This window comes from Lygodium microphyllum, chromosome 9 (genome assembly GCF_053477565.2).
Source record: "Lygodium microphyllum isolate KBCC chromosome 9, Lygodium_microphyllum_v1.1.10, whole genome shotgun sequence".
NCBI lineage: Eukaryota > Viridiplantae > Streptophyta > Polypodiopsida > Schizaeales > Lygodiaceae > Lygodium > Lygodium microphyllum.
In genome coordinates, this window is record NC_141143.1 from 59,956,034 (window position 1) to 60,100,212 (window position 144,179).

General features: G+C 41.5%; 1 protein-coding gene across 3 annotated transcripts; it reads left to right on the forward strand.

Annotated features, from left to right (window-relative positions):
- Positions 1-22,774: 22,774 nt before the first annotated feature.
- LOC148031084 (zinc finger protein BRUTUS-like) lies at positions 22,775-99,272 on the forward strand. Of its 3 annotated transcripts, none has more exons than XM_087684613.1 (14): positions 22,775-23,424; positions 23,672-23,893; positions 64,533-64,727; positions 64,834-65,174; positions 91,351-91,591; positions 91,672-91,840; positions 94,607-96,098; positions 96,192-96,407; positions 96,488-96,628; positions 97,328-97,562; positions 97,645-97,704; positions 97,804-97,875; positions 97,956-98,199; positions 98,281-99,272. In XM_087684613.1, exons 1-13 carry the CDS (start codon positions 23,146-23,148, stop codon positions 98,055-98,057), a joined length of 3,765 nt encoding a protein of 1,254 aa, XP_087540739.1. In that variant the 5' UTR covers positions 22,775-23,145; the 3' UTR covers positions 98,058-98,199; positions 98,281-99,272. The 3 variants fall into 3 exon arrangements, with proteins under 3 accessions (XP_087540739.1, XP_087540740.1, XP_087540741.1); XM_087684614.1 differs by having other exon boundaries at positions 98,317-99,272; XM_087684615.1 differs by lacking the exon at positions 22,775-23,424 and having other exon boundaries at positions 23,690-23,893; positions 64,660-64,727.
- Positions 99,273-144,179: the final 44,907 nt, after the last annotated feature.

Below are 144,179 nucleotides of genomic sequence, written 5' to 3' on the forward strand. Positions count from 1 at the left end.
TAAAGTTAGTAGGGAATGTATTTTGTGTACGAGAGAAAGATAGAGATGAAGACAAGGGTGGAGGGGGTTTACACATATTTGCCTAACCTATTGGTTGTTTTTCATTACCTTCTTATAGCATTAAAAGATGAAGCATCCAATTGCCCCAATCAAGAACATGGAGATGCCTTACAAGGAGGCTCTACATAACATACTATATGGACTATATATAACAAAACTACCTATGAAGTTTAGAGCTATGTCTTGAGAAATACATGGTGGAGGAGTAGTTTTCATACACACTTTAAGCTCCAACGGTGATTGTGTGCATCATTGCATCATGATGAGAGGGAGAGAGAGAGAGAGCTTAGTTGCATACAAGTTTTTTATGTTTTCACAAGGATTTAATGTACTTGGTAGAGCTTTAAAGACACATTGGGCTATGTGTAGTGTTGTGAGATCTGTGTCAAATTATATATTTTTGTTAGCATATTAAGATTTAGAAATGATTATGTATTAACATAAGAGACAGAGCAACTCAATGTCTTATAACATTTACAATGTTTAGTAGCTATTAGAGGTTGTGGTATTTGTTAGGGTTGTGGTGATGCTCTTCAATACTTTGTGAATGATGAGTTGAAAGTTGCCCATTGCACACAATTGCTTTGTTATGTAGGTATACTTGAGAGAAAGGGTCTTTGTCTTTGCATTGTTAATGCCTTAGATAAGTTTATCATAGCAATCAAGAGAAGCCATATATTATTTACATAGTGCATATGTGAATGTGTGTATGTGTGTGTGCGTGCACGCGTGTAGATTTATATGCACACACACACATAGAGGAAGAGGGGTTACACACCCACTCTATACAAGTATCATAACACTTGTGCTTGTGTATCTACTATCATTTCAAACTCAGAGCTCAAAGCCGTTTGAGTTTGATGAATCACATCTTCATAGTCACATGTAATAAGAAGGTTGTCCACATATAGAATAATCACTATAGACTTTTCACCATCCATCTAAATATATAAGCTAGCATCAGAGACACATCTTTTGAAATTTAATCCTAAAAAGAATTCATATATCTACTCATACCATGCTTTATGGGCTTGTTTTAGCCCATATAATACCTTCTTCACCTGACAAACTTTGTTCTCAGAATGGGGGGCCTCAAACCCTGGTGGCTAAGCCATGTACACCTCCTCCTTGAGGTCACCATTCATGAACGTTGATTTAACATCCATTGCATGTGCAAATAGTGGTCATTCTAGTAGTTGGAGTAAATGATTCTTGAATATCAAATCCTTCAACCTATGAAAATCCTTGTACAAATAATCTGGCTTTGTCCTTTTCTAAGGTTTCCCATTAGCTTTGTACTTTACCTTCCAGACCTACTTGGTACTAATAATCTTCCTCTTATCTAGCTAATTCACTAGCTCCCAAGTATGATTCTTCATTATGCTATCATATTCATCTTGCATAGTTGCTCTCCATGTTGGATCGATAAGTGCTTCTTCCAAGTCTGTTGGCTCCCTTACTTCTCTCATAATCTCAACCACCATCAATGACATATTGACTATGTGAGCAGAAGCCTTTCTTTGCTCCTCTATTCTTAAATACCTCCTTGGTCTATCTGCCTTTTCCATAAATGTAGTAGGCATAGGATTACTGCGATCATAGAGCTGCTTCACCTATCACGGCAATGGCTTTTCCGATGGCATGATTGCAAGTTGGTGAACTTTTTCCTCATGATCTGAAGATAATGCATCCTCTTCCTTGTTTGTGAGAGTAGGGATAGATCTTAGGATAGGTTCATAGTGGACTAATTCATTGGATGATAAAATGGAAGAACATATATTCTCCTCCTCCACTATATGTGGCTACTTCTTGAACACCACATCACAGCTCGTTATTATCTTGTTTGCCTCTTGGTTATAGAATTTGTAAGCCTTTTGCTCATCACTATAGCCCAAGAAGATACATTTTGTGCTTTTGGATTTAACTTGTTTCTCTTATTCTTTGGAACATGTGCATAACATTCACATCCAAAAGTTCTAAAATGTGAGATAGATGGTGTCTAACCAAAATAAACCGCACGAGGAGTTTTGCCCTTAAGAGCCTTTGTATAACTTCGATTGAGAATGTAGATTGCACTATTCATAGCTTCTGCCCAAAATCGGTCAGGCCCTTTAGGATGCACCTTGCCATTTCCACAATGGTTTTTCTCATTCAACAATGCCATTCAGTTGAGGTGTATGAGGCGTCGTCAATTGATGCTTAATCCATTTGTCATTGCCTTGCTTATATGTCTCCTTCAACACTGCAAAACCAATGTAACCAAATCTTTCATACCAAAGTTTACTTATGCCCAAACCAACGGTGGCTGTAAGAGCCTTAAGCTCATGCAAGTTATTTATCATTTTTCCATTGCCAACACTGTTGATAATTTCTACACCTGTCTTAGTGAAGCTCACCTCATGGCCAAGATCAGTATAGAAGCAAATGATAACAGATTTCTCTTAATCTTTGGAATATACAACACATTTGAAAGATTATTGAGTTCACCATTTGCAGTAACAAAGGAAATTGTACACATGGCCTCAGGAGGGCATTTTGCATCATTCCCAATTGTCACAATGATGGATTCTTGTAGAGGCTTCATAGAACTATATATACATGTTTTGTTAGTCATTGGATGGGAGGCACCACTATTCAATACCTATGAGTCAATGTTAGATATTTCTTGCGTCGAGAAATACATTTCCTCAATGGATTCACGATGGCATTCCTTTCATCTACCTTCTTGACACGAGAATCTGCAATTGCATGTTCTTTCTTCTTGCAGTAGAGAAGCACTCTTCTTGAAACTTTTTCTTACCATCATACTTCTTTTTGTCACTGTTGGTAAAGAAACCACCTTTGCCTTTCACATTGGTGAAAAATGTAGCATCTTCGCTGATGCTACCTTCTGAAGGGTGTTTGAGCCTCAACTCCTCCATTAGTAGTGTACAAAGCTCCTCAAACGTCAAACTTTGGTAGACAAATTCAAAGACACCTCCAAGCTAGCTCCTCGATAGTCTTTTGTATCTCAATGCTAACCATCTGGTCATAGAGATTCTTGGTTTGAGTGATGAATGCTTCAGCCACCTCTCCTTCAACAAAATTCTCTGATGCTAGTTGATTCTCCAAGTTCTGAACCCTTGTTTGATTTTGTGTTTCGTACTAACTTTTCAGTACATTCCAAGTCTCTAATGCCTTGGCTATATGCTAAATCAAGGTTAAAACATTGTCAAAACAACTTGTAACTAAGGCATACAATGCATTTACATTCCCTCATTTCCAAGCTCGTAGAAGATATACATTTGGAGGAAATATGACACTCAAATTTGATGGATCGAGGGTGGGTTATGATTCTGGGCCAGTCCCTAGTACTATATTTAGAAGCTCATAGAAATCAAGGATAGTTGTATTTTAAACTTTCACAAAGTATAGTTTGTACCATTTAGAAGGTTGGTGGATGAATCCTCAGTGTTTGAATTGTCGGTACAACACCACCACCGCTTAATGCGTCAACACTACTACTTGATGCAACAGATGATATTTATCTTGTTTGTTGTTGAAGTCTTTGTCTCTCGCATACTCTTCACTCCTCTAAGCCCCCTAGTTTGATACCATGTAGAAATTACATGGCACATTGGTGGATAGAATTTGAGCAAGGAGTAGAGAACACACAACAAATATGAGAAGAAGAGAGTCTACTTTAATTTTAAATGAACTAATACAAAGATGGCTCTGTCCACCCATGTGCTTCAATTGTGAAGCTTAGATGGTGATCTAGACAGATGATAGGTGAAGAGCTTGAGGGTAGCTCAAAGAACTCTAATTGGGTGAAAGATAGATTGATGATGGCTTTAGAGGGGTCTTCCTTTTATAGCCCGGGAAGGTAGTTTGGTTGGCGTGTCCAACCATATTATGAATCTTTTCTAGTTGGCCAAGGAATATTTCCTTTACTATCGGGTTGGGGGTGCTACTATTGGACCCCGAAATTAGGGGCCCCTAATAACTCTCACATCCTATAACTTGATGCATTGTGCCTCGAGTTGCTACCAGCATAACTACTTGATTTAATCCAAAGGCTAGATCCACACAAGCTACCTTTTTGCCATCCGATCACATAGACCTTGTCTGACATACAAGTTAGGACCCACCCAATGATGATGGGCGTAGGATGAGGTGGCATCTTTTTTCATCCTGTTATACTTTGTGTGCATTTGTACTTTGTTGCTTTTTTCTTGTTCTCTCCTCACTAGAGGCACATTTGCCTTTAAGTGGGAGCTTATTGGGGATAAAGGTGCATGTGTCTAAGTCGCCCTGTATTTACTTCACATACCATGACCATACACTTATACATTGTAAGGGAAAGCTAGCCATACATTGTGACTACTATTGGAGTTTCCACATATTCTCTCTCTCTCTCTCAGCTTGCATCTCTCTTGCTTCTGCTTTCTCATCCTTCCACTCGAGCTTCTCCCTTTAATCGAGTCCATAGTCGTCGGGTGGCCTCAATGTGTGGCCAATCCTTGCTATCATCAAGTTTGTAATCATTGTGGTGAAGCTAGTGGCAGTGGTGTGGTGATGATGGTGGCAGTGATAATGAAGGGAGGAAGCCCAAAGTGATAGCTTGTGAGTGGAAGTAAGAGCTATGGTGGAAGAAGCAAGAGAGCAAGAGAACAAGAGCAAGAGATCTTCAATTTCTCCTTTGAAGTTTCCTCCTTTGGCATAGGTTCATCTTCATCACTATTACTAGTTTCCTCACTATATAAGATGTGGAAACTCTAGCAATCACAATGTGTGATTGGCCTTCCCTTATTCAAATGTCACTTAAAGAATAAAGAACAAAGTGGCAACCACTACAATATATAGGAGTGCATATATTGTTAGTACCCCCAACAACCTCCCACTTAAAGGAAAATGTGTCCCTAATGAGAAGAAGAAGAAAAGTGACAAAGTACAAATGTACATAAAATACAATAGATGATGAGACACATCATCTCATCCAATACCCATCAACGTCCTAAGGAAGGCAAAATGCTCTAATGAGAGACTTTTAGCGAGCATAGCTAAAGATTTCTGGTCAGTTGAAATCTTGACAAGCTCGATGGGCTTGTCCTCAACGATCTCTTTGATAAAGTGGTAACATATCTCAACGTGCTTAGTTTTTTCACGAAAAATTGAATTAAATAGCACTCATAGAATCCAAATGGAATGTAGAAACCACATCAGTAATATTAAGGTTTGCAACTAGATGGCCTAAATAGAGAGCCTCTTTATAAGCCTCAATAATTGCAACATACTATGGCTATGTAGTGGAAATGGCTATGCATTTGTGCACCCTAGACATCCATGAAATAATACCTCCAGCAAAGGTGAAGACATAGCCAAAGATAGACTTTCTACTATCTACATGTTCTACATAAGTAGAGTTAAGAGTATCCCATGACTCTTGTACCACCATAATATATGCACATATTTGTAGTGCCCTTAAGGTACCTCATAATACCCTTCATGGCATCCCAATACCATCTACCATGTGTAGCCATATAGCGTGCCACAAATCCCACTGCAAATGCTATGTTAGGACAAGTGGTTATCATAGCATACATAAAACTATCCAGTGTCGATGCATAAGGGATCTTGGCCATCTCAACCTTTTGCTCATCAGACTATGAACAATCAGCCCGACTAACCTTCACATGAGAAGATAAAGGATAGGCAATAGACTTAACATTAAGTGTATGAAACTGCTCAAGGATCTTTCAAATATGTACTTCTTTTGTGACAAGTAAAGGAGTCCCTTAGAGTGATTGCACGTGATGCGCATCCCAAGAATATGCGAGACTTATCACGTATTCTTTACCTCAAAGCTCTTATTGAGCCAACCTTTCAAGGCATCCAACTCATCATGAGCACTTCTAGCAATCATCATAGTATCCATATAGAGTACCAAAATCATAAGGATGTCATCACGAGTCGACTTCTGTATAAACACTAATCCATATCACTACAAGGTATATCCCTGTGAGTGCACGAAAGCATCAAACTTGTGGTACCATTCCCTAGATGTCTGCTTAAGGCCATAAAGCCTTTTTCTCAATTTACACACTAGGTGTTTCCTATCTTTTTCCTCGAAGCTCTTAGAATATTGTATATAAATCTCATCATGCAAGTCCCCATGTAAGAAAGTCATCTTCATATCCATTTGATAGTGGTCCACATCTAGATGTATAGCCAAAGGTAATACCAAGCATAGGGTTGTCATCTTAACGACAGGAGAGGACTTTATCAAAGTCAACACCATGTTCCTACTTAAAATCCTTAGAAACCAATCTAGCCTTATAGGCTGTCTTGGGGCGTCCAAGGGTACTTTTCAACTCGTAAACCTGCTTCCATGGCAAAGCATGCTTTCTACTAGGCAAAAAAACTAGATCACACATATGATTTTTTAGCAAGGAGTCATGCTTTGACTGCATGGCTCTCTTCCAAGAGTGACTATCAACTATGCGCATGGCCTCATTATAGGTAAGAGACTCACCACTATTTATTATCATAACATAATCCATAGAGGATGCAAATCGATCAAGTTGACATTTATCTTGAGTAGATCATCACAAAATAGGCCATGGGGCCTGTACATCTTATCTAACATTAGGGTCCTGGCCTACTAGAGCATTAGCTACTACACGCTATCTAGTTGGCTATACAGTAATAGAAGGCTCCTCTTGAAATATCACCTTGTGTATCTCAATGACCTACTAAGGTTGCTTATGCATTTTCTTCTCATGGAAAACAACATCATGGCTATGGATGGCCTTCTAAGCATGTAGATTCCATAGGTGATAGCCCACCTCACTTGCATCCTCATAACCAAGAAAGATTCATTTCATGGACTCCAACTTATTGTAATTATCCTTGGGAATATGGTAGAAAGCCTCATAGCCAAAGATACACAAATGAGCATATGATGGAGGTTTTCTAGACCATATCTTTTCTACAACATGATAATTAAGAGGCATAGGGATTGATTAATCAAATGTATGGTAATAGTAACTATCTAAGCTCAAAAGTGTTGTGGTAAGCCTGCTTGGCTAAGCATACTATGAACTCGCACCTAAATTGTCTTATTAATGCACTCGGGCCATACCATTCTGGTGTGGGGTATATAGGCCAATCAACCAAGCTTAATATCCCTCTCATCACAAAACTGCTCACTGACTTCTAATTTTTGCTTTATGGGTTATGCCCAGACCTTATGCGAGTAATCATCAATGAAAGTAATTAAATACTTCATGCCATCTAAAGACTTGCAGGGCATAGGTCCACAAACATCAAAATGAATAAGATCCAGAGGCTCATCCATATGCATAATGCTAGACTTCTTATGCAAATGATGAGTCTGCTTGCCATAAAGACAATGATCACAAGAGTAAAAATGCTTGTAGTCAAGGGGTGGAAGATACTGCAAACGAGTAAGCATTTTCATTCCCTTTAATAACATGTGCCCAAGGAGAGATTCCTGTGGGTAAGCTTTCATGAGGAAATACCAAAAGAGACAACATGACCTACATCATCCACCCGTCCAACTAAAAGTAGACTTTTGGTCAAGGTTGGAACATGGGGTACATCATGCAAAGTAAACGTATTTCCTAAAGGAAACTACAACTGGACATCTCTGATATCAACAATATCCAATGCCAAGTCATTACCCAATTTGAAAGATCATGTCATGCTACGATAGGAGTGGAACCACTCTCGATGAGGGGTGACATGAAATGAAGCCCTTGAATCAAGCATCCAACAATAAGCATAGGTAGACAAGGCATCAATCACAACAACAAGACATTAAGAGAATAAGATGCAAGTATGTAGTTATCATTAGAATCAATCTACATGACATTAATCTCTTAAATCTTGACATTGGACATGTTAGAAACAATGTTGTGATCGTCATTCTTTTCATGCACTTTTATCCTTCCCTTTTTCTTATGCTTGTTATTACACATTTTATAGCACTATGGTCGAATATGACCCTGTTTCTCACAAAAGATAATGCAAACTTACAACCATGGGACTTACTGTGAGATTGTCCACGTGGCTAAGAATCAAACTTTTGAGAGTCTCTCCCATGGCGATTATTACTACTCCTACAATTATTGCCTCTAACTACCAAAGAATGAGAGGTGTGGAAAGCATCTACATTCTTTCTGTTAATCTCTTCATTCAAGAGAGTACCCTCTAATACTGCAATTTCAGTCCCTCAATAGATAAATTTGCACACATAGCAATATGAAAGGTGTCCCATGACTCGAGCAATGTAATTAGCACACACAAGGGAGGAAGATTGTCCTTAAAATTTAGTTCTCTATAAAGACAAGTGGTTAGAGATAGAATGAAACTCATTTAAGTAGGTAGACATGGAAGTCCCCTCTTTCATACAAAGGTCCATTTGTTGCTTCACTAAATACGTTTGAGAGGAAAGGCTCTGCTTATCATAGACATTGTGAATCTTATCCCATAACTCCTATGTGGTCTACCCATTAGAGACAACATTATAATAGACTTGCTTAGAGAGTGACAAAATGATTATAGATATATATAGCTCATCCAATTCAGCCTAATCCTTTGCATCAAGCATTCGGGCTTTACACCCTCATGTCTTAATGGCTTAATCTACAATTTCTTCCCAAGAATATGCCAGATTTGTTCCTTCCAATAGCTATAATTTATACCATCCAACCTCTCAATATTAAAGATAGCACTGTCTCAACCCACCAACCTTAATGCAAGAAATAAAGCACAATCCAAGACAAATAGGCTACTATAAATGACAACAAAACAACCCAAAATCTTAGCCAAATCAAGGATGAGCAAGAGAAACTACTAGAAGGATGAGTTGTCCACTAACTGTAATCAAGTAATTATCAAATCCAAGTGATTGTCCTTAGATAGAATGCATAAAACTAAAATGATAGGCTATTGTAATAAATTACATCAATATGCCAATAATTAAGTGTGAGCAACCAAAAAGGAAAACCTAGGAACAACTGGCACTAAAGGCTATAACAACTATAGTGTGTTAGTAACCATACATGCAATAGGCATGGGCATCCTACATATATGAGATCTCAAGGTTAAGGGAAGAGAACTGCCAAATACATAACCCCCACTAAGCAAAGCTTGATACATAACCTATAAGCATATAAATATCACTAACAACATGCTGTTAGGCATAAGTGCCAAGTCCAAAGTAAGTGATCAAATTAGCCCACTATAGGGTAACTGCATCCAATACATATCAAGAGAGCATATATAGGAAGTCAGTGTCCCACGGTGTTAATGGAATGAGCTCGAGCTCAATTGCATAAATACAAAGCTCTATATAACATCCAAAGTAGCATAGATAACTCCCACTGGGATAAAAATTGAATGCCAAATGAGCAAGGCAAGCTCAAAACATCAAGTACATGACATTCGAGTATCCAAGGTACACGAAGTAGAAGTTGGGAACATAAAATCCAATAGATTCTTTAGGCTGGTAAAACTGCGTAAGCTAATAAGTAACAAAGGCATGTAGCCATAGCGAAGATAAATGTCACCAAGCTCAAAGTTGAAGTGAAAATATATCAATAGCATATTCAAGTTTGTAAACCAATGCTAAGCATCAACACATTAATACGAAGCATGCAAATGACATCCAAGATCAATAGACATTTATGTGTCCGTGATAAGAGCTTACTATCCACTATATTACAACAATAAAATCTTTGCTAAAACTGAGCCAGTACAAGCTCAAATCATCTAAGAAGCATCACAATACAATGTCATAACATCCCTCAAGCATCGGGGGCAACATATGAGTATCCATAGACATGAACGAGAGCTTTAAAATCTGAGAGTATGCTCTCCCAAATGTTATTACAACAAGTTGTCCTATAGGACAATCAAGGACTAAAGTATGGAAGCTTAAATCCAATGCCACATACTCAATACCAATGTCCGGAGCTTATGTTAGGTATTTTCCTAATGTCTAAGAGCACCAAGGGCTACAAAAGATGACTGGAAGTAGCTGAAGTGGGAAGAGCTAATCAGATAAATTTATGCTAAAATTTTTGCCCATATTTTGGTGATGCCTTTGATGAGCACAATGCTAGTGCTACTAAGAGTGAAAAGTTTATTGATGATACTTGAAGTATCCCCAAAAAGGTCCTTGACAAGTGTAAAGTGACCCGAAGGGAGTTGAGTATCAATGGTTACCTTGAGGGGTTGAAACCATGGATGCCATTGATGATGAAGAGTTGAAGCTTCTAAGTCTAGGGTGAAGTAAACTGAAGAAGAAGCTCCCTGAACCAGTGCTATGATACAAATTGAAGGGAGGAATCCCACAAGCAGAAGTAAGAGCTATTGTGGAAGAAGCAAGAGAGCAAGAGAGCAAGAGACATAGGATGTGGAAACTCCAATAATTACAATGTGTGACCAACCTTTCCTTATTCAAATATCACTTATTAAATAATAAAGAATAAAGTGACAATGATAAGCTCCCGCCACTTGCATTATACAAGTGTGCAGTTACTCTCAGTGTAATGAATACATAGGCAATTAGGCACAATTGCTTTTACCCCCAATAGCTAGTGGTGGTGTTGGTGGTAGAAGTGGAAGTGGAGGTGGATATATCTAACGGTCAAATGAGTGAACTATTTGAAACAAGAATAGAGGGATTGCCCAAAAAACTCACTTCTTGCTCTTCTCTACTATTAATGTGATTAACCCCTTAGACATTGTGCAATAAAACCCAAAGATATGCTTTTATCAATAAAATGCTAACTTAGATAAATTATCACCTATCATCTATGCTAAACTCAGTATATAAGCATACCTTGAGTAACACCTATAATGTCTGATAGTCAAAACATGAATCCAATTGTGGAAATGTAAAACAATAAGTCTGTAACACACCGTTGAGCATTCGAAGCTTGCAAAAATAGCTCATCAATGATGGGAGATCACATGAGAGAGATCTACACATATATTCTCCATAACAAGGCTTCCTTCTAGACTATTGTGCTTGTGACTCAACTTCTCACTTAAACATGGCTTTGATACCATGAAAAAATGGGGGGGGAGAGAGGGAGCTTCAGCTCTAATAAGATACATTGTGCTTGCGAGTCAACTTCTCACTTGAACACATCTTTGATACCATGAAAAAATGGGGGGAGAGAGAGGGAGCTTCAGCTCTAACAAGACACATAACGCATAGAGAATGCACATCACATAGGAAGCTAAAAAACCGTGGTCTTTCTTCTCCTTCCTCTTCTTCACTATAACATTCTATAAGAATATAGAGAGAGTAAAACATACATACTGCCCGTAGTGTGAACATGCTAACTAAAAAGATGACTAGATAGATATCACATGACTCATGTAGGTGGACTTTAATTGATGTCCAACTACTATCATTGCAATGATATGCCAATGTAGGTATCAACCACGTTAGTGATATAAATGGGAAAATACTTATCCAAGTATGTGAGTGTCAACTTGCGTTGAGCTTGAAATCTCAACAATTATTATAGAAGAGAAGCTACATGTGGCTACTCACTTTGTCGGTCCCTATCTACTCACAAATATTACTATATATTTGTGCGGCTTAGCTATGCACCCATTTGGCCTCACACATTTGTCAAATTGGAGTATAACCCCCACTTTCACACTCAGTGGCAATCCACCCTCCCCACTTCTTCACCCTTGGTCTAGTTGTGTTAAAATTTCTTTTCTTTTTCTCTCTTTTTCTTCTTTTCATGTGTTGCATTGCCCCCTTTCTTCATTCTTTGCTTGTTACACTTGCAAGCTAGATAGCTTGCTAACTCTCATTGCTTGCAAGGGGCAAATAGGTCCATCAATTTAGTAGTAACATGTGAAGGTATAATTAATTATATTTTATTTCAATTGTCTTTGTGGATTAATTTAAAATTTCTCAAGGTGTGATCTTAGTGTTTACATGTACAAATGGCATCTACATAGATCGTGCTAGTTAATGAACCCACGGACATGCCTACATTGGTGTCCATTAAGGATTCTCGTGGCGAGGACAAGATCATGTTCACTATGGAGCAATGTAAAGAGTTTGGTCGTGAGGCCAGCATTTGGGGATTTGGAGCTTTAAAAATTTGACTACTCGCCAACTTAGAAATCATTATTAATAGGTAGCCTAAACTTAGGGAGTTGGTGGCGAAACCAATGGACCAATTCACTTTGCCAATTATTACAATTTCATCTAAGACTATGATCCTTAGACTAGGACAAGCTTCATGAGATACCGTGTAGAAAATGAGGAGAAAATTGGAAAGGTAGTTCTCACCCCAAAATTGATAGAGCAAGCCTTCAAGTCCTCGCCAAGGGAAATGGGGGGGGGGGGGGATGTGCACATCTTTCACATACCCTTGCTAGAACAAAGATGCCATGATAAACCTACCACAACTTAAGTCGGATTGCAAAGACTCCTTCTTGGAACAAACATGGCTTGATAAACCTACCAAAACTCAAAATGGATTACTTTTTCGAGCAATACAAGATAAAGAGTTGATGGTCACATCACAAGTGTTTCATTGCTTGTTTACCTATACAACAAAAACTAGTACATTGGCCATAAGATTACCAAAAGTCTTATGGAGGAGATCCTTTCAGAGGAGATTTGTTAGAATATTGAGAATGCATGCTAAGGAGGATCACTGATGAGCAAGTAGACAATCATAATGAGGCATAAGTAACGACAAAGAAGAACACATGATATTATCCAATAATGAATGCAAGTACAATTGAATGATACTAATTGATCAAATGAGTGCGGGGATAAGTGCCTTTTATAGGCTTACAATAGGTGGTATTGGTAGGTGGAAAAAGGTGGAAAGTGACCATGGTATTCACTAGCCGTGGTTTTAATAAAGCATGCATACATGATCTAGTCTAAGGCTTTATTTGCAATGCATTTTTTTGCCTTGTTGTTCCTTAAAAGTATCAAGAGATACTAGGTGACTAGTATGCCCTTTGAACTTGAAATCTTCAAAGATATTTGAGGCCTTCAAGATCTTGTGGGTCCAAGTCTTCCCCTCCTTGATTTGATGTTGGAGGAGCACAAGAACCTTAGATTTGATTAGGGGGAAAGGCTGATTGTGTCAAATGACACAACGACAAGAGTCACTAGATCAATGTCAAGAGACACTATGCTTGACTGTGCTTTAATCTTGCCAAAAAAGTTAGTAAGATCTCCCTTCCTCAATGATTTGTTGTGAGAATGTATGCCAAAACCAATGATATTTGAATGGTAACACTGTGGCTTGAGTGGCAGAAGAGCAAAATGAAGTGAAATATAAGCTTGAAGTTGAAAGAGTTATGGCTTCTTTGTTAGGGTTGCATGAGACCGTGTTTTCAGTTCATGCAACATGTAGACTTGATCATTTCCCCAAAAAATTTCATGGATAGGAAGCATGTCTCATGGGCTTTCAAGGCCCCATGGTAGTCAGCAAGATCGTGGACTGCATGCGTGGCATCAATAGTACGACAAGTTGTAGGCTCACTTTGGGCAACAGGTTGATGTAGGCGCAATGCTGGAGCAGAGAGGAGATAATGTTGGGCTTTGAGGTGATAGGGAGGAGCGCCCAAAGCAAAGGAAGAGTTCCCAGAAGAATGTACGAATTGAAAGGGCATGGTTTGAGAGATTCAAGCCTCCACTGAAGGTGGGTGGCTATGGAGGTAGGTGAGAGATTCATGGGAAAGTGGAGAGAGCCAAAAATTCAAACAGGAATGACCCAATCAGTGGCCTAATGACTCATTAGCTTGAAACTAGCTCTGACACCATGTTAGAATATTGAGAATGCATGCTAAGGAGGATCACTTATGAGCAAATAGACAATCATAATGAGGCATAAATAACGACAAAGAAGAGCACATGATATTATCCAAGCATAAATGCAAGTATAATTGAATGATACCAACTGATCAAATGAGTGTTGGGATGCGTGCCTTTGATAGGCTTACAATAGGTGGTATTGGTAGGTGGAAAAAGGTGGAAAGTGACCATGGTATTCACCAGCCATGGTTTTAATAAACCATGCATATGTGACCTAGTCTAAGGCTTTATTTGCAATGTGATTCTTTGCCTTGTCGTTCCTTACAAAGAGGCTATAGTGGATGTAATTGCACATTTCTCAACAAGATTGTCAATCAAAACATGAATGATTTCTGAATGGAAACTGTGTGTGAGTGTCTTAGCAATGCTTATAAGGCACTTCATAGATCCCTTGAGGAGAAATCTTCGTTGTGGTGACCAAGCGAAAGGAGAGCATAGTCAATTATGGTAGTGCACTATCTAGACTAATCATTGTGGCTCTAGGACTCATGAAACATGCCACTGCTGTAGCGGAGAGCACATTACCTCTTGCTAGTCTTGTTTAGTCATGTAAGTAAGTTATAGCTAGAGTTGAGATTCAAGATGTGTGATAATTAGCCTAGGATAGGAATCGATTTAGTCAATAGATAGCAAAGAAACCAAGAAAGGAGCAAGAGCTAGGCATAGAGCAACCATATTGGGGAAAAAAGTCAAAAAGGTAGCAAGAAAGAGAAGTACCAAAAAGAGCTCTGAATATCCATCAAGGAGCGTTTGAATGAGGTGTAATGCATGAAGGAGGCCTTCCAAAGGGAATATGACATTGTGATAGCCATAGGGGATTCATATGAAGAAGACATGAGGAGGACAGAGGCCTCCATTTCATAGAGTTACAGAAGAACTTGGTAGGAGAGCAAGAAACTTTGCAATGGAAGGGGAAGGCCATAGAAGAGTAATCCATGATTGGTCTTCTATGGAAGGCCATAGAAGAGCAATAAACTTTGGCAATGGAAGGGGAAGGCCATAGAAGAGCAAGAAACTTTGGCAATGGAAGGGGAAGGCCATAGAAGAGCAATCCATGATTGGTCTAGGAGATTTTAAGATGCTCATGACCACTCTTCAAACCATGCATGCCAATATCAATGAATTAGAAAGGGGTAAGAAGCATGGATATGTCATAGACACTTTCCCTACAGAAACGCAACAACTTGTTGAAACTACAACTAGTTCAAATAAATGCACACAAAGGACATTAGTAAATCTAAGTGGTCTTGGGACATTGGAGCACTTATGTAAGGAATTGAAACATGATAAAGAACAATCAATTTAGGAGAGGATGGACATACAGAGGAAGCACGATGAGGAGAGAATAGCTCATTATGAATTTTTGAGACACTCAGTATCTAGATGGCTCGGGTTGAGAAGAAGAACAAGGAGATGGAGGAGTTGAGAGAAAAGTTGCAAGAAATTGAATTTTTGAGAAAAAGGGATAAAACTAATTGTACCTAAATTGTTGAGCTCATGGGCTAGATATAATTGGGACGAGTTTTACTATTGTGATCATTCAGGTTGAGGAGAGAGCTAATAGAGCTTACGACAACATGTTGCAACAACTTGGCACATGCGCTTCACAAAGGAATGCTAGTTCAAGCTTCATGAGGCAACCTACAAACATACACTATCATTATAGCATTAGGGGCTCTATCAAGAGGCCATTTGCACTATATCTTCTAGAAGCATTAGGGATGTAGAGGAACTAAAAACTTGATTGGGACTTGCAATAAGCACCTCGGCCACATTTGACCAAGCAAGAAAGCTCACATTATTGACCTCACATCCAACTAAAGCCAAAATGATTTATCACTTGCATGATATGGGCTATGTTGGTCGAGAATTGCGAGTTATAGGAATGGTGTACCCAGAATCCTCTAAGCCAAGTGACATGTAGCACGAGTCATTTGCTGAAGTATCTATTGCAGTGGAGCCTCTAGAAGTCATGGCACCTCCATTTGATTATATGGATCGTCAAGATTTTGATGAGCTAGTAGAGAGGGCTAAGGCAAAATCTCAAGAGCTACCACCAATGAATTGATATGGCACTTGAAGCCCAAGAGCGCTTTGATAGAATGCTCCAGGTCCTTCATGTTTGCACACAAAAGGTACCAGAGTATCCAATCGACTTGCAAGGAGTAGAAGCACAAAGAGAAGATCTAGATAAACCCATCAAGAACTACCGTGAGAAGTTAAGGAAGGTTGAGACTATGCTTTTTTTATTTCAATGTTTACCAAAAAGCCAATTTTAGAAAGCCCTTACCAATCAACATAGTCTAGAAGCTCATCAAAGTGGGGGAGAACATTGTCAAGAAATGGTTGGAGAAACAAGATAGATTAGCCCTAAAGGTGGCTTGCAAGATTCTCAAAGAGAAGAAGGAAAGAGAGTACCTCACTAAGAAACCAAGAGAGGTGTGTAAGCTTTAGCCAAATGGAGATATTTTATCCTCAAAGTAGATGAATTGGCCTGTTCTAGCTTTTGCTACTCCAATTAGAGGGAATATTTGCTTTATAGAAGAGTAAACTCTATCTCTTTTAGATATAGGATCTATGACCTACCTTTAACAGTTTTCTTAAACAATTCACAGATCATTTGGATCCAATATTTATAGTTACTTGTATTTATCTTTGCCTTATAGTCAAACCCCTATAATAACCACCAACTCCCTATGAGGATGGCCTACAACCTTTTTTTTTCACATCAACATAGGGATTGATTGTATTGCCATGGTAAGACTTCATCTTAAAGTTATACTATTTTCGTACTACTATGTACCCTTTATTGGAGCATATGGTGGACAATAGATTCACATAGTGTACTCGTCCCTTCTATCTAGAGTCTTCCCTTCAACTATGTGAATCTCTAAAACCTTACCTTCTCAGTAAAGGGTGGGTGTCTTTCCTGCACTTTATAGCCACTCCCTAAGGGGTGAATTACTTATGTCATTCTTGCATATACTCAAAGAAAAAGAAAATAAAAATGAGATAAAAGTGGGGAAAAAAAGAGAGGCAAACGATAGCAAAGCTTCATGATTAGTTAAGTGCACTCACATCTCATTGCACGTATGGGTCCCCAACTTAGATGCATTTAGTGGCTTTGGTTGGTTGGATTTGTTAACCCCCTAGCCCTTCCCTCACTACACAGTCTCAGGGTGCATCAACAGTAGGGTATCTCAGCTTTCATGGATGGCCATTCACCCTAAGCTTTGCACCACACAATCTCTTCACCAACTAGGTTCTTAAGTGTGGGAAGAAAGTACCAAATATTCTAGCAAGGCTCTCTCAAGGATGAGGGAGCACCTTCCAAGGCTCTCATAAGGAAAGCACAAGGCACAATGTAATTCATTTTATAAGACGTGCAATGTTTCCTCTTGTCCAAGTGGTACAGTCTAAACGAACATAGGTGAAGGGATAAGGCAACTTGAAGAGTTAGGGCAAAGTTAGCCCACATCGTCGCAACCTTGGAGGGTGAGAGGGGGATGTGTTCAACATCATCGTGAATTTCAAAGAGCAATCTAAAACAGAGGTTGTATTGAGCATGCTTAAAGGCACATTGGCCTTTAAGAGAGAGGTTGTTGGGGTGAATGCCAATGTGATAGGTTGCCAATCTTACTTATTAACCTTAATTATTCATGTACACACTCATTCTTTCTTATTTAAGTGAAAAGACAATAAGGTGTTACTCATAAGAGAGCTATTGGAGACACACAAACATATCATCATTGTTGTCTCTCTTTCTCTTTCTTTCTTTCTTTCTCTTTCACTCTCTCTCAGTATGCTACTTTCCACCACGAGGGTCCAGATATGCTACTACGCAGGGTGATATTCAGGCCAGAGATTCCCCCTCCCCTTATTCACAGCTCTCAGAGGACATTATTATGTATTCTAGTTTGGGCGAGGTCTTCCTTATGGGGGACTTCAATGGGCGCACACAGAGTCGACAATGTGAGAGTTTTGATATGGAGCAGCCAGAGATCATGAGAGCATTAGACCCTGAGGAGTTGGGGATCAGTAGGGAGTCAGCAGATATTGGGCCAGACGCCACAGGGTATGGAGGGCATTTACTTGAGCTTGGTAGTAGACATCATCGCGTTATTTATAACGGGATGGCACGATGGCCATATTCAGGAGGTCTTACATGCTTCCCACATGGGGGGGGGGCGAGAGTACTGTAGACTATCTGCTCGGACCGATTGATGGGATGCATACTATCGAGTCCTTCGGCCTTGGGAGACTTCCACTCGGTGCCGATCACACCTTTCTCAATTTCTCACTCCTCACCTCATTACCATCACCACCTGCAGATATCATACCCCACATGCATACTACCATACACTTCACTCATGAGCTCTCACATGTTTACTCACAGCATTTGGAGGAGCACATCACGTCACTTGATCCATACGCACCCCTTGATACACTGACCACCGATATCACACGCATTCTGCATGATTCTGCTACACTCAGTTTTCCACATCACACATACACGCACCCCCCTCGGACCGGTACCATGCCACAGAACAGGTGGTATGATGATGAGTGCAGAGATCTACGTTGACAGCTACACGATTTGGAGGCCAGAGGAGAGATCACACACAGACATGCGCAGAGACGCATGCACCGCTTGACCTGCCGTAAAAAGCGGGAATGGGAGGAGGAGAGATATTGGGATATATACCACCTTCTTATGAGCAGAGATTGTGTAGAGGCATGGAGGCAAATCAGAGAACCACGCTCACCCACACCGATACATGACCTTGCAGTATGGCATGGATATGCACAGAGTTTATATCATGTACCCGCACAGCCGCTGATACCCACACCATGTACACCGAGACCAGGTATTTCATCATTTTTCACCACTAGTATGGTGAAACATGCTATCTCACGGTTACAACATGGCCGCGCTTGAGACCAGTTTGATTTTCAGGCAGAGCATATTATATATGGCAGAGACACATTGGCTCCACTCATTGCTCACCTCTTCAACCGTGCATTGTCTGAGGGGTTCCCTGACTCGTGGACAGAGCACACCATTGTACCTATCCACAAGTCAGGGGATCCTATGGATCCTAACACATATAGGACCATCATGATTGGGCTAGTTTTGTCCAAACTTTATGGCACGGTGATGGAGGAGGAGCTTAGCACGCTGATAGAGAGAGAGTGCATGCGCACACTCGGACAGGCAGGGTTCAAACGGGCATTTTCTACCATAGACCACATCTTCACTCTCTGTTGTCTGATCGACCAGACACGAGTGAAGAAACAGAGATTGTACTGTTGCTTTGTGGATTTTCACAAAGCCTTTGATACAGTTCCGAGAGAGAGGCTTTTCAGACGCCTACTTGATCTGGGGGTGGATGATGACATGATGTGGGCTATTTATGTACTATATGAGCGGGTTACTGGCAGGGTCAGATGTCCGGGAGGTATATCAGATCCCCTTGTGAGCACCATTGGTGTGAAGCAAGGATGCCCACTCTCATTGACTCTATTTGGGCTATACATTGATGAGATAGCAGAGTTTATTCAACAGCGAGCTGGTGGAGGTATAGATCTCAGTGGAGCCACAGTTCATATCTTACTATATGCAGATGACATTGTGTTGGTCTCAGACTCAGCTCAGGGATTACAGCAACATTTATTAGCATTGGATGATTTTTGCATACAGAGAGGCATGACAGTGAACCTTGGTAAAACCAAGGTTCTTATATTCCATACATAAGCTCAGATACGCAGACAGAGTATTTTCATGGCAGCAGGAGGGAGTATTGAGGTCACTGGATCATATGTATATTTGGGAGTCACCTTTACAGCAGCTTCAAGGACTTTCTCGATGACACAGGCAGCTCGTGACCGCCTCACTAGAGGATACTCAGCATTGGCTCTTATGGAGCGACAGTGTCATCAGGCACATTTCCAGGAGCCCCGCACCAAGGGGTGGCTCTTTGATACTCTAGTCACTCCAGCATTGATGTATGGAGCAGCTATATGGGGGCCAGGCCTTGACGATTATGTATGGACATTGATGGAGAGACCTCAGGTGATCATGATATCTAGATTGATTCGCAACAAGGCCTCAGTCCCACATAACATTGTGCGAGCAGAGCTTGCCACACCGCCCATGCTAGTCGAGGCATTATTTCAGACAGTCTGCTTCCTACACAGATTTCAGGATATGGACAGAGATCGCATTGCATATAGAGCATATATGGCATCTCAGGAGATGGCTCGAGCAGGGGATACCACATCATGGTATGCACAGACTAGAGCTTGGTTTGACAGACATGGGTTGGACATTGATAGACTCCCACCTCTTCTATATGATACTCAGGCTCCCACTTACACCCTCTCTCTCTCTGAGAGGAACAGAGTCATCAGACAGGAGATATGGCATATTTATATACAGAGGACATGGGGCCCTGTACAGCCACTGCAATCGAAGATGGCTCATTATTATACACAGTTCTTGAGGATATCAGAGCAAGGATTCATAGAGATTCCGAGATATATGCAGATCTATATGCCACATCGATTGAGAGTTCTTATTGGACAGCTCAGGGTATCATCACATCAGCTTATGATTGAGAGTGGCAGAGCCAGTGGCATCCCGCGGGAGGAGAGGATATGCCCCCTTTGCAAATCAGAGGTGGAGAGTGAGGAGCATTTTGTTCTCAGATGCCCGGCATACTTAGAGTTGAGATCTAGATACACATTGAGCAGCTCACTTCAGGGATGTATGACTGATATGGAATCAGAGATCATTTGGCCGTTTTCTGGGAGAGGCATGGCACATTAGAGAGCAGAGCACACAGCGGGTCCTAGTCAGAGAGGGGCCCACCCAGACGACTATTACACAGTTCTTTCAGACAGATAGAGTGAGAGCTACTGTACCAGCCTCGAGCCAGACCTCCGGGCTCACACTACAGCAGACTGAGGACCAGCGTACCCAATGCCGCACGAGGATCTGTGGGTTTCAAACCCCACAGCCACACCGACAGGAGATCCGGAGGATTCTTGATCTACATTGACAACAGACTGAGACCCGACGACACTCGACACATTGGATCTCAGATCTCCAGTTTGCTCTTTCTCCATCGTCGATGTACCACATCCTGCATCGAGGGGGGATCACCTGCTATTAGCGACTTCGACGACTGCTACTACATCCCGGGATAGTATATCTCCCTGCATCTGCTACATATACATATCACACCACTTTATCACAGCCGACAGTTGTTCCCCTATCACAGCCGACATTTGTTTCCCTTTTGTAGCCATTATCTGGAGTACCAGAGCTACATGCGCACATACACATATACGACACTTATCACACTCACAGCACCGTATTTTCAAGTTCCAGTTTTTAGCTTTTCATTCAACACTTTTATTTTGGATAGCTGGACCTCATCAGTTGTATCACAGTTTGTCTGATAGGCCAGTTTTGGTCTTTAGAAGACGTTAATATAACTTACTTTCTTTCTTTCTTTCTCTGTGTAATCCCTATTCTCCTTGTAGCTCCATCATAGAGAGAGTGATGTCTACATCACTATTGAGTTCAAATGTGTTCAATATTGGGCTTTCAGACAAGCTTTGTGTGGGTACCATGAATAGCACCACAAACATTCGGAAACAAATTGATGGTTTGAAAGTCCACAATGATGTTTTGTACATGCTCTCGAAAAGGAGATGTGGGTGGATCTAGGTTAAATGGATAGTATGCCAACAACAATATGTCAATGCATGCATACAATGGGCTCACCAATGTCGAAAGTGTTAGACATCTGTGAGCTACTTGAAGCAATGTAAGGAAGTGCAAGGCTCACTATGGTGGCCTAGCTGATACTGATGAAATGGAGTGACATTGGAAAACTTTGGCAAAAGCTTGATCTCAAAATTTGATAAGGAGAATTGTGTAGGAAAGAAGTGAGCAAGGCGTTGACTATGGTGGGGTAAAGATGTGGGTAGGGTGCTAGCTATGGCGGAGCATAGAGCAAGGCACGAGATGATAATTGCAGAAAGTGACGAGGGAAACTACTTAAAAAAAGAAACGTCGAAAAGCCGTTCCACACAAAAGCACTAACCACGGTTCATGTGTGCCAAATTTGTGGCTAAGTCAATCGTGGTTGAAGCAGATGTTAAGGGTCTTATTTGAGGCTGGGTTCAGACGAGCGATTGCAGAAATATATCAAAGGGGCGTGCCTTTGATGTGGCATCTCCTAAATGGTTAAGACTTCGCTTCTCTTTCTGCTGGACCTACCCTCTTTCTACGGTACCTTTCCCCTCAGAAGAGCCTTGGCATTAAGAAAAAACCTCTCTTTACCTTCTTGTAGCACATTGTGCGTGTGGCTTTATCACACAAGGGAGGCGGAAGGTTGGTCATAGTTTGTACTGCTGTCACCTCTGTGTGAACGTAGCCCGAGAGTGTTGAGTGATGTGCGTGATACATGAGTGGATGGAGTTTGTGGAAATGTGTTGCCATTGGGCCCTTGAGCTTCTCGTAGTAAGAAGTCAATCGGACTCGTGCAGGTCAATAGGCCTATGTGTGTCGGCTGCTTGGGCTCAAAGTTTACCGGGCGCTCGTTACCTTTTACAAACAAAAAATTAGGAGAGGGTTGACCATGATTCACCATGAAACTTTTTGCAATTAGAAAGACGTCCAAAGTAATAATCGACAGATAGACTCTAGAGAGTCGCAGAGGCAGAGCGTAAAAAGAACACACACATAATTCTCCGCGTCATCTTCGAGATCGTTCCATCTCTCTCTGTTTGTGTGTGTGTCTCTCTCTCTCTCTCTCTCTGTACGGCTCTGTGCTTGCGTTTCTGTTTTTGTCGAGACATAATTGTTCTGCTTCATTTGCTTGTATCTTGTCGTCGCTAATTGTGCACGTGCGCGCGCGTGTTGAGGCGACCCTGTGCTCAAGTGCTGGTGTGCTGGGCGTCACGCAGCACGTGGCGGCCACGCTTCGACAGTTTATCTGCAACGCCTCGTCAAAGCTCTGCGAAAGGATTTTGTGGGCCGGTAAATAATGGTTTCCGTTTCATAAAACGCTGGCAGGAGGAAATACCAAAGCAGAGGCGACCACTCTCTCTCTCTCTCTCTCTCTCTCTCTCTCCCCGGTGTAGCCAATTCAACCCATTGTACAGGGCAAGACACAGCTATGTAGCTAAGCATGGAGAGCCCCATTGCTATAGCAGAGCAACATTGCGATGGCTTCCGAGACAGAGCAGCCTCATCATCGTCATCCTCCTCGTCTTCGGCGGCTTCCTGCTCTTCGTCGCCCATCCTGCAATTTGTCTTCTTTCACAAGGCAATCAGAGCAGAGCTGAAACTGCTCCATGCCGAGGCGGTAGCACTGCAGAAAGGTGGCAAACAGGAATTGGAAGCCCTTCGAAATCGCTATGAGTTTTTGCGCCTTATATACGCGCAACACAGCAATGCAGAAGATGAGGTTAACTCTCATGTCTTTGAACCCAGACTTAATTTTCGTTTTTCAGTTCTAGATTTGCTCTGCACTCAGCTGTAGAGCTTTTTTGTGAGCGCTTAAGCTTACAAGTGAGACTTGCAACTAGAATAGGAATGCTCTGAAACCATATGATGCAAACACACGAATGTTGGGATCCAATTGTGCTGTTTGAACTCGACTAAGTTAAGCAACGGGGTGTTAAGTTACTCGCTAACTTGCTTCTGGAAAACAGGTTATCTTTCCTGCATTCAGTAGGCGAGTCAAGAATATAGCTCAAGCATACTCACTAGAGCACAAAGATGAAAACAACATATTCGGTTATCTGTTGGAGTTGCTCAACTTTGTCTCAGGGAGCAGCGGGGAATTTTCAGCTAAGTTGAAACGTGAAATCCTATGCTGTACAGAAGCGATTCAAACAATCCTTTGTCAGCATATGTTCAAAGAAGAAGAACAGGTAACATTCGGCTCGAACTCCAGTACATGACAGTTGTGTAATGCCGTTCTTTCAGGGAATAATGTGTGATGTTAAATCTCTATTCAATTTAGGTTTTTCATGTCGTATACGGTCTGGTTGCTGTCAATACTAATAAACATGATTGAACAAACACGAGGTATTGAACTTGGCATTGCTGGACAAACACTTGATTTAGAAAATTAGATGGGCTGTTCTTGAGATACAAATGTCCATCTATGTATGGAGCACAGGTGACTCCACCACATTTTGTGATGGATGGTCCCGAGCGTTAGGCATGGGATGCTTTATCAGCTGCCTCTCTGAAACAAGATATGTGGTCTTGACTGCAGCCTTTTGAGCCTGGATTTACATACTGTTCTCAAATACTTGCAACCATTCAGCGCTGGTGACTCCGCTGGATTTTGTGATGGATGATCTGGAGTACTAGGCACTGGATGCTTTATCAGCTTCCTCTCTAAAACAAGATATGTGGTCTTGGCTCCAGCCTTTCGAGCCTGGATTTATGCACCATTCTCTTCAGTATCCCAATACCTGGACTAGATTGGACAGGATGTATGTGTGCCAAAGTGACTCTTTCCTTTTGATAGTGCTCAATCTGTGGTGTTTGGACCATTACCCTTGCTAGAAATGATCCATCAGCCGGTGGATGCTTTTATAGCCTTGTTGATCTGCTTGCCTTTGCTATTCAATCGGTCTTTTTCACTACATGCTCAGTTTTTGGACTTTGAAGTATATACTACAGTTGATTGCTTTGTTTGGCGGATGGGTCGTTCTAAGGGTATGTGAGCATTGTTGATTTTTTGGGAGAATGCATGTATGTTGTCCTGAGAGTAAACAATTCAGCTTGCATCTGCTGGTAGAGCTGAATTGCTATACTTGCAATCTGTGTTGGAGCATTCTTTGGCCTTGTTGCAGGCTAGAGATAATTCTAATGACTTGGTCACTTATATAGAAATGTAGGGTTTAGGCTCTTTGAGATGAGCATTATATAGAATATAAATTGCTGGTGTGTTTAGATGCATTGCATGTCGACAATTACCAAAGTCATCGTTTTTGTGCTTGTATCCATCAAAATATGTGTGTGAGAATATTGTTCACTTGCTGGACACTTGGGGGGCTATGGTTATCGAGCCTCAAACTATTGTTCAGCTGTGCCTGGATTACTACAAAACTTTGGTGGTTTCACAGCAAACTCTTACTAATGCTGTTCATGCTGGTCGTCACTATATTATGGACATGGTGCGGGATCAAGTCACGTTGGAATGGGCAGATTTTATGGATGTTGATATTATTGAGGCAGAGATGGAATTCTTCTTGTCCCAATCTTCCGTGCGAAAAAATCCCCTGATGGGATAGGTGGTCAAATAAACTATTCTTAGCCTACGTTGATAAGCTCAAGGATCCACTCGCTTTATTTCTTAGCAAGTTAAGAGAATTGGTGAGATGCCATCCGATTGGAATGTTGCAATGCTTGGATTGTTATTAAAGCTTTCTTCCCCTCCTGTTGGGCTCTATAGGAGTGGAGACCCAAATTTGTTATGGGACCATTGTATAAAATCTTCCCCAAGATCATTGCCAAGAGGCTTCTCAAAAGTTTTCTAGAGTTGATCTACCCAAGGTAATATGGTTTTTGTGAGAGTGCACAAGAGAAAAGGACAAGAACTCAAAGTGAAAGAGAAGATGGATACAAGAGAAACACAGTGGAATCAAAGGAATTGACTGACTGGAATTGAATGTACAAGTGTGCAACCTGTTAGCTCATGCAGCACAGAGCATTAGTAAGGGTGCTAGGCAAAGATAGGGAAATGATGTTAAAATGGTGAGGAGGGTTGGCAAATGGTGAACTGAAGTCATGGTGGACTGGGGTAGCTAAAAATAGGTTGAGCCCAGAAAATTGCAGACCAACATTATATGCAGGTCAAACTAGTAAATACAAGTTATGGTATAGACTTAAAGTTGTAGTTGAAATGGATGCTTATGAGAGGAGTGATGATGATGGTTATGGAAAGAAAATTGCAGCAAACAATGCTCAAAAGAAATCAACATATTGAAGATATGTTTGGATCTCAAGTCAATGAAGAATGATGGAGTTATAGCCCATGGAGTGGCAGGTTGAGAAGTATACAAAAGAAGACATGAATAGCATAAGAAAAGAAACATATGGGTGAGAGTTTAAAAGATCAATCTATGGATGATGAGTTTGGGATACCTCATGTTAGAACTCCAAGCATAAAGAGTGCAAAAGTATGTACCACCACATGCAATAATGGTTGAGACATTGTCTAGTGTACCTTAATTGAGAAGATTGTAAGGACTAAGACATCCAGTTGATAGGTTGATATACAATGGCTTTATGAAGATGTATTATGCCCGGGGGGGGGGGGGGGCGGGACACACATATAAGAAGTCATCTATATAATGTGCATTCAAAGGGTATTAACATATACCCTTTCTTTACATGTTATAAGGCCATAAAATAACCCCTTTTACTTGACTAAACTTACAAATTTTCTTCAAATTGTAAGCATGTCCATAAATGGTAGAAATAAAGTTGCTTATTACCGATGGAAATATGTTTGCCTCACCTTGTGGCAATGTTGTTTGCTCGGAAGGAGGGAGATTAGGGTGCCCAATGATGTATGGAGAAAGGACGTCCACCCAATATATCTTGAGAAGAGAGGAACTGAATGATGAAGATTGTGTCAAAATTCCTAATGTCCTTGTTTGACTCAAGTTGAGGCTCATAGGTAAGAGATGACTATGCAAGACACATATGTTTGGTAATATCTTGTCTTAGATGCTAGATATAGCGGAAGGCCAAAGAAGATGGAATGGATCCTAGGTGGTAGAAAGAGTGCCATTTCTAATGAAGTTTTTTGATAATGAATGGTAGCCAAGGAGTATGATTGATACAATGGGAGGCCACCATAGGCCAATGGGAGTGGAGAGGCCTCTAATGGATCACTTCAATTATGTCAAGTCGAGAATGGGCAAGACAAGCCGTTGACCCAATTGAGAGATGATAGCATGGAGCTATCGAAGGTGCCATAACCAATGAGAAGAAAACAAGAAGGACCAAGGGCCATGGGATGGGTATGCTAGTGGTAGGGGGCTGCTGGCTTGACGATGAAAGAAACAGGTTGCTACATGAAAGAAGGCTTGACGAAGATTGTAATCCTTGAAGAAACTCCTCACAATCTTGGGAATCCGCTTTTGAAGCAAGGAGAGCCAAGGAACTCAACATCGCATCTTTGAAATTGTTCCTCGCTAAAAGGAATGGTGGAAAGGGAACCACCAAAGGAGATGGTGGGGGTTGGAGTAGAACTTATAGGATATACTTGACTAGGATAGAACTCTAGAACTCGTAGAATGGGAGGTGCATAGACGGAAATGAGTGTCGCAATGAAAATCTGTCTCAGAGGGTACTTCACACTAAAAGGGGAATGGAACTGATATAGCTCAAACGTCCCCCTAGAATCAAATTTGCTTATGAGACACAACACAAGCTATATCTAAGAATATAAGGAACTAGACATCAGACTCAACTCCCAGCCATAGAGCTAAACCGGCTCACCCTTTAGCTTGGGAGCTAGTAGCACTCTGTGTCACGACCACATTCCAAGGGTTGGTTTCCAATGCCACCATTCCATTTCATCCGAATGTATGGATGCGTTAGCCATTGGGCCAAGAGTCCAAGAGTGGTGATCACACAATAACATGCTCAATAGGGCCTTGAATCCTATAAATTGGACTCAGCTTCCCTAGCCCCAAAGTGTCCTTGGTACATTTGCACTAAGTCAGTTCATAACCATTGTGACCAATGCTACTAGCGCCGATTTGGATGTCCAATACTCTGGTTTACTGACCACATCCCGATTCCACCAGCTCACACCATCTTGGTGTATAGATGTGTTGTGGCCATTAGGCGAAGAGTCTAAGAGTGCTGATTTTACAATAATATGAAAAATAGGGTCTTGAGTTCTATAAATAGGACTCAACTGCCCTAGCCCTGAAGTATGCTTAGTGTATTCGCATTAAGTCACTTCATAACCATTATGACCAATGCTACTAGTGCCCATTTGGATGTCCAGACTCCAAGGATGTAATAATAGCCCTCTCCCTTACCAATTTGTCGGAATGATAGCTGTTGATGTCTAATCCTCAACAAATATGGCTTGCTTGATGAAGACAATCTAGGTACTGAGTCTACTGAGGCTATGAACAGAGAGAGGAGAAAGCCCTAGTTTGGAACATGGAGGACTTCTGGTGATTGGAGAACAAAGGCAAAGTGGCAATATACCACAAATAGGCACCAATGGACTTGACCTACAGTGACTGTACCTTCTTGAGAATGGAGATCTTGGAGTCAATTTCATTGATGAGTCATACAGCTTGTAGCACCGTTGATGAGCTAGGGCCTCTCCAAAGATGGGATAGCCAAAGGAGACCCCAACTATTGAATGTGAAGGAAGATTGACTCTATCATAATGATGACGGAAGTAGAGGTAGATATAGATGGATGTTCCATCACTCCTTTCTTCACTCCTAGATGAATGTGGTGGCATTTCTTTCAACACTTCTTCTTGAGATATAAGATCTTTCCATAGTTCAGACACTTGGGGATATCCTTTGTGCTTCCCCACTATGTTTGAATTAGAGTTAGAAGAATGACATGGATTTCTTTGAATTCTTCTTCTCTTTCTTTTGTTTGTACGAAAGGGGTGACTGAGATAGCAAATGAAGTTTGGCTTGCTTGGGATAGTAAAGCTAGGTGGTGTGATTGCTTGCTTCAATTGTTGAGGTCAAAATGTCTCCCTACAAGGGGAAGTTTTTATATTGAGGCTTCTTATAGGGGGGCTCACCACATGGGGTTGTTAGAGATTAGTTATCCTGTGGGCTAGCATTTCTTAGGCTACTATTGGTGTAGTCAGTTCTCTTGAAGGTTCTCTTGCAGGACGTACACATTTTTCCTGTCAATTTGTGGGGAATTCTAGCAATCACAGTGTAGGAGTACCTTTTTGGGCAGGCAACTATGTCTATGGCAAGTAGGCTAGTTAGCGCTGATTATTTTATTCATTTATGATGTTGTTGACTAGTTGTTGATCAGGTTGGACAATTTTTTACTAGCTGACTGCATTATTTTATGGCTTTTATTCGGGCTATTTATGCCCTATTGGCAGCTTGCCCTCCTCAGGTACTTTTTAGGTGTAAATGGGAGAGATTTGGCTCGAGGTGATACATCAACAGTCCTTGTACATCTGCCCTCTTCATTTCAGCATTCATTGACACCAAATATCTGTGTTCTTTTCTCTTTTCTCTCTCTCTTTCTCTCGTGTTCATTGTCTTTTAGTCTCATTTGTACGCTTCCACATTTGTTGCACTTTGACATGGTATCAGAGCAGTGTTGAAGGGCTGATTGATCATGGGAAGACCTAATTAAGAGGATTCTTTGCGACAAAATTTTGAGTTTTCAGCCTTTGGAGGCTGTGGTGAATAGGTTGTGTGTGGAGAAGGAGCAAAGTTGCTGTTTTTTGCAGGTCCTTGCTGTTTGTAAAGGAGAAAAGGCTGCATTTTCAGCCTTTTACTGCAGATTTTGGGTTTTCATCGCGTCCAGCGGGTGAAACTCTTTGAGGGTGAGCGGAGGAAGCCCTAGCAAGCATTGGCACCCTGTGCAGAGTCAGAGGGGGACTGCCCTTGTTTTGCTGCAAGTCATGTTAGAGATTATTCATCCCATGGACTAGCATTTCTTAGGTTACCATTGTTGTAGTTAGTTCTCTTAGAGGTACCGTATGAGGGCATTATTTATTATTCCTGTTAGTCAATGGGCATTTTCAGCAGACAGTGTGTACGAGTAGTTTGTCAGACAGGGGCGATGGTGCCACATGGCAGGTGGAGGATTGATCCCTAATTATTTTATTCATTTATGTTGTAGTCGGCAGTTTTCTAACTAGGTTGGCCAATTTTTGATGGCTGACTGCGTTATTTTATTGCATTTTTTTCTCTTATTTAGTCCACTTGGCAGCGTGTCACACACACTTGTTTTCAAGTGTTGGTGGAAGAGATTCGGCTAGAGGAGATACGTTTATAGCCCTCTTTATTTCAGCATTCGTTGACTGCAGATTTTTGCGTTTTTTTGTATTTTTGCTCTCCCTTTCTCTCGTGTTCATTTTCTTTCAATCTTGTCCATATGCTTCCGCATTTACTGCACTCTGACATGGTATCAGAGCAGCGTAGGAGGGCTGATTGATTGGGGAGACTCGATTGGGAGGATTCTTCACAACAAAATTTTGAGTTTTGAGCCTTTGGAGGTTGTGGTGAATAGGTTGTTTGTGGAGAAGGGGCAAAGTTGCTGTTTTTTGCAGGTCTTTGCTGTTTGTGAAGGAGACAAGGTTGCATATACACCCTTTTGCTGCAGATTTTGAGTTTTCATTGTCTTTGGCGGGTGAAACTCTTTGAGGACGAGTGGAGGAAGCCCTAGTAGGCACCACACCATGCACGGAGTCAGGGGGACTGCCCTTGTTTTTGGTATAGGTCATTCTATTTACAATGTCGACATAAATTTACATGGAGTTTTAGGCTATTATGGACTGTAAGATCCCCATGTTGCCCTCTCTTCCTATAGATTAAAAGCTTGATGGGGAGAATTACCACATTTGGCATGTTATGACTGTCCTATAGCTCGTGATTCCTCCAAGCTTTCTCTAGACGAGAAAGTCGAGTTGATGAAGGTATAGGCACATTAGGACAAATTGAATGTTCGCTTCTGTTCTTTCCTCTTTCCCTCCTATACTCTAGCTATCATTGCTCACATCAAGCACTTGACTGTGGCTCAGGACATATGGTTGGAGCTTGATCAGATGTACAATTAGATGACCATGATGAAGTTGGTGTCTCTGGAGGTTCAGATGAGGACTTTAAGTCCTAACAAGTCTTCCTCGATATAGGAGCATGCTAATAAGCTTTGGCAATTGTAGATGCAGGTCCAAAACGTGGGGAAGGCGATTACCTCGGAGGTCATGGCAATAACTCTTCTTTCTTAGGTATTGTCTTGATTTAGTGCGTTTTACTTCTCCTTGATTGCTTTAGGGTGGATCAGAGACCCTTTGTTGGGAAGACTTGGTTCCTAAGGTTTTAGACCAGGAGGAGCAATTGAATGGACAAAATGCTTCCCAATTGGAGGCATTGACAACTTAGCCTCTTAGAAGAAAGCGAAGGACCAAAAGAAGGACAAAGAGAAGGATTCCACTTATTATGTTTGTGGCAAGACAGGTCTCTAGAAGAAGGATTGCTTCGACAAGGAGAAGAAGGAGAAGTCGTCAAAGGATTTAGGAGTGGTGGTTGCTTCCTTATTAGCTACTTTCTTCACTTGGAGGTGATTGAGGTATCAATCCCTAGGGCTTCTCCACTCGATGACAACGGTGCCCCTCGGCACATGACTCCTTGTGTGGCAGGTGTTGCACATTTGTAGCCTTCTCATGGACAGCGGTAATAGCTCTTTAGTCCCTATTCAAGGGAGGGGTAATATGTAGCTTATTCGAGATGGGGCAAGGCAGTGCTTATATTTCAGAGATACTTTGTATGCCAAGCTTGGGTCACCACTTGCTTTTGGTACATAAGATTTGTGCCCTCGGCCTCTTGGTTGAGTTTGACAAGGATTCCTTTGGGATTCTTGATCGTGGATCGAGATAAGTGCTTACTTCTAGTTGTGAGGAGAATGGAGTCTACAAGTTAAGGTTTCCTTCTGCCTTGACCTCTCTTCTTCTTACCTCTTAGACATAGTCCAAGCTTTGGCATGCTCGGTTTGGCCGCCTAAATTATGACTGCCTTTGGAAGGCTTCTAGGGAATAGCTTTTTCGAGATTTGCCAGAAATTGTGGTGAGCTAGCAGCTATGTGTACCCTGCATTTGTGGGAAACAACATCATGATGCCATTCCTAGCAAGGCTTCGAGGCGGTCTTCAATACCCTTGGAGCTTGTATCTACAGATCTATGTGGACCTATGAGGATGGAATCCCTTAAGGGGAGTTGTATTTCATGTTGATTGTGGACAATTTTGGCATGATGACATGGGCTTATTTTTTGGAGTTGAATTTAGAGGCATTCTCCCACTTCAAGGATTGGTTGCTCTTTGAGGAGAACCAATCAGGCTGGAAATTGAAGACATTACGATTAGATAAGGGTGGTGAATTGTTTTCTCATGAGCTTGCTAGGTTTTGTGCAGATCGTGGTATCCACCAAGAGTTTGCAAACACAAACACGCCTCAAGAGAATGGTATATTAGAGCAGAAGAACCGAAGTGTGATTGAGATGGCTCACGTCATGATGAAGCATTGACAGACACTTTAGTGTCTTTGGGCCGAGGGTGTGGCTACCGCATTTCACATCCTAAATCGATCCCCCACTTTGCCCGTTGTTGGTATGACATCCTATGAGGCGTATTTTGGGTCTAAGCCAAATGTTTCTTATTTCAGGGTTTTTGGGTGTGGTGTCTATGTCCACATTCCAAAGACACAACGTGATAAATTTGAAGCAGTTTCTTGATGACAAGCATTTGTGGGCAAAGCTTGGAGTCCTAGGGTTACTGTTTGTATGATCCCATTAAGCAGGATATCTACACGAGTTGAGATGTTCCGTTTGTGGAGGATTCACCCTTAGAGGGGGGCGAGGAGCACCTTGTGCTTGGAGATCTAGGAGATATTTGGGCACCAATGACAATATCTTTGGAGCCTGCGTCTTGTGGAGATGCTTCATCTTTGGATGAGGATCCTACTTTCCCACTAGCTTCCCCACCTATGCCACCGTTGGTGGATGTTGTTGAGACTTTACTAGATGGTGCATGAAGAGGAGAGATCAGGCCTCCTTGTTGCGCATGAGACACTTCGTGATTCAGGGATTGAGAGAGTCCCTGAGGAATGGCAACAGTAGGATAGTCACGGCTGTCTTGAAGGAACCAGGCACATGCTATTGAGCTTGTTTGTACTAACTATTGTTTGATGACTCGTGCCATATACAGGATAGGGAGCCCACCTTTTTGAAGGAGGCTTTGTAATCATCGCATTGGAAGGAGGCTATGGAGCAGGAGTAGGATACTATTGAGCGGAATGACACTTGGTATCTTGTGTCTCAGCTCGTTAATAAGAAGGTGATTGGTGTAAAATGAGTCTTCAAGACCAAATATTATAGTAATGGTACTTTGGATATGCACAAGGCGCGGCTCGTTGCAAAGGGCTTAGCACAGTGGCCAGGGGTGGATTTCCATGATACCTTTGCACTTATAGCTCGAATGGCTAGCCGTTCTTGCCTTAGCAAGCCATAGGAGATGGCCGGTTTATCAGCTTGATGTGAAGTCTACCTTCCTCAATGGTGATTTGAAGGAGAAGATCTATGTTCAATAGCTTCTTGGCTTTTTCTCATTAGATGGACATGTGTACAGGTTAAAGAAGGCCCTTTATGGCTTGAAACAGACTCCATGTGCTTGGAACGAGATAGACTCGTAGCTCCAAGGGAAGTTGGGGTATCAACGTTTTTCTTCCGATCCCTAGTTGTTTGTCCACACCTTAGCTGGAGGGCACACGTTGTTTGTGCTTTATGTGGATGATCTTGTTTTGACCGGTGATCATGCCCAGAAGGTCAAGGAGACTAAGGTGGCACTACACGAGGTGTTCGAGATGACGAATATGTGCTTTATGTGGATGATCTTATTTTGACTGGTGATCATGCCCAGAAGGTCAAGGAGACTGAGGTGGCACTACATGAGGTGTTCGAGATGACGAATATAGGTCTTTTTCATTTCTTTTTAGGCCATGGGGGGGATTTTCATCTTCTAGTAGCGGTATGGAGCTTTTAACCACGTTTGAGATGGAGGGATGTAAGGCCATTTCTACCCTATGGATTTAAGCTAGAAGGCTATAGCCCATGCAGATTCTCTGGTAGGGGACGCTACCCACTACAGGTGATTGATTGGGTCCATAATTTGGCTTCTTTAACACTCGGGTTGATTTGTCTTTCCTATCGTGGTCCGTTGACCGGGTTCATGAGTGAACCCAAGATGGTACATTGAAAGGCTGCTATGAGGACTTTGTAGTTCTTGAGGGGGACTCCCGATCTTGGTATTCATTATCCAACAGGTACTTAAGATTCCTTTTTGGTTCTTATAGGTTGGACGGATTTCAAATTGGGCCAAAGATGCTGACCATTAGAGGTCAATGATAGGATATTGTTTTACTTTGGGTGCGAGTGTTATCTTATGGAGTAGCAAGAAGTAGTCCACTATTGCCCTTTTTTCCATTGAGGTGGAGTATAGAGCAGCGTCTTCTACTAGATGTGAGATGATATGGCTTTAGAGGTTACTAGGAGAGCTTGGCTGTATTCAGCCCGATCTTACGACGCTTTATTGTGACGATGAGAGTTGCATTGCTTTGGCACAGAACCCAGTGTTTCATGTTAGGTCGAAGCACATTGAGATTCAGTACCATTTCATTTGGGAGAAGATCTTGGATAAGACCATTGATGTGGTTTATTGCAAGATGGAGGATAATCTTGCAGATTTGTTTACGAAGGCACATCCTCAGCTTCTTCTACGATAGCACTCAAGATGCCTGAGCCTTATGCTACGCCTAGGATCTGAGAGGAGGTGTTAGAGATTATTCATCCCTTGGACTAGCATTTCTTACGTCACCATTGGTACAATCAGTTCTTTCAGAGGTACCCTCGGAGGGCATTATTCATTATTCTTGTTAGCTAGTGGGCATTTTCAGCAGACACAATGTACAGGTAGTTTGTAAGGCAAGGGATGGTGCTATGTGGCAGCTAGAGGATGGATTACTGATTATTTTATTCATTAATGTCATAGTCGGCAGTTTTCTGATCAGGTTTGCTAGTTTTTGCCGGTCGATTGTATTATTTTATTGCATTCTTTTCTCCTATTTAGCCCACTTTTCAGCCTGCCCCACACACTTGTTTCCAGGTGTTGGTGGAAGAGATTTGATTGGAGGAGTTCTCAGTGCTCAATGTGAGCAATTATGGTTGGAGTACAAGAGAGAGGAAAGAATGGATGCAGGCATTCAATGTGTCTCGATGTGTCTGTACCTTCATCAACTTGTCTCCCTCATCTAAAGAAAGCTTTAGAGGTATCACGAGCTATAGGAAAATCTATAGCCTCAGTCACATGAGCTCCAACAAATCATGAGACTCCAAGATGGCAAGTATCATTGCGTGCCATATGTGGTAATTCTCCCCATCAAGCTTTTGATCTAAAGGAAGAGCCGACAACAAGGGGACCTTACAATCCATTATAGCCTGAAACTCGGCGTCAATTTCGATCGACATTGTAAATGGAGTGACCTTCCAAGGTGTAGTGAATGCAGAAGCGTATGGACAAAATAAAAGAAAATGAGCATGAGAGAAAGGAGAGAGAAATGAGACAGAAGAACGTAGAAATCTGAACTCAATGAATGCCGAAATGAAGAGGGCAAATATACAAGGGCTATATGGTTGGAGCTTGATCAAATCTGATGATCGTGATGAAGTAGGTTGGAGGTTTAGATGAGGACTTTGAGTCCTAACAAATCTTTTTCTATGTGGAAGCATGTCAATAAGCTTCAATAATCGCAAATGTAGGTCCAGAATGTAGACAAGGCGATTAGCTTGGAGGACATGGCAATAATTCTTCTTTCTCAGTTATCATGCCAATTTAGTGTATTCTACTCTGCCTTGATTGTTCAAGGCGGACAGAGACCCTTAAGTGGGAGTTGGTTCCTATGGTCTTGGACCAAGAGGAACAAAAAGGTCAGAACGCTCCTATGTCAGAGGCTTTGACCAAAAGTCTTCCCAATAGAAGGGGAAGAACAACAAGAAGAAGAAGGATGAGAAGTCCAAACAGGACAAAGCCAAGGAGTCTACTTGTCACATAAGTGGCAAGGCAGGTCATTAACAGAAAGATTGCCCTGACAAGAATAAGGATACCAAGAAGGAGAAGATTACAAAGGAGGAGTAGTGGCTGCTCCTTCATCGGCCGCCTTTCTCCATATGAAAGTGATAGAGGATGTTTATTTGATGGCCGTTGATGTAGCGATGATGGCCCCATAGTCTCGTGAGTGGATTGTGGATAGTGACGCTTCCTAGCCACATTACTCTTTTAGAAGGGATTGCCCGTATGCGTTCGATGCATGGGCAAATCCTTATAGGTGACGATTCTTTGGTTCCCATCAAAGGCAAGGGTGATATGTAGGTAATTCCAAATGGGCAAGGTGGTGCCCACTCATTAGAGGTGCTCTATGTGGTGTGTCTAGGGTATCATCTTGTTTTAGTGCACAAGATGTGTGCTCTTGGTTTGACAGTCGAGTTTGATAAGGACTTCTTTCGAGTTCTTGATAGTGTTTCTCAATGGGTTCTTTGTGTAGGACATGAGGAGAATGGAGTCTACAAGATGCGGTCTTCTCTTGCCTTTTCTTCTCTTCTTCTTTTTTCACAAACTTAGACTGAGCTTTGGCATGCTCGGTTTGGCCACCTCAACTACGAGTACCTTTGGAAGGTAGCTTGTGGTGAGCCAATACATGGATTGCTAGAGATTGGGGTGAGCCACCTGCTATGTGTATCTTGTATTCGTGGCAAGCAACATATGGATGTTATTTCCAGCAAGGCTTCATGATGGGCTAAGGAGCCCTTGGAGCTTGTTTCGATGGACTTATGTTGACCAATGAGGATAGAGTCCAATTTGTATTTCATACTTATTGTTGATGATTTTAGTAGGATGACGTGGGTGTATTTCTTGGCTTTGAAGTCTAAAGTATTCTCACATTTTATGGATTGGTTGGATCTTTGAAGAAAATAGGTCTAGCTTGAAACTCAAGACCATGTGTTTTGACAAGGGAGGGGAGTTTGTCTCTCGTGAGCTAGCTTGTTTTTGTGTAGATTGTGGCATTCACCAAGAGTTTGCCAACATGAATACCCCTAAAGAGAATGGCATATTGGAGCACATGAATTGTAGTGCGATCAAGATGGGATGGACTATGATGGAGCATTGGTAGATACCTTAGTGTCTTTGGGCCAAAGCAGTGGCTACCATTGTTCACATTCTTAATCGACCCACTACTTTGGCCATGGTTGGTTTGATCCCTTCTAAGGCTTATTTTGGACGAAAGTCAGATTTCTCTTATTTCAAGGTGTTGGGCTATGATGGCTATATTCACATCCCGAAGAAGAAGAGAGACAAGTTTGAGGTGGCTTTCAAGTTATAGGTGTTCTTGGGATATAGCTTGCAAGCCTAAAGATACAGACTTTATGATCTCGTTTCCCGGGAGGTGTACACGAGTTGAGATGTTCAGTTTGTGGAGTTTCTAGTTGCAGAGGGGAATGTTGAGCATCTAGTTTTGGAGATCTAGGTGACAGTTGGGCGCCTGCTCCAATGCTTTTGGAGCCCTTGCCTATAATGGCTCCACCCTTAGTAGAGGAGGAGATTGCTTCACTATTGGATACACCCATTGAGTCCACCCTAGTGCATATTCCAGCGACTTTGACAAATTGAGAGTGGCAAGGGGAGTATCAACCTTCTTCTCATTGGGCTTGAGGCACACTCTGTGATTTAGGGATGTAGGGAGTCCCTGAGGAGTGGCAACAACAGGATGGTTTGTGGCGGTCTTGGAGGAACCAAGCACATACTAGTGAGCTTGTTTGTACTAACTATTGTTTGATGACGGAGTCCACCTCTGTGAAGGAGGCTTTGTAGTTACAACATTGGAAGAAGGCTATGGAGCAGGAGTTGGATGCTATTGAGTGGAGTGGCACTTGGGACCTTGTACCTAGGCCCTTTCATAGGAAGGTGATTGGTGTCAAATGGGTCTTTAAGGCTAAATATCACAGTGATGGTACTTTGGATAAGCACAAGGCGCAGCTTGTTGCAAAGGACTTTGCACACTGGCTAGGGGTGGATTTCCATGATACCTTTGCACCTACAGCTCAAATGGCTACCATTACAGCCATTCTTTCTTTAGGCAGCCATAGGAGATTGCCAATTTATCAGCTTGATGTGAAGTTTGCCTCCTTAAACGGTGATTTGAAGGAGGAGATCTATGTTGAGCAGCCTCTTGGCTTTTTCTCATTAGATGGATAGGTGTATAGGTTGAGGAGTGCCCTTTATGGCCTCAAGTAGGCTCTACGTTCTTCGAATGAGAAGATAGACTTGTGTCTCCAAGGGAAGTTGTGGTAGTGATGTTCCTCTTCCGCTCCCCAGTTGTATCTCCACACCTCAGTTGGAGGGCACATGTTGTTTGTGCTTTATGTGGATGATCTTATTTTTGACAGGTGACCATGTCTAAAAGGTCAAGGAGACTAAGACGGCACTACACGAGGTGTTCGAGATGACGGATATGGGCCTTCTCCATTTCTTTAAAGGCCATGAGATTTACCAAACTCTGAGGGGGATTTTCGTCTCCCAGCAGCGGTATGCGTAGGAGTTTTTGGCCACATTTGAGATGGAGGGATATAAGGCCATTTCTACTCCTATGGATCCGAATCAGAAGGCTAGGACCCATGCAGATTCTCCGGTAGTGGATGCTAGGCACTATAGGCAGTTGATTGGGTTCTTGATTTGGCTTCTTAGTACTTTGGTTGATTTGTGCTTTCTTGTAGATCTATTGGCTGGGTTTATGAGTGAACCCAAGATTGTACATTGGCAGGTTGCTATGATGGTTTTGCAGTTCCTAAGGGGGGCCCCCAGTCTTGGTATTCATTATCCAGTAGGTATAGGAGATTCGCTTTTGGTTCTTATGGGCTAGACGGATTCAGATTGGACCGGAGTGTTGATCATCGAAGGTCAACGATAGGATATTGCTTTACTTTGGGTGCAAGTGTTATCTTGTGGAGTAGCAAGAAATAGCTCACCATTTCCCTTTTTTCCATAGAGCGTGTCAAAAGATGACATATTAGCAAGACAGTAAGGTTTGTGGGTAGGAACACAGAGTGAACTCGGCAAACATGGAGAAGAGAAGAGAAGAGAAGAGAAGAGAGAAGAAACTTTGATGAATGGAATGATGAAGTTCTGAATCATGGAGTGAATGTGATACAAGGGAACAAGGATGCCATAGCACAAGGAAGATGATGAAGACAACCATGAACCACGAACCACAATGTCCTCCTGAAGGGGTGTGAGGGTAGCGGAGAGGCAGGAGAGAAGAGGCGACGGATTGAATGAATCAACCGTCAGGAATGAATGAGAGTGGCCTATAAATAGGCACAATCAGTCTAGGATGGCGCTCTTTTTGGGGCTGCAAACCCAAAACGCAAAACGCAAAAAACGCAAACTGCGAGTGAAGGGTTTCTCAACAAGGCGAAGTGTAGAGCGGTGTCTTTTACCACGTGAGTTTGTGTGGCTTCGAAGGTTGCTAGGAAAGCTTGGCTGTCTTTAGATTGGTCCTACGACACTTCATTGTGACAATGAGAGTTGCATTGCTTTGGCACGGAACCCAATGTTTCATGCTAGGTCGAAAATTGAGATTCAGTACAATTTCATTTGAGAGAAGATCTTGGATGAGACCATTGTGTAGTTCATTGCAAGACAAAGGATAATCTTGCAAATTTGTTCACAAAGGTGCTTTCTCAGGTTGTTCTTTGACAGTACTCCAGATCCGTGAGCCTTATGCCACGTCTAGGATCTGAGAGGGGGTGCGAGAGATTAGTCATCCCTTGGACTAGCATTTCTTAGGCTATTGTTGGTGTAGTTAGTTCACTTGGAGGGCATTACACATTTTTCCTGTCAGTTTGTGGACATTTCGAGCAGTAACAGTGTATGGGCATCTTTTTGGGCAGGTGACTATGTCACGTGGCAGGCAGGCTTGTTAGTGCTGATCATCTTATTCATTTACGATGCTATCGATTGGTTGTTGATCAGATCGGCTAGTTTTTTTTTGGTTGACTGTCCCATTGGCAGCCTGCTCTCCTCACTTGCTTTTTAGGTATTGGTGGGAGAGATTTGGCTCGAGGAGATATGTGACATTAATGTGACATTAAAAGTGATATTTAATGTCACATTAAGGTCATAAATGTGGAATGTGACATTAAAAGTGATATTTAATGTCACATTAAGGTAAATCTAGGGGAACATGCACGAGAATGACCGTCCGGGCTCTTGGGCGCCCGAACGGGGTTAAGGGGAGCCTAGAGAGTAAGGGAGTCCAGGAATAGTAGGACTTCAGGAAGTTGACGGCTGGCAAAGAAATCCGGACTGAAGGCCAGCACTTATCTAGGCGTGGTTGGGAGGAGAAGGGACTCGTGCTTTCATCGTCATCTATCATTGGTATTAGAGCCGTGAGGATTTTTGAAGGTCTTCAACGGAAGGGCAGTGACGAATTTGTCCGCAATCTGTTCAGGCGAAAGTTCGATGGACCAGACGTGACGTGACTCGTCACAAAAAGTAATCATTGGAGTCGTAATCGCTGGAGTCGTTGGTCATAAGAGACGTCGATAATAATCGACGGGTCGTGAAGAAAAAACAAAAGCCAGAAGCGCCCCGTCCCGTCGCGTGAGAATCGACGGGCCGTGAAGGAAAATAGAAGCGTAGCGCCACGTCACATTAATGTGACATTCTACGTTACGGGCAGAAAAAGAAAAAGGAAAACGTGGGTCGTGAGGACCAGGGTCGCGAGGACCAGATCAGCCGTGGAGTTTAAACGACCAGACCAGGCAAGGACCAGATCAGCCGTGGAGCCGCCAGCATCAGACATGGATCATGAAAAAAACGTGACTCTGTCACGATTGCTGTTGATGGGTAAATGCGACTGCTCCTGAGACGGATATGATTGCGACTGCTGTGAGACAGACGGAAAAAATCATACACGACTGAAGCCACTGTCTGCCATTAAAAATCAGGGAAGTACTTTACTTGTATGCAAATTTCTTATTTTTGCTTTCCAATTCCAGTGTATTAATGGCAGAAAAAGGGAAAGAAAGGGTAATGGAAAGTTCTAGTTCCGGGGATCAACCTATGGTAGATCCCCATGAACCAGATATACAAGAAGAACAATGGGAAGCGAGAGCAATTCGATGATCTTACTGCTCGTGTGCAAACTCAGGGGGTTCAAATGGAATTTTTAACCCAAACACTTACTGAAATAAAATCTCAACTAACTTTATTGTTGGAAAGAGATAAAAATAAGATAGAAACCTCGGATGTCCCATCTTCATTGAAAGATTTAGATGTGACTATGCGAGATCCTAAGGAACCCCAAACTTATCATAAATTGAGGGATAATCCAGTTTTAAAGGATATGAAACCACCTCAATTTTACGGGGAGGAAAAAGATAGAAATAAAGATACAATTTTTAATTTCCTCCAAAAATGGGAAGATTTACATAAATTGAAAAATACCCCACCACATCTCCAAGCACTGGAGGCTAGTTTAACTTTGGGGCCCAAAGCATATAAGTCGTGGCGAACCTTAAAGGAGGTGAATAAAATACCTGAAACTTGGGCTCAATTTGAATCCGTCTTTTTAAAAGAATTTCTTCCTGAAAATGAAATGGAAAGAAATTGGGAAGATTGGGATTATGTCAGACAAAAGGGACGACCCCTACTGACATACTTGGAGGAATATCGTGAGATAATCCTCAAACTGGAAGGAATTGATGAATTCCAGAAAACAAGAGGATTCATTAGGGGACTGGATAAAGCCTGTAAAAAGGAAGTAAAACGGAGTTTACCTAAGACGCTTGAAGAGGCAATTAAATTTGCATTAATTTATGAAGATAGTACGCGTCCAGGTACACTCACTAGTCTCACTGATATGGAGCCCAAGTCTAAGGAATTGGAAACCTCAAAATTTGTGGGCAAATTTAAAAGGAAAATGCCATTTTTCAAGGGTAAAAAACAACCTTTTGAAAAGAAACTATATATGAGGCCAAAGTTAAGTCCTGATGACTTTGATAAGGTCAAAAAAGAAAGATTGTGTTTTAATTGCCTATCCCCTAACCATGCTGCTTGGAATTGCCCTCAAAAGAAAAAGAGGGAAGACAAAGAAAAGGAGAAGGGCAAGGGAAAAGAAAAACAAAGCCATGTAGTGCAGACCTTAGAATTAAAGGGCCATGAAAAGTATAAATCTTTAGAGGTCTTGCACATGGATGTACAACATAAGTGTTGTATGTCAACTTCTATGTGGCAGCCTACTTTTGGGCCACATGATTTACTTAGAGTACATGGATTGATAGCTGGAAAACGGGTTAGAGTCATGATTGATGACTTTGCCACACATAATTTTATAAATTATGCACTTGTCAAAAAATTGAAACTTCCCCAACAAAACAGTGAGCATCAATATGTTGTTCGTATGATGCAAGGCCAAGACAATAAAATATGGGATACAATGGTATCCAATTTGGAAATCGAGATTCAAGGATATAAAGATAAGCTTGATTTCCGAATAATGAACATGGAAAGAGCTGATATTGCTCTAGGGAGGGAGTGGCTATGGGGATTGGAACCATCCTTAAAACGTAGCTATCACCATAATACACTGGAATTTGAAAGGGATGGTAAGACTTTTGTCATTCAAGGTGAACATGAAGTATCTGATAATCCTTTGCTGTGTTCTGTTGAAGTTCAGAAGCTGATAAAGAAGGAAGTTTGTGAGGTATATATGCTATGGTTTCTTCCTGTACAAAATACTTTTACTTTCTGTAATATTAAGCAACAATTTTCTTATGTTTGTGAGTTAAATGTTAATAACGAATTGAACAGTTTGTTAGATGATTTTAAAGATGTGTTTCCTTCTGATTTACCAAGTGGCCTTCCACCTGATAGGGGTGAAATAAATCACCCAATTGATATAAATAAGGATACACACCCAATTTCAAAACCACCGTATAAGTTAAGTGAAACACAGCATCAAGAAGTTGAAAGACAAATTAAGGATTACCTGGATAAAGGGTTTATTCAACCTAGTAATTCACCTTGGGCTTCACCAATTTTATTGGTAAAGAAAAAAGATGGTTCTATGCGACTTTGTGTTGACTATAGAGCACTAAATAAAATAACGGTGAAGAATAAATTTCCTATGCCCAGAATGGAAGATCTTTTTGATCAATTGCAAGGGGCAAAATTCTTCACAAAGATAGATTTAAGATCAGGCTATCACCAAATAAAAATTAAGGCACAAGATGTTTTCAAGACGGCATTTCGTACTAGATACGGGCATTATGATTTTTTGGTGATGCCTTTTTGGCCTCACTAATGCACCAGCTACCTTTATGAAGCTGATGAATAGTGTTTTACGGCCCTATCTAGGACATTTTGTAGTAGTCTTTTTGGATGATATCTTGATCTTTAGTAAATCAAGAGAAGAACATTTGGAACACTTACAATTAGTATTCCAGCTGTTAAGAACACATTCCCTTTATGCGAAGAAAACTAAATGTGAATTCTTTGCACAAGAGGTCAAATATCTAGGGCATATAATCTCGAAAGAGGGAATCAACATGGATCCAGAAAAGTAAGGGCAATTATTGAATGGCCACCTCCAAGGAACCTGGAAGAGCTGCAGATCTTCCTAGGTTTATCTGGATTTTATCGTAGATTCATTCGAGATTATGCCAAAATAGCTGTTCCAATGATAGACCAACTTAAAGGGAAAGGGAAAAGTTTTAATTGGGGAACAGACCAAAATGAAAGTTTTCAAAAACTTAAGGTAGCTATTGCTACAGCTCCAGTATTATTAATAGTGGATCCCAATAAACCATTTGTGGTTGAAGCTGATGCCAGTGATAAGGCAATAGGCGCGGTCTTATTACAAGAGGGTCGACCAGTTGCTTTTGAAAGCAAGAAATTAGATCGTGCAAAACAGAATTATTCTGTTTATGAGAGGGAGCTGTATGCAATAGTACATGAAATGAAGAAATGGAGGCACTATTTGTATGGTGTCAAACTTCTGATTTTATCGGATCATGAAAGCATTAAGTGGTTTAATGATCAACCAGATTTACACGGGCGTAAAGCCAGATGGGCCGAACTCTTCCAAGAGTTCGACTATGAGATAAGATATAGAAAAGGAAAGTATAATATAGTAGCTGATGCACTCAGCAGAATGCCCGTCATTAATGAATTGAGTTTTACTCAGTTCACTTCCAACTTGCTTGAATCTTTAAAAGGGAAATGCCAGGTTGATCCGGCATATTCCAACATATGGGAAGCAATAAAAAATGGGGATCCAACTGAAAGTGCTTCTACTGAGGGAGGAATATCTGAGGATGTTCAACAAGGAAATGGAGCATCAGGGGTTGCTCAAACTGGATTCAAGTGGAAGAATTTTACCATTGATAATGGTTATTTACTCTACAAGGGTAGGGTATGTGTCCCGAAAGATATAGAAATAAGGCGCCATATACTCTTTGAGTGTCATGATACCCCTAGTGCGGGACATCCAGGAGTTAATAAGACTTATAGTCTTATTAAAAGGCAGTTCTATTGGCCTGGAATGAATAAGGACGTCCTTGACTATGTGGTCAAATGTAATAAATGCCAGGTTAATAAAGCTGAAAAATTAAAAATGGGAGGACTTCTCCATCCATTAGAAATTCCTTCGGGAAAATGGGAGAGTATCTCCATGGACTTTATTGTTGCTCTACCTAGAACACAGAGGGGGCACGACTCTGTGTGGGTGATTGTGGATAGGTTAACCAAAATGGCTAGGTTTATTCCAACTTCAACTGATGTTAAAACACCAGAATTGGCTAGATTGTTCGTAGAGAACATATACCGATTGTATGGCCTTCCGGCAAATATAGTTTCTGATCGGGATAGAAAATTTAATAGCCATTTTTGGCGTGCGGTATTTAGGAAATTGGATACTAAACTTAGCATGAGTACAGCGGATCACCCGCAAACAGATGGGCAAACTGAAAGGGTTAACCAAATTCTTGAAGATATGCTTAGGGCATATGTAAGTAAAAGGCAAACTAATTGGGAAGAGTATTTACCGATAGCAGAGTTTGCATATAACAGTGCCAAGCACTCTTCCACTGGATATAGTCCATTTATGTTAATGTATGGATTTCAGCCCAGAGCTCCTTATGCAGTAGGAAAGGTTCAGGCAGCTAAAGATTTTTTGGAGGATATGAATAGTATGTTAAAATTTGCTCAAGAAAATATTAAAAAAGCTCAAAATCGAGCTAGAGCATATGCAGATCCTCACCGAAGAGACATCTCCTTTGAAGAAGGAGAATTGGTCTATCTTAAGGTGCTTGAACAAACCAAAACTATGAAAAAGGGACATTGTCCAAAGCTTTCACCAAGGTATTGTGGTCCTTTCATAATACTTAAAAGGGTGGGTAGATTTTGGCTTACAAGCTCCAACTACCTGCTGGTAGTAAAATACATCCAGTTTTTCATGTAAGTAAATTAAGGAAGAAGCTGGGTGATTTGGATAATCTAATCTTAAATGATGATATTGAGGAGTTATTCTATGACCAATCTAATCCACATGAACCAGAAAAAATATTAAATGTTCGTAATAGACGAACGAGGAATACTATTTATCAAGAATGTTTGGTTAAGTGGAAAGATTGTTCGGAAGAAAGCTCAACATGGGAGCGAGTAAGTACTTTAAAGAAAAGGTTTCCCGATTTACAGTTAGACCTTCCAAGTATCGTTTTCGAGGACGAAACCGATTCTTAAGGGGAAGGAAATGTGACATTAATGTGACATTAAAAGTGATATTTAATGTCACATTAAGGTCATAAATGTGGAATGTGACATTAAAAGTGATATTTAATGTCACATTAAGGTAAATCTAGGGGAACATGCACAAGAATGACCGTCCGGGCTCTTGGCCGCCCTAACGGGGTTAAGGGGAGCCTAGAGAGTAAGGGAGTCCAGGAATAGTAGGACTTCAGGAAGTTGACGGCTGGCAAAGAAATCCGGACTGAGGGCCAGCACTTATCTAGGCGTGGTTGGGAGGAGAAGGGACTCGTGCTTTCATCGTCATCTATCAAGATACATCAACAGCCCTTGTACATCTGCCCTCTTCATTTCAGCATTCATTGACTACATATTTGCATTCTTTTCTCTTTTCTCTCTTCCTTTCTCTCATGTTCATTGTCTTTTAGTCTTGTCCATATGCTTCTGCATTCGCTGCAATTTGACAGGAATATGCTGCACTATCGCAAGACCTCTAGTGGTGGTGGATGTGTCTTCTCTACTACAATTGATGAGATTTCAAAACCAGCCTTCCTTCTTGGAGAGGGCGGTAATTCCTTGATCAAGCACTTAATTACAACAATTAACAAATAAACATAAATTGGAATGCATAATTTACCTTAATAATCTTGGACATTGGACACCTTGTTGGCCTCAAAAGTGGCACCCCTTTCGGTATTTCTTTAACTTCAATTGCCAATGGACTGATTACAAGCCGAGATTCCATGATCTCCTTGACTAATCCAAAAGCCCCTTGTTGGTCCAACAATCAACAAACAAATTGGGCAATTCGCCCCTTGATTTTTCACCCAGGACTTGCTCTAATTGGATCCCAACTGGTCAAATGCTGCCCCAAATTTACAATGGATGTCTGGGCATCTAAATCCTTGATAATACAACAAATTGTAGGTGGGGATCTGAGTGTATGATGCCTTCTCTTGTTGGCACGGGTCCCGAGGTGGTGGTTAAACCCTAATTTTTCAGAAATTTAGGGTTTATAGCAAAAATCCCTTTGTTTTCACCAAATATGGCTGAGATCTACTCCAAATGGCTAAGAAATGCTGAGATCTCCTGAGAATGGACTAGAATATGTGAGAGAATGCCAAAGAGAGAGAAAATTCAGAGTTTTCACGCAGGAAAAACCCTAAATTTGACTACAGCCTGCACCAATCAGCGTTTGGTGTTACTGCCTGCTTCTTGGAGCCTTTAGAATGCTGTCACCTACTGCTGAATGCTGTCGCTGGCTACTGGTGAAGGTCTTCTTGTTGTCACTAGTTGCATAATGGCTCTTGTTTGCTGTCCTAGCCTTCAATGGGTGTGTTCTGTGCAGAAAATTGAACCAGCAGCCTCTTCTCTCTCTCTCTCTCTCTCTCTCTCTCTCTCTCAGGTTCCAAACTGACTGAAAAACTGAGATCCAGCCCAAAACCGTTTTCTCGGTTTGCATGGGCATTTTTGCTAAGTGGTAGCCTCCTAAACACATTTTTCAGCATTATCCTGACATTAAATTAAATTTCAAAATTAAATTATTTTGAAAATTAAACTCAGCCCTTCTTACCTTGCCCAAAATAATGTGCCTATCCATAATTAAAATGGCTAGGCCATTTGCAACCTGGAGTGGTCCCCACACTCTGTTGACCCTTAGATTGGCATTAATCAACTAATTAATGCTAGTCCCTAGTGTCACTAGTGATACTTATTGGCAAACAATTGTCTTAGGGTCAAAACTGACACCAATTGACCACCAAAACCTAGTTGCCATAACTTATCATAACTTTTGCCTTTGACACCCCATTTCATCCTTAGGGTCCTTGGCCTGTTACCATGAAATAATTGCTATGTGCAACATATGCTAAACAACCCTGCACATTTGATTAGTAACTTAATCAAATGTTATTGGCAAGATTAAATCATCTCAAAATTTCATGTCCTCGTGACAGACCTCCCCCTTAAAAGCCTTGCAATCATCCTCGACTGCATTGCATTGTGCCAAAGGAAAAGTGTATTGTAGTGGAATTTCCATAAGGTATCATAGGCACAACATTGGCCATTGTTGTCTAATCATGCCATACACCCCAAAGCTTACTGAAAAATTTCAGCCAGCATAAACATCAGATAATACTGAGAAACAACCCAGAAGTGTTGCTAGAAACCCATTGGATGCATCCATAACTCATGTTTCTCAATTGTTCTGACTTCATAACCATAGTAAAGCATAGACTTAGCATAAACAATGGCTGAAATTGTCAATGGCATTGACTAACATGTTGCTATCCTTGGAACAAGTTGTAAACAATTGAAAACTGAACATAAATTGATTATAAAGTAATCAGTTGCTTGATTCTCAAACTGCTGCAAATGTGATCCCAATCTAATCACAAATTGATTGCAAAAAGTGATCAATAACTGATGTGAAATTGATCTTAAAAGTGACTATAAACAGTTTGCAAACTGATAAAAAATTGAGCTGAAAGTGATGGGAATTTAATCTCTAAACTGACGCAAAAGCTCATACCCAACCGATCATGAATTGATCCCACACTAATGCAAAAGTATAGTCTCAGAGTTGTGGTAACAACCATACTCATTTGCACACATCTCATAGTAGCTAGCACACCTAAATAGTGACCTCATGGCAGACATACTATCAACATAGTACCTTGGATGCATGCTGAATACATTCGAGATTCACTATATACGAGGGTTGTCCAAAACTGGTGGAGTGGAAGTGTTATCTCTCCCTTGAGTATCAGGCAACACTCTGGACCCTTGCTCTATTGAATGTGACTGAGCCTGAACTAAAGCTGGCTCTAAATGAAAAGCATCTAGGTAAAGTTGCAACCATTGAGGATGGTTTACCAAGTCATCCTCTTCCATCCATTTTGCATATATTGGTATATAATTTTGAAACTTCACCAAAATTCTTTTGGAGACTATACTTGTGACCTTTCCTTTCTTATGTAGGAAGGCTTTCTTAGGTACCAAGATCTCATCTAGCTCCTTAACCTTAAGCTGAATTTCACCAGATATATCCACATCACCATGAAAAGGCCTCAACAAATTGACATGAAAGGCATTTTGTATCCGCCAATGTGAAGGTAATTTCAGTCGATATACCAGTGTTGATATTCTCCAACACTTGGAAGGGCCCATCCTTTGCAAATTACAAAGTACGTCTATGACGATTATTTGGCTTTTTTTGCTTTTCTTATGATCTTTGAAGTACATACTTTATGTTTGCATAGGTTGCATCCAAGTTTTCCACATAACGATCAGTCTCAAAGATTGTATCCTTAGTTTGCTAGATAAGTGGTACCTTCTTGCCACCCTCAACCATCTCAAATGGAGCTTTGCCAGTGAAACCATGCACTGTGTTGTTGTAAGCAAACTCAACCAATGGCAAATATTTCTCCCATTGTGTCTTGTGGTCTAAAACATAGCACCTCAAAAGATCTAACATTGTGGAATTTGCTTCCTCAGACTGATCATCTATCTACGGATAGAAGGACGATGAGATTTTGGCATGGTATCCATATCCTCCAACAACCCCTTCCAAAATAAATTGGGATGAATCTTTATTTTCTTTCTCATTGGAATGAAATAGGCTTCTTTGCTAAACCTGCAAATAATAGTCGTATCCTATAATTCCTTGTAGGTGTTGTAGAAAGCTAGAAAATGAAGTCTATTGCAATGCTTTGCTAAGGCCTATTTGAAATTGGCAAGGGCTGCAACAAGCGCGGCATCTTTTGCCTATGCTTTACCTTTTAACATACGATGTATGTCTTGACAAACTGCTCTACATCATGCCTTAAAGGTCGCCAATAAAAGAAATGCTCCACTGCCTTGACCATGGCATCAATACCTTTGTGTCTTGCATATAGAGAAGCATGACTTTCACGGATAACTCTAGGCCTCAATTGCTTTGTGACATGCAGTTATCCATGCATCATAAAAAATCCATCTTTAGACACAAAGTGCTTATGCCTCTGGCCATTGCAAAGTTGATCATAAACATTAGCAAAGTCCAAATTAGCAGCCATATTACTCTTTCATGGCTTCCAATTCAGTGTGATAAACCATGATGATGGCTAAAATTTGTTGCTTACGTGACAACACATCAGTCATAACATTCTTTTTACCATTAATATGTATAATGTGAAAATGAAACACAGAGAGAAAATTCCCCCATTTCATATGTTTCTCTAATAACTTTGTCTGCGTCAAAAGGTACATCAAAGTCTAATGATCTATTTGCGCTGTAAAATCAGCGCCCAATAAATAATGTTTCCATGTAGATAGTGCATGAATTATAGCCAAGAGCTCTTTCTTATAAACCTTGCAAATTCTTCTCTGTACCATGGAGAATTCGTCTCTCATAAGCCATAACTTGGCCATTCTACATAAGATCAACTCCAATGCATGTTACCACATGCATCACACTGAACCATGAATGACTTTCTTAGATCGGGCAACACAAGCACAAGATTTGAAGTCATCTTAACCTTTAATTTTTCAAGTGCTGAAATTTTCATTGCTGTCCATCTAAATGGCACATTCTTCTTCTGCAAAGCATGCAATGGAGATACAATTTTAGCAAACCCGTGTACATACTGTTAGCGATCAGAAACCTGGCCGTACAGTATGGCAGCCTGGTCGGACTGACCAGTCGGACTGCCACGTGGCAGTCCGACCTGTACTGGTCAGTCAGCTGCATTTAATGCAGCCGACCTGCATATTCTGGGTGCATTTTGGCTGGCTAATTATAGCCGATGTTCAGCACAGTTTTCCACACTTATGTTTTGCAGATTTCAGGCTGGAGATCGTGTAGACTGCTATAGACTTCGAGGTGAACAACAGGTTGCATCGTTGAGGTGGAGACACGCAGTCCCGCGCACTGCGCCTGTGTACATATCTGCATATCCTTGTATACAGCACACTTTATACAGCAGATCTTCATCTTCCACTCTCTCTCTCTCTCTCTCTCTCTCTCTCTCCTCTCTGCGTTCTCTCTCTCTCTTAGTCTTGGTCCCACGCTTCCGCATCGCTGCACTCTGACATGGTATCAGAGCAGTGAAGAAGGACTGACTGAGTGAAGAATCAACCTGAAGAGGAGATTCCATCGCAACACAAGGCTGCGTTTCCAGTGTTCGAGGGGAGCGGGAGGGCTGCGCATCGGAACAAGGCTGAAGCGAGCGTGGGTGCGTGGGAAAGGAGTCTAGTTGGTGAATTTGTTGCTGTTTGCTGCTATTTGAAGAGGAGGAAGGCTGAGTTTTCAGCTTTCAAGTGCAGGTTTTGCTTTTTCATCGCCTTCGGCGGGTGAAGAAGGTTTGGGACGCGGAAGAAAGAGCCCTAGAAGGCTACGTTTTCACAGTCAGAGGGGGCTGCTTTTGCGTTGGTAAAGGCATTACAGGTGAAGATGTCTACAGAGATTGACTTGGAGTTCCAAATGATCATGGATCGGAAGGTGCCTGTCTTACCGGCTCTCCCTGCCGATCAAAAGCTCGATGGCGACAATTACCGCATCTGGCGCGTGATGATGTTGGCCATCCTTGAGTTTTATGATTTGGCAAAGCTTGTACAGGAGGAGATCGAACGGCCCTCGGTGAGAGATGAGTCCAAACTCTCTTCCGATGCTCGTGCGGAGTTAGCCAAGGCACAGTCTCACTGGGACAAACTGAATGCCCGGGTTCGTTCTTTTCTTTTTCTGTCTTGTACTACAGCCGTGATAGCCCATATCGAGCACTTGACGGTGGCTCGGGAGATATGGCTGGAGCTTGACCAGATGTATAGCCGGATGACCCTTATGAAGCGGGTTTCTTTGGAGGTGCAGATGCGGACCTTGTCTGTGAACAAGTTTTCTTCGTTGTGGGAGCACATCAACAAGCTTAGACAGCTTCAGAATCCAAGGAAGCCGATTTCCTCCGAAGACATGGCGATCACACTCTTGTCCCACTTGCTGCCACGATTCGGTGCTTTCTACTACGCCCTTATTGTTTCGGGGCGTGAGTCTACTCTTCGGTGGGAAGAGTTGGTTTCTATGGTCTTGGACCAAGAGGAACAACTGAAGGGACAGCATGCTTCCAAGTCGAAAGCCTTGACAGGTCAAGCCTCTCAGAAGAAGGGGAAGGACCAAAAGAAGAAGGAGGACAACAAGTCAAAGAAGGACAAGGAAAATGAATCCACATGTCATATTTGTGGTAAGACCGGCCATTGGAAGAATGATTGCCTCGACAAAGACAAGAAGGACACCGATAAGAAGAACACGAAGGATTTTGAAGCGGTGGTTGCACCCTCATCAGCTGTGTTTCTTCATCTAGCAGTCATTGAGGACTCTACACCGAAGGCTTCTGATGCTGCGATGACAGCTCCCCAGGCTCGAGAGTGGATTGTTGACAGTGGTGCCTCCCGGCACATGACTCCTTCATCAATTGGTGTTGCCCAGTTGCGACCTTCGTGTGGGCAGATTTTCATTGGAGATAGCTCTTCGGTGTCTATTGCAGGACGGGGTGAGATGCAGCTTATTCCAGATGGACGTGGTGGTACCCATACCTCAGAGGTCTTGCATGTGCCAGGTTTGGGGTATCATCTACTTTCGGTTCATAAGATTTGTTCACTTGGACTTTTGGTGGAGTTTGACAGTGATTCGGTGCGAGTCCTTGATCGTGCAGCATCAAGGAAGGTTCTCTCATCAGGATATGAGAACGACATCTACAAATTGACGTCTTCTACCGCTCTCCCTACTCTTCTTCTTACCTCTCAGACACAGTCAGAGTTATGGCATGCTCGGTTTGGTCACCTCAACTATGATTATCTTCGGAGGGCGTTACGTGGATGGCTTGTTCGAGGGTTGCCGAACATAGTGGTGAGCCAGCAGCGATGCGTCTCCTGCATTTGTGGGACGCAGCATAGGGATGCGATTCCCAACAAAGCTTTGCGGCGGACTACTTCACTGATGAAGCTTGTATCTACGGATCTTTGTGGCCCTATGAGGAACGAGTCCTTGAGAGGAAGCTCGTACTTCATATTGATTGTAGATGACTACAGCAAGTTGACATGGACCTATTTCTTGGCGTTGAAGTCGGAGGCCTTCTCCCACTTCAAGGATTGGCTTCTTTTTGAGGAGAACTGATCGGGCCGGCGATTGAAGACCTTGCGATCCGACAAGGGTGGTGAATTTATTTCTAATGAGTTTGCTTGTTTTTGTGTAGATAAAGGTACTCACTAGGAGTTTCCTAACACCAACTCTCCTCAAGAAAATGGCATTCTTGAACGGAAGAACCAAAGTGTGATCGAGATGGCACGCACCATGATGGAGCACTGACAGACACCTCAGTTTTTGTGGGCCGAGGCTGTGGCTACTGCAGTCCATATCCTCAATTGATCCCCCACTTCGGCCATTGATGGGATGACACTTTTTGGGGCTTACTTTGGGTCTAAGCCCGATGTTTCTTATTTTAGGGTTTTTGGGTGTGATGCCTATGTTCACATTTCCAAGACTCATCGTGATAAATTTGAAGCAGCTTCCCGAAGACAGGTGTTTGTTGGCTATAGCTCTCAGTCCCAAGGCTATCGTTTGTATGATCTCGTCAAGCGGGATGTGTACACCAGTCGAGATGTGCGGTTCGTGGAGGTTCCAACCATAGCAGCGGGTGAGGAGCATCCCGTTCTTGGAGATCCAGGGGAGAGTTGGGCTCCCGAGATAGTTCCTTTGGAGCCAGCGCCTTTTGATTCCGATTCTGTTTCCGATACAGAGTCTATTGTTCCACCGGTCACCCCTAAGGAGTTACCACTGGTGGATATCCTAGAGTCTTTAGCTGATGGAGAGCGACGAGGAGAGGTTCGGCCTTCTCCTCGTTGGGCCCGTGACCCACTCCGTGACTAGGGATCGAGGGGGTCCCTGAGGAGTGGGAACTGCAAGATGGTCCGCGGTGGTCACGGAGGCACCAGGCACATTCTACAGAGCTTGTTTGCTCTAACTATTGTTTGATGGCCCGTGTTATGCAGGATCGAGAGCCCATCTCCGTGAAGGAGGCTTTACAGTCCGCACCATGGAAGAAAGCTATGGAAGTCGAGCTGGAGACTATTGAGAGAAATGGCACTTGGTATCTCGTGCCTCGCCCCTTGAATAAGAAGGTGATTGGTGTCAAGGTCTTCAAGACCAAGTACCTTAGCGATGGTTCTTTGGACAAGCACAAGGCTCGCCTTGTTGCTAAAGGTTTTGCACAACGCCCAAAGATTGATTGTCATGACACTTTTGCCCCCACTACTCGTATGGCGACTATTCGAGCTGTTCTTGCCTTGGCTGGCCATAGGAGATGGCCTGTCTACCGGTTAGATGTGAAGTCAGCCTTCCTCAATGGTGATTTGAAGGAGGAGATCTATGTCGAGCAGCCTCCTGGCTTTGGATCTTCAGATGGGCAAGTTTATAGGTTAAAGAAGGCCTTGTATGGCCTCAAGCAGGCTCCGCGTGCATGGAACGAGAAGATTGATTCGTTCCTTCAGTCACAGTTGGGATATCGGCATTCCAAGGCCGATCCGTAGCTTTATGTACACACTTCCGAGGCTGGTTGTGTGCTTTTTGTGTTGTATGTTGACGATTTGATTGTCACAGGTGATCATGCATAGAAGGTCAACAAGACGAAGGCAGCTTTACATTAGACGTTCGAGATGACGGACTTGGGTCTACTCCACTTCTTCTTGGGCCATGAGATTTATCAGTTTCAGAGGGGGATTTTCATCTCTCAGCAAAGAATGTATAGGAGCTCTTGGTTTCTTTTGCGATGGAGGATTGTCGGACCATTTCTACTCTTATGGATCCGAACTGGAAGGCCACTTCACATTCTGATTCTCCCTTGGCGGATGCTTCCCGCTATCGTCAGTCGATTGGATCATTGATTTGGCTTCTCAACACTCGTGTTGATCTTTGTTTTGCTGTAGGTCTCTTGGCGGGGTTCATGAGTGAACCTCAGATGATGTATTGGCAGGCTGCCCAGAGGATACTTCGGTATTTGAGGGGGACCTCTGACTTAGGGATTCATTATCCAGCAGGCACAGGTGGTTCAGATCTTGTACTTGCAAGTTGGAGCGACTCGGATTGGGCTGGCGATGTGGACCACAGGCGGTCTACTACAGGCTACTGTTTTACCTTGGGTGCAGGTGTTATCTCATGGAGTAGCAAGAAGCAGCCCACGGTAGCCATTTCTTTTACTGAGGCGGAGTATCGGGCCGTGCCTTCCACCACATGTGAGGCTGTGTGGCTTCGGAGATTGTTGGAGGACCTTGGCTACCCCCAGACTCGTTCTACTTTGCTGTAATGCGACAATGAGAGTTGCATTGCCTTGGCACAGAATCCTGTTTTCCATGCCCGGACGAAGCACATAGAGATCCAGTACCACTTCATCCGGGAGAAGCTTCTGGATGAGACCATAGCTGTGGAGTACTGCAAGATGGAGGACAATCTTGCAGATTTGTTTACAAAGCCGCTTCCCCAGGCTCTACTTCGGAGACATGCCAGATTCCTCTAGCTTCTGCCCTGTCCAGGCTCTGAGAGGGGGTGTTAGCAATTAGATTCCTGGCCGTACAGTACGGCAGCTTGGTCGGACTGACTAGTCGGACTGCCACGTGGCAGTCTGACCTGTACTGGTCAATCGGCTACATTTAATGCAGCCGACCTGCATATTCTGGGTGCATTTTGGCTGGCTATTTATAGCCGATGTTCAGCACAATTTTCCACACTTCTGTTTTGCAGATTTCAGGCTGGAGATCGTGCAGACTTCAGCGGACTTCAAGGTGAACAGCAGGTTGCATCGTCAAGGTGGAGACACGTAGTCTTGCGCACTGCGCCCGTTAACATATCTGCATATCTTTGTATACATCACACTTTATATAGCAGATCTTCATCTTCCACTATCTCTTTCTCTCTCTCTCTCTCAGTCTTGGTCCCATGCTTCCGCATCGCTGCACTCTGACACATACTTCATGTAGTAAGAACATAAACCCAAGAAGCTACGGATTCCATACACCTTTTTCAAAGGTGGCCACGATCATATTGTCTCAACCTTTGCAGGGTCCATGCAAATACCATTAGTTGATACAATATGCCCCACAAAGTGGATTTCATGCAAAAAGAATTCACTTTTTATGTCATTGATAACGAGCCTATGCTTATTCAGTTCATTGAACACAATGTCCAAGTGTTTTCTATGCTCTGTCTCATTCTTTGAATAGACAATTGTACCATCAAAAAGGCGTGTCAAGAAACTCATATAGCCCAAAAGATGTCCTCAAAGTTGTCTTAGGGTCTAATGCGTATTTGATGATACTCAATTTTCAAATCTATATGGGTGAATATGGTTGCTCATTGCAATCTATCCATAACATCATTGATCCAAGGGATCGGAAATCTGTTTTTTATCGTGATCTTATTCAAAGCACAATAGTCAACACGCACACCATAAACCATCCTTTTTCTGCACCAAAAGCACCGAGGAACAAAAAGGAGACGAGCTGGGCTGAATCAGCCCTTTCTCTAATAGCTCATTCACCTGACTCATAATCTCCTCTTGTTGGGCTGCACTGTCTTTGTAGGATGGCTTAGTAGGTGGGCTACTTCTAGGAATAAGATCTATGCCATGATCTTTAGGCCTTTCAAGCGGTAGCTGCCTTGGAAGTGATTGAGAGAAGCAATCAGCATACATTTTCAGAAATTACATGCAATCCTTCTTGAACTTAGATATATTCCCAACATTCTCACTATCATCTTTATCCTTAGTAAAAACCAAGTACGATGAAAGATTATTTTTCCTTACTTGAGAAATGGCAGTTGCCGATACAAGAAGGACAAATTCTCCTTTCAACTTTACATCAACCGTGAGTGCCTTTTCCTTATGCTGAATAGTGATCTCTTTTGCACGAGAATCAATCATTGCATGCATACGGTGACACCATGGCATACCAAGCAATACATCACAACCCTAAAAGTGGAGCAATGAAGAACTTTTTGCTGTTGACATATCCTTGTATATGCAACCGAAGCTTTCTAATGAGGGATGTGAGGGGCTCTGCATGGCCTTTACATGCCATTCCAACTTCCTTCATGGGTTCCATCTCATCCTCTTTGATGCCTAGATGGGCTGCCATGTCTACAAAGATGAAGTTCGCTCTATCCTCTCACCTATTTCAGCCCATTCTCAGAAATCATCAGCATTTCTCAACTATTTGGAGTAGATCTCAACCATATTTGGTGAATAGCAAAGGGATTTTTGCTGTAAACGCTAAATTTTTGCAAAATTTAGGGTTTAGCAACCACCTTAGGACCCGTGCCAATAAGAGAAGGCGTCATACACTCAAATCCGCACGTGAAATTTGTTGTATTGTCAAGGATTTAGATGCTCAGCCATCCATTGTAAATTTGAGGTAGCATTTGGCCAGTTGAGATCCAATTAGAGCAAGTCCTAGGTGAAAAATCAAGGGGCAAATTGCCCAATTTGTTTGCTGATTGTTGGACCAACAATGGGCTTTTGGATTAGCCGAGGAGATCGTGGAATCTTGGCTTGTAATCAATCCATTGGCAATTGAAGTCAAAGAAATACGAAAAGAGGTGACAGGTTTGGGGCCAATAGGGTATCCAATGTCCAAGATTATTAAGGTAAATTGTGCATTTCAATTTATGTATATTTGTTGATTGTTGTAATTAAGTGCTTGATCAGGGAATTATCACCCTCTACAAGAAGGAAGGCCGATTTCATGGTTTTATTGTCATCTAGTCTAGTTAGGATATTTGGCTTTCACCCAAGCGACCTAGGCTCAAATCCCAACACGAATCAAGAATTTTTGCATTAAATCCACTATCTCTAGCATGTCTCAACTCATAGAGATTGTCACTATAGCAGATACTTTGCTACATGGAAAGGATTTGGGCTTCCTAGAGAGTGAGAAGCTACCAAATAAACAATTGTTGAAGGCTAAGAAAAGGTGGAAACCTGAAAATCAACCTAAAAGGAGGCCAAAACAGCAAAGAAAAGGCTCGAAAACTTTGGCACAATGCAGGGAATTGATGGCTGCAAATAAATGCTTTAATTGTAAGCAAGAGAATCATATTGCAAGGGGTTTTCATGCGGGAAAATTCCGAAATCTGACTGCAACGTGCACCAATCAGCATTTAATGCTGTCACTTGCTGCCCTGGAGCCTCCAGAATGCTGTTGCCTGTTGCTGATGAAGGTCTTCCTGTTGTCAACAGCTCTAGAATGGCTCTTGTTTCCTGTCCTAGCCTCCAATGGTTGTGTTCTCTACAAAAAATTGGAGACCAACACCTTCTCTCTCTCTCTCTCTCTCTCTCTCTCTCTCTCTCTCTCTCTCCAAACTGATAGAATGGATGAGATCCAGCCCAAAAAGCGTTTTCTCAATTTGCATGGGCATTTTTGCCAAGTGGCAGCCTTCTAAACCCATTTTTCAGCATTATCTAGCCATTCAATTAATTTTCAAAAAAATCAATTTAAGCCTTTCTAATCTTGCCAAAAATTTAATATGTCCATCCATAATTAAATTGCTAGGCCATTTGCAACTTGGAGTGGTCCCCAACCTTTGTTGACCCTTAGACTAGCATTAATTAATGCTAGTTCCTAGTGTCAACAATGAACTTATTGGCGAAACAATTGTTCTAGGGTCAAAACTGACACCAACTAACCACCAAAACCTAGTTGGCATGACTTATTACAACTTTATTTTTGGCACCCATTGTATTCTTGGGGTCCTTGGCTTGTTACCATAAAATAACTGCCACGTGCAACACATGCTAAACAAGCTTGCACATTTAATTAATAACTTCATCAAATGTTATTGGCAAGATTAAAGCATCTCAAAGTTTCACATCCTTGTGATAGACTTTTACTCTCTATTTTTTTGGCCAAGTTGTTAAGTGTGGACTTCAGTTACACGTCAACGTATAGTCATCCATTCTTGGATTTGAGCAAGATGCCATCCACAGCCACTTTACAATTGGAACATGCCCATCTCTTCCATTTCTGCATTGGACTGGTCTTTGGCACATTTGGTAGACATGCAATGCATTTATTTTTGATTTCGTCTTAAGAATTCATGGTTATGTGTACCGTGTTTAAGGATTGTTGTTGTGGTAAGTTAGTTCCATGGTATTTGTGTTAGAGATCATAGCCTGTTTGGAGGGCAGTTGCACAGTTGGACTGTGCAGTCGGACTGCCACGTGGCAGTCCGACTGCCTGCAGCCCAGTCGGCTGCATTTAATGCAGCCGACCTATTTTCAGGCTGCGCCCTATTTCATGTCAGATTTTGGCTATTTATAGTCGACACTTTCAGCAGTCTGGACACACTTCTCTGACGCAGATTACAGACCGGTGACGCGCAGTTTCTGTCTCTGTTCACAGATTTCAGACAGCAGACAATGCAGACTGCAGCAGACTTCGAGGTGGACAGCAGGTTGCATCGTTGAGGTGGAGACACGCAGTCCAGCGCATTGCGCCCTTGTATATCTTTGTATTCAGCATTCTTTATACAGCAGATCTTCATCGTCCACTGTCTCTTTCTCTCCCTTCTCTCTCTGCGTTCTCTCTCTCTCAGTCCTACACTTCCGCACCGCTGTACTCTGACATGGTATCAGAGCAGTGTTTGAGGGCTGACTGAGCGCAGAATCAACCTGAAGAGGAGTTTCCATCGCGACACAAATTTGCGTTTTTTGCGTTTAAGGGCAGACAGGAGGGCTGCACCTTGGAACAAGGCTGAAACGAGTGTGGGCGCACAGGAAAGGAGTACAGGTGGTGGATTTGCTGCTGTTTACTGCTGTTTGACGCAGAGGAAGTTTGAGTTTTCAGCCCACAAGTGCAGGTTTTGCTTTTTCATCGTCTCCGGCGGGTGAAGAAGCTACAGGACGCAGAAGAGCCTTAGCAGGCTGAGTTTTCCCAGTTAGAGGGGGCTGCTTTTGCGTTTGAGAAGGCATTGCAGGTGAAGATGTCTACAGAGATGGACTTGGAGTTCCAGGCGATTATGGACCGGAAGGTGCCTGTCTTACCGGCTCTTCCTACAGATCAGAAGCTCGACGGCGACAACTACCGCATTTGGCGCGTCATGATGTTGGCCATCCTTGAGTCCTATGATTTGGCGGAGTTGGTACAGGAGGAGATTGACCGGCCCTCGGTAAGAGATGAGTCCAAACTCTCTTCCCATGCTCGTGCGGAGTTGGCCAGGGCCCAGTCTCATTGGGACAAACTTAATGCCAGGATTCGATCCTTTCTCTTCCTATCATGCACTACAGCCGTGATCGCTCAAATCGAGCACTTGACGGTGGCTCGTGAGATATGGCTGGAGCTTGATCAAATGTACAATCGGATGACCCTAATGAAGAGGGTTTCTTTGGAGGTTCAGATGCGGACCTTGTCCATAAATAAGTCTTCTTCGCTACGGGAGCACATTAACAAGCTAAGGCAGCTACAGATGCAGGTTCAGAATGCGAGGAAGCCGATTTTCTCCGAAGACATGGCGATCACACTATTGTCCCAGTTGCCGCCAAGATTCGGTACATTTTACTTTGTCCTTATTGCTTCGGGGCGAGAGTCTACTCTTCGGTGGGAAGAGTTGGTTCCTATGGTCTTGGACCAAGAGGAACAGTTAAAGGGACAGAATGCTTCCAAGTCGGAGGCGCTGACAGGTCAAGCCTCTCAGACGAAGGGGAAGGACCAAAAGAAGAAGAAGGGGGATAACAAGTCCAAGAAGGACAAGGAGAAGGACAAGGACAAAGACTCCACATGCCATATTTGTGGAAAGACTGGCCATTGGAAGAAGGATTGCCCTGACAAAGACACGAAGGACACTAAGAAGAAGGACACCAAGGATTCTGGAGCGGTGGCTGCACCCCTCATCAGTTGCATTTCTTCATCTAGCTGTCATTGAGGACGCTTCACCGAATGCTTCTGATGTTGCGTTGACGGCTCCCCAGGCTCGAGAGTGGATTGTTGATAGTGGTGCCTCACGGCACATGACTCCTTCATCAGATGGTGTTGCCCAGCTGCGACCCTCGCGTGGGCAGATTCTCATTGGAGACAGCTCTTCAGTTTCTGTTGCAGGTCGGGGCAAGATGCAGCTTATTCCGGATGGACGAGGTGGTACCCATACCTCAGAGGTTTTGCATGTACCAGGATTAGGGTACCATCTCCTTTCAGTTCATAAGATTTGCTCCCTTGGTCTTGTGGTGGAGTTTGACAGTTCTACGGTGCAAGTCCTTGATCGTGGATCGAGGAAGGTTCTCTCATCTGGATATGAGGAGAACGGCATTTACAAACTGAAGTCTTCCACTGCCCTCTCTACTCTTCTTCTTACCTCACAATCACAGTCTGAATTATGGCATGCTCGGTTTGGTCACCTAAACTATGACTATCTTCGGAGGGCGTCACGTGGACAGCTTGTTTGAGGGTTGCCGGATATAGTGGTGAGCCAGCAGCCATGTGTCTCCTACATTCGGGGGAAGCAGCATAGAGATGCCATTTCCCACACAGCTTCGCGGCGGTCTACTTCACCGATGGAGCTAGTATCTACGGATCTTTGTGGCCCTATGAGGAATGAGTCCCTGCGTGGGAGCTCGTACTTCATGCTGATCGTGGATGACTATAGCAGGATGACATGGGCCTATTTTTTGGCACTAAAGTCAGAAGCTTTCTCGCACTTCAAGGATTGGCTTCTGTTTGAGGAGAACCGATCAGGCCGGAAGTTGAAGACCTTGCGATCCGACAAGGGAGGTGAATTTGTGTCTAATGAGTTTGCTCGGTTTTGTGCAGATAGAGGAATTCACTAGGAGTTTGCCAATACCAATACTCCTCAAGAAAATGGTATTCTTGAACGGAAGAACTGCAGTGTGATCGAGATGGCGCGCACCATGATGGAGCACCGACAGACCCCTCCGGTTCTGTGGGCCGAGGCTGTGGCTACTGCAGTCCACATCCTTAATCGATCCCCTACTTTGGCCGTGGAAGGGATGACTCCATTTGAGGCTTATTTTGGAATGAAGCCAGATGTTTCTTACTTTCGGGTCTTTGGATGTGATGCCTATGTTCACATTCACAAGGCTCACCGTGATAAATTTGAAGCGGCTTGCCGAAAACAGGTATTTGTTGGCTACAGCTCCCAGTCCCAAGGCTACCGACTGTATGATCCTGTCAAGCGGGATGTGTACACTAGCCGTGATGTGCGGTTTGTGGAGGTTCCGGCTACTTCAACGGGTGAGGAGCATCCCGTTCTTGGAGATCCAGGGGAGAGTTGGGCTCCTTCTACAGTTCCACTGGAGCCCATGCCTTTTGATTATGATTCTATTTCTGACACAGAGTCTACAGTTCCACCGGACACCTCTGAGGAGTTACCACCGGTGGATATTCCAGAGTCTTCTGCTGATGGAGAACGACGAGGGGAGGTTCGGCCTCCTCCTCGCTGGGCCCGTGACACACTCCGTGATTCAGGGATCGAGGGGGTTCCTGAGGAGTGGGGACCGCAGGATGGTCTGCCGCGGTCACGGCGGCACCAGGCACATTCTACGGAGCTGGTTTGCTCCAACTATTGTTTGATGACCTGTGTTATGCAGGATCGGGAGCCCACCTCCGTGAAGGAGGCTTTACAGTCCGCCCCATGGAAGAAAGCTATGGAAGCTGAGTTGGAGGCTATTGAGAGGAATGACACTTGGTCACTCGTGCCCCGCCCCCTGAAGAAGAAGGTGATTGGAGTCAAGTGGGTCTTCAAGACCAAATATCTCAGTGATGGTACTTTGGATAAGCACAAGGCTCGCCTTGTTGCTAAAGGTTTTGCATAGCGCCCAGGCATTGACTGTCATGACACTTTTGCCCCCACAGCTCGTATGGCGACCATTAGAGCTGTTCTTGCTTTGGCTGGCCATAGGAGATAGCCTGTTTATCAGTTGGATGTGAAGTCGGCCTTCCTGAATGGTGATTTGAAGGAGGAGATCTATGTTGAGCAGCCTCCTGGCTTTGGTTCTTCAGATGGGAAAGTCTACAGGTTGAAGAAGGCCTTGTATGGCCTCAAACAGGCCCCGTGTGCATGGAACGAGAAGATTGATTCGTTTCTCCAGTCTCAGTTGGGATATCGGCGGTCCAAGGCCGATCCGCAGCTGTATGTCCACACTTCCGAGGATGGTTGTGTGCTGTTTGTATTATATGTTGATGATTTGATTATCACAGGTGATGATGCACAGCAGGTCCAGGAGACAAAGTCAGCTTTACATCTGACGTTCGAGATGACGGATTTGGGTCTACTCCATTTTTTTTTGGGCCATGAGATTTATCAGTCTCAGAGGGGGATCTTTATCTCTCAACAGAGATATGTACAGGAGCTCTTGGTGTCTTTTGAGATGGAAGATTGTCGGGCCCTCTCTACTCCTATGGATCTGAACTGGAAGGCCACTTCCCATTCAGCTTCTCCTTTGGCGGATGCGTCCCGCTATCGACAGTTGATTGGGTCCTTGATTTGGCTTCTCAACACCAGGGTTGATCTATGTTTTGCTGTTGGGCTCTTGGCAGGGTTCATGAGTGAACCTAAGACGGTGCATTGGCAGGCTGCTCAGAGGATACTTCGGTATCTACGGGGGACGTCTGATTTGGGGATTCATTACCCCGCAGGGACAGATGGGTCAGATCTTGTACTTGCAGGTTGGAGCGACTCGGATTGGACCGGTGACGTGGACCACAGGCGGTCTACTACAGGTTACTGTTTTACTTTGGGTGCCGGTGTTATTTCATGGAGTAGCAAGAAGCAGCCCACGGTAGCCCTTTCGTCTACTGAGGCGGAGTATCGGGCCGCGTCTTCCACCACATGCGAGGTTGTGTGGCTTCGGAGATTATTGGAGGAGCTTGGGTGCCCCCAGACTCGTCCTACATTGCTGCGATGTGACAATGAGAGTTGCATTGCCTTGGCAAGGAATCTTGTTTTTTATGCCCGGATGAAGCACATTGAGCTCCAGTACCACTTCATTTGAGAAAAGCTTCTAGATGAGACCATCACTGTGGAGTATTGCAAGACGGAGGATAATCTTGCGGATTTGTTTACGAAGGCGCTTCCTCAGGCTCTACTTCGGCGACATTCCAGATCTCTCAGGCTTCTGCCCTGTCCAGGCTCTGAGAGGGGGTGTTAGAGATCATAGCCTGTTTGGAGGGCAGCTGCACAGTCGGACCAGCAGGGCAGTTGCACAGTCGGACTGTGCAGTCGGACTGCCACGTGGCAGTCCGACTGCCTGCAGCCCAGTCGGCTGCATTTAATGCATCCGACCTATTTTCAGGCTGCGCCCTATTTCATGTCAGATTTCGGCTATTTATAGTCGACACTTTCAGCAGTCTGGACACACTTCTCTGACGCAGATTACAGACCGGTGACGCGCAGTTTCTGTCTCTGTTCACAGATTTCAGACAGCAGACAGTGTAGACTGCAGCAGACTTCGAGGTGGACAGCAGGTTGCATCGTCGAGGTGGAGACACGCAGTCCAGCGCACTGCGCCCTTGTATATCTTTGTATTCAGCATTCTTTATACAGCAGATCTTCATCATCCACTGTCTCTTTCTCTCCCTTCTCTCTCTGCGTTCTCTCTCTCTCAGTCCTACGCTTCCGCACCGCTGTACTCTGACAATTTGCTGGTGTGATCCTCAAAGGGTTGGCTGCTCCATGGACGGATACTATTCTCACCACCCTAGTTCTGCATGCTTTGTGATTCCCTTCTGCTCTTATTGTAGCTTTGTATTTTTGTAGCATTTTGGCTCCATGTGTTGTTTTCTACTAGTCTTTGAGTTTGCTTGGTTGGCTAAAAGGCTCTTTGTAAATGTTTCAGCTCACTAATTCAAACATCTTTAGGGGGAGAGAGACAGAGAGACGGGGGGGGGGGGGTGTTCGAGAGAGACTAATTGCACATAATACTCTTTTTGACAGGTCTTTCCTCTCTTGATACAACACTTCAGCTCTGATGAGCAAGCATCACTTCTGTGGCAGTTCTTTTGTAGTATACCAGTGGATTTCCTTCAAAAGTTTCTTTCATGGCTTTCATTTTCACTTTCAGATGCTGAATGTGAAGAGATGATTGCTTGTATGCATAAAATTGTTCCTAATGAAGAACTTCTTCAGCAGGTGAGCTTGGATGAAAGTCGCATCTTTATTGCATATAAAATGACAGCTTTCTCTTTCTAATGTTCCCATTCATGTAGTTCGTATTGGTATGAATGGTGTTTTGCAGGTTATATTTTCCTGGTTGAAACCTGGCTTGGGGCCTCAGCATAGCGAATGTAGTAAAGTAGAGACACAAGAGGGAAGTCAAGTTACACAGGCAAAACATGCCAACAGAAAAAGAAGCAAAGAAACAGCAACCAGTTCACATCTATCAAAAGCTGTAAATCAAGAAAGCAGCATAGGTACAATGTTCCCTATCGACGAAATTCTCTATTGGCATGCAGCCATCAGACATGAACTGAGGGAATTTGCAAAAGAACTTAGGAAACTGCCTGTGCCAACAGTTTCAGGCTTGTCCCTGCTCAGTGATAAATTGCAGTTTTTGGCTGAAGTTTACTCCTTTCATAGGTAAATTTCTCTATTAGCTAAAGACAGCCCTATATGGATACATTTCCATTTAAGTGTTTGCGTTAAAATAGCTGAACATAGCATACCAACAAATCTGTACTTGATTGTTTATAGCTTGTTCAATGACAGATTAATCTTGCAAGTTTTACAAAGGTTGTCCTGCTAGAAGAAAGAAGATATGTCTGTGAGACATCTTTTAATAAGCAATGTACTTTGCATTTCCACATTTTTTGGTTACTTCTTGTTGAGATTTCCTTACATTGAAGACTTCATCTTGCAGTGTGCACACTGTGACAAACCGTGGTTATAGAAAAAGAGTAATCGTGGGTCTCAATGCTGTGATTTAACCCAAATGGTCATGTAGCGAAGAACTCTTTAGTTATATTAAGAAGGTGAACATTGTCTATGTTAGACTCTTTGGAATAAAGTTGATTTGTCAGTTGTGGGAGTACATGTTGTCCAAAGAGACCAGAAAATGAAGAGAATTGAAGAGGGTCCCGACATGTATTTAAGATTCTAAAGAACTAAGAAAAAGGGGGATTAGCGAATCACACTGCCAACAAATATGGTAGGAACTTGCATCCATATACAAAGTAGACGAGCCTTCTTTCTAGTAGAGTGACTGCATCTAGAGCCAAATCTCCTACTTTAGAAGCTGACCGATTGGTTGCTTAAATGGCAGATCCAGCTCTAAGTTTGAGTCACTTTCCAATAATCTGCAAACCTGATTTGCATGTGCAGAAAGATCTCTCTGAAAGAGTTCTTTGGTGCAATAGAGTTTCATCTTTCCATGGGCTCATATTTTGAAGGATAGAGGGTGTAAAAAATAACAGGTATGTTCTGATACCATGTCAAAATAAGCGACAGTGCAGAGAGACAGTAGGGTTTGCAGGGAGTAACATAGAGTATGTACGACAAACATTGAGAGAGTAAGAGAAACTCAGAAACACAAAAAGAACACAATGATGATGCACTAAATCATGCTATGAGAAGAAAAGCTAATATAGTGGAGCCAAAGTTCAAAAGATAACTGTATTGTCCTGTCTGAATCAGGCGGCAACACCTATGGGAAATTTGCATAGCGAAGGAAGCAAAACGCAGTCCTCTAAGCAGTGGGCTATTGAAGTAATCACTGGAAGATGAAAGACATTTGTCGAGGGAGTGGACCATAGTCCTTTGATGTCGTCGGAGATGTGGAAGATGATCACCAACTATTGAGGGAGAGAACCACAATCCTCTGATGTTGGGGAGTGACGTGGGCAGCAAAACGCAAATGCTAGAGTGTTGAAGTTGTCAAATGCAAGGAGAGCAGCCCATATGTTGATGCTAGGTGGATAATGATGACACCGGATGATGGAGGATGAGTTGGGTTGCAAAAACGTAGGTCCTTGCAGCCTTAGTGATAGGCGAGGTGATGCGAGGTGATGGAGGAGGAGTCAGAGGCTGCAAAAACGCAGGTCCCAATAGCCCTTGTGATAGACGAGTGATGAAATCATTGATGCTCGGTGATGGAAACTGTTGCCAGAGGCTAGGATGTTGATGCCAAGTTGGAGATGACGATTCTAGGCAAGAAGAATGTTGGAGCGCGCGGGTAGCGGAAGCGTGAAGATTTGTAGCAGAGGAAGTGAACAGGTGAGTGAGAGTGAGAGTAAGAGTGACGAACAGATTTGGGTGTACCAACAATGTGTTGGTACACAAAGAATAAAATGTATTTATACTTAGGGCCCGTAAGGGTGCATTCACATGTACAACATAACAATACACGTATAAAATACACGGAGGTGAATAAAGGACCTTTACATCCCAACAACCTCCCACTTAAAGGTCTGGAGTGAACCTTTAACCAACTCCCACTAGTCGTATGCAATGCTCATGCTGAGCCTTGCCTAGACTTTTAGTGAGAACATCTGCAGGGTTGTCCTGTGTTTTGATCTTGGTCGATGTGATTAGACCATCCTCCAGAATCTGTCTAATAAAGTGATATCGCACATCAATATGCTTTGTGCGTGAATGATACATGGCATTTTTAGCCAGATACACAGCACTCTGGCTATCACATCCCAACACTGGAGTACTCATAGACATGCCGAGATCCTCTGCGAGTGTGCTCAACCATATAGCTTCCTTAGAAGCTTCAGTAGCTGATATGTATTCAGCTTCAGTAGTATTCAGTGCGACGATGTTCTGCAACCTGGAGCACCAAGAGACGGCCCCTCCAGCAACTGTAAAGACATACCCGCTAGTGGACCTGCGAGTGTCTAAGTCACCTGCCATGTCTGCATCACAATAACCCTGCAAATTAAGTGCACCCTGCCCATAGCAAATACACTTTCTTTGTGTACCCTTCAGATATCTAAGAATACTCTTGACAGCCTCCCAATGTGGTTTTCCAGGATTTGACATAAACCTGCTAACAACTCCCACTGCATGAGCAATGTCTGGACGAGTAGCAACCATAGCATACATAAGAGAGCCACAAGCTGATGCATAAGGGACTCCCTTCATAGCATTGGCTTCCATGTCATCTTTTGGGCTGTTGGCTTTACTAAGTTTAAGGTATGGAGGTAAGGGTACTTCGAGAGGCTTAGCTTCAGCCATGTTAAATCTGTCCAGTACCTTTTCAATGTACTTTTCTTTGAGATAAGAACAGCAATTTCTGCGTTCTATCCCTACGAATCCTCATGCCCAATATATGCTCTGCATTCCCTAAATCTTTCATGGAAAAAGCTGATTTCAGCTGATCTTTGAGAGCATCCAAGCTAGTCTTTCTCTTCCCAGCTAACAACATATCTTCCACATACAAAACAAGTATGATAGGGCTGCCATCTGTATCCTTTTTCATATACAAACAATGATCTGCATGGCTACGCGTAAACCCATGAGAGAGCATAAAAGTGTCAAACTTTTTGTACCACTGGCGTGGTGCTTGTTTCAGCCCATATAAGCTGCGTTTTAGTTTACACACCAACTGCTCTTTTCCAGGAACTACAAAACCCTCGAGCTGTTTCATGTAGATCTCCTCATCAATGTCACCATGCAGAAAAGCTATTTTCACATCCATTCGGTATAGTTCTAAATCCAATACAGCAGTGAGAGCAAAAAGCACACGTAGTGTGGTCATCTTCACGACATGTGAGAAGACCTCCTGGAAGTCAATCCCTTCCTTCTGTGCATACCCTTTGGCAACCAATCTTGCCTTGTACTTGGGTTTCCCATCAACTGTCTTTACTTTGTAAACCCATTTGTTTGGAAGAGGCTTTCTTCCTTTGGGCAACGACACAAGATCCCAAGTATCATTAGCATACAGAGATTTAATCTCTTCTTGCATAGCTAGCCCCCACTTAATTGCTGAATTTGCATGACTTAGCCTCTTTATATGTCAGTGGCTCACCCTCATCAGTAAGCATCACATAATGCAAAGAGGGGTCATACCTATGTGGCTGCCTTCTTAGGCGTGTAGACCTGCGTACCCAATGATCTACATTCTCAGGAATTGGATCTACATCTGGAGGCATGTTATTTTCAGCATTTATTGGCTGCTGTAAGCCATTTTCAGCATGCTGTTCATGCTGTACAGCACCTTCATTTTCATTTCCAGCACCTGCATTTTCATAATCAGCAAGTCTATCTTGCTGTCCATGACCTCCCTGTGCTTCTATTTGCTGTCCATCATCATCTGGCTCAAAGATAACCGGCTGATCATCAGTTTCAGCCTGTGGTACAGCACCATGAGGCTCATCATTTGAAGTAATAGGTGGCTACAAATTCTGAAATTTGACCTTTTTTATGTCTTCATCAGAGGCTAAAGTACCTTTCAGCAACTTTGCCTCATTAAACACAACATTACGGCTGCGAACAATTTTCTTGGACTGAGGTAGCCACACTCTATAGCCAAATTCACCCTCATCACCATAGCCCATGAAAATGCCTTTGGTGGATTTCGGGTCAAGTTTATTTCTCAGTTCATTTCTAACATGCACAAAAGTATCACAGCCAAATATTCGTAAATGGTCATATGAGGCCAGTTTGCCAGACCAAACCTCCTCAGGAATGCCATTATTTAGGGACCTGTTTGGAGAGTAGTTGCAAATGTGAACCGCGGTTTTAAGTGCCTCTCCCCAAAATTCATGAGGGAGATTAGCAGTGGACAGCATGCACCGCACTCTCTCACATAGAGTCCTATTGTATCTTTTAGCCACACCATTTGAAGAAGGGCTATAAGGGGCTGTAAGCTCCCTCTTGATCCCATGCAAGTCACAAAAGGACTTAAATTCATTAGATGTGAACTCACCCCCATTATCAGTTCTCAAGCATTTCAACTTTCTACCTGTCTGAGTGGTCACGAATGCATGAAATGTTTTAAAAATAGCAAACACTTCACTTTTCTTTTTCAACAAATAAACCCAAATCTTCTTGGAACAATCATCAATAAAAGAGGCAAAGTATGCAGCACCACCCAATGATTTCAAAGGCATGCTACATACATCAGAATGCACCAAGTCCAATACATTTGACTTACGGGAGACACCAGAGTAAAAGGAATTTTTCATTTGCTTTCCAAACTGACAGTCATTACAAAAATCAAGTTTAGAGCCTTTTCCATCAACCCTTTTCAAAGAGGTAAGAACATCAAGTCCTTTCTGGCTCATATGGCCTAATCTCTTATGCCATAACTCCACATGACAGCCAATTTCAGCAACTGCAAGAAGCTTGCCATTCAAAGCTTTACAATGCAGACAATACAAAGTGCCCTTCTTGGTTCCTTTAGCAATCAGCATGGAACCCCTTTTTAATTTCCATAAACCACCACCAAACAGTGTGGTGTAACCATGCAAGTCAAGCTGTCCAACAGATAGTAAACTCTTCTTGATGCCAGGCACATATCTGACATCTTTCAACATAAGTTCTTGCCCATTATCCAAAGACAAGTGTATGGTGCCAATCCCATCAATGCTGCAAGCATGATTATTTCCAAGGTAAACCTTGCCATAACAGCCTGCATCAAAAGTAGCAAAACACTCCAAGCATGGAGTCACATGGAAAGAGGCACCAGAGTCTACAATCCAAGTCTGAGTGACACAATCATCAACTGACAAAAGTGCATCAATCACATCAGCCTTGGTCATCTGCATATCCTGCATGTGACATACAAGGGCATCATAATCCACTGCACATAATACATCAGTCCCTGCATTTGAGAGCTCCTCTATGACAGCACTGGAGGCCACATTGGCCTTTTCCTTGCCTTTACCTGCCTCAGATGCATCTGTCTTTTCCTCTTTCTTCTTTTTGTCTCTTGCATTCTTCTTTCTCTCTTGTTCCTTCTTGTAATACCTGCAATCAGGCTTCTTGTGGCCCTTCTGACCACACTGATAGCATGTAACATCACTCTTTTCTTTTCCTTTGCTCTTGCTCCTGCTTCTCTGTCCAGCATTTGCATTTTTCTTTTCAGCCCTGCCTCTAACATTATAAGCTGAGTTGCTGCCTTCTCCACTAGACTTACGTCTAATTTCTTCATTCAAGATGGAACCCCTCACACCATCATATGTGAGATTGGGGTTATTGCTGAGAGAAACAACCAAAGTCTCCCAAGAGTCAGGCAATGTCATGATCAAAAAGATCGCCCTCAACTTATTATCAAAATCCAAACTTGCATCCTTGAGCTGATTTAAAATGCCAGTAAATGCACTCAAGTGCTCAGCTGCAGGCTTGGACTCATCCAGCCGCATATTCACCAACTTGCGCATTAAATGCACCTGATTAACAGGTGTGGTGATCTCATAGGTAGTCTTCAACTTCTCCCATATTGCATGACCAGTGTCTAAACCCTTAATGTCTGTCAAAATGTCATCAGTGACACCCATCTTTATATAAGCCACAGCCCTTTTATTGACTTTGGCCCAATCCGCCTCAGACATTTGTTCAGGTTTATCCATTTGCAAGGCATCCTCACAATCCTTTAAGAACAGTATGCCTTGCATACGATCTTTCCAAAGATCAAAGCCCTGACCATCAAGTCGCTTGATTTCCATCAAACTTTTAATGTCAGAACTGGAAGAAGTTGCAGCCATTTTTCACAAGTACAAGTGTAAAAAACATTGAACTGCAAGAGCACAAGCTAAATCAGCAAATACACTGCTGTTCTTGCATAACCAGCAATAATCCTCTGCTGTTTTGACATAAACCAGCCACTGCACAGGCAAATAATGCAGAAATTTATCAAATTCTGCACAAAATCCCAAATTTCCAGGTCCAAATGTGTGCAAATGTCACCCAAACTGACTCAGCTGAGCAAAATTGCATCAATACATGAAAAGCCCCAATTTTCCTTGGTCCAATGCCAAGAAATTTTACTCGGATGAGCAAAATTCCAACAAATTTTGAAAAATCCCCAAATTAATTGAGGTCAATGCGCACAATGTCTGCAATTTTTGACACAGATGTCACTGTCAAGCATAAACAGCATCAAATCTAGGAAAAGCCCCAAATTTCCAGGTTCAAATTTGACCAAATCTGAGAATTGTGCTTGTGCGCGCGAACTCCCGTCAGTGGCAAAAGGGTTGCTTGCAATAAACCTTAGAGAAATTCAAAAAATTTATGGAAGAAATAATGTGTTGAATCACCCCATTACCAGCCGTTGACTATCGCGCTGCCCGTCAGATGCCACGCAGCCTGTGTGAGCTGTCGCCTGCAGTCGTTGACCTGCGCCTGATGCCACGCAGCCTGTCCAGCCTGTGCCTGATCAAAAAACGACCTGTCCTATGGCTGCTCGTGACCTGTTTGACTGTCGCCTGATCAAAAAACGACATGTCCTATTTGCCAGGTCAAAAACTACCTGTCCTTGCCTGCCAGGTCAAAAACGACCTGTCCCTGCCTGCCAGGTCAAAAACAACCTGTCCTGTCTGCCAGGTCAAAAACGACCTGTCGCCTGTCTATCAGGCTGTCGCTTGCACAAAACGTGACCTGCAACACTGTCGCCTGACTGTCCAGCACATACATGTGCCTGGAAACAGTGACGACCTGACCTGTATGAGTGACGACTTATTGATTTCTCGCGAGCGAAGAGCTGGTGTTGTCTCACACGGACTTCGAGGAGCGCGAGCTCCTTAACCTCAGCTCTGATGCCAGTTGTTGGAGCGTGCGGGTAGCGGAAGCATGAAGATTTGCAGCAGAGGAAGTGAACAGGTGAGTGAGAGTGAGAGTAAGAGTGACAAACAGATTTGGGTGTACCAACAATGTGTTGGTACACAAAGAATAAAATGTATTTATACTTAGGGCCGTAAGGGTGCATTCACATGTACAACATAACAATACACGTGTAAAATACACGGAGGTGAATAAAGGATCTTTACATCCCAACAAAGAAGATCTCCACATTGAAAAACGTAGGTGAAGGCGGAGCCTGATGGAAAAGGGTGCTAATGCCAAGCAGATGATTGTGACACCAGCTGGAAGATGTCCCAAATGCAAGGCTTGATGATGAAACACGGCACTTGAAGCAAAAGAAGAAGGGTGAAGGCAAACACAAGCCATGAATTGCAATGTCCTCTTGAAGGGGTGTGAGGGCAGTGGGAGGGGCTATTGAGAGAAGTGAATGGTGTCTAATGATGGAGGAAGAGGGGTGAGGAATGATTGAAGAGTGGTGGGGTGGTGAAGAATGAATGAAGCGATTGCCATTTATAGGCATAAGTTGTCTAGGGTGGTGCACCACTGTGGGGGCACCCATTGAAAAAGTGGCCAAAATGTGGACACCAGCCCTTTTTGGGGCTGTTAGAGTGCGAAACCCTAAATGAAGTGCATGAATTGAAGAGGTGGTTTCTCTAGAGAGGGTTCTCATAATCATATTAATAGATTGATTCTCTTTGTTTCTGTATGTGTTAGAAAGTCCCTGAAATCAAAGTAATAGATCAATTCTCTCATTGCTTCTTGTTAGGTCGATCAAATTCCCTGTAGCATACCAACAGATATTCACTTTGTTTGATTAAGGATTTTGAGCATTAGCCAAAGCAAGGGGTTCTCAATCAAATAAAGCTTCTCAGCCCTGATGGAATTGCTCATAGCAGCGAGCAGATTTAAAAAACCTTGTAACATGACCTCAATTGCTGACCCATAAGATGTTAGTTGATAGCTAAAAGCACTCACTTCGAATGACATACAATAGTCTCTCTCTATGGATGGGTTAAAAGCGGTACTATTATGTTACTAAATTTGCACCAGAACAGCCTTGGATAATTTTTTATCCAGACGATAGTTATGATATCTGACATGTAAAATCAAAGCTTCCTTGTGCAAATTGGAAGAGGTGAAATTATTGTTTGTTTGGAATCAATATACTATATAGAAAAACTTTTTCCCACAAGGAAGGTGCCTCCCTTTAATTATTAGCTGAGAAAGTGGACAAGCACCATGCTGGTATTGTTCCTATGGGCGGATAGGATTGCCCTTAAGAAGAATGGACAGTGGGGCTTGGTCATGTTGGGACCCTCCTTGGTAACCTACTGAGGAGGACCAAATAGGTGTTTGAGTGGGCAAGAGCCTGGACTAACACGTATATATTATGTGAATATAGGTGCGCAAACAAGTGATGCACCTATTAAGACTTCCGCCCACAACCTCAGGGTCATAGCTCAAGTATCAACTGTTGCTACTACTTTGGGATAGGTCATATAGGAAGTTTCCAGGACTCTTACTAGGATTTAGTTTGGGACAGGTCAGGTCATATAGGAAGCTTCCAGGACTCTTATTTAGCTTTAGTTTAATGTAAAAATCACTTGGTTCCCTTGCTACACAGTGTGTCTATCTCAATGGATATGCCTAAATATGTAACTATCTTACATAGATTAGAGGCTATAATAGCTTGATCTCTTTGAAGAAGCAACCTTAGCCTGAAGCTACATTCCCAAATAACTGTGAAGCACACAGTTATTTGAATCGTATTCTGGGAGAAAAAAGAGATTCTTATTCTGGAAAAAGAAAATAAAGTATCATATGCCTCTGTCCTTAACCTGATTCCTTATCAAGGAGTTCCAGAGTACAAGTGTTTTAGGGACTTTGTTGTGTAGAATAGGTGGAATATGAATAGTGAATGGATGAGTCTGAGAGGATTTTCTCTCAATTGCATCTGCCAAGCATCGAGGAAGCCAAGCTGTCCTCATAGACTGACAATTGCATGATTTTATGACCAAATCATAGAGCTTGCCACCATCATTTTTAATCTATGTTCTTAGTGTATTCGTATGCTTACATACACATTGTATTATCAATGCTGGGTGTACTAGGGCTGAAATCTCACTTGAGAACCTTAGCAACCAGCCTGCGTAACAGTTTTGGGTCTCCAACTTTTGTAAGCAGCACATACATAACTTGTGGGCATAAGATGGACCAGCTCTTCTTGAGGTGTAATGCTCTCCATTGAAGAGGCTTCCACCATAGATATTAGAGCTCTATATCTAGAAATAAATAAGAGACTCCACTAGAATAAAATTATGGATACATACAAGGATACATACAGATACATACAAGTCTTGTTCACTATCTGATGCTGTAGCTTTTTGGGGACCCATTATATGTGTTCTTAAATGTCTTCAAGGATACATACAGATACATACAAGTCTTGTTCACTATCTGATGCTGTAGCTTAAACGTCTTCAAGGATACATACAGATACATACAAGTCTTGTTCACTATCTGATGCTGTAGCTTTTTGGGGACCCATTATATGTGCCACATTTTCAGCAAAACATTACTAGTCTTTTCTTGATCATCAACAAGAGGAGGAGCCTTGAATTCCATGTAATGAGGTGTTCTTAAACGTCTTCAAGGATACATACAGATACATACAAGTCTTGTTCACTATCTGATGCTGTAGCTTTTTGGGGACCCATTATATGTGCCACATTTTCAGCAAAACATTACTAGTCTTTTCTTGATCATCAACAAGAGGAGGAGCCTTGAATTAAAGAATGATCCATGCTGTAGCTAAATACTTTCCTAGTTTAAGTCCCATCCATTCCTTGTGGTTTTAAAATATGAGGCTTCACCTCAAACCATGCACTGTTTAACTGAATTTTTGAGTGACAGGCTTCTTGTAAGCCAAAACTCAGAACTTTTTAAGGTCATCATCATCAATGGTTAAGCCAATATGTTTGAGAATGTGAAGCTATCAAGATTGATCCCTAGATAATGCACCAATTTTTTGTGCATTCCTATAGAATGAGGTTCTGTCTTTGCTCTTCATGGTGCCCATACCCGTATTTTTACAATCTTTTGAATGTATCTTGGTAATGATAGAAAATACTACAATCTTTCCATTTGAAACTGGCTTGTACATCTGATCTACAGGGTAGTGAACATAAGCTTACAAAACACACACACACACACACACACACACACACACACACACACACACACACACACACACACATTAATTCAGCAAAGAAAATCACAAGAAAGTGAAAGCTAGAGCACTCTTACACAATAGATGACACTAGGTGGCCCTCAAGGTGAGCACCACCCCTTATGGTACTAATTTAATATTCAAGATGAGCCTTTACACAAGCCTGCTTGTGTGATCAACAGAGCTATCATAGACCACCACACTCTTTGCTAATGATTCCTTGCGTGCTTGGCTCTTCGATTGAAGTAATTCAGACTTGTAAACTTGTTGTCCATAAACTCTAATATTTGACATGCATTTGCCTTGAGATTAGATGCTGAATTTATTGCTTTCAAAGGTGGGAAATCAGACGTGTATGTCTATAAACTCTTGCCCTTATGTTAGCCTTGAATCTTCAACGATTTGTTGACCCAAAACAAGGGGAAAATTGGGGTTTTGGTTGCAATGTCTTCAGCAAGCAATTTCACACCTGAAATGATTGATTTTAGTAAACCCTAGCCATTGATTTGCTGTAAACAGCATACCCTAAATTTGGTTTGTTGTAAGATGTGTTAGCTTGCCCATTTTAGTCATGTCAATTTGTCATCTCCTGGTTGTGAGCTCCTGTTAGAGTTTGACGGAGACATAGGTGTATTTCCTTAAGTTTTCGGCTTCCAGTGTGTAGTTCTAGGTTAGTTTTTGCATTTCCTAGTTTGCCTCCACCTATTGGACATTTTCCGTGCTTGTTGGGATTTTTTTGTGGCCAGTTGATATTTTTCTGGCATTTTGTTAAGTATGACCGCCATTAAATGCTGGTCGGCCAGCATTTATGGCACTCTCAGGGGTAGGTCAGCAAGTTTTGGGCATTTATGGCTATATATAGCTAGCCTGCCACTTGGCAGTCTCTTCAGTCTTCTTTCCTTCTTGGTAGGTGCACACTCTGACACTCTGATACTCTATGCTTGGTGCTGCTATTGTCATCAGTCAAATTTGGTGCAAGGCTGTGGGCTGGATGTAGGGACTGATTAGTCTCCTTCCCCTTTCCCATTTGTATTAGCATTCTTCCTAGTTCAGTGAGATTTCATTCTTCTTTTCTTGCAGTTTCTCTTTATTCCTTTGTCTCTATGTTCCCGTTTCTTTCCATTGCGCACTCTCCCATGTTATCAGAGCCTAAGTGATGACACAGCTTGAAGATCTTTGCAGAGGAGCTACCCTGTCCCAAAATGTAGGCCCTACACCTTGTGTTTGTTGCAAACACAACCATATCTAGAGGAGTTTTGCAGAGGGAACCACATTTGGCAGCTAGTCGTCGTCAACTTTTTGGTCAAGGCCATAGTATTTATTGCCTAATTGTTAGCATCCACTACTAGGTGGTAGCATTTATTGGCTAGGTGATGGCTTTTGCAGTCCCGTTGACCACTTTTTGTAGGCGACAACACCCTTGGTGCCAATGGCATCCTTCTGGTGGTAGACGAGATCATACTGTGTGCAGGCGGTACATCTACATCCACTGTAGTTGATTGCTTTCTGTCTTCTGTGTTGGCAAAACACAATTTTTTGGGTGATTGAGAATTGAAGATGTCTTACCAGTTTACAAGCTTTGATGACTTTGAGGAGGAGCTTCTTTTTAGGCACTCTTCTAAGGAGAGATGTGATTATCGCGAGTATCGTCGGTGGGAGGAGTCTTCTATTTGCACTATTTCCCTTGTATTCATCTCTCATAGAAGGCTCCATCCGAAATGAAGATGCCATCCTTGTTATCCTTGGTGCAGGTGCTTGTTCTACCTTCCTTACCCAAAGAAGACAAATTGGATGGTTCAAACTATTTGTTGTGGTCAAGTAAGGTGGAGTGTTTACTTGACACCTTCAATCTTTGGGAGCTAGTTTTTGACTTTATCCCTGTCCTAAGGAGGATCCCATAGATTGGACTTCTATGGACCGTATAGCCTTGTGGGGTTGACTCAACTCTAGAGCTAGATCTTGTCTCTTTATGAGTTTGTAAGATTCTGTCCTTGTGTATGTTTGAAGGTTGAAGAGTGTAGTGGAAGTATGGAAGAAGCTGTCAGAAGTGGAGCAGCGGTGGAAGCATAAACATGTGCTGAAATAAACTGCTGAAACACAAGACAAAAAGAGAAAAGAAAAGAACACGATACAGATGAGAACTCAGATGTATGCACGGGAAATGAAATCCATATATCTGAACACGAGACAGTCGCATACAACAGTGAGTCACTGGCTGCGTGGGCACTGGCACTGGCTCCTCTCTCCACAGAGTCTGCAGATGGTGAAGATGATGATAATGACTGAGGAGCACTGAGTATAAATAGGCTGAAAAAGTGGGGAGCAATAATGCTGGTCGGACAGCATTAAAGCTGGCCGACTGGTGCATAAAATGCTCCACTGGCATAAAATGCCACACCAGAAAAAAACCTAAAATACCTAATAAAAATGCCTAGCCCAGATCAAGCTCAGACTCACACATGAGCTGACAAATACTCTGCTAACACCCTCTCTCAGATCATGAGTGATCTGATACAATACAATAGTACAATGGAAAGGGATCAAAAACTATACAACATAGAACCACCAAGTAGAACCATGGATACCCAAGCAGTGGGTGATCAAGCCACCACCAAGGTGCCTCGGAGAGAACCTGATGTCGATCGTACCAAACACCTGAAAATAGAGAAGATCATAGCATGTCTCTGTGTCCATCACCAATGTCTCGCAGTAGCATACAAGACCATCCTGTCAAAAATGCCTCTGAACATAGGTGACCATGGAGTCCCTGCCTTTGGCCAGACCGCCAAAGTGTCCCCTCATGTGAGCTCCAGACGAAAGCCTCCCGCTCTCGATCAGAGAACCAGCTCATCATGAACCTGGATGTCAATCCCAGCTCCAGGATTTGATTCCACCAGACTGAAGTCGATGCGTTAGGGACGTCCCTCTCTGGAACCTGGGCACCTGTATAAAAGTATAGATGAGGCGCAGCTGCCCCATCTGAACACCCGCTCACACTCCCTCTCTGGCACAAGAGAGTCGTGAGGGATGACCTCATCACCACCACTAGAAAGCAGCCGAGGAAGGGGCCACCAAGCCCTTCCCGCGATCCAAAGAAGAGGATCCCTTCCGCGCCTTGGACTTCACCTTGGTCGGAGGATCGGAGTTGGAGTCTGATGAAGGAGAGGACTCATCGGTAGAGTCAGCATTCCGCTTCGTCTTCTGCTCTTCTTCCTGGAAGCCGCTAACTTCTTGCAGTCCTTCCGCAAATGTCCCTTCTTGCCACAGTGGTAACACTGGGCCTTCGACTTCGTCTTCCCGTCACCCCTCTCTGAAGCTACATAAGCCTCACCTCCATAATGTGCCGGAAGCCGCCCCTGTAATCTCAAGGATGCCTCATGCTCAAGAAGCATCGAGGTCATATGTGTAAAACTGACAGGAGTGATGTCTGCGCCCGCAAAGCATTGGCCACTCCATCAAACTCCGGGGGGAGCTTGTAGAGGACCGTCCCGACAAGATGCACCTCGGGAAGAGCAGATTGCATGTGCCGAAGCTGATCCTGTACCTGCGTAACACGAAGAAGAAAGGACTGAATAGTATCTTTCGGCTCAAACTTCATCTCCTGGAGCTGGCCACCATAAAGTGTGACGGCCCGCATGGTGGAAGGTGCCTCGTACATCTGCTGCAACTTCTGCCATACTTCAGGAGATGTCCTACAGGAGGTAACCGCTGGTAAGACCATTTTAGAAATACACCGAAGCAACGCCGAGTAAGCACGGGCATCGTCCGAGTCCCATGTGAGCACCGCTTCCTCATGGTTGTCCTCATCAAAATCTTCAGGAAGAGGAATAGGACGGAGAGGTCGAGCAATAGCTCCACAGACGATGTACCATAACCGCTTCTGCACAAACCAAGCTTTCATGACAGCACTCCATGTGAGATAATCAGGTCCATGTAACTTATCATCAGTGGAAGTGCACGGAGGAGCCATATGGAGAGGATAAGGAGAGAAGTAGAGAAGAGATGGAATTTAGAGAGGAAACACAGCCAAAACACAAGCACAGACTACAGAAAATGAGAGTTCACATGCAATAGAACCCAAAATCTGATCAATAGAAGACAAAATCTGCTGCAGAAAGTCAAAAAATCAGTCAAAAACTGCCAAAAACAGAGAAAACGGCCTGAAGTAACAGTCACCCAGCCACGAGAGACGCTGAATCAGCAAAACGTAGGTTGTAAACTGGAGAAAAAACAGGTAGAAAACTGTCGCCAGCAGCTGCGGATGAAAAACGCAGGCAGAGAGGGTGCGTAGGCAGCAGGCGATGGCAAAACTGCAAAAAACGCAGGCTGAAAACAGCCCCAAAACAGGTCGCCTGGCTGCGATAGCAGTCGTCTGATTAGCAGGGGTACAAAACAGTCCTGAAATCAGCAAGAAAACACAGTAGAAACACAAATCCTGAAAACTGATACCATGTCATAAGTGGAGCAGCGGTGGAAGCATAAACATGTGCTGAAATAAACTGCTGAAACACAAGACAAAAAGAGAAAAGAAAAGAACACGATACAGACGAGAACTCAGATGTATGCACGGGAAATGGAATCCATATATTTGAACACGAGACAGTCGCATACAACAGTGAGTCACTAGCTGCGTGGGCACTGGCACTGGCTCCTCTCTCCACAGAGTCTGCAGATGGTGAAGATGATGATAATGACTGAGGAGGAGCACTGAGTATAAATAGGTTGAAAAAGTGGGGAGCAATAATGCTGGTCGGACAGCATTAAAGCTGGCCGACTGGTGCATAAAATGCTCCACTGGCATAAAATGCCACACCAAAAAAAAACCTAAAATACCTAATAAAAATGCCTAGCCCAGATCAAGCTCAGACTCACACATGAGCTGACAAATACTCTGCTAACAGAAGCCTGCGTCTTTGTATCAGCACAACACGTTTGCCCACAAGATTCCCCTCGAGAAGAAGTTGTGGATGCTCAGTATTGATGACTTCTCTTCCATGAAGAAGCACATCACTAAGATGGAGGACATGAGGGGTGAGCTTGCCTCTCTTGGTCAGATGATATCCTTCGAAGACATGGCTATGATCCTTTTGACTCAACTGCCATTTCCTCGGTTCGATGTCTTCTATACCGGCCTTACCACATGGAGGAGGTGCGAAACACCCTTATGGGAGCTTTCACATCTTGTCTTGGAGTACAAGGAGTGACTGTGAGTGGTTGAGGCCAGTGGTTCTGGCTCGCGAAGGCATTTATTGTAGGTATAGGTGGAGGGAAGAAGAAGAAGGAGAAGGTGAAGGAAAAGAAGCAAGAGGATAAGAAGGATAAGAAGAAGCCTGAGTGCCCACACTGTGGGAAGGGCACTCATCCCAAGAAAAAGTGTTGGTAGGAGTACCTCCATTTGAAGCCGAAGGAGAAGGATTCGAAGGCCACTGGAGCTATGACAGATTCTGTCTTTGTGCATGTATTTGCCAAGGAGGATACAACTCTTTCTTCTTCCACCTAGAGAAGCCTTAGCTCGTGGATAGTGGGGCCTCTTCCCACATGACCTATAGATAGGATTGGCTTTAGGATATGAGTTCCAAAGGGGGCACAGTCACGGTTGGTGACAGCTTTGCTACTTCCGTTTGAGGAGGGGACTATTCTCTTATTGCCATATAGGCAATGTTCTTCAGCTAGAGTTCTTTCTATACTAGATTTGGGTTTGAACCTGTCTGTTCATGGTCATACAGGGCTAGGTACCTGTGTTGACCATGGAGGATGATTCTACTAGTGCAGTTTTTTGGATTGGTTCATAGGAGGGTGGACTTTACACACTCACAGCCTTAGTTGTGAGGTCTTCCTATGAGCTTGGGTTGCTTTGGCTTGCTCGCTATGGTCATTTGAACATTGATGCTATTCAACACTTTATGCCCTATTCACACTTTATGCCCTAGCTGTTTTAGGGACAAGTAGCATAGGCAGTCCCATCCACAGGTTGCCACTAGGAGGGTTTTTACACCACTTGAGTTGGTACATGTCGACTTTTGCGGACCTATGTGTATGGCCCCCCTTGGGAAGGCCAAGCATTTGATGCTGATTGTAGATGACTTTAGTCGTTATGTGTGGCCTTATTTTCTAGAGTACAAGCGTGAGGCGTACTCTTGATTCTGTGAGTGGAAGGTGTTTGCGGAGACACAAATTACTTTCAAAGTCTGTGGCATATGAGCAGATCATGATGGAGAGTTTACTTCTAACCTCTTTCTTAGTTTTGCAGGGGTCACGGACCACGGTATTCGGATGGAGTATTCACATTCGAACACACCATTCAAGAATGGTGTGGTGTAGCACGCAAATTGGACCATGCTAGAGATGGTCCGATTGAGAGTATAGGGGTCTTCCTCATTTTCTTTGGGGTGAGGTGGTGACTACTACGGTTGCCATCCACAACCACTTCGTGACTTCTGTATTATAAGACATGACTCTATATGGCTTTCTTTCATAAGAAGCCTTTTGTGTCTCACTTTTGCATCTTTGGGTGTGCTACATTTGTCCATGTGGATAAGAAGAAGAAGTTTGACTCAAAGTCAAGGAAGCTCATCTTCGTGGACTAATAGCACTACCATGAAGGGCTATCGGCTCTACGACCCGATGACTTGGAAGATTGAGGTGAGTAGGGATGTGATCTTTGATGAGGTTGCGGGCTCCAAGGATCCTATTGATGGTTCTATTGCAAGCGATTCATCCCCCCCCCCCCCCCCCCCCCCCCCCCCCCCCGCCCCTTCCCTTAAAAAAAAAAAAAAAAAAAAAGACCTCAGTTCCTCTCCTACCTTCATGGGAACCTCTTAGCACCCCTTCTTTGTTTTCGGCTCTTCCCCCTTCTCCTTCTCCACCTACATTGGCGTCCTTACCACCTTTGATGGATGCGACTACTTCGTTGCGCCGAGTACTTTCACCCCTTTAGTCTCTCCTCAAGAGTCTTCTAGGGATGCTCAATTGTCAGAGAGGGAGCCTCTTTAGATGAGGAGGATTTACCTTTCCTTAGTGAGGGGGAGTCCCTTATACGGACAAGTGCATTGCAGGTACTGGTGGCTACTCAATCTCCCTCGCAGTAAGATGAGCCTATTCTTCTTGGTATAGGCAGCTCATGCAAGATTTAGGTGTCTCTCAGTTTCTTGCTCATTCCACAGGTCCACATAGATCAGCTCGCTTACAAGTCTAGCAGGATAATTTACTATATGTGAACTATGCTCTTATGTCGGAGACTCACGACAGAGAGCCTACTACAATTGAGGAGGCTCTTGCACAAGATATTTGGCGTCAAGCTATGCACGATTCGATTGAGTGCAATTAGACTTGGGAGTTGGTTTGACATCCATAGAAGCGAAAGATAATCAGTGTGAAGTGGTTCTATTTGACCAAGTACCTTGCAAATGGTTCCTTGGACAAGCACAAACCTAGGCTTGTTGCCAAGGATTTTGTTGAAAGGGTAGGTTTGAACTATTTTAAGACCTTTGCACCTACGGCTTAGATGTCTACTATTCGCGCTATCTTGGTTCTTGCAGGTTGCAGCCCACCACCACTGGCCTATTTATCAGACAGATGTCAAAATTGCCTTCTTGAATGGATTTCTTAAGGAGGAGATTTATGTTTCCCAGCCTTCCAGTTTTCTTGTGCAGGGGAACGAGGATGAAACCAGCCTTCCTCCCCGGATAGGGTGGTAAATCCGTGATTACAACCTAATTACAGCAGCAAACAATAAATGCAATCTGAAAATACAAATTTACCTACTGATCTTGGACAATGTACACTCGATTGGCCCCAAAATTGGCGCCCCTTTCGGTAGTTCTTTAGCTTTATTGAAGAAAAACTTTACTTACAATGGGATTCTCCCAATCCCTTTCGGTATTTCAACTCCCCTTGTTGTCCAAAGTGACCAGCAAGTCTTCAATCTAATTTGCCCCTTGATTTGGGCACTTAATTGGCCTTCACCCACTTCATAGACGATGGAAATGCCCTAAATTCAATGGCTGGTTAGTCCTCCACCTGAATTCAGTTGAAATTCACCTTTAGCCTTGTAAGTCTTGGAGCTTCCAATTTTTGGCGCACTTCCCAAGGTTGCTGCTAAACCCTAATTTCTGCTGTAAATTAGGATTCACAGCAGAGAAATTTGCAATTTCTCAGCCTCCAAGGGTCCAAATGCTGAGATATTTGGAGCAAGGCTGTAAAATGGCTGGGAGATGAGAGGGAAAGCTGTAGAGAGAGAAAATTCAGAGTTTTGTTGCGAAGAATGACTGAAAATCAGTCAAGTGCAGCTGCTGCCCTGCCACAATAGCATGTAGATGCAAAGAACTGAAGAAAATCAGTCATTTACTGCTGCTGCCCTACCTCAACAGCCTGTAGATGCTGTCTCCTATTGTTGATTGGTCTTCTTTTGCCCCTGGCTGCCTCACAAGGTCCTCCAATGGCTGCAAATCAAACCAGCAACCTTCTCTCCCTCTCTCTTGCAAGCTGAATTTATAGAAATGCCTCTCTCCAGCCTCTAAAGATGTTTTTCAGTCTTGCATGGGCATTTTTCACAAGTGGCAGCCTTCCCAAATGGTTTTTCTAGCATTTTCGATAATTAAGTATTAATTTTCAGCCTTAAAATACTGAAAATTAATCTAATAATTATTTCAATGCCCTGAAAAAAATTTGACTAGCCAATAATTAAATTGGCTAGGCAACTTTCATTCCCGAGTGTCTCTGCGCCATCTTTGACCATCAAATTGGCGTTAGGTACCATTAAACCCCACTTCTCTAGTGTCACCAACTGACACTTATGGCCAAATGGATGACCTAGGCCAACAAGTGGCACCAGATACCACCAAGTATCTGTGCGGCATAACTTATAGCAACTTTTGCCTTTGACATCCCGTGATTTCCTTGGGTCCTGGGCTCGTAAATTTACTTTAACCTCAGTTGCACCTCACATGTGCATCATTTACTTAATCATGTGATTAAAAATTAATCCACATGTTAAGTGAGGTTTCAAAAATACATGTCCTCATGACAGAGGACCATGTCTACAGATTGCCGAAGGCCCTCTATGGCCTAAAGCAGGTTCCTAGAGCTTAGTACCAGAGGATTGATCTATTCTTTCTATAGAGTGGCTTCCATTGATCAGCTCATGATCCCTATCTATGCTATAAGGTTGAGGTTGATAGGTGTGTTTTGATCATACTGTATGCGGATGATGTTATCATCATTGGGAGCTATGCTTAGAAGGTTGATCGGACTTGTAGGAGTGCAGATCTGTCAGATGGCATTTTCATTCTAGAGCATACGTACATCTCTGAGGTACTCTCGGAGTTTGGTATGGTCGAGCGTTGGTCTATTTCATGCCCCATGGACCTAGAGTCCAAGCTTTTGGCAGCAGGACATCCCCTTACAGATGCCACCCACTATAAGTGTCTCGTTGGCTCCCTCACCATGGCTTATTCACACTCTGTTGGATATTTCTTTTGTATTGGTTTGTTGTCTTCTTTCATGAAGACTCCCACTTAGGAGCATTGGAGAGTATCTTTGTATGTTTTTCGTTATTTATAGGGGACTCAATCCTACAGGATCATGTATGGAGAGGAGTTTACTCGTTTTGGTTGGAGTGACTTAGATTGGACATGTGATGTGGATTCGAGACAGTCCGCTATAGGTTATGCCTTCTCTCTCGGATCGGGAGCTATCTCGTAGAATAGTAAGAAGCAGCCCGTTGTGACCCTTTCTTCTACAAAGGTAGAGTATTGTGCATTATGTTCAACAACCATGGAGGCGCTTGGTTTCGCCGCATGTTGGCAGAAATTGGCTTTCCCTATCTTGGACCTATGGAGCTGCCTATGGATAACCGGAGTGCTCTAGCTTTGTTGAAAAACCGTGTTTCATGCTTGCCCAAAGCACATTGAGGTTCAATATCAGTATGTTCAAGAGCGGATTGTAGATTTTGAGTTAGTGATAGTTTACTATCCCATGGCAAACAACATAACGGATCTCTTCATGAAGCCTTTACCCTAGGCTTCTTTGTTTCATCACATGAGGTTGTTGGGTCTTTAGACACTTCTAGGATTTGAGGGGGGTGTTAGTCTGTCTATTTTAGTCATGTTAGTTTGTCATCTCTTGGTTGTGAGCTCTTGTTAGAGTCTGACGAAGACATAGAAACTCTAGCAGTTTTAGGTGCATTTCCTTGCGTTGTTGGCTTTCTATGTGTAGTTCTAGGTCAGTTCCGGCATTTCCTAGTTTGTCTATACCTGCCGAACCTTGTTTATGTTAGTTGGGGATTTTTTGTGACCACTTGATATTTTTCTAGCATTTTGTTTAGTAGGACCAGCATTTATGGCACTCTCAAGGGCAGGTCAGCTACTTTTGGGCATTTATGGCTATATATAGCCAGCCCCCCCACTTGGCAGTCACTCATTCTCTTTAGTCTTCTTTCCTTCTTGGCAGTCACTCATTCTCTTTAGTCTTCTTTCCTTCTTGGCAGGTGCACACTCTGACACTCCGACACTCCATGCTTGGTGTTGCCATTGTCACCAGCTTGATCTGATGCCCTCATTGATGTTGTGGGCTATGTGCAAGGACTGATCAATTTCCTTCCGCTTTCCCATTTGTATCAACATCCTTCCTTGTTCAGTGCAGATTTCATTATTCTTTTCTTGCAGTCTCTCTTTGTTTCTTTGTCTCTATGTTTCCATTTCTTTCTGTTGCGCACACTCACAAAATAGAGCTTGCACAGCCACACACAGAGAGAGAGAGAGAGAGAGAGAGAGAGAGAGAGAGAGAGAGAGAGAGAGAGAGATTCTTGGTTGTCCAACACTTTGGGATGGCTGCAAAACACACTCCTCTTGCTATTCATTGCAAAAAACCACACAAGAATGGGAGAAAAAGAGCTCCCAAATAGCCAATTCAAGTTTCTAAATGAATAACCAATTTTTCCTTAATCAAAATCAATCAAATCTTGATTTTGATTAAGGGATAATTAATGACTTGATTATTGATCATAAGTGAGCTGCTCTTGGGACCAAACTTCAGCTCAGGGCTGCTTTATAACTCAAATGCCCTAAGTGAGCTTCTTACTGGGCGAAACTATCAACAAAACTAAGGTGCAAACTTTCAATTTAACAGAACTTTCACATTGTACCTTGCTCTTTTTGCCGTGTCCTTGTAGCATAAGCCTATACACTTGTCCACGGTATCAAATCTTTCACCGGTAATGCATTGGTCGTCATGCCAAGAGCAAGAGGTACTAGAATTAGAGTTTATTCTAATTAAATCATTAAGCTCATTTGTCATTTTGGCAACTCCATTTCTATTGAAACATCCTCTACTTTTGCAACCATTTTTTTCATGGAACATATTGTGTTTAGTACCTAATATTTTCTAGACATAATTCATCCAGAATCTCTTGTACCAACTTGTATGGCCGTAGTCTCCTGGTTTTCAATTCTGAGGTTCAGTCACTAGACTCTTGTACTCAATGCAGATTCTCAGTATTCAGGAGACATGTTGTCCGCCCTTTCTGCTGAGGTGTTCCTCTCAGCTCCCTCTCTGTTTCTCCTTGGTGTTCACATGTTGAGCTTGTCTCCATCATGTTCTTCATGGCCCTTGCCTTGTGGATTTAGTGGGTTGTATGTTCAGATCTGCCTTGCTGTTCTGTTTGTTTTGTGTAGGCAACCAGGCAGATTTTCCCCAATTCTTTTCCCCAAAGTGGGCTAAAAGGCTGTGTTTCCATCTGTGTGGGGACTGGAATAACATCATCAATATACACTCTTCTAGTCAAGCTAGTGAATCCCCTGTAAAAGCAATTTGGGGGCATCCATATCTGTTCGTGTCACAGAAGTGTAGCCCTTCTCCGAGGTTTGCTCTACTTAAACTGAGAGGAGCTACTTGTGGCAAGCTGCCAGTACAGGCTTCATAGGGAGGCACACAAGAAGTTTGTTAGATAATGTTTGTGGTTGCCTGAAAGTTGAAGTTGTTGAACGTTCAAATTTCCAAGGATCCAAAAGTTTCAGGTTTGATCTTATTTATAACAGTCAAACCTCCAACCAGCTAAGAAACTCAATTCATAGGTGCAGGAAGACCAAGTACCAAGCAGTAATGCTACCAATGGTCTGCCATTTGTGACAGTGACCTGTGGCACACTTAGCTTGAGAAATGAAAGTTGGGACAGCTCTCTAACTGTTATCTTATACACGAAAGGCTGTGCTCCCATGGAACTCCCTATATCTGTAGGTAGGACCTCAGCCTCAATCAATATTACTGCTTCCCTAGTCACTATAATGTTTCCATTGAACCAGGGTTATAATAGTGTCCCTCTTATCTCAGAAAGATGGTCCTAATAATAAAATCATCCCATTAGGATCTCCCCTAAATGTGATCAGGCTACTAGTGAAGATCTGGATGATCTGTAGGCTGGAAATTTCGCTACTACTTGGCTGGAACTAATGCAGGTCTGACTGCAGTAAATGCATGCCATGTGGCAAAGTTGCCACATCATCATGGCAAAATAGCTACTGTGTATGCCTGGCTGCTGCCCTACATCTGGTGCAGGAAGAGTATAATATATACATTTCAACTGTTCTTTCTTTGCTGCCATAGATCTGGTGCAGGAAGAGTTTAGTACATGCATTTCAACTGTTTTGGCCCAACCTGTCACATTCATTGTTCATAGCTTTGGTGCTAAATATGAGTTTTTCCATAATTAACAGCCACTAATGCTTGCTGATCCCCTACCAATTTTAACTGCTATAGATGGTCATTGGTGTGAACACCATGAGCTCTGATTTGAAGTCCCTCTTCATATCCTTTATGAGGTACATGTCTTTCTAGGACTCAATTTTTATATTCTGCTCTGCAATACAACTCCCAGATGACAAAGTTCTTGCTAAGTTAGTAATAAGCAAAGCATTTTTTAACTGTCCTGTCTTACCATTAGAGAGGTGAGTAGGATTATTACCACAAAGTTTAACACTTTCTTGCTATCACCACAAAGTTTAGCACTTTCTTTGCTGCTTCACTATTTAATCTGAGAGCCTGTCTTTGTGGAATCATGAATGTCATATGTATAATGTGATAAAGCTTCAGAATTCGGATATGAACCTTTTGGCACGCCTTGCAATGGTCTTGATGTTGACCAAGTTAAATCAGAGCATGCAGACTTATCATCATTTGTGGTCAGAGCAAGCAGCTGTGTCACCTCGTGCTTACTGTGGTACAAAGCCTGATGATGGATATTATGGGGTCACATCCATATGATACCAGTGTATCATCCTCTGCCTTTGTTTTGTACCTTGATAGTTAAGGCCTTTAGCTTGTTTTTCATTTTGATCTTGTGGAGACAATGAAGGCCCCAGTGAAAATGGAAATTTGCAAAATGTCATGTTTGGGCTGCATGCAAGTGTAACTTGCATGTCGGGCTGGTTGTCTCCCATTCTAGGCTGTTTGGGGAAGATCGGAGGTCAGAGAATCAAGTGGTGGGCTGAGAGATAGTAGCTGAGCCATCAGGGACAACAAAGAGACATGATCTAGAACACTTTCTAGGGCTGGAATAGTAGGACAACTGTTGTACAAGCGTTTCTCTTTCAGGAAGTCAGAGGATTTTCTATAATTTTCTGCTCATCTCTTCTCCTTGAGTAGATCTAAATTTTCTCAGCCCTAATTTTCTGGTATAGCTCTAAATTTTTGCAAAAATTAGGGTCTCTTAGTTGTCTTGGGTAAGTGTGCCATCAAATCACAGCCATGCAATGGGGGGATCTGTTGGAAAATATAGAAATTACAGCAGATCTGAGAAGGATTGCTTACGTACAGCCAAGGTGACTTGCATGCAAGTGTAGAAGACCCAATTTGTGCCCAAAATGTGCTTGTAATCAAGGGGCAGTTTGGGAATTCGTGCTGGTAGTCATTTGTGACAGCCCAAAGTTCATGGATGTGCCATCTAGTGAAGGAAATTGGAAATTCGAGCCTTAGATTTGAACCTAATTTTGTTGTGGTTGCTGATTTGTTGATCTTAGTGTGTAACCAGTGAGGAATAGGGTTTGCATTATGGCATTGGAATACATGCACGCATGCCTCAATGATTCAAGTTGGGGTTGATTTAAATTCAGCTATTGGACAATAGAATAGGTTAGATTTTGGATTTATAGGTTGGCTGATTTGCATGCAATATAGTAAAAGGGCGAGTTTGGGGCTTGATACTGTTGGTCATTTGGGACTTGTATACAAGTGCTCTTGATCCAATTTGTGCCTGCATGCGCTAGTAATCGAGGGGCAATTTGGGGCCTGATGTGGTTGGTCATTGGTGACCTATTTGCAAGTGTTCAAAATCCAATTTGTGCCCAAATGTGCATCATATCAAGAGGCAAATTGAACTTGGTGGTTGTTGGTTACTCAGAACAAACGATTATTCCAAAGGTTGTTCGAGATTCTTAGTTGTACAACAAGTGTTTTGGAATTAAGGTGAAAAGAAATACTGCAAGGGATGCCAACATAATGGAGCCATTCGGATTTCGGCTTGTCTTAGTTTGTAGGACAATCTAGCCCAAAGTGGCAAAGGGTAAAGTTTCAGTTTATCATTTACTTTATGAATTTATTGCTTGTTGTAAATTGCTGTAAATCAATGCATTTTAGGGTTTTGTAAAAAGGAAGGTCAGTTTCATTGGCCTTTTGCAAACAATAATATAACTTTCTTTCTCTCCCCTTGCAAAAAAAAAAAAGAAAGAATTCCAAAGAGACACTTCTGTCCATTTCTCTAGAGTGTACATATTTAACTTTTACCTAATACTACAAGGGATGCCAACATTTTGGGGCCATTCAGATTTCGGCTCATCTTAGTTTCTAGGGCAATCTAGCCCAAAGTGGCAGAGGGTAAATTTTCAGTTTATCATTTATTTTATGAATTTATTGCTTGTTGTAAACTGCTGTAAATCAATGCATTTTAGGGTTTTGTAAAAAGGAAGGTTGGTTTCATTGGCCTTCTGAAAAAAAAGGAAAAAAAGAAAAAAGAGGGAAGAGAAACAATTCCAAAGAAACACATTTGTCCTTTTCTCTAGAGAGTGTGCGTATTTAGCTTTTACCTTAGATTATGCTACCTGACCTTGAATACTTTGGTCTGGAATCTCAAGATGTTTATGAGCCCTTATAGATGACCTTTCTTTTCTTATTACTATGCATTTTATCTTAATGCCACTGCATGAGTTTTATAGGTGAGAGTTTGAGGCATCCCATCCTGCAGAAGACTATTTGGATAGTGACTTCTTGAATTTTGGTTGGAGAGTAAATCTTTAACCTGGGAGTATTCATATATTGTCTTTTCCTTTCTGTTTATATCATACATGAGCACCTTCCATTCATTTCCACCTTAACGTGAGCTCCCTTTGAGCCTCAGTTGGTAACATATGTTTGTAGACTCCATCGCTCCTTTTAATTTGGAGCATTGATGTATGCCAATTTGTTAAAGACATCTCTCTTTTTATGCTTCAGCATTTGGCAGGACCTAATTTTTCCATGCTTCGTGGAACATAGATGCTTATGCTGACTGAGGATTTGCCAGTGCTATTAGAATAAGTAATATGTGGCTGTTTTGCCTGTTTATGAGACTTGAACTTGTATATCTTTCTTCTACTAGCTTTAAGATGAATTCTTTATCCTTTGCATTTGACAGACCTACTTTTAGCTCTTTAAAGATCATTGAGGGTTTGCTACTGTTGTAAGAGTGAGTAGTCTGTTTTGTCTCTTATTAGGATGTGACTTTTATGTATATTTTGTTTATCTTCAACACAGTGCTGCAGAAGACAACGTAATATTTCCTGCAGTCTCAGAAAGGGCGAATCACCTAGTATCATATGTTTCCAATCATACAGAGGTGGAACTCTGCTTCAACAAACTTAGGAGTGAATTAGATGGTGTCTGCCCACTGGCAAATGGCAGCTTGAGCAAAATTGAAGGTATCCAAAAGCTCTGTGCAGAAGCAGATCATATTCTTGAAGTTGTTCAACAGCATCTCCTAGAGGAAGAAGAACTGGTGAGGAACAGCTTTTGTGGTTACTGTAGCTTATTAACGTCCCTTATGTAATTCTTAAATTGTTCTGGCTTCATTTTCAGGTGCTGCCCTTGGCTCGAAAATACTGCAGTAACAAAGAGCAACGGAGCTTACTTTACCAAAGTCTTCAAATCATGCCTTTGAGACTATTGGAGAAAGTGTTTCCGTGGCTTGTGGCTTTTTGCAGTATAGATGAGGCCAGATGCGTGCTGCACAATGTCCAGCTAGCAGGTGTGCCTTTTATGCAAGGAAAAAAGTGCAGTGCTTGTGTCTTTTGAGTTGTTAATTTGCAGATCCTTCCATTGCCTCTCCTCCTTTCTACGTTTGTAAACAAAGTATTAGGCAGTGTTAAGACTCTGTTGTTTGGGGATGACAAAAATTTGCATCTGTTCCTGTTAGTAGTAAGAAATGGTCCTAACTAGTTAGTGAAAGTCATCTATATGTGATTAAAGTTTACAAGATGGTGAGGACAAGTGAAGAAATTGGTACAGTCAGAACAATGTTTTCTGGGTAGGCGATTGGCTTGGCTGATCAGAAGCCTCTCTAGAAAACATTACCCATGCTCCAATTGACTGGCTAACAGTCAGAGCAATGTCTGCTGGGCAGGTGATTGGATTGGCTGATCAGAAGCCTCTCTAGAAGACATTCCCCATGCTCCAATCGACTGGCTACAAAAGCAAGATCTTTCTTCTCCCTCATTAAGACTTTTCGTAAAAACCAACTACATATATCTGGGTTATGCTTTGAAGAACTTTTCACTGCTGCTGCTTGTTTTTCTGGCTTTTAAAATGGTAGTAATTTGCCAGGCATTAGAGATGTTTTATAGCTCATAGGTAGTTAGCTTAGCAATTTCATTGGACAATCTTTACCTTGGCTTGTCTCAGCCACATCTGTGCATCTTAGTTAATAGTGACAGCTCTTTCTCTGTGCATCATTGTTGTGAAATATGCCAATCTAAACAGACGTGTCATGTGACACCCTTGCATTCCCATCTGACATACCCCAAGCTTCATAAGTTGTGCTGTGTATCATAAAAATCAAATATTATCCTGTTGTATCATGCCCCAAGCTCACATCCATGTGTTCTTGAGGTTTCAGCTTTTGCTGAAGTGCAACCTATTTTCGATTGAAAGAAAAAGTTGATTTACTTTCTTTTTTCCCTCTTCCTCTTGATCTTTGTCATCTCCCTTTTCCTCTCTCTTTGTCTCTCACTTTCCTTCTCCTCCTTGTCCTCCTCCTCCTCCTCTTCTTCTTCTTCTTCTTGTCCCACTGAAGATTTCATCGACAAGAAAGCATGTTTTTAGGGATCATTGGTAGGTCATTATCCCTCGTTTTTCTCTTTGTCTCTATCATCTTCTTGTAACCCCTTCTTATCGACAATATTTAGAGTCACACTTATTTTTATCTCCATGTTTAAAGCACAAGTGTATTTAGAGTCACACTCCTTACATTTTGAAGCAGAAGTATATTTAGGAGTCCCCTCTTGTTTCCATAATGAAAGCACAAGTATATATTGTCACAAGGCAAATCTTTTTAGTGCTTAGCTTTGGTATATTAAGTTGTGCACATGTGAAGTGCAAGTTAGTTAGCCCATAGTGATAGCATAAGCACCCTAAGAATGCAGTGGATGACATTGGCAAAAGTTGTAATAAGTTACGTTAGATAGATACTTGTGGATCCCTGGTGTTAGTTTGGACCTAGGACATTAATAGGGCCTTAAAAATGTATTGTGGTTATAGTAGGACTAGTCATTAATTAATAAATTAATCCTAGTATAAGACCAATAATGTTGGGGAAAGGCGCATATACTTTGGTGGGGTAGGGAGCAAAGGTCGATGATGCCAATCTTTGGTGATATGACTGTTCTTGCCATAGGAAGTTCACACAGTAGTCGGTTTGTCTATCTGTGTAGAGACCATAATGTCAGTGTGGCAAACATGTAAAGAGAGGATGGGAGGGAGAAGAAAATAAGGTTATTTCTTGATGATGCAATAGAAATAGGGGAACTCTGAAGGTGATAGCAAACTTGCAACCTTTTTTTGCCTTCTCTGATGATGAGGAGGATCTTTAGCTCTTTGAGCTAAGATGATAGTGCAAGTGATAGGGCTTGAATATATAGATTAAGGTATCCACCTACACCTTTGACCCTTATTTAATGCTAAGTGGTGTAAAAGGTACTCATACCTAAACATGCACTAATACTCACAATAACGTGTGTTCACACACGAGGAAAAATAAAATCTAACACAGTCAAAGTTAATGCTAAGTGGTGTAAAAGTTACTCATACCTAAACACGCACTTCTGCCCACAATAATGTGTGTTCACTTAGAGGAAAAATAAAATCTAACACAGTCAAATTGCTATTGTCATAGCACGAAATCTCTTATTTCATTCTTGCACAAAACACATTGAGATTCACTATCACTATGTTAGAGAGAGATCTTATGCAAGAGAGATCAACTTGATGTACGTTCCCACACAGGAAAATGTTGGAGACATTTTCACATAGCTTTACCATGTGTTAGAATTGCCAATTCTAGGTAGTGCCCAATGTAATTCGTGTGGTTTATACACCTAGTAAAGTGTTAAAGTGTGGTCTGTCTTAGGACTTTAAATGTGGTGATACTAGGCCCTAGAGTTAAGTTAATTCAACTCTAGTTAGGGTGTCGGAGGTTGGTTAGGCAAAAGTGTGGTTATTATGGCAAATTACTTTCATGGTTTTGGCTAGTGTGATCCTTAGAGATGTGGCTGCTCAATGGATGGATATCATGTGCACCACCCGGGTTGTGCCAGCTTTGTTATCCTCTTATATTCTTGCAGCCTCAGGTTTTTTTTTAGCCTTTTGGCACCATGTGTTTTCTACCTGTCTTTGAGTGTGCTCAGTTGGCCAGAAGACCCTTTGTAAAGATTTCAATTCATTAATTCAAATGACTTCATTAAAAAAACAAGCGTCTCAATCAAATGTTTTTTTACTTGGTTGGTTGCATGTTTTACAGCACCAGAAAATGACAAGGCATTGGTTATTTTGCTTATGGGTTGGGCATGCAAGGGAAAAACATGTATTGCTGAAGGTGTAGGAGATTTCAACTGTAGTGCATCTTTATCGAACAAGAAAAGATCAGTAAGGATGAAGTGTGAACTTGCACTGGATGGACAAATGCAAGCATGTTGTGTCCCAGGGCTGGGCATAAAAGAAGTACATCTGACACCTGGTGCAGGGAATGCACCTCTCAGACCTCTATCACCCAGTTCGGCATTCTCAGGATCTGGAGTCTTTGGTATGGTCTGCACAAGTCAAAGTCACAGAGGTCTCACTGCAAAGCCCATAGACACTATATTTCAATTTCATAAAGCATTACGGAAGGACCTGGAGTATCTAGATGTTGAGTCTGGAAACCTTGTTGATTGTGATAGAGAGTTTCTGAGGCAGTTTACAGGACGATTTATGCTGTTGTGGGGGCTTTATCGTGCTCACAGCAATGCAGAAGATGAAATTGTTTTTCCCGCTCTAGAAGCCAAAGAGGCCCTTCACAATGTAAGCCATTCATATAGCATGGATCATAAGCAGGAGGAAGAGCTTTTTAAAGACATATCCACCGTTCTTTCAGAACTCTCTGCCTTCTACGAAGTGCTGCCACTCAAAAGGTGTGATGAGTCACAGTCACACATGATAGAGGAGGATGCAATACCTTGCCAAGAAAAGTTAATCCATAAGGAATTGGCTGCAAAGGTGCAGGGTATGTGCAGGTCCATACGTGTGGCATTGGATAGTCATGTGTCGAGAGAGGAGCTTGAATTGTGGCCTCTTTTTGATGTGCACTTCTCTGTACAGGAACAGGATAAAATTGTTGGTCGTATAATAGGCAGCACTGGTGCAGAAGTCCTACAGTCAATGATCCCTTGGGTAACATCGGCCCTGACAGAGGAGGAGCAGGATAGCATGTTTGATACTTTTCTACAAGCTACTCGGAACACAATGTTTGACAAGTGGTTGAGTGCATGCTTTCCAAGCTCACCGATTAAGTCACCACAGTCTTCAATATCTGAAGTTACTGAGATGCCTGAATCTGGAAGCATTGAAAGCCTTAGGATGGTGGCTGATTATCTTTCCAAGGGGTGGAACAGTGAAAATACGGAGAAGAGTTTCCTGGATGCTTCAATGGGGGACAATGATATGAAAGTAGCTTTTTGTGATACACCCATGCAAGAGAATAGCAGTCCTAGTAAAGTGATTGACAGCCTGGGCAATACTGAAAAAGGATACTGTACTACTCAGAGTCCCATGCATATTGAGCAACAGTATACTTGTCTAGAGGACGAGGAGTCTCTAGATGAAGTACAGCGAGGCATGGAAATGTTTAAACCAGGTTGGCAGGACATTTTCAGGATGAATCAAAAGGAGTTGGAGGCTGCTTTAAGGAAAGTTTCAAGTGATGCATCTCTAGATCCTCGCCAAAAGGCTTATCTCATGCAAAACCTAATGACCAGGTGAACATAACATTGTGTGTGCATGTTTCAGATTGTTATCTATTTGATGTCTCATAGAACAGAAATTGAGGCATTTGTTCTGGCATCTTGCAGTCGCTGGATTGTAGATCAACAGAGGCCACTACGGACAGTGACACCAAAAGATACTAGGTGCATTCTTGATTGTTGTCCATCTTTCCATGATACAGAAAGAAGAATCTATGGCTGTAAACATTACAAAAGGAATTGCAAGCTGCTTGCTGTTTGCTGTGGTCGCCTTTTTACTTGCCGATTTTGCCATGACAAAGCTAGTGATCATACAATGGACAGGTAAGATCTTGATGTCTATGTTTTGTTGGTACTGAATAGGATTGTCTAAATTTTGCAATGTATGTGTTGCTTTACCACAGACAAGCCACAAAAGAGATGATGTGCATGAAATGTTTGAAGGTGCAGCCAGTCTCTCAGTATTGCACCACAGCATCCTGCAACAGTTTTCGAATGGCTCGCTATTATTGTGGCATCTGTAAATTCTTTGATGATGACAAAAGGTATATTTACTTGTGGCTTGTGCCACGCTTTATTATGTTCTCACATAGCTTTATTAATGCATTGCTACAGAATCTAGGCCAACAGTTTGGCAGATTCCTATTATTATACTTGAAGTGCCTTTGCCCTTTGCTAGTGTAGCTCATTTCAGCTTGTGAGGATGTATTTTTCAGTGGATTAACCATGAAGTGCCTGTTTCTGTTGATGCTGCATCTAATTTCTGTGGCTTTCTGTGAAAGCCAGGATAGCTACTTAAGGTTTTCTTTCCTTGGGAGAAGAAAGCTTGTGTAGGTTTCCTTGTTTTCTAAATTATAATATCTTTATTCAAGGAAGCACGATTAAATACATCGGTGTTTGAGATACCTCAGAGTGGTCTTATAAAAGGGTCAGGCTCCCGAGGCCCTTTGAGATATACTTTGCACGATTGTATTGCAGCACTTGTGCCTAAGTTAGGGTTTAGAAACATCTACAATTATGTGAAGAAAATTGCTAGTTGAGCACCATGTTGTGAGAAATGTATACAATATAAGGGTATATATGTTACTTGATTATAAAAGGGTCAGATATCTAAGGCCCTTTATGATTGTACTGCAGCACTTGTGCCTAAGTTTAGGGTTTAAACACATTTACAATCATGTTGATGAAACTGTTAGTTGAGCATCAGTTTGAGTAATGATGGTTTGGGAAATGTGTGTGTACAGGGATATATATCATTGCCCATCTTGCAATATATGCAGAGTGGGCAAAGGATTAGGCATCGATTTTTTCCATTGCATGGTCTGCAACGCATGCATGAGTGTGTCACTAAAGACACACAAATGTCACGAAAAAGGGCTGGAGTCGAATTGTCCAATATGTCACGAGTTTATGTTCACATCAAAAGCTCCAGTCAAAGCTCTTGCTTGTGGACATTTGATGCATTCATCCTGTTTCCAGGTGAACTGTACTGCTCGCATATAAAAGCATACCACAGTTTTGCATAGGTCTATATTTACATATTTGAATCCATTTACCACAGGCTTATACACGCAGTCATTACACATGCCCAATATGCTACAAATCTCTTGGAGATATGTCTGTAAGTGGGGTCTTTCAACTTGATATAGTTCAGATTTGTAATGGATTTGTAAATGCAAGGTATCGCATCCCAGGTCATTCTGCTTTGTTGTATGTTCAGGTTTACTTTGGCATGCTTGATGCTTTATTGGCAGGAGAACAGCTACCAGAAGAATATAAAGATAGAGAACAAGTGTGTGCCCTTCTATGCGAGTTCAAATCTGTTATTTGAAGCAACTGAAAGTTTCTCAATCAAGTTCTTCTCTTTTGCAGCATATCCTATGTAGTGATTGTGAGCAAAAGAGCACAGCACCATTTCACTGGTTATATCACAAGTGCCAGAAATGTGGCTCATATAATACAAGAGTGCTCTAATTTGAGCACATGGACAAGTTTGAGTGGGCCAGTAGGTATTTTAGAACATGTTTGCTTGCTTATGCGCAACCTTCTCAGCATTTCTTCTGTGCTGCCAAAGAGGCTTTTGGAGTTCAGCAAGAGAGGGTGTTGTTTTAGTTATGTAAGTGTTAAGGATTTCCGACTTGTATGTTACTCCCTTTGCTGCTTGCATGCTGAACTTAAAGCTGTTTTGGTTTTACAGATTGGCTTATCTTTTGATTCCCTCTTCTATTGGCAGACCCAATACGAAAGGTCTGAGACCTCAGTCTTGAGGGTGCTGTTCCAACTAGTGAATGTGTAGAGTTGCATGGGTGAAGACGTGAGGATACCATATCTTTGGCTGTTGCGACTGTGAGATGCAACAGGTTGTATATGAATAAAACCTGGATCGGAGGTGATGTCCATACGGGTGGATACATCGTATGTTTCTCTGATCAGGCATTTTCCAGCCATTGCTGATTCCTTTTATGTGTGGGTGTACATATGTAAGAGTAAACAAGAGGTGTAGGTCATTAGTAGAGAATCCCCAGTGCGTCCTACATTTCTAAGTTCTGATGCCAGCTTAAGACAGATGTGATTCTTCAAGATCCAGTCAAGTGATGAAGCTCAGAGAAATGTGAGGTGGCGAAGAATGAACCAGCAGGGCCGTATGAAGAGGGGATTGCATGACATTTGTCAAAACTGGCCTAGGATCCCGTAATGTGGTTTTGTTCTGGAAACAATGGAAAGCAATACAAAGTAGAGCCGCGGTGATTCACAGCTTAGAAAGATACATAGGGGCAGCTGAAGGAGTCTGGACACTTGGGTCTTTTATATTGTGAATGACTGTTTGAACAAGGCCCAGCAAATGCAAGATGGACAGTTTTCTCTGAATGTAGAGCTCCCGTCAAGCAATGATCACTGAAAAGTTCGGAGGGTTTCCGAACAAGGCTGCAGCCTGTTTGGTGGGGCTTTGTTGTGTTATTTTCTTGTGTCGTACAGATGAGTGCTCTTACAGCTAGCAGCTGCAATCAGAGCAGCGTCTTCACCATTTTTGGCAGTTTTGCTCCACGTCACTGCAGGCTATCAAATTTTCCATATGGCCATGTTTGTGTATTCTTCCCGAGTCCCCATGTGGTAAGGAGTCCTTGAGAATGATGTACAATCCAATTGTATTTTAAAGGCCTTGCTAATTCAGGTGTATTTTAAAGGTAATGCTCTTTTCCCACAGTAAGGTAGTACCCACATGAATCATTCTACCAAATTGCGATGGTGGAAGCTAATTTCACAAGGCTTTGCCATTACAAAGCTTTGCTTATGCTTTAATTTTATCGCAGATGTGCATGTGCTTGCAAATCTTGAAACATTCAGGTTGGCAGGATATGTTTCAGCAGCTAATTGAAGCTGGAAATGCTGAACAATCTTGTGAGGATGTACATCCTGATTGGTATTGTTTTGCTAATTTCTCACAAGGGTTTACATTTGTCTGTGGAAATTATGGGTCAAGTAAGGGAGACACTGAAGAGGCTGAAACAACAAGAGCCTCAGAGGATACTTGGGAAATAGGCAGAAACCCATTTTATATGGATCAGAAACTAGGCTAAGATCTCAAATTTTTATATTTTGGATGAGACCTTGCAATTATGTCTTGTATTTAGGGTATGGAAGCTTTGCATTTAGAGTATGAAGGGTTATGTCCAAAAGCTTAAATCCCTTGTCAACTAGCCTGTTCCTTACATAATTTGAAGTTAAAAAATTTATGTATTTGAGCACTTGGCCAAATCCAGACACCAAAGCAACAATGATCAGACTTCAGACCAAGAAGGAACCACATTCAACCCCTTGAAAATGGGATCATTATGGCTTGATCAAAGTGCATGAACAAATCAATGACCAATTGGTTCACCTCTTCAATGGCAAGAGATTTTCAATTTTAAAAAAATGGAATTTTATTTGTGCCCAAATCTGAAATCATTCCAACGAATGCTAAAATACCTTTAGAAATCTTTTAAACAAATAGCAAGAAGGTGAGATTGTAGACCTCAAAGTTGTAGCCAAGAAACATGTGCCAAGCATTCAAAGCAATGCTTTTGTAACCTTCCAAACAGGGAATTTAGATGGACAATGATATGAGACTTCCATTTGCTAAACCTGTGCTTCTAGAAATCTTCCAACAAATACCAAGAACCTAAGATTGTAGACCTTACAAATTTTTATCCAAGAAACTTGTGCCAAAAGCATTCCTAGGCAAGGCCTTTGCAATGCTCCAAATAAAGAATTTGGATGGATAGTGATATGAGACTTTCCTTTACAAAACTTGTGCTTCCATTGTAGTATCTCTATCTAAGCTAGTTCAATGTTGTGTATATTTACACATTACTCAATCAAAAGCCTATATCAACCTTTGGAGATAGTTTTGCAATGATTTTCTTATAACATGGCCATTGTAAAGCCAAGTAATGGTTTTATGAAGAGAAATATGATTGTTCATCTGTTTTCTAACAAAATACCACACCTTACTAATATTGGTAGAGGGATTTCACATTGCTTGAGCTTTTCTACAAGATAAAATTGCATTATTGATTAACATGTTCTTGAAGTATACAAACCCTTAAACATTCTAATTTCTTTAGAGTAGGATAGACTAATAGGAGTGACATCAAATACTTAAAATCAACATCTTGCCAATAGGGGACAAGTAGCCAAATGAGAGGTATACTTAGTCTTGCAAAGAAAGAGGTTTGATAATCCTTACCTTTAAGCAAGTGAATGGTTATTATATTAACAATTGAATGATTTGGTTACTTAGACCTATTGCTTCCCAATCAAAAGTGGAATCATAGTAATTGTAGCCTTTAACTATGACTACACCTACCCACTCACCCAAGAAAAAAGCCTTCAATGCAATAATGAGAATGAATGTAAACTCCAAGTTGAGAGCACAATCTCAGGGAGTCCACCTTATTGAACATGTAAAACACCATGTGAGTTTAAATGAAAGGGTATTTTATTTAGTAAAAATTTATTGGATTATATTTATAAAAAATATCTTTTAATTATAATTTTAAAAAATTTAGTAAGTTTAGTGAAGTAAAATGGGTCATTTTATGGCCTTTTAGCATGTAAAGAAATGATATTTAAATACTCTTTGAATACATGCTATAAAGATTTTTTGTAGGTGCATCCCTAGGGAGCATAATTAATGCATCGATCTCAAGAGTCTTACCTTGACCACCATGTTATATGGATGGTTTTTTATATGCGCACCCCTTGGGAGTGCAATTAATGCATCAATCTAAAGAGTCTATTATATGTGCTTATCTTGACCACCAACCATTAGCAAGCTTAAAGCTTAGGCTAATCAAAAGATCCATTTTGGAAATGGTAGAGGAGATAGCTCAAAAGGAAAAACTTCTTTTGAATAAATATTTCAAAGAACTTGATGATATGATACACTTATGCTTTTGACAAAGAATACATTGGAATGCTATCAAAAGCAACAAATCTTCATAATGATGTGACATGGAGAAATAAGAACATACTTCACCCATCATTCATTAGTTGTTACCAAGCCCTTGAAGCTAATTTTAAAGATAGCCAAAAGTCTCAGGTTGATGCTATCTTCCACATAAAACTCCACCCAAAGATCTTGAAGGAGGTATAAGAGCCACAATGAAAATTAGAGGGATGAAGCCCATTCGAATGGAAATTGCATGCCATCCAATAAGCTTTAAATGTTGAAATTAGAATTAGGTTTAATGACTAAGGTTAAATAATGATAAGATGTCAAGACTTTTTAAGTGTGATACAATGTATGTGGATCTCAATTCCCCACAAGCATTGATAAAAATGTGAAACTTTCCATCAAATGAGAAACTCCAAAAGCATTCTATGCTTAATAAATTGCTAACAAAGATTGATTTGCATACACTAGTTGAATTGGCTAAGTTGACATGATTTTAGACATAATTGCCTATATCTACAACCTTGGTCTATATATCACATATCCTTGACATATATGCATCACTCCAATACATTCTAGACTCGTACAAATGTCTTATTTCCATTGCCAAGTGATACTACAATGCTTTTAAATTTTTGTGCACAAAAATAAGCTATCATTTTTTTCCTTAAATAAATTACCAATTGAAAAAAGGACTATCAACAAGAAGACTATGCACTAATATCCATGATATCCCCCATAGCTAAGAAGCATTGCACATTTATTGAAAGGGGTTACTTATGGAGGTTATCCTAAAAGAACTATAAAAATTTTAATACATTTTATTTAAGAAAATTTATTGAGCCATGAGTGATGTGCAAATAGATATCCGTAGCAAGAGTTGTGTGTTTATATATAGATAGCAAGGTAGAGAAATTTGTGAAATAAACCAAGAATGCAGATAATGTGCCTTTAAAAGTAAATAATAGGAAAAATATGGAATAAACCCTTATATCATGAAGTATCACAACCTAAAGCTCCACCAATTTTTGAACTTGGATTGTGTGGTGAATAGTTGCCCAGTGCTCAAGCAACTAGATAGGTAAGGATGCATGTTTGGGTATATAGATGTAGATTGGGCTGGTATAGCAAGTCCAATAGAAGATCTACCATTGGATTCACATTTTTCCTTAATTAGTACAGTAGTTAACAAAAAAACAACCGATGGTTGCTTTATGGAGTACATAGGTTGAGTATAGAGATGCTACTATAGCAGCATGTGAGGTGATATAGGTGCAAAAGTTATTGGATGATTTGGATTTGTAGAGAGAGGGGCTAGTAGTCATTCATTGTGACAACATGAGTAGTATATACTTAGCTAGGGATCGTGTGTTCCATGCTAGGATGAAACACATTGAGTTGGTGGATTACCATTTTTGAGAGAAAAGGTGCCTCTAGGAAAAATCGACTTTGGGTATTTGTTAGCACACACGGATTCATATTCCTATGTTGAGTGCTACCAGTTTGCATGGGAGGATTCTCATTTAAAACAAATGGTTTCTTTTTCCAAAGCATAATAATTTTAAAAAATTGTGGCTTTCATGGTATTCTCTTTCTTTATGTGTTTGTGTACTCAAACAAGTCAACGTTTTTCCACAACTTAGTAGTGCCAATCCCATGGTGCTTATGCCAAAGGATTATGGCAAAATGTAAAGTTGAGTGCTTATATTGGGGATGCGGTATAAGGCCCTACTATATTTAGGATGATAGTAGGGAGTTTAATCTATATGAGCATCATAAGAGCAAACTTGAGTTATGTTGTTGGACTTATGAGTCAAAGTATGTAGGTATCTAGGAAGCCTTATTTGGATGTAATCAAACACATATTCAGGCATGTGTCACACACATTTGTATACATTCAGACACAAATTGAGGTATGTGAAGTCCACCTTGCATTATGGATTTTTTAATGCGGCAGGTAAGGATATGTGCTTGGATACAAAAATGCAAATTGGATTGATAGTAAGTCTAATTAGAAGATCTACTAGTGGATTCATGTTTGCCCTCAGTAGTGCAATAGTTACTTTGGGCAATATAAAGAAATCGATGTTTTCTTGATCAAATATAGACGTTGAGTATAGAGGTGATATTATGGCAGCATATGAGGTGATATAGCTACAAAAGTTATTGGATGATTTGGATGTGCAAACAAATGGTCTGGTTGTCATTCACTATGACAACATAAGTAGTATATTGTTAGCTAGGAACCGAATGTTCCCTGTTAAGATAAAACACATTGAGGTGCATGATCATTTTCCAAGAAAAAAGGTACCTACAAGAGAGATCCATTGTGGGTATATGCCACACAGACCCATATTCCTATGTTGAGTGCTACTAATTTTACTTACCGAATTGCATGGGAGGACTCTCATTCACAAGAAATAATTTCCCTTTACAAAGCATAATAATTTTCCCTCTCCTAGTGGAGTGCCAATCCATGGCGCTTAAACTGAAGGAATACAACATGTAAAGTTGAGTGCTGATATTGGGAATAAGGTAGAAGACCCTACTATACTTAGAAAGATAGTAAAGTGTTTGATCTATATGACCATCACAAGGCCAAACTTATGTTGTTGGACTTGTGAGCCGATTTGTGCAAGTACCAAGGAAGCCTCATTTGGATATAGTCACACACATATTGATGTATGTGTCAGAGAAATTTTGATACAATCAGACACAAATTGAGGTATGTGAAGTCCACCTTGCATTATGGAAATTTTTATGAGGTAGGTCAGGATGTGCGTTTGGGTACATAGATGCAGATTGGGCTGGTAGCAAATCCAATAGAAGATCTATAAGTGGATTCACATTTTCCCTTAATAGTACAATAGATACTTGGAGCAGCAAAAAGAAACCGATGGTCGCTTTATCGAGTATAGAGGTTGAGTATAGAGATGCTACTATGGCAGCATGTGAGGTGATATAGGAGCAGAAGTTATGGGGTGATTTGGATTTGCAGAGAGATGAGATGGTAGTCATTCATTGTGACAACACGAGTAGTATATAGTGAGCTAAGGATCTAGTGTTCCATGCTAGCATAAAAGACATTGAGGTGGATTACCATTTTGTGAGAGAAAAGATGCCCATAGGAGAGACCGACTGTGGGTATATGTCAACACATGGATCCCTATTCCTATGTTGAGTGCTACCAATTTTAATTACCAATTTTAATGGGAAGACTCTCATTTACAACAAATGGTTTCTTTTTTCAAAGCATAAAAATTTCAAAAAATTGTGGCTTCCATGGTCTTCTCTTTATTTATGTCTTTGTGTACTCAAACAAGTCAACGTTTTTTCCCATCTCAGTGTAGTGCCAGTCCCATGGTGCTTACGCCGAAGGATTGCCAAAAAAATGTAAAGTTGAGTGCTCATATTGGGGATGTGATATAATGCCCTACTATATTTAGGATGATAGTAGGGAGTTTGATCCATATGACCATCATAAGACCAAACTTGAGTTATGTTGTTGGACTTATGATTCAATTTATGCATGTACCTAGGAAGCCTTATTTGGATGTAGTCACACACATATTGAGGCATGTGTCACACACATTTGCATACAATCAAACACAAATTGAGGTATATGAAGTCCACCTTGCATTATGGAATTTTTTTATGAGGCAGGTAAGGATGTGTGTTTGGATACACAGATGCAAATTGGACTGGTAGCAAGTCTGATAGAAGATCTAACAAAGTGGATTCATGTTTTCCCTTAGTATTGCAATAGTTACTTGGGCCAGCATAAAGCAACCGATGGTTTCTTTATTGAGTACATACGTTGAGTATAGAGATGCTACAATGGCAACATATGAGGTGATATAGGTGCAAAAGTTATTGGTTGATTTGGATGTGCAAAGAAATGGTATGGTTGTCATTCATCGTGACAACATGAGTATATTGTTAGCTAGGAATTGAATGTTCGCTGCTAGGATAAAACACATTGAGATGCATTATCATTTTGCAAGAGAAAATGTACCTTCAAGAGACATCCACTGTGGGTATATGTCACATAGAACCATATTCCTATGTTGAGTGCTACCAATTTCAATTACCAAATTGCATGGGAGGACTCCCATTTACAAGAAATGATTTCTTTTTCGAAAGCATAATAATTTTGAATCTCCTAGTGGAGTGCCAATTCCATAGCACCACTTACACCGAAGGACTACAATATGTAAAGTTGAGTGTTGATATTGGGGATGAGGTAGAAGACCCTAGTATACTTAGGAAAATATTAAAGAGTTTGATATACATGACTATCACAAGGCCAACCTCCTTGAGCTACCAATTTTAATTACCAATTTGCATGGGAGGACTCTAATTTAACACCCTACTATATTTAGGATGATAGTAGGGAGTTTGATCTATATGAGCATCATAAGAGCAAACTTGAGTTATGTTGTTAGACTTATGAGTCAATTTATAGATGTACCTAAGAAGCCTTATTTGGATGTAGTCACACACATTTGGATGTAGTCGACATTTGCATGTACCTAGGAAGCCTTATTTGGATGTAGTCACACACATGCCTCAATATGTGTGTGAGACATATTGAGGCATGTGTCACACACATTTACATACAGTCAGACACAAATTGAGGTATGTGAAGTCCACCTTGCATTATGGACTTTTTTATGAGGTAGGTAAGGATGTGTGTTTGGATACATAGATGCAGATTGGGTTGGTGGCAAGTCTGATAGAAGACCTACCAAATTCATGGTTTCCCTTAGTAGTAGTGCAGTAGTTATTTGGGGCAGTATCAAGCAACCGATGGTTGCTTTATTGAGTACAAAAGTTGTGTATAGAGGTGCTACTATGGCAGCATATGAGGTGATATAGCTACAAAAGTTATTGGGTGATTTGGATGTGCAAAGTAATGGTATGGTTTTCATTCATGTGACAACATGAGCAGTATATTGTTGGCTAGGAATCGAGTGTTCCCTGCTAGGATAAAACACATTGAGGTGCATTATCATTTTGTGAGAAAAAAGGTACCTACAAGAGAGATCCATTGTGGGTATATGTCACATAGACCCATATTCCTATGTTGCACGCTACCAATTTTAATTACCAAATTGCATGGGAGGACTCTCTTTTACAATTAATGATTTATTTTTTCAAAACATGATAATTTTCCCTCTCCTACTATAGTGCCAGTCCCATGGCGCTTACACCGAAGGACTACAACAACATGTAAACATGAGTGCTGATATTGGGGATGAGGTAGAAGATCCTATGATACTTAGGAAGGTAGGAAAGAGTTTGATATATATGATTATCACAATGCCAAAAATGAGTTATGTTGTTGGACTAGTGAGTTAAATTGTGCAAGTACCTAAGAAGCCTCATTTGGATGCAGTCAAGCATATATTAAGGTATGTGTGAGGCACATTTGGATATAGCCCAACAGATATTGAGGTATGTGAAGTACACCTTGCATTATGTACTTTTTTATGCGATAGGTAAGGATGTGTGTTTGGGTACATAGATGCAGATTGGGGTGGTACCGAGTCTAATAGAAGATCTACCAATGGATTCACATTTTCCCTTAATAGTAGAGTAGTTACATGGAGCAGCAAAAAGAAACCGATGGTTTCTTTATTGAGTACAAAGGTTGAGTATAGAGATGCTACTATGGTAGCATGTGAGGTGATATAGGTGCAAAATTTGTTGGGTTATTTGGATTTGCTAAGAGATGGGCTAATATTCGTTCATTGTGACAACATGAGTAGTACATACTTAGCTAGGGATCCAATGTTCCATGCTAGGATAAAACACATTGAGGTGGATTACTTTGTGAGAGGAAAGATGCCTATAGGAGCGAGCGATTGTGGGTATATGTCGACGGATCCATATTCCTATGGTGAGTGCTACCAATTTTAATTACCAATTTGCATGGGAAGACTCTCATTTACAACAAATGGTTTCTTTTTCAATAGCATAATAATTTCAAAAATTTGTGGTTTCCATTGTGTTCTCTTTCTTTATGCCATTGTGTACTCAAACAAGTTGACATTTTTCCCCATCTCAGTGTAGTGCCAATCCCATGGTGCTTATGCTGAAGGATTACAACAAAATGTAAAGTTGAGTGCTAATATTGGGGATGCGATATAAGGCCCTAGTATATTTAGGATGATAGTAGGGAGTTTGATCTATATGAGCAACATAAGAGCAAACTTGAGTTATGTTGTTAGAATTATGAGTCATGTTATACAAGTACCTAGGAAGCCTTATTTGGATGTAATCAAACACATATTGAGGCATGTGTCACACACATTTGTGTACAATCAAGCACAAACTGAGGTATGTGAAGTCCACCTTGCATGATGGACTTTTTTATGAGATAGGTAAGGATGTGTGTTTGGATACACATATGCAGATTGGGCTAGTAGCAAGTATAGAAGATCTACTTGTGAATTTACGTTTTCCCTTAGTAGTGCAATAGTTATGTGGGCCAACATAAAGCAACCAATGGTTGCTTTATCGAGTATAGATGTTGAGTATAGAGGTGATACTATGGCAGCATATGAGGTGATATAGGTGCAAAAGTTATTGGTTGATTTGGATGTGCAAAGAAATGGTCTGGTTGTCATTCACTATATTTAGGATGATAGTAGGGAGTTTGATCTATATGACCATCATAAGAGAAAACTTGAGTTATGTCGTTGACTTTTGAGTCACCTTATGTAGGTACCTAGGAAGCCTTATTTGGATGTAATAAAACACATATTGAGGCATGTGTTACACACATTTCCATACAGTCAGACACAAATTGAGGTGTGTGGAGTCATCCTTGCATTATGGACTTTTTTATGAGGTAGGTAAGGATGTGTGTTTGGATACACATATGAGAATTGGGCTAGTAGCAAGTCTGATTAGAAGATCTACCAATGGATTCATGTTTTCCCTTAGTAGTGCAATAGTTACTTGGGCCATCATAAAACAATTGATGGTTGCTTTATCGAGTACAAAGGTTGAGTATAGAGGTGCTAGTATGGTAGCATATGAGGTGATATAGCTACAAAAGTTATTGGGTGATTTGGATGTGTAAACAAATGGTTTGGTTGTGGTTCAAGTGTGATAACATGAGTAGCATATTAATATGTGCTTGATTGCATCTAAATGAGGCTTCCTAGGTACTTGCATAAATTAACTCACTAGTCCAACAACATAACTCAAGTTTAGCCTTGTGATAGTCATATAAATCAAACTCTTCGCTATCTTCCTAAGTATAGTAGGGTCTTCTGCCTCATCCCCAATATCACCACTTATCTTTACATGTTGCTGTAGTTATTCAATGTAAGCACCATGCGATTGGCAATTCACTATGAGAGGGAAAATTATTGTGCTTCAGAAAAAGAAATTATTTCTTGTAAATGAGAGTCCTCCCATGTAATTTGGTAAGTAAAGTTGGTAGCACTCAACATAGGAATATCGGTATGTGTGACATCTATCCACAATGGATCTCTCTTTTATGTACCTTTTTTCTCGCAAAATGATAATGCACCTCAATGTGTTTTAGCCTAGCAGGAAACACCTAGACACAACAAGCCTCTTTCTTGTTCTCTGAACAATTTTGACAGAGAAGCAAAGTTAATGTTCTTGACATTAGGGTGCTTTCTCAACATGAAGAGAAGTTGATCAAATCCAGTGTTCTTGCCTCCAATTGTATGTTTCCACTATTTAGAGTTTGACTATCCTTTATCCTCATTCTCATTCTCTATAATATTTCTGCAACGAAATATTGAAGACCCTAAACCTCATGCAAAAGCGATTCAAAGTAAACTCTTGCAATAGAAAAAACTTGGCCTAAGTGCTTCATCCTCGTGCATTATCATTACCATGCCCGCGTTGTGCACCGCAAGCCATCGTGGGAACACCCCTTCACGGGGGGAAAGAAAAGAGGACAATTTTTGCAATTTTTTTTAATGAATAAACTCCCTCTCCTTCAGCCATTGCATGGTAGGGAGAGGGAGTATGAGCTTGAGTGGTGGAGGGGCATGGGGAGGAGGCATGCAACCCGCCACTTGTGTAGCTACCACCCCCCCCCCCCTTCAACCTATATGAACCCCCCTCCCAAGCTTGAGGGGAGAGGAGAGCAAGGAGATCGTGCTGTGCTGCCTGCCATAGCTGCCCGTCGTCATCAGTCTATGCTGCCAGGTTGCTACGCCCCGTCGTCGTCACCATCATCATCATCATCATCATCATCATCATCGTTATCTTCACCTCCATCGTCATCATCTCCATCATCATCCTCAATCATCACTCTCTCTCCACGTCATCCCCTGTATCCAGGAGCTTGGAAGCTTCTATTGAAGCTTTCCTAAGCCCAGTTCACCCGTGCCTCTCGGGTTTTTTCAAAACTATGTCAGCAAGGACCAATTCCTGTGCGGAAGGGGAGAATCTCGAATAGTAGTAACCTCGAAGTGCATAAGGGAGCCAAGGAAGATTTGCTGCGTCGAAATCTACTATGTCAATGGATCCTAAGCAAAAGACGAGAGGAGCACACGCGGGAGCTTTCACCCAAAGTACGAGAGTGGACAATGCCCCAGTATTGAATGCCCAGGTTCCGAAATTAACCCCACATGGAAAGGATGCATTAAGCATGTTTTAATTCTCGTAGGGAAGTTTAAATGCATTGGGAAATTTATATACTCATTCGATCTACAAAGTTTAGTTGCATGTCGAGTATTTGCAATTGCTTGCACTTCCGTGGTTAAGGGTAGTTGAAATTCTGAACGTATGATGCATAACTTAAAAGATGATATCGTGCTAAGACCGTGTCCTTGTTGCATCTCGCTAAGGATAGGGCTTATGTCGCATAATGCACTTATGAAATAAATTCTTGGTTATGGCTGATGTAGAAGATAATCGTAGACGGTCATTAAATGATATCCGAATAGTCGCAATGCATGGAAAGGATTTATGAACTTTGCAAATTGCATGCGATGATAGTTACATTTTAGGTTGGGTTAAGTGCTAAAGGAAGGATTAAATCAATGATGGACTCATGGCATTCACTCATGCATGGAGTTCTTTTATCAAAGTTTGAATGCATCTGCATTAAAAATATTAAAGCTTGATTTTGTTGCATCAACGTAGGGTTTATAAGAGTTAGCTCTGAAATGTCAATCATTATAGTAAAGGGCAAGGAAAAGAAAGATCTCTGTAGATCCTTTAAGTTGCGTAAAGGCAAAAAGGTCTATGGTCTCGAAATTGCATGGAATGATGCATTTCACCTATCTTGCGGTTACTTACATCCTTTAGGGGAAAGTACATACAAATTTAGAAGAAAGTATTTGCATCTTTAAAAGGAAAGATCGTCTTAAATCGTGGGTTGGTTAGATCAACTAAGTAATTCTCGTATAATGGAGTAGCTTACATGAGAATCATAAAGGTATGATTAGTTAGCATATGACGATCACCTCAATGTGCTAGGTAGGGTTAAGCTATGATAAAATTCTGCCTAGTATCGCACTTGGGATGCCGACTTAATACTCCCAATCTTAAAGGTCCTACCCGCATCCACGAAATGTTAGGATTATTTAATCGCCGTGCAAGAATGATCTAGGGTTCCCACCCTAAGGATTAGTTGACCAAACGCTAGACCTCCGCAAGGAATTTAGGAACCCTAAGGCCAAAACGTTTATCGGCCCAGAAGTGTTAGGGTTTTGGATTGGGTCAAGAAGACTCCCAAGCCCTTATCTTGATCAAGAAATATTGTACGAAGAAAGATATAACCCCCACAAGTCAGATACCGACACCTATCTCGTGCTACAAGCTACAACGTCGTATGATTTTGTATCTAAATCACAAAATAATATTGCTATTTCTTAGACCAAGTTTGGCGAGTTTTAATTGCAAGTTAAATTTTCTACGAATTGAGTAGTCGTCATGTTTCAACACTCTTTCTTGAAGACGGATTTTTCAAGCCAAAATAGTTATGAATTTGCTAAGAAAGCAATTGACCAACCAAGTTAGGGTGACAAGGTTGCCTAGGATTTATTGACCTCAATATAAGGAAACCTAAGGTATTGACAATTTGGGTCAACAGGGTATAAACCCTAACCCAAGGAGAAAAGGGTAAACAAGCAACTCAGCTTACGAAACCCTTGGGATCTTGCCAAGTCGCGATTGATCCAGGACCGAATGTTGGAAGCATTCGGGGAGAAGGAATCACACCTTAGCAGTTGGCCATACAAATGACTACTGGAAGGTTCGTGATTGTACACTTAGGTGCACTGTTTGTACTTCTGTGCTCAAGGAACTAATGCCGGGAAAATAACTAATGCTTCAGGTTAAAAGCATGGAGGGAGAGGCAGTATCAATTACCTCCGGACTGTCTGCTTGACCCTATCCAAGGGGGTTGTTAGCCGTGCCGGGTACATGGACCGAACCCACCGCGAGAGGTCTCTCCATGGGTGCTACTTGGAGCAGGAGGACGCTTGGGTGCCAGGGGAGGCTCTGGTCGTAAATCCCTTGCCTCCGGATCGTGCGCAAGAGGCCGACATGACTCGAGATGGGATCTCGAGGCCCATATACTAGTCAACGAGCGGAACTTGGAATAGCGATCCCTGTGGATTGCCAGAATAGCCTTCGGGCAGGTTTATTTGATATATTCCAAAGATTGATAAATAAAGATCAAATGTTGAAAAATGAACTTGCTTGACATTGTATTTTTGTGTCAGTGCCTAAGTTACATGAAGGAACTAGTGTTTAATTGGTTAATTAAGGAAGCTGTTTTTGCTTGTCAAATTAAATGTGGTAGGTAATTAGATAACTAAAGCAACCCGAGGAAAGTCCAGTGGACGTGACTCTGAGTTCGTCCTAGGGAAGGGTGGTCCCAATTGGCCGAGAACTTTTCTTAAAGGAATTGACAGCAAGGTAACAATGACCTAGAATCTATAGAGCTAGAGTCTCGATTTATGCTGTTTTAGGGGAACAGAATGGGACTATGCCTTACGGGTAGAGGGATTGAGCTTCGCATCCCTCTCGTTTCCCATTCTCCTTGAACCAAGTGCAGTATAAATTTGCTTCGACCTTGATGTTTGTGTGTAGAGGAGTTCATTTGGGCTTGACGCTAGCTACCTTCTAGGAACTTGACCATTAGGAAAACCCTGATACAGGTCGGTCCTAAGTGGGAATGGTCGGAATGCTTTTGCTTCGCGGCAGACTCAAGAAGACCTAGATCGCAAACCCCATGACATTCCTTGGGAGTGCCGGGCGGCACTTTCTAGACTCTCTTTCCGATGGGCTACTAAGACGTTTCCTACAAGTGGACAGGGGGACACGTTACACCTTGCTTTTTGACACACATGGTGGCTACCTTGCTTTAGGGAAATGGTATGAACAACAAGGCTAGGGAAAATACCTCTTAGCTTATCATAACTCCAAGCAAAGATGTCGTAGAATTCTTGAATCAATGATACATAGTCCCCCCTCTTTTCCAAACTAAGCATGGACCCTATTATAATTGGCCGTGAATCATTCATCGTCCCAAGGTCCAACTCAATTACGTCTGTGTTTCTTATCCTATCCTGAGCTTCTATGAGTAACAGTCCAAAATGCATTCCACATCAGTAAAGAGTCAGATAGACTTAAATGATGCAACCTTCAAGTTGTCTTAAATTGGCATTAGCCATTCATAGAATCATGGAGGCATCTTTTTGGATTTCTAACCCTAGCCTCTCGATCAATTCTGAACTCAAAATGTTGATAAAGGATCCCGTATCCACAATAGCATGTTCTACTAATATGCCATCAATATATGTTGCTACCCTTGGACAACGGTTTTTAGCATGCTCAAACCAATCACCTCTTATCTGCACTATGCCCAAGGGCTCAACAATATACCCAGTGTGAAGAATCTTCTTAAACTCTTTACACACTCCTGGGGATAACTTGATCAATTACAGGAGATTTACATCTGACTTAACCTTGCAAAGAGAGCTTGCTAAATCAAATTCGTGATAGTTAGCAATAGCTCTCTTCTTCCACCAAACCATTCTCTCCTTTGGTCTTTGAATAGGCTTTGGTGTCTCTTTCTTGGTTTTTGCCTTCTTCTTTGGCAATTCCTTATCCGACTTGGGGTTAGCTTTACTATCACAATGGCAGTTAGAGGTCCACCTTCCATGTTAGGATTAAGGACTTGTGTCCCCTTATCAGCACGCTTAAGATTTTCCTCGACAGGTCTTACCTTGTCTTTGTCACCGTCTTTATCCTTTTGACCTCTTGTAATAACCCATATATTAGAAGCTCCAATGTTATTGACACATACAACTTCAATAAGGCTAACTCCATTGCAACTAGGCAGCTCCTCTACAATAGCCTTCCCTCTTTGTAGTATTTGTTTCGGTTCCTCATCTTACTGGAGATTATTCCCTTGTGCTTGATGGTTGACTCGACTTGGCTATTTACTTCCTTGCTGTGGAGAGAGCTAATCTTGCTCCAACAAGTACTAGCTAAGGTTGGACTTGTTGCATATGTCACATTTAACATTTGGACAATCCCTAGGGAAATATTAACTACCACACCACTTACAGTTGAATCTTGATGGGGCACCCTCTTCAGGACATCGACTCTCAATCAAATTTTGCTGCTTCTAAAGAAAATTGACACCAATAGTTATTTTCTTGTATTATTCAGTGATCATATCGGTACAGTGTTTCATCATATCCTTAACTTCACCAAGGACATTCGAGGTACTTGACTTATAGCCATGATTGTCTATCATTCCATTGGCCTAACTACTTGATTGGGAGTTGGCTGTTGATTCCCTAGAACAACATTAGAATTTGGCATTTGGCTTCCAACATTTGGTGGAGCCATTTGATTAACCATAGGCATAGTTACATTAGGAGGAGTTGGCAACATGGGCACATTCAAAATCATGCTTTCTCTTCCATTGTAAGTACTTATGGGTGTCCCTTGATCTCCATTTGTCAATGCCAAAGTATTTTTAGAACCTAGGCAGTTTGCCCTAGGGATATAGGTGGCTTGTAATTGTGAATCTACCTCCTCTACTCATGTAATAACCAAATCAATGTTGGCAAGAGCAACAACACTCAATTTCACATGGATATTAAAGTCCAGGCCATGCAAAAAGTATTCTAGTGGCTAATTAGTATTAGCATATTCTAAAGTGATGCGAGTTGGGATTTTTGGTTTCTAACAGTCCATCAAGTGCGATTATTATTCCTTCTTAGGAAAGCTCTCGGCTTACCGAGACCACCCAGTCCCATAGGTCTGGATTCATCGGGGGTCCATCCTCACGCTTTCCTTGAGAGAGTAGTTTTAGTTATCTAATTACCTACCACTTTAGGTTCAACATATAAAAATAGCTTCTTTGAGTTATCTCCTGATACAGATTCATTATACACTTTTAATTCACGATACAAAAATAGAGTAAAACAATGCCTTCTTAATAGTTCCTTTCATAAAAATGACATTTTACAAATATTTTCTTGTTCGAAGGTATTATTCTCTCCAAGTTCCGTTCCCCAACTAGTATTGGAACTTCCAGACACAGTATGGAAATCAAAGGATAGTTGGCAGTTTGTAAGAGCCTAGGGAGTTTATGACCAGAGTCCCCTTGGTATCCTCATCTCCTCCTATCGAGACTAGAGTTTCCTACAACAAGACATTCCATGTCATGATTAATTAAAACTCACTAACGCAAAACAAAAAAAAGAAAAACCCCTTGGAGTAGATTTTATTCCTGCTGGTCTTGGGAGGTCTAGCGCCATCATGAACATTGCCTCAGTTGGCATTCTGTGTTTACTAGAACACTGCCTCGGTTGATGATCTGTACTTAGTCATCTATCTTTTAGCCTGATGATTTTAGGAAAGATCAGTATCTAGCTTACAAACACAAACATATTATCTCGAATGCATTATACATAAACTTTTGACAAGTTTATTTCCAAGGCAAATCTTTTCTTTCCAAAAATAATAACATCGATGCAGATTATCATAAGTAGCAAAATAACATCGAGACAAATTAGCATAAGTGGCAAGATAACTTCAAGACAATTCAACATAAGTGACAAAATAACTTCGAGACAAATCAGCATAAGTGGCAATACCTTCCAATAGTCTTCATGGACTTCCTCTTCCTTGGGGATTAGTTTGGATTGAATTTAAGCAAGACTTTCATACTTGAGGATAACTCCCTTGGAGTTTCATGGGTCTTTGCCCACAAGAAAAGAAAATCTTGGTTAGTTTAATTACAAACAATATTATTTGGCAATTGCATCTCAATGTCTCTTATATACTGAGGATTAGCATTCGTTATTACCCATCAAAGATTTCATTTGATCAACATAAAAATAAAAAATATTAAATCTATTAGGGACACAGTACCTTCCTTGTACTTGCTAAGGTTCATATTGTATAGACCCAAGTTACCCCTTGGAATTCGCGGTTAAGAATTCCTCAAAGAAATTATATGTAGGAATAGAATCAAATCTTATTTTATGCATGCAGCTTATGTTGCCTATTCATGGGATAAATGCCTACTAGTTGTTTTTATTTAAGAAAAATAGTACATGAGGATCTATGATGGGTGCTTAGTTGACGGTATTTGCGACTTTCTTTGTAATCCACATACTCACCATTCTATTTGTAGTAATTGTGTCCACAACGTTATTGGTAACTCCTGCCTCTGTGACCTTCGTAGTTTTCTTCTTTGGGGCCATGGTCTTTAATCGTGAGATCGTAAAAAGGGGAATTAGGTGAAGGAGATTGGTGGTAATTAGATTGACGGAATTTTGATTGACGAGGGGAAAAGCAACCATTAAGAATTTTGAGAAATCGAGAAGAGTCTTAATTCCACAGGGGAATAGGATAGATGGGTTGGAGGAATTGATTTTGAGAGTTTGCAGAGTATCCTCCTTGTCTTAATTACGAGGAATTCCCATACTCGCGCTTCTCTTGCCCCACTCCCTCTTGTTCTATGCTCTTGATAAGGACCTCTCCTCTCTTGCTCAAACTACTCTCAATGACTCCCCAGGCCTCATATTTATAGCTAAATTAGAGAAGAAGGGTTATGTCGAAGTAGCGGTACATCTATTGAGTATCCCGTAAAGTATCAATGAGCATTAGACCTAAGCTCTTGACTTGTAAATGCTTGTTGCCCTATTATTATAACACTAAAATGATGATGAAATTTGAGCTATTTCAAGCTCAAATTAGTCCCAAAAGCATAACCATACCATCTGGGTACCAAAATAGTATCCTAAAAGCATTAAACATGCATTATGGAATTTGCTATTTGTTGTCTAAACTAGAATAGTTCTATTCTATGTGAAATAGAGAATAGAAAAATACACATATTCAACTCTATGAGTATCTAGATTTGTAGCTCTCATCAGGCTCTTTGTTTCTAGCTATAGAACATCTAAATCTAATACCAAAATACGATAGTATTATCAAGCTTCCATAAATGTCCACAACTTCTATGGTATGCTTAGTATCTACTCAAAATGGATAAAATGGTTGCTCCTCAACTCAATAAGCACTGAATAAGGCTTAACTAAGCCTTGGAAAGCTCCTCAATAAGCACAAAGCAAGCTAGAATTGTTGAAGCTATATATAGCTCGCTCTATCTAGATTGAGTCTCATCTATATATATGTAGATTGTGATCAATGTAAAATAGTCTTTGACAGTATACATGGTATGTCTCTTCTCTCTCTCTTCTATCTCTACATATATTCTCTCTCTACCTCTCAACATGGTATCAGAGTTATCACGATCGACTACAACCAGTTCCTTGAAGAAGATAACCAGGAAGTATACGTATAAAGTATCTCTTCAATTCTTGATTCATGTTCTTTTTATGCTTAAATGTGATGTATTATATATGTTGTGAGCATCTTATGTTATGAATTTTAAGCTTAGAAGAAGTTTGCTTGATCATCATTTAGGTTGTAGATATGTTGAATTATAGATATGCCTTACTTGGACACCCTAAAAGTTTCTATTTGGAAAACTCTTAAGGAAATCCTTTTCTCAAGAAAACCAATTTTAGTGATGTGCTAGGACTTACAAGCTTTCTTACTAGCAAATCAGGGCTTAATTTGGAGTTCCAAGTTATGTCAGTTTAGATAAACTAGACTTGAAATAGAAAAACAAATAGAAAATAGTTTTTTGTGCAAACTTATACAACATAGGTTTCGTTGACACGATTACTCACTTTTTAGTTTTTGCCAAAATTAGCCAAATCATCATCTATTCTTGGCCAAAAAGTAAAGTGATAATATTTTGATTGTTGTTTATATTTATCATCTATATTGTGCTGATTTATTCTTGCACACATCTATTTTGGACTGCTTTATTCTTGCCCACGTTTCTTTTATCTTAGGTCACTTTATTTTGGAGCATGTTTTTTGAACTAAATGTCTTTCTTTATAGCATAGCTTCTACATATGACTTGTTGTGTTGCACTTTCATCATTGTTTTGTATATGGTGTGCAAATTCTATGATCTCATATTGTGCATCTTCTCTTAGCCACATATGTCAAATTCTATGATTGTCAACGAATCTCCTTCTGGACAACGTTTTATCCCTCACTTTCAAGGACAAGGATTCATTGGATCGAAAGTAAAGATGCTACTAATTCTTGAAGGTGATGACTTGCGTGATATTGTTATTTATTAATGTTTTGAGAAGAAGGAGATGGAGACAAAGGCTCAGGCCCAAGGGTAGCAGACAGCTCCCTTTAGTTCATTCTCCATTATTCACATACAGTCACTCACTAGTCAACTGTATGTACAATCCACACTCAAAGATAAACTGACCTAAATCTAATCATGGTTAAGTCAGTGTGACTTAACCTTATTCACTAAGGTAAACAACTGACAGAAGACAAATGAGCTTGAGTCTCAACACTCCCCCTCAAGCTCAAGTAGGATACTTGACTCCAAGTAACTCTCTGAAATACACAAACTTATCTTTACCCAATGACTTGGTAAAGATATCTGCAACTTGGTCTTCTGTCCTCACGTGGACCAAATCAATGTCACCTACAATCACTTTTTCCCTGATGAAGTGATAGTGTACCTCAATGTGCTTAATCCTAGCATGATAGACAGGATTACTGGCTAGGAGCACACTACTCATGTTGTCACAATAGAGTGTGACAGGCCTGACTTCCTGCATGCCTAAATCATCAAGAAGCTTCATGAGCCATGCTGCCTCACATGCAGCTAGTGCAACACCTCTATACTCTGCCTCAGTACTAGAGAGTGCAACTGTAGATTGCTTCTTACTGCTCCAGTTGATCATACTACTACCAAGGGAAAATGCATACCCACTAGTAGATCTCCTATCATAGGTACTTCCTGCCCAGTCAGCATCCGTATATCCTGTAAGCTCCAAAGGCTTACCAGGCTCATAGAATAGACCATAATCTGATGTAGCCTTTACATATCTCAAGACCCTCCTCATTGCATCCAAGTGTGGCTTCATAGGCTTCTACATGAACTGACTAATCAGTCCAACTGAATAGCTCAGATCCGGTCTAGTAATGGTAAGGTAAATCAGGCTACCCACCATTTGTCTATACATAGTGACATTCTCAATCTCATGTCCAACATTTGCAAGTAGCTTAACATTTTGTTCCAATGGAGTGCTCAACGCTTTGCAATCCAACATACCATACTTGGTTAACATATCTTGTGCATACTGCTTCTGCAACAACCAAGTACCATGAGATGTAGAGATAACCTCAATCCCAAGGAAATACTTCAGATCTCCCAAATCTTTGACCTGAAATTCAGCATGTAACATTTCCTTGACCTCTCCAATTCCTGTGACATCATCACCTGTAATGATTAAGTCATCCACATAGATGACTAATACTACATAACTTGTCTTCTTTGTGAATAGGCTATGATCAGCCTTGCCCATAGTAAAACCAAGTTTTTGTAAGCATGCACTTATCTTAGCATTCCAAGCTCTAGGTGCTTGCTTCAGCCCATATAATGCTTTCTTCAGTCTACACACATATGTAGGAAAATCTGGATGTGTATAACCCTCGGGCTGATCCATGTATACTTCCTCAACCAAATCACCATTGAGAAAAGCATTCTTCATATCCATCTGATACATACTCCATCCTTTAGATGCTGCCAAAGCAATCACTGTCCTCACGGTTGCCATTTTAGCAACAAGACTGAATGTTTCCTCATAATCAAGACCAAATTGTTGTGCATACCCTTTTGCCACAAGTCTTGCCTTGTATCTTTCCAATGTGCCATCTGATTTGCATTTCACTTTGTATACCCATTTGCAACCAATAGCCATTTTTCCTTCAGGAAATTCAATCAAATCCCAAGTGTCATTTTCAGCCAATGCTGAATATTCCTCATCCATTGCCTTACACCAATGATCATCCAAAATAGCTTTAGAAAACTTTGTGGGTTCCTTGAAGCTAGTGACTTTTGCCATGTATGCATAGTGTCTCACTGTGTAACCACTGTATGTAAGCCTATCCATAGGCTTCCCGACTCTTTCTGATCTCCTCAATTGAGGTGCAGTATGAGACTCTCCTCTCTCATGAGGTGGTATATATCTATGTCTCACACCAGGAGTCACAACTGATGGAATACCAAACTCACCATCCAAGCTGTCAGTACCAGGTGAATCATAACTACAGGTGAGTGGCCCAATAACATCATCAAGTTTTCCTTTGTCTTTATCCACATGTCTCCCCCTCACTGACATACCCGTGCCAGTGGATAAAGATGCTGAAGTCCTCAATCTACCTGTCCAAGGACTAACTGACGTAGTAGCATCTTTAGAAGGCCCAGAAATTGATGCACTTTCATTTGTACCTACATGTACATAAGGCTCGTGATAGCCATTCTCATCATTCATCACAGTGAGCTTCTTCTCATGCCATGATTTTAGCTCATCAAATACCACATCTCTTGAGATCAATGTCTCATGAGTAGAAGGATTGTAGCATTTGTACGCTTTCCTATCTTGTGCATACCCTATAAAAATGGCCTTTTCTGCCTTTGGATCGAGCTTGCTCCTCTTTTCATATGGAACATGTACATATGCCAAGCATCCAAAAACCTTAAGATGGCTAATGTCAGGCTTTATCCCATAAAGGCTCTCATAAGGAGTCACCTCATGTATACCTGCTGTTGGTGTACGATTCATGACATACACTGCAGTCATTACAGCCTCTGTCCAATATGCATTTGGTAGGCTTTTCTCATTCAACATGGCTCTAGCCGATTCCATTATCACCCTATTTTTCCTTTCTGCCACACCATTTTGTTGTGGTGTGTACTTGCATGTCAATTGCCTTTTAATTCCATGAGCTGCCAAGAAGTAATCAAAGTCTTTAGAAACATATTCTCCACCACTATCAGATCTCAAGCATGAGATATAGCAAGCCAATTCTTTCTCCACATATCTCTTAAAATCCTGAAAAACATCCATGACATCACTCTTGTGCTTTAGCACATACAACCATGTGTACCTACTATAGTCATCTATGAATGACACATAGTAACGTGATCCCCCAAGAGATGCATTCTGTGAGGGTCCCCATACATCAGAATGTACAAGTTGTAATGGTCTAGTAGTAGTGCTTACATGCCTCATAAATGGAAGCCTTGATTGCTTTCCAAATTGACAAGACTGACATACATGTCCCAATTCCGCATGCTTGAACTTAGGAAGTCCAAATACAACTTGTTTATGCTGCATATTCTTCAACTTTTGAACATTTACATGTCCAATCCTTTTATGCCATATCTCAATGTCCCTTATTGTAGCATATTCATGTGAGTACATAGCAGCATTCAATGTTGGAATTTTCATATCCAATGTAAACATCCTGCCATTTCTTTTGCCTTTAGCAATGAGTTTGCATCCTTGACCATACTCTTCAATGTAGCATCCATCTCTATTGAATCTAACTTGTAGATTTTTTTCAGCCATTTGTCCCACAGAAAGCAAGTTTTTGGTTATGGAGGGTACATGCAATACATCATAAAGACTCTTTTTCCTGTCACCATGCATCATCAAGGGAACAGTACCTGTATGCATAATGTCATGTTGCGTATCATCCCCTGTGCAAACATATCCATGAGCACCTTCTACCAATGTGTCAAACCACTCTCCATGAGGAGTCATGTGGTTAGATGCCCCTGAGTCTATATACCATACATCATCTGCTTTGTCGTGTACAAGCAACCCTTTCTTCACATGTTGCATTGCAAACAACCTGTCATCCTCCTGCATACCACTAGAAGAAGCATAATTACCATGTTGCTTCCCTCTTGCTCTCTGATCATTTTGCTTTTTGTAGCAATCCTTAGCTACATGCCCGTATTTGCCACAATAATGGCAATCCTTATTTGCATTTGATTGCTGTTCATAACTCATTTGAGGCTGCTGCCAAGTGCCTCTTCCTCTAGGTGAATAATCTCCTCTTCCACGAGCATTTGAGGCACCTCTATTTGCTTGAGGCTGCCTATTTTGCCATCCAGTAGCTTGCTGTCCACGGGCTGCATATGCATTTCCAGCACCTCTTCCTCGAAAATTTGATCTTCCTCTTCCACCTCTACCCCTTTGATTTGAGTAGAAGACACTGTCGCTACTGTTTTTAGACCCATTGGAACTTGTATTAAGTCCAAGTTTCACTTCTTCATGCAAAAGAAGTGCTACAAGTTCATCAAAGTCAGGCTGCTCCTGACGCACTGAAATGGAAGTATCAAACTGCTTATATTCCTGTCCAAGTCCATGGAGGGTAGTAGCTACCAAATCATCATCCTCAACTTCAGCTCCAATTGATCCTAGTTGTTCTGCAATGGATATGATCTCACTGACATAGTCCTCAATAGACCTTCCATTTCTGGATATGTGGCTGAACTTTTGCTTCAGTTGTGTCTTTCTTGCATGAGTGACATGCCCATAATTATTCATCAATAAGTCCCAAGCAGCTTTTGGGGAAGTACAATTTGCAATTTGCATAGCCTTTGTGTCTGACACACATAGTGACAACCAATGCAAGACCTTGCTGGCCTTTTCCAACCAATTCCTGTGTGCCTTCAACTGATCCTGTGTTGGAGGTCTATCTTTCGGTAGCTTGGGCTCATCTTCAAGACCTATGACTAGGTCCCAATACTCTTCCAATTAAAAAATTAGACATCATGAATTTCCATAGAACGAAATTGTTATAGTCCAACTTCTCACCAACTATCTGAGTGATAGTATCCTTCTCTCTTGTGTTTGCCATTTTAAAGCCTTAATTTTTGCAAAACCAGTCAATTTTCCAAAAATGCCAGCAGGCAATACGCTTCCATGATCTGTAGTACAACCAGTTTTTACTGCAATCAGTAGTCTGTCAAATCAGCCTCATAGAAGTCAAGCTTGAGCATACAATGCTCTTGAGTATGCACACGTCTATCACTGACCATTTAGTGCCACACTACCGACATCTGTGATGAGCACCCTTGAACTCCACAAGTACATTCAATTCAAAAAAAATACTGCACAGATTTCAGCCTATTTGACTGCATAAGATCCAATACATGTAGGAAGTAAATACTCAGTATTCCTTCAATTGACTGCAGCTTGAAATGCAGCTGGTAATTCAGATGTTCCAGCAGTCCTCAATGAGAAGCCCCTTATTTTTCACTCTCCAATCCAACATCACAATCTGAATGTATAGCAAACATGGTTGATGCAGAACGACTGGCTGCAGTGGAACCTCTGTAGAAGCAGTAGGAGACACACTGCTTCCAACATCAGTGCCGTCTTCTACTTTTCTTCAAGTAGACAAACTACCAGAATTGGACATACTTGTCAGAACTGCTAGCATCAGGAGTCCGTACAGGGTGAAGATCAGGAGCATTTCCCTCCCAGAAATGATCATCATGTCCCTTCCTCAGAGATGTCAGTCTCCTTAGTCCTGTGTCAAATTCGACTGCTGGAAAGGGCCATGGTGTAGACCAGCTTACAGACAATGCAGGGCATATGTATGACAGGAGTACCGTACATGTAGGTGGCCGGAAGGAGAGAGCACAGAAAACTCTTTATGTGAGTTATAAGACCCTGTGGGAAGAGGTCATGCTGCTGCAAATTGACATGACAACACTGTAGACCCTCTACTGCAAATTGACGCTACTGCAGATTGTGGTCATGCTCAGTGGCACATCTGTTAGACCATCTTATCACTTCAGAATCTCTCGCAGTGTGTCAGTGTTTCGTATGCTGTTATGAGCGATATGGACTCTAAAAGATCATCTTCGCCTTCATGCATTGCTTTGCTTGGGCAGGTCGCTCAGGGTCAGCACAAGGCAGGCCGTTGACACGCATGTGGCAGGGCAGGGCAACGCAGGCGCAAGATCCGACAAGGACAGGTAGTCAGCTATCACCCATCATGCCCTCGCTGGCCTGTTTGCCGATGACCTGCCGATGGAGCTGCTGCCTGGATGACCTGTCACACTGCCCTGTCGAGGGCCTATCTGCCCCTCGTTGACTTGTCCATCCTGTCGAGGGCTTGTCAGTTGCAGCACGCTTGACCAGGACTGATGACCTTTAACTTTCAGCAATGAAGCCTCCAGCAATGCTACCTTCAGCTCTGATACCATATTACTGTTTTGAGAAGAAGGAGATGGAGACAAAGGCTCAGGCCCAAGGGTAGCAGACAGCTCCCTTCAGTTCATTCTCCATTATTCACATACAGTCACTCACTAGTCAACTGTATGTACAATCCACACTCAACGATAAACTGACCTAAATCTAATCATGGTTAAGTCAGTGTGACTTAACCTTATTCACTAAGGTAAACAACTGACAGAAGACAAATGAACTTGAGTCTCAACATTATTAGTAATTATGAATTTTTGCCTCAACCAATTGATCAAGCTCATGATAATACCCTTGTAACTGAAGGACCTATCTTTGAAGAATGGAAAACTATTTACAATGAGTGGGTCAAATTGACAAAGTAGTTTGTTGGTATATTCTTTCTGCTCTTCAAGAATCTCTTATGCTAGATGTATGTAATATTTCCACCTCACAAGCTATATGGGAGTATTTGATAGCAAGCTGTGAGAAGAAATCTATTACAAAAATACATTATCTTCATAATCAACTCACTAAGTTACCATATAATATCAAAACTTCTATGAAAACACATATCAAATCATTCAAGAACATTATCAATCAGCTTGTTGCTATTGCTAGTGATGCCATTCCATGAAAGCAACTGGTAGCATTGCTTCTTGACATTATAAAGGATCTTACTTATGATAATATTGCTACCATATTATCTAACAAAGATGGGATCAATTTTTATCAAGCTTGTATATCTTTGATTGAATATTCATAAGGACATGAACAATGATACATATATCAAGAAACACCTATGATCTTAGAAGAGAATGCACAATCAGAACAAATCGATCGAGCTTTACTTGCTCGAAGGCATTCCTTTCCATGCTTTGCACATAGGAGTCATTGTGGTGGTAGCTTCTCTCATCTCAAGTTTCCTAATATACATTGTTCTTATTGCAATAGAAATGATCATACTATAGATGATTACTTGGGAAAAAAATATGATAAAGAACATGGTATTACAAATTTATTTATTTATCTATTTATAAGTTATCGTTTCACTGAATAAGTAAATTGTGTGAGTTGTTCTATCTCTCCGAAAAGAATACTTCATGTTCCTAATGGATATCTTTTTGTTATTGATTCTAGTGCTATGGGAAACATGACATATCAATTTCAAGAGGCTATAGAAGCTAAGTATGAATTTTTTCTCTCTAAAGGTACATGGGTTCTAGCTGAGTTACCACCCGAACGTACTACTATTAAATGCAAGTGGGTTTATAAGACTAAAGCAAAAGTAGATGGAACATTTGACAAATTCAAAGCAAGGCTAGCTGCCAAAGGTTTCCTATAAATTGCAGGAGTTGATTATCAAGAAACTTTCTCAATTGCTATTCGTATTGCCAATATTCGAATCTTATTAGTTTTTGTTGTTGAGTTTGATTTGGAGGTTCACTAAATGGATGTGAGAACTGATTTTCTTAATGGCAATTTAAAGGAAGAGATATATATGGAGCAACCAAAGAGATTTGTAGTTAAACATAAGGAAAATCTTGCTTTTAGACTTCATCGAGGACTCTATGGTCTCAAACAATCTTTGGGAGCTTCGTATTAAAATATTGATCTCTTCTTTACAAAAAAAGGTTATGTCTCTTGTTCTTCAGATCCTAATTTATATGTCAAGCGCTGCAATGATAGTTTTGTTATTATTGCTCTATGTGTGGATGATGCCATACTTGTTTCTAACAATCTCAACTTCCTTCAACAAGTAAAGAAGGTTTTGTCTTTTGCATTTGACATGGTGGATCTTGGAGACATACACTCATGTCTTGCTATTCAAATTCAACACTATTAAGAAAAGGGTATTTTATTGTTGCGCCAAACAAAGTTCATTTTCAATTTGTTGGCTTAAATTCTTGCCCTAACATTCTTTTTGCTGCAAATTTTCTTGGACAACATCTTGGTTCTCCATGCCTTGAACATTGGACTGCAACAAAACAAGTTTTGAAGTATTTGAAAGACAATATAGATTTTGGGTTGGTTTATCGATGCCAACAAAACTCTGATTCTCAGCATCCACTTCAACTTTTAGGTTATACAAATGCATATTGGGGAAGCTCTCACTTATCTATATGTTTTACAAGTAGAAATTGTTTCTTTATCAATGCTTCTCTTGTTTCTTGGACTAGTAAGAAATAATGATGTGTTGTTTTTCCATTATAGAAGTTTAATGTGTAGCTGCATCTTTAGCGGCTTGAGAGTTAGTATGGCTTCAACAAGTTCTATTAGATATCGGCCATCCTCCTCTCTCTCTAGCACACCACTTCAATGTGATAGCCAAAGTGCTATTAGTCTTGCTAAAGACTATGTTCAACATAGCAAGTCTAAACATATTGTAGTGCATTATCATATGTTCGATATGAACAACCAGATCAAATGACTACAGATATATTCGCCAAAGGACTTAATGAAGCACAAAATCTGTTGTGCTCGAAACTTGGAGTTGTCTCAACTTCAATATTTGGGAATCAATCTACTATGACATTGTAGTGCCATTGTGCATACTCCTTGTAGGCACCATACACTTCACACATGCACATACACCTCAAACCTCTTGGTCATCTTTACACATACATATTCAGTTTTACTTCACATGCATGGATTCACTTTACATGCACACAATATTTTTTCTTGATTGTGTTTGTACAATTGTATAGGAGCTTGGGTTTTTCCCTTGTGCTCCCCAAGTAATTTTTCATCCACAACTAGAGACCTTTGTTTGAGTGGGGTTGTTGGAGCTATCCATAGCTCACACCCTATCTAGACTAGGACTCACCTATATATATGTAGATTGTGATCCATATGAAATAGTATTTGGGAGTATACATGGGGTGTCTCTTCTCTCTCTTACACATCTCTACATATCTTCTCTCTCTATCTCAATAGGAATAAGCCGAAAGAAGGAAAGATTCAATGTATACCTCGAGAGAAAGAAACAATGGCTGCCATAAAACCTCGAGTTGAAGCTTTGAATTTGGGCCAAAATATGAAGAAGCTCCTTGAATCGTTGCCTCTGATACCAATTGAAGGGAGTGAGCAAAGTGGAAGCATAGGAGCAAAAGCAAGAGCTATGGTGAAAGGAGCAAGAGCAAGAGAGAGACACAATATATGGGAACTCCAATAATCACAATGTGTAACCAATATTTCCTTTATTCAAATATCACTAAAAGAATAAAGAATGAAGTGACACTGATGGGCGCCTCCCACTTACAATGTACAGGTGTGCAGGTACTTTCAATGTAGTAACACATGGGCGGCTAGGCATAGGCACCTTTACCCCAACAAAGAAGAAGAACTAGACTTATTAAACCCGATCTCTAACAACTCTTTGACTTGCTTCACAACTTATTTACACTCACATTTTGACAGCTTCTACGGTGGCTTATTCACTGGCTTAGAATGGGGCTCTAAATCAATAGGGTGATCTACCTATCTCTTAGGAGGGAGGAATATAGGAATCTAGAACAGATCCTTATACTTATACTTGTCTAACAAAGTTTTCAATGGTGAATTATTTGCCAAGTTTGAGGACTAATCAGTGACTTGTTTATTCAAGTGCAAGAAAAAGATCTACGAGTGTTCATTAAATTCCCTCTTAAGTTGCTTAGTTGTAATAATCCAAAAATCTACATTATCACGAATCCCTTCTAAGCATATGAGTTGTCCCTCTATGACAAACTCCATATAGAGTTGAGAGAAGTTCATAGTAATTTGATCCAAGTGTTTCAGCCAATCACAACCCATGATAACATTAATGGAGCTCATATCTAATGCAATCAAGTCCACTAATGTCACACAATTTTCAAGCAAAAATTTGGGGTAACTTAGAACATATTTGATTGTTGATTTTCTCATTATCATTAGTCACTTGTACTTTAAGAAGATTGTAATTCCATGGGAAAGCATTTCATTCTATCCATGGCTGATCTATTTACAAAATTGTGGGTATTGCCATTGTCCATTGAAATGAAAATATTCTTTCCATTGATTTTTCCTTGAACGTGCAGTGTGCTAAGAGTCTTAAAGCATAGCCATGCATCCATAGATATGGAGCAAATGGAAGTAGCAACATGTGAGGGTATAATAGAAGCAATCCCATTGGGGTCACAAGGCAAACATCCACCTAGATCAAAAGGGAAACCATCAGATGAGTCATAGAATCACTCTTGCTCAAAAATCTCTTCATACTCATCATTTCAACATGTACCATGGCATTCATAGCATTGAACCCTCATCCTCATTTTCCCAATCTTCCATGACATACATGCTACGAACCTTAACCTTGGGTATCTTATAAGGGCATTTAGAGGCATGGTCTATTGTATACTTGTCCCTAAACTTCAATATAAGCTTTTTTCCTTTACTAAATCTGATGGAATAAGCTTTTGACCACTTTGTCCCCAAGGCATTTATTGGCCTATTTTCAGCATACTTACTTTCTCCCCTTGGATTAGATATTGTCCCAAAACTTCCTTGGTCTCTTTCAACATTAAATATGGGGTAAATAGGGATTTTTGGATTGGTATTGGGCATGTTGCTTTGTCTATAAAATCCTCCATATTGGCCTATCTTATGGAAGCTATTTGTTATTCTAAATCTTCTTGCAAATTATCATTCTTACGGTACTAACATGCATATCTTTCGGCCATCTCTATAACATTAAACAAGGAAGAGGATTTTGGTGCCATGACATCAGTAAAGAGGCTTGTTGGCTCCAACCCATAATTGTACTTATGTAACTTTGCATCATTACTGATGCTTTCAACATACATTATCAAGTTCATGAATTGATTTGTGTATACCCTTACTATATGGTTCCATTGATTTAGTTGCTACCACCTTTGGGCCAACAATTCTTTTTTCACTAGAGATACAAATACTTGCACCTTTAGTATTTTAAAGTCCTTTCAATCAATGAATTGCTCTTTTTCTTGATGTAGGAGTCATAGTCATACCAAGATCTACCACCACCAAATGGCCTAACCATAGGGCCTCCCTACAAGCCTTAGTACTCAACCTTCGTAGTAGTAGACAAGGCTATGCATTACTACACCATGGACATCCAATAAACACCTCTAGCAAAGATGAAGACATAGCCAGAGGTGGACTTCCTCCTATTTTCATATCCAGCCTAATTAGAGTCCTTGTAGCCCATGACTCCATATATCCTAGCCACCACAACAAATCCACATATTTGCAGTGCCCTTAAGATATCTCATGGTATCTTTCACGATGTCCCAATGTCGCTTACCAGGTGTCACCATATAACAAGACATAACTCCCACTACAAATGCTATGTCAATTCTAGTGGCTATCATGGCATGCATCAAGCTATTCGCCAAATATGCATACAAGATTTGGGACATATTGACATTCTCATCATCTAGCCGAAGATAATCTACCTAACTAACCTTCACATGAGAAGGTAACGAGCAGCCAATAGGCTAACCACCCTACATATGGAACTACTCAAGGACTTTATGAAGGTAGTCTTTATGTGACAAGTACAGAAGTCCCTCAGAGCGATTGCACATAATGTGCATCCCAAATATATGAGAGGGATGCCCCATGTACTTTCATCTCAAAGCTCTTCTTGAGGTGTCTTCAAAGCGTCCAACTCATCATGAGCACTCAACAATCAACATATCATCAATATATAGTATCAAAATAATAAGGCTATCATCATGAGCATTCTTCCTATAAACACATGAATCCATATCACTATGGGAGTAACTCTATGAATGCATAAAGGCGTTAAACTTATGATACCACTCCCTAAGTGCTTACGTAAGTCCATAAAGTTACTTCCTCAACTTGCACCATATGTGTTTCCTACCCTTTTCCTCAAATCCCTTAGGTTCTTGCATAGAGATATCCTCATGCAAGTCCCCATGAAGAAAAGTCATTTTCACATCTATCTAGTATAAGTCCAAATCCATATGCACAACCAAGACCAATACCAAGCATAGGATAGTCATATTGACCATAAGAGCGAATATCTTATCAAAGACAAGATTCTAAAAGTAATGGCCATGGGCCTTGGGGGGGGCCTTGGGCCCCCAAATTTTTGACAAATTTCAGGGGTGCATTTTTTTTAATTGCAACCTGCGACAAATTGACATCGTCGATTTGTGGGAGAAGGGGGATTTGGGGTGGTGAAGAAGCCACCAAACTAATCATGGCAATGTATTCTTTGATTTTTTTGCTCTCCATCGCATGTTGTATCACATAAAATGGTTGCCCGAATAGAAACTTCAAAATTCAACCTTTCTCCCTCATCCCTCTCTCTCCTCTTGATGCATATTTCCATGGTTCGATCTATGAGAGAAGGGGGTGGGCTAATTTGAGAGATTTCAATTGGGAGATGATGCTGAGATCCGATGGAGCATAGATTGATGTTTGGAGGAGCATTAGTAGCAACTGTTAATGGGCATCAATGACCTTCCAAATGCGAGATGCATGTGAAATAAAGTGTAGTTTTATGAGTAAGTGATAAATTTCATCATTTTATGATAAATATCGGTTGCAAATGGTTGGAAATGGTTGCTCTTGATTTTCAATGATTTGTTTTATAAGAAACATTAAGAAAATCAACAAGAATCAGTCATTTATTAATTTTCATATAAACACGTGAAACTCAAAAATTGCAATTTTGAGGCAAATTGTGGATTTTGGGGGTTTTGATGTATCAATGGTGTTCCATGGGATGAAATGAGAGACGAAAATAATTCTCAGCAAGTCTAATAGAGAAAAATAGAGAAAAATAGGTTTTTTGCATTTGAAAAAATTAGGAAAAATAATATATGTATCCATAGATGTATGGTTCGACTAAGATATGAGGCTTAGCCTCAGTTTAGCCCTATCTTTGTGTTAAAGTGAGTATTTATCATTTTTTATGAAGAAAAATACATCAAAACGCTCTCTAAACCTACTATTGATTGCACAATCTTAAATGGTAGAGAGAGGAGGGGGTAATAAGTGTTGATTACATATTGAATCTGAATTTTTCTAATGCACTTTACATATAGGATACATGTATTTTGAGAATTAAAGGATTCAGTAGCACGAGCATGCTTAGTGCTGACCCTATGCAACACACCAATTATGTTTAAAATAAAAGCATGAAAAAAAATGGTTTTGCTTTGTTACAATGTTGTTTCAAATGAATAAAAATGGTTGAGCACTATGAATCATTCATAGTTGCATTGCATTCAACACATGGTATCATCCAGGATGCATGGCAATTGCCTCCATAAACAGTGACCCACATTGAGAGTGAGGTATCCCAAGCCATAGAGCTAGTTATTTGTTTCCTTTGGGAAGTGTACAGTGAGGATTATCTTTTATCTCCTGGAACAATTGTCTAAAAGAGAAGAGTATGTATCATATGTGCTCTATGTGTTCACGGTGCATCTTAGGGTCAATCCCTGAGGTGTAGGAGAGCCAAAGAGGGGCCGCAACAATTAGCTGAGGAGTTGCTCCATGTATTTGTTTTACATGGCGTATAACACCAATATGTTTAGGGGCTCCCTGTGAGGAGTTCATTGGACTATGAGCTATACAAACACGAATATCTAAAAATTAGAAGTTAAATCAACGTGTAGCCTCTGCACACTCCTGATTGCAAGGTCATGGGGTGTTGTGGTTGAGCATAGAGGCTTGGGTAGAGCCTCAAAGCCATTGTCGGACCCATTCTAGGTTCCAACAAGTGGTGCATTTTTTGGGATCCACTAATAAGTGGTGATGTATGAATCTTGGTTGATAGGGATCAATTTATTAGTGTATGCCAAAAAGCAGTGGGATAGATCCAAAAGATTGTCAATCCAAGCTTTAGAAGCAAGAAAGAGTTGAACGGTCTAGACAGCAGGCCGAGATTATTAGGAGATATTCTCCTTAGCCGAGTGGTCCGATATCCCTATAATAGAGGGTTCTTAATAACCCTAGTCCCACGAGTAGTTCGCTAGGAGGAGGAGAAAGTTCCAGTACTTCCCCTCTCCCAATCAGTCAGTCCACTTCGAGTGGGGTAATAGTTTCCATATTTCAAGGACCTTTAGTGAATCCGGTCCTAATGGCACAACCCATTGTGATCCCAACAGGAACGTTGGACTTGCTAGCCTTAGGATTTCCTTTACCTATTTTTAATGGGTTAGCATAGGAAGATGTGGAATTTCATATTAATGAGTTTCAAAAGTTAATGTTCAACTATTGAATCCAAGATGAAGGATACTTGATGATGTTCTTTAATATGACTCTAAAAGGACAAGCTGCAGTATGCTATCATAGCCTAGAGACTGAAACCATAACTATGATTGACTTATTTTTTGCAACCATTCGGAGAGAGTTAGACCCTGACAATGGAGGTCAGTATTGGCTATGTATTTTCAATGTAACATGTCAAGAACCTCAACAACATCAAGCTACAATAGCGAGAATGACTAGATATGACAGTCCTGACGATAGATGCTCCTTGAATAGCACTGCACTGACGATCCAAGACATCAGTGGAGAATCCACATCTGGTTGTGCAGTTTGGGACTCAAGGGCATTTGTCAGAAGGCTTAAATTTACAAGCCAAGACCCGGAAGACGAAGACATAGTACCACCTGCTTATCTTAGGGTCAAACTCACCGCGAAAAGAGAGCATACTATCGATGCTCTGATTGATGAAGAAGCAAATTTTAATATCTTGACCTATGAATCATGGACCCTACTAGGCCAACCAGAGCTCACAGTGACTAATGCAACTCTTAGCCCTTACGGGGGACACCCACAAGCACTCATAGGGAAGTGAAAAATCCTTGCGACAATTGAAACTGAAAGCTTTCCTATCCTATTTCATGTTTTTCCAAATAGTGCTAATTATGGGAAGGAAACCCTCCTAGGAAGACCCTTCAAAAGGGCAACCAAGTGTGAGGCCAACTATGTAGCACAAAGGATACACCTGATACTACCGGGTGTGAGGATAGTCACAACCTTTAGCAAGGGTGACCTCATCGAACCTCGAGGGAAAGGCAAGGAGGGTGCTGACATAATAGTCAAGTCTCCTAATGAGAGCAAGGACTTGTTGGAAGGGTTGATACAAGCACAAGTCGAACAACGAGAACCAGTGAGTGAGGCCATGCCTGAAACAAGAAGGTTAAGAGACAATGCCAAGGATGGGCTTTGGACTTACAAATATCCTAGAAGACCCCAAAAGAAGCCCAAGCCTTATAGACAAAGGCATCAATGGAGGGTCAGCACAATGCCACAATGGATATCCAAAGCATTGCTACGTGCTCAAGGGTATTACGCAGGTAACCAATGGATTTGGGTGCCAAAACCCCTTGCTAAACCTCCCTTGTCGACTGAAGGCCAGATCATATCAAGAGCAAAGAAGCGTAGGAGGAGATCTAAGTGAAAAACCAAGTCTCGAGTCAACAATAGTGGAGTGACCGAGCCCCTCATGGTCGAAATCAAGAAACAAAATGGGACCAATCGGAGGGTAGATCCTTAGCCTAGTATGCTTGACAAGCAAATATCAGATGTAATCATTGAGGATACGCAAAAGCCACTAGTGCCCAAGGAGCCTTTGATTCCCCAAGAGGATAGCAGGCATCATAGGCACAACATTGCTCATGGCAATTTTAAATGCTCAACAAAGCAAATAGCAAAATCATCTAACAGCCATGAGCAAATCTCCCAGCCAGTGTCAAAGCCACTTAGGAGTCCCAAGTCTCCTACACCCTCTTCCCCTAAACGGACACATGAAGCACAACAGCCATCAAGTGCGACTACTCAATCCCAATCTCTACCTACATTAGAGCTTCCAAATGTCCAAGAGGTAGGACACGACACCACCCTTAGCTCTCAACCTAAGGATATATCTGTGCAATCCACCGTGGCTAGCTCAACTGATACTCGATCTATGAAAATGAATGCTCTAAGGGCAACAAAAGACACGGCCACTTCCAAACGACCTAAGGACTTGACACCACAATCCACCAATAGTAGCAAGTCCACTAAACTTGCTGCTACTACTTACAATCAGGGATCACAGCAGTCACAGCCCTTGGCCGTGATAATGCCCCTCGCGAAATGTGTCCTTAGTAGTTTACCTGTGGAGGAGGTGTCCCAACCAACTTCATTGACAACTCCAGCACTTCCAAAGCACTTAAAGTCTAGGCTGGAGGAGTTAAACAGAAGGGAAGAGCTAGACTCTCCAAAAAGGAAGGCAGTTGTACCCTCATAACCTAGCAAGGCTATTCAGCAAGCCACAGCTATGTCCCATAAGGACACACTAGAGAAAGAGAATGTTGAGGCCCAACCAAGCACATCAACGGTTGACCTAGTCCAAGGTCCTTAGTCATTGAGAGATACACCTTCACTGACCAAGGAAAAGAGAAGAAAACAATGAAAACAACAATATTTACAGGTGGTTGTGGATCCCAAGGACATTGACACCAAGAGCGCTGGAGAGCTAAAAAATAAAGCATCGAGTCTACCCACCAATGACCCCATTGATGCCTCTCCTAATAGCGGTGAAACCTCAAACACATCCTTGTGCTTTGAAAAATCAAAGCAATCATTACCATCAATGGTTGCTTGCAACACTCAATCCACTGACAACAGAACTCGCATTGACCAATCAAGAGTGGATACAACAGTGTCACAGCAGGGTGACAAATTTATACCAGTCACATCCAAGGAGAACCATGATGCAATAACAAAGCCTCAGGAGAAACATGGAAACCCGAAGAGCATAAACAATCCTAGAGTTAACCAATCTTGCTCATCTAGGCCTGAGCCCCCAGCTATGCTAAAGCCTAGACAAGCTCCTAGAACCTTGCATGAGATAGCAACCGAGCAAGCCTTCGTTGAACATAGAAGTGTCATAGAATGCTTAACTGAGTTGGATGCTAAGCACAAAGTGTTCACATGTGTCTATATCCAAGTAGACATGGGCGCATTCCCTAAAGAGAAACTTGAAGGATACTTACCATTTCTCTTATCCTAGAAAGAGCAAGTACATCTTGACAAGCATTATAACAGGCTCCTGCATGAATGCATGCGACTCACCTCTGACGAGGAAGCCGACGAACTACGCTTAACTATAACATTCAATGATGTGCTCTGCCAACCAAATCTCTTAAAGATAGAGCCACTAAGGCGACAATCAGAGGGTCGAAGTCAATTTGAACAATGTTGGTTTGAAAATCGTGTTGCAATGGCCGAACTAGAAGCCCAGATCATTACAGTCTCAGAGGAGCAATTGGCCAAATGGCAGTCTCAAAGAGACCCAACTTGTGCGGCACCAACTTCCTTTCAAGTGCTGACTGCCATTCGGGGTACGAACTTAGCTCAAACTAGCCAAGAGAACTCTCTATCTGATAAGGTTCTCATTGAGGAGGAGTTACATGTTGCCAGTAGACTCGGACAAGGTTCCATGCTACTCGATGTTGCAAAATATCTATCGGTATTGAGTAAGCTGCCACGAGTACTAGATGTGTATGCCACACTCCAATACAATTCGGAGTTCTACAATTGGATTTTATCCTCGTGAAGTGACATGGATTTGTAAATATGTACATAAATAAACAATGAATTTTGTGACCCTGAATAGACAATATCAACACACACAAGCAATAATAGTCAAGCGTAGGGAGAAGAATTGGGTTCAACAAGCTAAGCTCCTCAGATCCTCCTCTCATCACACATTTAGAAGTCGTGTGACCATTTCCACCTCCAAGTGAAGGGCATGCAACCCTCATTACCGCCATAGGAAGCCTTGACCAACAACTCTGATGGTGTAGATGGGGTACCGTCCCTTTCTATACACATCTCCCCCTTTCCGGTATATCCTTCCGAGGGTGAGCCCTGCCCCACTCCATGACAACTAGTCCACACAACTTAGCATAAGCCAAGATCTGCTAATGGCTAGAGGCAAAACGAACATCATCATGGTGGCCATCCCTCTACAATAAACACTGCATGCCTCACCTCTCCCCTCCTCATCATATGCGCTTGATAACCCACTGTATAATCCCTTCCATGCAAATAGTTTTACCTTGCTTCAAGGCCTAATCCTTGGTTTGCATTTTGCAAGTCCCCCTACGTAACCGATATGGAGCACCCAGTGCAGCTGGCTTGCAAGGATGCTATCCTCCGCCGAAGGGTGCATGCAGCACAAGCGCCCCCACCAGAATGCTACGTTTCTACTCTAAAGAGGTACGCGTCGAAAAGAGACCCTAAATGACACCGCCCAGGACGCAGGCCCAAAACCCCCAAACCAAGAGGACAAGGGCTCAAGGGAGCACACGGGGTGTGGCAACACCAACCGTGCAGACTCCCATCAAACGCTCGGGCACCAGGTGCTCGAAAGAGGAGAGGGTAGCTCGGGACAAGCAAGAATTTGATGCATTGTTTAAAAGCATTTTGGAAACAGTTGTGGCCAAGGACTATACCATCCAGGTCCCAGTCGACATCTTCCCCGACCAGCCTCACAAGAGCCCCTCACCAGCAGAGCCTCAATCACCCGACCACCCGAACTCGCCCCGCCTCATACAAATAGAGTAGCCCCACGTTATGTAAAAGGCTTATCAAATGCTACCTAGCCATGACTTTTTGTCTTTAAAGGATTACGTGTGGACATGTTCCCCAATTGTACAAACTTTTCATATCCGCATTTACTATGTTTCGCGTCTTTAGCAAATGAAAAAGCTAATCAAGCACAAGTGATAAGTATCTAAGTCAACACCATGGAATTCAAATAAGTGATGTTTCATTGCATTGCACTGGTTTATTATAGTTGTGGCACATGCCATGCATGTACTCTCATGAAGTGACAAGTGGATGATGCAGGATGATGCAGGTCTTTGTGCGAAAGTGTTCAATGCCCAAGTCATTGCAAGACAACCGACCCCACAAAGAGCCGCGACAAAGCCACGCTGCCGAAAGAAAAAATCACCTATGCGAGTGCCCACATCGCATAGCCCAAAGCATAGTCATGGGCTATGCTCTCTTTCTGGGTCAAGCTCTATAGTTGACTCACGGCAATTGTTACCTCAATTGTGCCAACATCACGTGTCGCAAAGAGATTTGCAATATCTCAAGTGTATCTCCCAATCTCAACAACTGCTTCTCTAACAATGAGACTAGGGCACAATCATCACTGTAATATCCATTTCCTAAGCCTTCGAAGCTTGACATTTCCCAATCCATTGAAAAGTTGATAGCCTCAACATGTTGCAATGATTGTACTCATGCAAGTCCAAAAACAAAAAAAAAGGAGAAAAGAGAAGAGAAAGAAAGAAAGAAAGAAAAAGAAACAAAAAAGAAAACTGAAAAGAAAAAAAGAAAAGAAAAGAACGAAAAGATAAGAAGCACCCATGATCATAGCACAGCACCTAAGGGTCCTCAAATTAGGTACGTCCAATGACCTTGGTCGGCTGGCTCCGTCCCTAGTCCCCTAGCCCCTTAGCATCACCCACAATTGTTTAGGGCACATCAAGGGCAGGACATACCTAGGGAGCTTGTCTCGCCTATGGTTAGACCTGTCACCTTGACCCATTCACACGATTCCCTCTTGCACTCTGCCTTAATACCATTGCAATCAATTGTGGTATGCACCACACAAATGGCCATGAAAAGTACAATGTCCTCATCACGTAGGTCCAATAGCTACCAGCTACTATCGACAGTGCAGTGTCCTTGTGTTCAATTATGTTACGTCGTGCAGTCACAACGCAAAGGATGTCTCATACACCTTCAGGTGTACTTCTTCTCAACATGGACAACTTTGCTTCATCCACACATTGCTACGAGAAACCAGCTGCGGTCTTCTAACTACGTAATATCTAAGTATGCACGAGCACTCACATAATATCTGCACTGAAATATATACACAGTTTGGGTCCTTAAGTGTAGGACAATACTCTCAGCTTGCTTAGAGTTTGACATGTCTCCCAAACTAATTGAACTATGTCTTGTGCACAATAGAGAAGACTAGCACTACCCCTAGGGAGAGACCACCTACAAGAGGTTTTTAATTGCAGTTATTGAAGACTCCAATGAAAGTGTCGTTCGCTCTTCATCGACACCCAACTCTGAACTCTTATCCTTTATCATCCTTCAAGCCCACCAAGAATCGTCATGTGTAGAATCCCCAACAAACCAACACTTGTGCTGGCCATCAGTGCAATCCCCAACAAAGAATAGCCCTACAACCAACTCCAACAACCCTACCACCAGTCACCTAGGCCACCAACGTGTCCCCAATGACCTTCCTCCACACCACCACCAATACTCCTTCACGGCAACCATCGATGTCCCTTTCACCCACATCTTTAGTGCATGCCAAAGCCTACTACCTATGACAATGAGTGCCATGGGATTGGCACTCGTCTAGGAGGGGGTAATGTTAACCCTTAAATAAACAAAGGTGGAAAATCTAGAAAAGTTGAAGCAGAAGACAAGGCCAAGGCAAAAGTGAAATGGAAGATGAAGGCATGCCAAGGAAAATCTAGAAACACAAGAAGGGCAAAAAAATCCTAAATAAGGGAAAAATGCACACAAGGAAAAGCGCAAGTCAATACTTTTGTAAAAGAGCGCAAGTGCATCATGATTTAATTTAAGGAGCGCCAGGCTCTCACCCGTGCAATTTGTAAATGTAGACGGGCGGTGGAAAGGAAGCTAGGAAGATAGAAGGACAATGGGGACATCCAGCCATGTAAAAAAGAGGATAAGGGGATGACCACCCAAAAGGGATTTAGGGTTTTGTATATAAAGTTGAAAAGTGAATGAGAAGCTCATTCTTGTGTGTGTCCAAAGCTTCTTCTTCTTCTTCTCTTGTTTCTTGCCTTCTTGCTTGTGCTTGAGTGAGGGATTGAGGGAGTGTGAGGTAGTGAGGGAGTGAGTGTGTGAGTGTGTGAGTGTATGAGAGTGAGGGATTGTGGAGAAGAAGCTCCTCATCTTCTCTCTTCGTCTCTTATCTTCTCTTTTCTCGCATGGCTATGGAGGATGGAGCTTGACGGAGAGGGCTTGCAGTTGCTTGAGCTTGCTGCAAGGATCGTGGAGCTACCGGAGTGCAAGAGAGAGGAGGGAACTCGATCGAGAATCAAGGTAAGCTCACTACACCCGTAAGGTAGGCATTGTGCGTCGGCTATGTGAGAGGTAGCCATGGCCGCTCGACTTGAAACGCTTGATCAATAAGCGGTCCGTAGGTCTCGGGATAGAGCTCCGTAGCTCCCCTTCAATTATCATATAGATCAAACTACCTACTATCTTCCTAAATATAGTAAGATCTTCTATCTCATCCCCAATATTAGCACTCAACTTCACATTTTGCTGTAGTCCTTTGGTGTAAGCGCCATGGGACTTGCACTCCATTAAGAGGGGAAAAATGTTGACTTATTTGAAAACACAAAGACATGAAGAAAGAGAAGACCATGGAAGCCACATTTTTAAAAAAATTATTATACTTTGAAAAAGAAATCATTTGTTGTAAAGGAGAGTTCTCCCATGCAAATTGGTAATTAAAATTGGTAGCATGCAACATAGGAATATATGTGTGCTCACATATACCCACATTCATTCTCTCCTAGAGGTACCTTTTCTCTCACAAATGGTAATGCACCTCAATGTGTTTTTTCCTAGCATGGAACATTGGATTCCTAGATAACACTATACTACTCATGTTGTCGCCATGAATGACAACTAGGACATCTCTCTGCACATCCAAATCACCCAATAACTTTTATAACTATATCACCTCGTATGTTGCCATAGTAGCACCCCTAGAATCAAGCTCTGTACTCGATAAAGAAACCATCAGTTGCTTTTTGTTATTCCAAGTAGCTACTATACTACTAAGGGTAAACATGAATCCAATCTTCTATCAGACTTGCTACAACTCAATGTGCATTTGTGTACCCAAACACACCCTTGCCTCATAAAAAGGTCCATAATGCAAGGTGGACTTCACATACCTCAATTTGTGTCTAACTACATCACAATGTGTCAAACACATATGCCAATATGTGTCTGACTATATCCAAATGAGGCTTCCTAGGTACTTGTACAAATTGATTCACAAGTCCAACAACATAGCTTAAGTTTGGCCTTGTGATGGTCATATAGATCAAACACTTTACTATCTTCCTAGCTATATGAGGATCTTCTATCTCATCCCCAATATCACCACTCAACTTTTCATGTTGCTGTAGTCTTTTGGCATAAGTGCCACGGGACTTGCACTCCACTAGAAGAGGGGAAAATGTTAACCTATTTGAAGACACAAAGACCTAAGGAATGAGAAGACCATGGAAGCCACTATTTTTTGAAATTATTATGCTTTGGAAAAAGAAAATATTTGTTCTAAACGAGAGTCCTCCCATGCAAATTGGTAATTAAAATTGGTCGCACTCAGCATAGGGATATGGATCTATGTGCTAAGATATATCCATTGACAATTGATCTCCCCTATATGTATCTTTTCTCTCACAAAATGGTAATGCACCTCAATGTGTTTTGTCCTAGCATGGAGAACTTGATTTCTATCTAACAATATACTACTCATGTTGTCATAGTGAATGACAACTAGACCATATCTTTGTACATCCAGATCACCCAATACCTTTTGCAGCTATATCACCTCACATGCTGCCATAGTAGCACCTCTATACTCAACGTCTGTACTTGATAAAGCAAACACCAATTTCTTTATACTAGCCCAAGTAACTATTATACTACTAGGGGAAAACATGAATCCAATGGTAGATCTTCTAATTAGACATGCTATCAGCCCAATTTGCATTTGTGTATCCAAGCACACATCCTTGTTTGCCTCATAAAAAAGTCCATAATGCAAGGTGGACTTCACATACCTCAATTTGTGTCTGACTGTATGCAAATGTGTGTGACACGTGCCTCAATATGTGTTTGATTTCATCCAAATAAGGCTTCCTAGATACTTGCATAAATTGACTCATAAGTCCAACAACATAACTCAAGTTTGCTCTTATGATGGTCATATAGACCAAACTCCCTACTATCATCCTAAATATAGTAGGGCCTTATATTACATCCCCAATATCAGCACTCAACTTTACATTTTTTTACAGTCCTTTGGCATAAGCACCATGGGACAAGCACTCCACTAAGATGGGGAAAAATGTTGACTTGTTTGGGTACACAAAGACATAAAGAAAGAGAAGACCATGGAAGCCACAAAATTTTTGAAATTATTATGCTTTGAAAAGAGAAATCATTTGTTGTAAATGAGAGTCCACCCATGCAAATTAGTAATAAAAATTGGTAGCACTTAGCATAGGAATATGGATCCGTGTGCTGACATATACCCACAGTTGATCTCTCCTATAGGTACATTTTCTCTCACAAAATGGTAATCCACCTCAATGTGTTTTATCCTAGTATGGAACACTCAATTCCTAGCTAAGTATATACTACTCATGTTGTCGTAGTGAATGACAACCAAGCCATCTCTCCACACATCCAAATCACCCAATAACTTTTGCAAGTATATCATCTCACATGCTTCCATAGTGTCACATCTATACTCAACCCATGTACTTGATAAAGCAACTAATGGTTGCTTTTTACTGCTCCAACTAACTACTAAACTACTAAGAGAAAACATAAATCCAATGGTAGATCTTCTATCAAACTTACTACTGGCCCAATTTGCATTTGTGTACCCAAACACACATTTTTACCTACCTCATAAAAAAGTCCATAATGCAATGTGGAATTCACACATCTCAATATGTGTCACATTGTATCCAAATGGATCTAACACATACCTCAATATGTGTGACTACGTCCAAATGAGGCTTCCTAGGTACCTGCATAAATTGACTGACAAGTCAAACAACATAACTCAAGTTTAGCCTTGTGATGGTCATATAGATCAAACTCTCAACTATCTTCTTAAATATAGTAGGATCTTCTATCACATCCCCAATATCAACACTCAAATTTACATATTGTTGTAGTCCTCTGCGATGGAAGCGCTTGGGACTAGCTCTCCACTATGAGGGGAAAAAATGTTAACCTACTTAAGTACACAAAGACATAAAGAAAGAGAATACCAAGGAAGCAACACTTTTTTTAAAAATTTACAATTCTTTTGAAATTATTACATTTTGGAGAAAGAAATCTTTTATTGTAAATGAGAGTCCTCCCACACAAATTAATAATTAAAATTGGTAGCAGTCAACATATGGATATGGATCTATGTGCTAACATATACCCACAATCAATCCCTCTTGTAGGTACCTTTCCTCTCACAAATGGTAATGCATCTCAATGTGTTTTCTCCTAGCATGGAACATTGTATTCCTAGCTAATTATATACCTCATGTTGTTGTAGTGAATGACAACAAGGAAATCTCTCTACATATCGAAATCGCCCAATAACTTTTGCAAATATATCACCTCACATGTTGCCATAGTAGTAGCTCTGTACTCAACCTTTGTACCTGATAAAGTTATCGTCGGTTGCTTTTTGCTGCTCCAACTAACTACTGCACTACCAAGGAAAAACATGAATCTACTAGTGGATCTTCTATCAGACTTGGTACTAGCCCAATGTGCATTTGTGTACCCAAACACATATCCTTACCTACCTCATTAAAAAATCCATAATGCAAATGAACTTTACATACCTCAATATGTGTCCAACTGTATCCAAATGTGTCTGACACATATCTCAATATGTTTGACTGCATCCAAATGAGGCTTCCTAGGTACTTGCATTAATTGAGTCACAAGTCCAACAACAAAACTCAAGTTTGTCCTTGTGATGGTCATATAGATAAAATCCCTAGTATCTTCCTAATTTATGGTAGGGTCTTCTATCTCATGCCTAATATTAGCACTCAACTTTATATATTGCTATAGTCCTTCAGCGTAAGTGCCATGGGATTGGCACTCCACTAGGAGGGGGGAAAATGTTTACCTGTTTGAAAACACAAATATATAAAATAATAGAAGACCATGGAAGAAAGCCACAATTTTTTTGAAATTATTATGCTTTGGAAAAAGAAATCATTTGTTGTAAAGGAGAGTCCTCCCATGCAAATTGGCAATTAGAATTGGTAGCACCTAGCATAGGAATATGGATCTATGCATTGACATATACTGCTAGTGGATCTCTCCTACGCACATTCCTTTTTTCTCACAAATGGTAATGCACCTTAATGTGTCATGTCCTAGCATGGAGCATTAGATTCCTAGCTAGCTATAAACTACACATGTCATAGTGAATGACAACTAGGTCATCTCTCTATACATCCAAATCACCCGATAACTTTTGCACCTATATCATGTCACATGCTACCATAGTAGCACTTCTATACTCAACCTTTGTACTCAATTCATTGGTAGATCTTCTATCAGATTGGCTATCAACCAAATCTGCATCTGTGTACCCAAACACATAGCCTTACTTGTCTCATAAGAAATTTCATAATGCAAGGTGGACTTTACATACCTTAATATGTGTTTGATTTCATTCAAATGAGGCTTCCTAGGTACCTGCATAAATTGACTCACAAGTCCAACTCCATAACTCAAGTTTGGCCTTGTGATGGCCATATAGATCAAACTCCCTACTATCTTCCTAAATATAGTAGGGCCTTCTATCTCATCCCCAATATCAACACTCAACTTTACATTTTATTGCAATCCTTTGGTGTTAGCACCATGGGACTGGCACTCCATTAAGAGGGGGGAACATGTTTACTTGTTTGAGTACACAAAGACAGAAAGAAAGAGAAGACCATGGAAACCACAATTTTTTTGAAATTACTATGCTTTGAAAAAAGAAATCATTTTTTGTAAACAAGAGTGTTTCCATGCAAATTGGTAATTAAAATTGGTAGTGCTCAGTATAGGAATATGGATTTGTGTGTTGACATATACCCATAGTTGATCTCTCCTACCGGTATATTTTCTCTCAACAAATGGTAATGCACCTCAATG

Bases quoted from the DNA above. Each gene is read 5' to 3' on its own strand.
- LOC148031084 (XM_087684613.1), top strand. From the start codon at position 23,146: ATGGAGAGCCCCATTGCTATAGCAGAGCAACATTGCGATGGCTTCCGA. The intron at 64,728-64,833 runs GTGAGCTTGGAT...GGTGTTTTGCAG, and splicing joins ATGAAGAACTTCTTCAGCAG to GTTATATTTTCCTGGTTGAA. The intron at 96,629-97,327 runs GTATATTTACTT...GTGTGTGTACAG, and splicing joins TTCTTTGATGATGACAAAAG to GGATATATATCATTGCCCAT.